The sequence below is a fragment of the Sinohyriopsis cumingii genome, chromosome 6 (assembly GCF_028554795.1).
Source record: "Sinohyriopsis cumingii isolate HCF-2022 chromosome 6, ASM2855479v2, whole genome shotgun sequence".
Classification (NCBI taxonomy): domain Eukaryota; kingdom Metazoa; phylum Mollusca; class Bivalvia; order Unionida; family Unionidae; genus Sinohyriopsis; species Sinohyriopsis cumingii.
Window position 1 is genome coordinate 16,654,562 of NC_142966.1, and position 144,179 is coordinate 16,798,740.

At 34.0% G+C, this 144,179-nt stretch overlaps 1 long non-coding RNA gene across 1 annotated transcript; it reads left to right on the forward strand.

Annotated features, from left to right (window-relative positions):
* The first annotated feature begins 28,039 nt into the window (after window positions 1–28,039).
* On the forward strand, window positions 28,040–96,543 carry LOC149796428 (uncharacterized). The gene is made up of 3 exons (XR_016421432.1): window positions 28,040–28,283; window positions 74,170–74,236; window positions 95,734–96,543. It is a non-coding gene; the product is annotated as an uncharacterized LOC149796428 (long non-coding RNA).
* Window positions 96,544–144,179: the final 47,636 nt, after the last annotated feature.

Here is a 144,179-nt window from a genome sequence, read left to right on the forward strand (position 1 = left end):
TATCGTGCCCGCCTCCGCAAAACCTTACGCTCACTTTCGTAGCATTATCAAGGCGTTTAACATTCCAAATTTATTGCCATCTTTGTCCTGCAGTTGTCATCTCAAGCCACGTTTGAAACAATTATTATTCCAAATAAACCAATTCCTAGTCTTTATAAATCTCGTTATTCAGACAGCTGAACCATTCCTTTGAGGCCAAAGCAACGGATTAGGCGCTGTTCTCGCAATGTCATTTGCAGTCACAGTCGCTATTTCCATTATATATCCTTAATTGTCTTAAAATTGAGGGCAGTCGTCACAGTCATAATGATCCATAGTCTGAGTGCTGTATTCGCTAGGTCTGTGGTACTTTCCAAGTTACATCCTTTCACAACTTCGTTCTTGTTCCTCTCCCTACCCAGTGTTATTGAATATCTTAAGATATTCATTTGTCATATTTATATCAGCTTCATACGGTGTATTTATGCAGTAACGGCTGCTGCTTTTTCATAGCAATCTCCAGGATCATACTTAATGAGTATTCGATTGTTAACATAGGTTGTATCATCCCATGTTGGCTCCACATACGGATATCGGACTCTCTACACAACCCTCTCAACATCTTCTAATCTCTCAAACAGAACGTTTTGCTTCGGCAGGCTCAGATATCGGTTGTTGCATTGTGCTGAGACAAGATTGTTCCCCATTATGTCAAAGATTTTTTTATATATCTACAGTAAACGTTTAATTCTTTTGTTTAAACCTATTATTCCACACAGTTTAGACTACATGTTTTTCTCTAAGATATGTAGAGCATTCCTGAAAGATCAAGCAACAATGGGTAGATAGCCGAAAGGTTGGGTAAAGGTGAACAAATAAATCTATGACAGTATATTTGGATTTATTAAACCTATCAGTTTAATCAAAATACATCTGTCATTTGAAGCATTGTATACAACAAGAAACAGATACTCCAGGAAACACCCTATTAGACAATATGGCATGACATCAAATTATACAACCTGGTACGGCTGATAAATTTATAGCACAATGGTGGACAGCACAAAAGTAATCAGTGCCAATTAAAGAAAACTTGCAGATCGACCTATTGCATACGTTTGATAGATTTTCATTAAGATGTTTTCAGAGTTCGAAGAAATCTTCCCTTTGAGTAGGAGTGTAACAAACATTCAGTACAGCCTGATTGAAACACTGCTGATTGAAGCGTTTAACGTATAAAACACGTTACACATTAAACGAAAACATAATTCGTAACTAAGTGAGTCACAATGAGCATGGATTATTGTGATCGTGCATAAAATGTATTAAGCCTGAGTTAACGCAATCCACGACAACAGTAAAACTGCAAAGTTATGTGGCACATGGGGCTTATTACAAATGAAATTGATATACTAATATCAGTCAATATCTTTGTCCAACATGCATGCATACCATTGGTTTTGCACTGAAACGTGACTTAATGTAAAGTTGTTTTATATAGTGCGAGTATGTATATAATGGATCCTATTCAAGATCTCAAATATCGTTAAGGCATTAAGATTGTATTTATTTCACTTAACATGCGTTCCTGGCTGATGAGAACCCGACAGAAGGTGAATTTGCATTATTTAATATTCTATTTGTTTTAATGCAATATTGGAACACAGTTGTTATTTTATCAGCCTTATCCAGATAATATTACTTATAAAATTAAGTGATAAATTTTCCCTTTAATCTACTCTGTACAGATGGCTAAAAATAATAAATGGACATACACAGTCCTCAATAATAGATCATGCAATTTTCTTTAATATGTATTTCGTTATGTTTGTATTCTAGGACTAGTCTATCTCTTCGTAAAGGTTGCTCCGTTTGAAAAGAACTTCTTATTTTAGATACGATTTCGGATATTTTACTTGCTTAGTCTATATTTCAAACTGTAGTAGGCTCCGAAAGTATATCCCTTGTAAAGAAAAATATTAAAACGAATATTCATTTCTAGGACTAGAATCCAAGTTCTGTTTTTTAATGCATTTTTTTTATTTCTTTGAATATGTAATTGGTCATTTTGCTGATGGACAACGACGGCCTATTTAGTTTGTAATGTAATATTAACGTCAGCAACATTTGTGACATTACGCTTTTACATTAATTACATAAATAATGAAGTATGATAGCTATAATGGACGGGTATACCATGCATACATTCTATACTTGCATAGAGTAATAGGTAATAATTAAATATAAACGTATATTATTTTGTTTTAATTTGGGATTAAATTCTGATTTGCTGCTAAAAAAAAAATTTCAAAAATCAATATTATTATAGTCATGATGCTTTTTCTTAACAGGTCATGTTAACCCGTTAGAAAATAATAGGAACTGAGCTCAAATCGATAACTGGCCAGAACTTGTTCAATGTCTATATAATTAATTGTATAAGCTCAAATAGTGGTCATAGGAAACGTTATCATTGTACTTGCCATCGCATTAGTTGGTAAATATAGCGATCATGTCCACTGATCAGAATGTAACCACATTATTAAGCCGAGATATGATATAAATCTCTCAAAAAGACCAGAAACCAACATGTTTTAGATCTCTTAAACAGTAAGCCAACAAAACGACAGTACCCGCCACATTCAGAGCAAATATGACGGCTATCCAGCTGATGAACCCAATGCCGAATATCAAAGCTATTCCCATCAACACAGAAAAGTGTATGCCTTTCTACATAGGTCAGCTCCAGTTTATTGGCTGCTATCAGTTTATAACATATACACCTCCACAGAAAAACCGATATATCGAACACGCCGCAATGTTTAATTGCCGAGGTGGGTCCCACCCTTCAGCTAGTCGGACTCATACATGTACCGCAACCACGATGTCTGGTCAGGAGCTGCGGCACTGCTCCCATTTAATCCCGTCTGTGATCGACCTGCATGACCGTGTGCGACTTGAGCAGTCTCTACTTTCACATACGCCTCAGAGCTGCGTAATCTTCAGTGCAACCAATGCTGGTCATGAGCTTAGACGTGTAATTTTCCAGGCGCCTTCCAAATTTGTTGTGCGCTGAAAGCAATACATCGAAATGGTGCACATCGTTCGGGTCAAAAACGAAATCGCCGGTGGACAACTTTCCGCGCCACCGGTAACTGGATATGCCACACGCCGTGTTTTCAATGGATTCCACGTAAGCATCTATAAGAAACTTTACCATCTCCGCCATCAGCAGTCTTCGGGTAATTCGTGGTTTACAGCCATTTGCTAACAAACATACTAGTCACGTACATGAACTAAGCCGTAAACAAAATATGCCTGCTGTGGACGCACAGTTCATTTAAGATGAACTGCAATCAATTCAAGCTGTAAAAGAAAGTTTTCAAGGTTTTTAAGGTTAATGTAACGTCGTCCTCTTAGTAAGAGGGGTGGTTAATTGGAGTTGGCTGGCGTTATCCAGAGGATGACCTCCCTCGATATTATAGTCCGGCGTGAGTGAAAGAAGAATGTAATTTTATCAGAGAACTAAACGAGTATACTGGGAAGAAATAAAACAATACGAGGCCCCATTGAAAAGAAAGAAAAAACAAAAATTTAATCAGAAAAAATTAATAACGGCAGTTCCAATTCAAGTTATAATATATCAATAGAATTTAACAGGTGTGTCTAATTTGGATTTATTTCATCATCATAACGAGAGGTGAAAAGAGCGCAATGTCTACGACCGATTTTCATCACCTTCCTGTCTAGACCGTATCAGTGTTTCCTAGTTCATCCTGTCTAAGCTCTATGCCTTGCCCGTTCATGGACTTCCTGGTCCTTTTATTCTGACCTCGTCCTTCCTTCTTAACCAGTACTTCTGTATTCAGACTGCCTCGTCTTTCTCTCAGAAAGCTTTTCCTTAAAGGACAAACTTAACCCATAATTCTGTACACCCCATTCTCTAGAGGTACATACAATTCACTTACGTTATTGAGCGCATGTTGCTATCCACACACCGCGTAAATTCTGACTTAGTACGGTAGGTTGTTGTTGTTGTTGGGTTTTAAAGCCATTTTGCAGCACACGATTAGCTATACATAGCGGCCAGTATTAATGGTGGAGGAAGAACCCTAGAAAAACCCTAGAAAGAACCACCGACCCACGAGAAGCTGCCGGCAAGCTTTCTCACACACCCACACTGGCTGAAATCGAGACTCGCACCGGAGAAGACAGAGGTGAGATGGCAGTGATCCGTAACGGAGAGCGCTTTAGACCACTCGGCCACTCGGTGCCCCCTTAGTACGGTAGGACATTGACCTCTCTTTGAAGCGGCCAGTCTTAAATTACCACGTTAACGTCAACCAAATATTACAGTATTATTTTATATATGCTACTACATGTTCAATTACTATTGTTTGGAATTCACAAATGTAACTCACGACAATCCTTAACTACAAGATTATCCAAGCATTACAGAATCATATATAATTATGTAATTATCGTTAACTCACGATGATCCGTATCGACCTAACAAACAAATGCAGTTATTTCATATAACCATATGAAATCCTACACATGTGAACATTTGGGTCGCATGTAATCAATTCTGTCAATGAACTAATAACTGTATAATTAAAAGGTAAACTGCATAACAATTCTTGCAACAACACTTTCCATGATATGGAATAAAATAAATTGCATAATAACTCTAGCATCAACACATTTCCATGAATTGAATAAACGATACATAATATGAAAACCTAATCATAACAAACACATTTGCATAAAACAAACAATCAAATAATAGAATATTACGCGAAACTAAACTTGCGTACCTTATCGCTGTTTTCTTTCAGGACTTGTGCGTTCTAGCACTAAACATGTCTTTCAATTGACACGACGACCACCTGGTCCATTCTTTGTTTCACGAGAAAGGCATTAATCTTTTTATGCCTCCCCGCAGTCTTCTAGGAAATTTCCAGACAAGGCATTTCGACTAGGGTTGTCACTTTAAAGTCAGATTGTTCTAAAGTGTTCACCATAATTTATTCTGCCCAATCGTAGGCAGCGGTCCCAAAGAAATAATTCCTTTCAACAGGTTGAGACAGTCCCGAATCTGTGAACGACAGTGCGTGACAATTTCGCTTTGAAAAAATGATAAGTGGACATAGGTTCCTACCAAGCGGTTACGGTTGGTAGCTCAAATATTTACTTTCTAAGGACCGTGTTAAGATACCCCGGTCAATTTCACTGGGCCGGAAATATTTTGCTTTCAAGCTTACACTGACATGGGGAGATGAACGAAGAATGATCGAAGTGACCCTCCACAAAGACTTTTCTGGCTGAAATGAGATAACATTTTAATGCTCAATTCCTTGAACTTTTAAATTTTCTGTAATTCAAAATTCAATTCACAGTTAATATTAAGCTCGCACCTGTCATGCTATCATTGAGACTGCCGCAGAAAGAAGCCAAGGTACACGGACTTAGTGCGAGCGATCGAGACTTGTAAAGATAAAACAATGACGGCGCTGAACGTTGTAGGCCTCACCCATGTAATATTTGGAATGACAAACATACTGGAAACGTGTATGGATGACGGACTGCAGCATACTGTGCACAAGGGGGTGCGGTAAATGGGCGCTACGGATGTCCACCCAACTGGTAACTGGAAAGACCACGATCTGAAGATCGCATTTACTTCTGTGCGGCTACAACAGCTGATCGTTTTTTCCTCTGCAAGTGAGTATCTGCAACAAAGATTTGCCACTTTCCGAGGTATTATAGATCGCTAATTGTGGACTTTGCAGGCTCAAGTCTGTGGAGGCGTTTAGGAAGGAGTCCCCGTGGACGCCATCCATGAACTGAGCTACCACGTCGCAATATATCTCGCCATATTGGGTGAGTTTATTACTTTTACGCCACCCTTGCCTTTTTACCTGTCCTGTCAATGCTTCCACGTTCATAACATGCGATTCATCCAGACCTACACAAATAACTATTGGTCGATGAAGGTATCCTATCAGCACATGGCAAATACAATTGGTGTATTTATAATACTCGTCCACCTAATGATATGCAACTTTGACTACCAGTGCCGCCTTCCAACTTTTCCAAGCTCAAAGAGCCTAATTACAAACGTGCACAGTGACAAAGCAAAGATGTATTAAAGGAAGAGTCATATGGCCTTCTTCCATTGAATTTATAAGAAGTAATGCAAACAAGGGCCTAACTTCCCTTTTACATCTACAACTGTAAAATTACAGACGAAAATGAAGTTTTAAGTGTCGAAAAAGATATATATTTCGTTAATATAAAAACGATATATAATTCGCTAATATAAAAATAATCGATGAACGTTTGGCGCAGGCTAGGCTGAAACAAATCAATATAACAAAAGCAATTTGAGGTTGTTTTATAGTCTTATATAAATCACATGGTTAATGTACAAATTGTGTTACAGTTATGACGTAAATACTGTGATAGAACTGGTGGACCATACAAAAGTAGTAAATATTTATGTTGCAACAGACTGCTTCAGAGACGTCTTGAAGAATGGATGCCACCAAGGTCTATGACACAAGTGATTAACCAAAAGACAGTAGTAAGCTTAGTGCGAAAAATTAAACTGTTTTAAGGATGAACTAACATTATATTTCAATGTTATAGTTTCGTGGGTCATTTTTTAGAAACTTTATTAATTTAGGACTGACAAGAATAAAATCATGTATGCAAAGGCATAAAGTTATGGCGTCACAAAAATAAATTTAATCTCTAGATGGACAAGAACTGCTTTTTAATCATATGGCAATTATCAAGGGATTACTTCATCCACTTCATACAATCAAAATGTTAAGCATCAAAATGAATTAAATTACTCAACTGCCTTATACTGATAATGCGAATGGCATAAACACTTCGCCATATGGCAATAACAAATAGATATAACTGTGTACAATAAAATGGATAGTAAAGTACGTACAAAATATACATAATAGGAATTAAACCGTGAAATGGATAGTCTAAAGAAAAATGTACAAAAGATTGTTCGAAATTCTGCAGCAAACAGTATGTCATGAGTACAATACACATTAGAGCTTTTTACAATATAGAAGATTGTATTGTACAACAAAGATGGAAAAGTTAATGCTAACATTGACAGGAACTAACAGAATAATCTGGAAAAAGCAACAGAAAAATAAAGATAGTATCGTAAACAAAGAGCAAAGATTATATATCATTACGAAACGTTAATAGAGGAGGTCATATAATCGAATAAATAAATAATACATATAAGAAAATGACAACTCAACTTTAGAATTATCAATTTGTTTTATGTAAGAATGCGTGATGTACTCAAAATATGTAGAAAATCTATAGACATGGTAGGATTACAATGGATTCGGTTTTTAATCATTATATATAAGTTCTTTGCATACAAAATCAATATATTGATCATTCAATTATTCATTATTTCTGATCATATAGAGCAAAGACATTGTTTTAATTAGATATGTCAAAAATGTCATAGGAAGTTTAACAGCATGGAATCAGAAACAGAAACAGATATGCACATATAATGGCCGGCATATTCAAATACATAGAATAATATCATTATTACCTAATCACACTACAAGTGTTTCATAATATATATTTTGCAACGTGTGTAAATTTGCCAATTAGTTAGACTGAAAGAAGATGGTGTCATTGAAACGATTCATTTTACATTTTCTGAGCAATGTTCTGAATTTTTCGTTTGGAGACTAAAACATTTTGTATCATGCTTTAATTTAACACGATCACCCACCCCTATATTTCACACATATTTTATATAGCCTATTTTTAACACTAGTCTAGATAAGTACCTTGTTTTCTTTTTTTACATCATCTAATTTCACATAGTCGTCATTTAAATAAAAAAAGTCTTTGTTCTTTGACATACATCAGTCAGCAACTCTAACCACTTTTCCGGTTTATCCTGGATATTTCCATCTTTGATTAACTACTTTCTAGTTGTCTTCTTTTATACTCCTGACTTTAAAATCTTTTCTGAATCACTTTCTAGGCTCTATGTGCACTGTATCAAAACTCACTTTAAACTAATCCAGTAGAATCAATCGTGACGTTTGTTAAGAGTTTGAGTTTAATTAGATTGGTGTTAAATGATCGATGGTTTTCTCCATTATCTTGTAGCTGCAGAAGAAAGCAATTTTATTATGGTCAACAGAGTTCGCAGTTGATTCATAGCTAATATATACAAATCTTGTCTAGTTTGTAATCTTCATTTTCATGAGAACCATTCGCATAAAATAAGTTGAACAGGTAGTTGCTTCTTACAAATGCTACGCCGTTAACTCCAATCATGCATGTAGCTATTGGTGATTTATTGTGATCAAAAGGACAGTAAATTGTTTCCATTTGGATGCGTCTTGTATGTATTAGCAGCAAATTATGAAACTGCTCACAATTTTTTTAATTTTTATTATTATCATTATTATTATTATTATTATTATTATTATTATTATTATTATTATAAATCATTATTATTTATTCATAATGAACTAAAACTATTTCAACTAAAAGTCTTTATAATCCTTTCCATTACAATTAAGAAATAAAATGTTATATTCCAAACAATACGTACACGCTTAGTGTTCACTTTAATTATAATTCCTGTTTAATGTATGAATATTAAACAAAACATCTTTTGGTTATGTTTAATCTAATGAAAACTATAAAAACAATTGCAATAAGGCTAAGATCTTAAAAATATATATTGTAACGTCTGCACAATCCTTACTTATTTAATCGACTTAAGAAACAAACGTATATGATGGGTTTAACATTTTATCAACAAAATATTACGAAATGTACTTGAGCTGTTAACTAATGCTTGTGATATGTTTGAGTTAAAATAAAAACCAATTATGTTAGTATATGGCGAAATTCATTTTCTCGTATAACGATCAAAATTTCACCTTTTACATATTTAATTACCGTTATACTATTCGGGTACCCCTAACTCGGAACAATGCGAAATTAGTAAAGCAATATACATCCGGGGAAAATGTTTTCTCCTGAACCTGATTTTTGTATTTATCTTTGTTCTTTTTCTAATGATCTAATTTATCAAACAAAGCAATATTATGTGTTCCATTTACATGTTGAAGTGAGTTTTGATCACCTCGATATTTACTTTTATTTTGGTTCATGCAACATCATTTCTATCAATTAAAGCAGAATATTTCTATCGACTTGAATCTTGAACGCATCCATGTCATGTGTAATATTGTGATCCCTAAATTATAAAATCTTTATTGAGTCCATTGCGTTTCTATTCTCTAGTTCTTCAATAATACATTGGACCAACCAATAGTTTTCTATCAGAATAATAATTTAAGTCTGCATTAAATTGTTAACTCAGCACGTAATAAGTTGCAAAATGTGGTATATGTAACATTTTAGTATTAGTTGTGACCTATATTGAATTCTGTAATATATAAATCGGAAGTTTTTCATAGATCTGATCATTCCTTTGTTTTGTGTCATTCTTTAATTTTGCTATCTCGTTCAAGCGTCTTTTCTCTGTAAGTATGACAGTGTGATGTGTTTTCTGATGTTTTGGTGAATAATATTGGTGCTAAAATCATTTTCTACCTTTAATATTGTTGTTAGTGCTGCTGATTTACATTTATTTAAATCTTTAATTTACTGTTTTAGTTCTGTTTGTAAAATACTAATGTTTTCTAGAGATGTTTTAATTATTGTCATATCAATCTTCAAAGTACATATGTCGGTGTTTATCCTCAGTTCGAATGACTGTTTATATTGTCTCCCGCTAGGAAAATTATTAGCGCCTTAACGTTTGCAAGGCTTGAGTGTAAGTTGGTAGCGTTATTTAACTTATGGTTGAACAATTTCTCTGCATCTAAACATTAATTCCTGTTATCGTCACCCTGTTTTTGCAGCCCCGATATTATATTAGTACTTACATTAACCTTTTGTTCAATAGCTTTTAATTTAATATCAGTTTTGCTCCCTTTACGTCGTATCAGCTTTCAAACTAATATCCTCCAGAGATCGATGCATTTGTGTGTGAACTCGTTTAGTAAATTCTTTAACTAAGTACACGATATTGTCGTATTTGCATATAGTTCGGTAAGTATGTTTGAATATAGTTCACTAGGAGATCGAAAGTGACATTTACCTTTATTATGTACATGATCAGAATCAAAGTTTTGTAGCCTGAAAAACTCCTATTCGCATATGCTAATTTTGGATAAAAATATAAACGCAGACAAATTCCAAAAATATTTTGACACATATGTAGCATTTAGTTTTGTAGAAACGTTAGATTACATCTGTAGTTAACAATGTATATTTGACGAAAGTCACTTTTTCGACTCTGCCCGGGATCTTCGTTTCCAGGCTCTTTTCATAGCCTTCAACTCGTCCACTGATGGACACCAGGTAAGATGGGAGGCTGTTCAACCTGGCAAGACTGCGTTCGAAGAACAAAGTGACGTCGGTGCTCATCAGAGACATGCTCTTTGCGATTGACGCGGGTCTTGTGGCCCACATTGAGGATGCCCTTCAGAGATTGGGAGACTGTTTTGCTGTCTCCTGCAAGCAGTTCGGGCTCACCATCAGTCTAAACAAGACAAAAATCAGCGTGCAAGATGGCATCATTGCCTCTTCCACCACAATCGATGATGTTACCCTGGAAGCAGTCAATAACTTTACATACTTGGGGTCAACCATCAGCAACACTCTCTCATTCGATGTGGAGCTGTACAGAAGGCTTGTAAAGGCAAATACCATCATGGCACGAGTAAAGAAGATGGTGTGGGAAAACAACGCGCTGACAGAGCACACCAAGATCCAAGTCTACCAGTACTCAGCATCCTCCTATATGGAAGTGAGACTTGGAACACGTATATGAGGCAAGAGCGTCGACTCTACTCCTTTCATATATGATGCCTAAAACGCATTCTGAAAATCAGCTGGCAAGACCGCGTCTCACACAGCGAGACCATGCAGTGTGCAACTATCTCCAGCATATACCCTCTGCTCTGCTGAGAAAACACCGCCTTGGATGGCTGAGACACGTCCGACTCATGGAGGATGGGAGGCTGCCGAAAAGCATCCTATATGGACAGCTGGCCACTGGCACCAGAAGAGTCGGCCGCCCCTCACTCCGTTTCAAGGATGTGTGCAAGAGGGACATGAAGGCACAAAACATTTCACCTGAGGACCGAGGCATCTGGAGATTGACGGTAAGCAATGGTATAGCAATCGCTGAAGCGAGGAGAGGTCGGCTGGTGGCAAAGAAACGTGAGAGAAAGATTATCGCGTCAGCAACTACGGCAATTCAGACTTCCCAGTACGTCTGCACCAACAGACAATGCCAAATCCCCAGAGACAGACGACACTCTAAGGGCTGTACTCGCATGGTCTCTCGAGACTGATCCGCCAAGTAACAGAACGACCAACATAATTGTCGTTCCACTATATTATATATATGTTCCATATTTCACATTTGCGAAGATTATTTTTATATGCAACAAAGTATATTGTATTCGAAGCTATTTTTTGTATATAAAGTCTTTCACATATCTGGGAAATCTAGAATAAACCTACTCTGGGTACAATGTCGTTATTTATACATGTATAACATTTTTTTCATATTTAAGAAATATCGGGTAGAATATGTACACTAATCTATATTTATTTGTTGGAGCCAAGGTTTCACATTTATAAGTTTTACATGTTTTATTCTTCTAATTTATTACATTTGATAGAATGTTTACACTTAACGGTCCTCGACGAATAGATTTATTTCGCGATATGATTAATTTTTAGACGGGTCTGTTTGGAAATTGTGTGGATGAATTATAGGAGAATAGCAGAAATAAAAACTAGACAAGTACCACGTTTAAGTGTGAAGTTTGGATTCCACCGCTTTAACTTCCTTGTATATGCAGTTCGAATAAGAATTCGACATATCTTCTGTTGGCGTTAAAGAGTTTACACGGTGAATCTCAGACTGACATTCTTCGATAAAATAAAATGTGAAAAAGACTTGGGTTTTCTGTTTACATTCTAAGTTTTTATTACATATTCTAACTTTCTGAGAAGACATATCGATGGCTTGATTAACATTATATGATTTAATCTTGCACAAAAACTACACACCTCGCTAAAGTTACAGCTTGAAACATGTATTCAGTCGGATCAGCATATATACGGGTGTTAACAGACAAGTCATTATTTCAGCTATACTCTAAATTGAAGGCTTGGCTTTACTTGCTTAGTGGGCTTAACTCCAAAAGAGGTTTTAGTCATAAAAGTTTTTGTCTTGACCTGGATGTGGGGACCTCTTTCTTTAACTTGGCCTGTTGTAAGCATCCAGTTTAACATACACCACATTGCTTTGTTCGTTCTAATACTAATATCAGATAATGTCATGCGGGCAATCTACTGTTTATTTGATTTCATGCAAGATTGTCACATACGTTTGCATTATTTACTAGAAGGTGACATTTACTCTATCATTTAAATGAGAACGAAGTATTAGTATTAAGTAAACCTGTTATGCACGGCCTATAATCTTCTACACTCATACAATTCTTGAAACCATAAGCCGTAAACATTGACCAATGCATGTCCACTCATAGGATATAGTATTTATAAGGCTTAAAAGGTAATCATATTACCAAAATATATGGACTGAAGAAGGGAACAAGATTATACAAGCCTATAATATTTTTACTGGTGATTAAGCACTCAAACTGGTCTCCCATATAGGCAAATTCTCACAAACATAATATGCACTATCTCTGATCTGACTAGATGTCTAATCGCCATTTATAAACATGGTTCAAATTACATCTGAGAAGCGAGCCAAATTTATCTTTGTCTCATAACAAGTTTTAAATAAAATAAATCCAACGGCACAGTGCACGCCTGTGTTTCATCCTTCTTAATATAAAGTACTCTAGGAATAAATGTTTCCTTTCCGATCAAAAATGTTATGATGTTTATTTCTTATTTTAATGTCAATGAGAAAAATTTGATATAAATACAGTTAATTTTTGGAGATTGTAACTTAAAGATAAAGAATATATCACTTTTCTGATTAGATAATGATAGATGCCTATATTAAATACTTTTTAAGGATTAATATCGTTTTTTTAAAGAAGTTTAGCACATCATGTAATAATACATCCTGTCAACTATGGTCTCTTTCGAAGTTAACCAGTTACAGTAAAAATACGTCCCGAGTCCGTCTGAATACACCAATTCTATTCTAATATATGTCAAGGGTTATATTTAGTTGCGACACTGCTCCATCTGATATAAATGTTACGAATGAAATTGCTAATATAATAATATTTCATTAAGAAGAACCAATATGTTGGATGAATGCGGTAATGTATTTTTGCCGTTGATACCAATGTATAATGTTGGATAGACGGCTATCCCCTAGGTCAAAAAGAAACAGATAACACGTGATTGAATTGAGAAGAAAAGTAAGCCGACCTTCATTATTTCCCTACAGATATAAATAACTCCTAGGCTAGCAAATCGTAATTACATTCTACTGGGTTCTCTTTCTTTTCGATAGTATCGACCCATCACACCTCGTGCCACCCCACAAAACTTATAAAAGCCTATTCCGAATTTTCTCGATAAAAACAACTTTTCAAGTCACTGTTATGATGACAAGGTGTTTGTATGCTCTCAATAAATCTCACAAGCATTTATCGAATCGCAGTAATAACAAATCTTTAATCATAGTTTGGGGTTAGATTAATTATTCTTAATTTCAGCTTATTTACTATGACTGTGACTAAGAAGCGAAGACAGAAACCTGCATTTTTCGTTATTATTTTCAGAAGGATGTGGGGGGGGATGTGAAGCGAATACAGTTTAAGTGATGCACGAAAATATATATATTGTCATTAGTTCAGCCAGACCCAAAGCATACATATATAAACAATTACTATCATCAAATAGAAATATAATTTAACGTAAAGTATTATCAGAAATGGTTTATGACAATTATTATTATTTACCAATATATGCAAAATACATCCAGCGTATTTAGCTGAACCTCTCTTGAAAAGAAGACTTTCATACGGTGTAGAATAAACAAGAGGGTAGATATTCATACAAGAAACAGTTTAACTAGATACAGGTGAAGATGTCAATTTTTAGTTCAAAGTCTGTATAAATTATTAGTAAGTCATTGTTTTGAATCATCAAGTAAGGTTGTCTGGTCTCCTTCATCTTGATTTAACAAGACATGCTTAAAGCCCACGCATGCTAATACATCTGGAACAAACAACCCCAGTTAGTTTGATTGGAGATATTTTAATCTCTGTTCAACACATCATTGATAATTTTAGCATATTTCACATCAACGGAATTCAGAGATATACATCAATGCTTAATAAGCTATTTATACGTTTGGGTCAACAAATATATTCTTCCAAATTCACCGTATACCGAAACATATTGCGAACATTGTTTTACACCAGGTAGTTATTTCAAAGGTGCACATATGTTGTTTCAGTAAAATGTAATTTGGAAATAACAGTCTTTTAAATAAATTCAGACAAAATCGTAATATGTTGAAAAGTCCATACATCCATATCGTCTATGTATTACCTTTCACTTCCAAAGGAAGTAATATGTTCTGTCAATCATCAAGGACATTTATGTCCGTCATATGTTCCTACTGATAATAAATAATAAATAACATACACAAAAACACATCTTATTCAAAACTAAATAAACCGAATCAAGTTTCAGCCAAATTATATCGTCTTTATTTTTCAATGCTCGTAATGATTGAACTTACTTTGAATAAAGGCGAAGAAATTTCCAGAATCCTTTTTCATATGGGTTTTTGTTCATTCTTTCTTTCAAAGCCTGTTGAGTATGATAATTTCTTTCAAAGCCTGTGGGTTGTTTTTACCATTCGTCAGTCCATACTAGAAAGGTTTATTTTCGAAACATTGTAATTCTGGAGAATCAATATGCATTCATTCTTCAAATAACCAGATCTAGACCACTCATGAAACATTTTTTAAAGATATCGCCTCCGCTACACATTATATATCTTTCGAACGAAATATGCTCGTAGTGCTGTCACTCGGTCTATATGTAAGCCTATTACTCGGCTTCATATGTAAGTGTATCTGTGTATTAGACTGTAGCTTCGTGGTTTGTGACATTGCTCTTTACTTGGTCTTAATGACTGATCATGTGTGACTTTTTGCGTCTGTACGGCTGGTATATTATTATATCATGACCGGGATAACCGCCAGAAAATTTTACAAGCTATCTCCTCCACTTCAGAGCAAAGTTTTGCTTCATGTTTAATTATTTTGTACTCAGTTTGAATGAGACTGCATTTACCCTCGGATCAAATGTTTCTGAAATTTTATTTCTTCGAAATGACTATGTTGCGCACTTAAAATTATGTTTGTGTGACGGATTTGCTCCATATATCGAATCCGAGATAAACTGCAATAAAACATGATTTCCCATATGAAAATTATCATTCAATAGATTGTTGTAACCGATTTGAATGTTTATTTTACAAACAATTGCAGGCTATAAAGGGTGATACAAATATAGCAACTGTTACATGGAGTACTACATGCAGTGCTAGAAATATTCACAAAGAAACGTAACGTGCACTAAAGCGTCCACTTCGACGAAACCTGCGAGACAGATGATTATCTGATCCTCGTGTCATGTTGCTTCCTTTTGCAAAGCATCGGGATCCTTTCGTTGCATGTGTTTCTGGAGATAATCTTTAGTATTCAAAACATGTGCATAGACTCTGCATTTAACAAGGATAGACGTGTATCATTCCACGTGATGATTAATATAACTACGTATGTGAAAGCTTTCCCACAATATTTACAATTATGTTAGTCTGTGCTGTGACTGCTCAGGTTGCAGCCGAATCGAAAGATCTTATCACAAAATTTGCAAATATGTTATGTTGTCTCCGTCTGCTTAGAAATGTGGTCTAAGACATTCTGTTTTCATTTCCTCTCACATTTAATACCGCATACATCATACTGAAATTGAAAGTCTTGATTGCTTTCTCTTACTGTGATGTTCTGTGTTTCTTTCGCCATCAAATGCCTTCCCACATGTATAACAAAAAATAAGGTCTGAATCCATTGTGTAATCTGGTGTTGTTCCATGTTTCACCAACGGAACGACCCAAGGCCACACTCCGTGATAGTGTATGAGCATTTCCTTTCATGTCAGTACGCTGGTGGACTTCATTTCCTTTGCGCAGAATTTATTTAAAAACATGGTGATATTTGTGTAATTGACTGAGAGTTTAACAAGCAAAACCTTAGCATTTAAATATTTCAAGTTTATCTTAAAAATGTACGTGCTTAGAGCAAGTCATATACTAGACGGATATAATGCAAACCGCTCTTTATTTCAGCCTAACGCTATTAGTAGATTATTGTAATCGCATAACTTGATATGTTTGTGTGCGGGCTATACTATTTTAAGAGCTTTTTGTCGGAATATCATTTTAAACAGTGCAGACATAGGTAGCATTGATAGGAATATATACTTATCTAAGCATTCTTAGCAAGCGACATCAAAATTGTACATCCGCGAGGCGAGTGAGTGTCAGAAATACGATTACATTTGAAATTAAATAATCTTTTATCAATTTCTTAGGATAAATGTTAGGGTTATCTCGGGTAAAATTGGCACTGTGCGTGAATGTTTGCAGAACGCAAACATTCTTTGACAATAAAATGCACAAGTGTATATTCCTTGCAATTTGCATTGTACTTTAGTTACATTCCTATATAAGTTGCGTGGAAAATACGAAACCAAACGTAAAAGATTTGCTCTGAAGTGGACAAGATGGATACTGAAAATACGAAGCGGCTATCCCAGTATTACAAAGTGTGGAATACCAATATTATTGAAAACATGATTGACTCTCTGTCAACTGAGAGTTATTTGATCACAACTTTTCAAACGTCAACATCAAATCATTATTTCCTTTTCCAAAACAATCAAAAAGGAAACAATCTGATTGACTATCTAGTTAGATTTTATTTAATTTGTAATCTTAATTTTAAAAATATTTATTTCATGACAGAAATGTTTTCTTCTCCATTTATTTAAAAAGAAATTCAACGGTCAAATTTGAAGATATCAAACATTTTACCGCCCTATATAAGGAGTCTCAGTCACATGAGAAATGAAAATCATTCAAATTGTGGCCAGAAATGATAATTAAACAAACTTTATACACTCTAGATGATTGCACTTTAGATCCGGTTGTAGCCTATAGCAACAGATCAAAATAAAAAACGCAATGGAAAACGTTCAAATAAAGTTAATGCAGAACTATAATACCCATATAAATAAGAATTATATTTTCGCAACTTAAAGACCTCTGCCATTAAGTGTGCTTACCTGAATAAGTATTCTCTTCTAGAATGTACTCACGAAGGGAATTAACTTACATAATAATTGCCCTCATCAAGCTGGTACGTAGGACGGGAATTAACTTATTTAATAATTACAATTATCAAAGAGATAAGCATGAAGGTAATTAACCTAGTGAATAATTGCCCTAGCAAGTACTTATGTACGAAGGAAATTGCCTCACTAAATAATTAACGTGGTCAAGCAAGGACGTACAGAGGGAATTAAACTATTGAATAATTACCCTCATCAAGCATGCACGCACGAAGGGAATTAACTTATTTAATAATTACCCTCATGAAGTGTGTACGTACGAATGGAATTGGCTTACTACGAAGAGCTGATTACTGCGGTCTCTAATGTTATGTCCCGATTTACATGGAAATGAAGACTGTTTTATCGTTTTTACAAATATCTCGAGTTACAAAACATTTTAAATGGGTTTTCTAAATCTTATTTATGAAAAGTTAAATGTGGTTGACCACTGCATTCTCGGGACTAGGCATCCATGCCTCTTACGAATATTGTTCAGTACAAATTCAACAACCTCATGCCTATTTTTAAATTTAATTGGCACACGTCTTGATTAATATGACGCTGATGCTTATGAATAAGAACGAAAAACCCATGGCTTCTGTACATGTAAATATTTAGCAGTTCCTCTGCTTGAATGAGATTTTATTATTTCTATACACGGAGTTTCCTCTCGATACAGAAAAAAAGGACAAATGTGTTGATGGCATGCCAAGTACTATAAAAGTACTTAAGATTCTACGGAAATAATGCGTAGAGCATCAAACATCAAAGAATCATTTCGTCACCATTTCCTTACCTTGGACTACGTGCTGCTTTCTCATTAACAATGAACCATTTAATTTTTCATAAGAGTTACAGTCTGCGTAGCAAGTAATCCAGTCACGCAAGATTTCGATATAAACGACTATGTTACACTGCCAATGACACCAAATAATGCTGCTGCTATTTTTAACTAACTCTGCCCAATATTGTACAATATTTAGCTACATCTTAAGGATCTATTAGTTAATTTGCTGATGACCTATCATAAATTTGCAATATTCCTATCCTAGTTTTAAACTCTTTAATGTTTCTAATGTTAAACAATGAAGTTTTTTGCTATCAAACAAATAGCTGTGTGAAAAAATGTCATCAGCGATTGTTATACATTTTTCGTTGAACAGCTCATTTTAACTTTCCCTAATGTTAATATTTTCTTAAAATCTAAGAATTATTTTCTTGATATTTTTCTTATTTGTTTTTAAAATCCTTAGTCTGTTAAATGTCCATCTCATTTGCTTTTGGTAATTTGCAAATGTTCTTACAAGTTCTACTTTATCTGAGTCTTATTTGTATGCCATCTGTCCCTTTATCAGACATTTCAACGTCTGAATGGATTGATTCAGTTAACAGAAACTAGTTCCACTGCAAATACATAACCCTTTAATTCATTTTCATCTTGCAGCGTTGATAATCTAGAAGGTGTATCATCGGCAAGTCTTTCGTAGTATTAATTTATTGTAGTTTACGCTTTAATTACGTACCGACTAAATGTTCGTTTCACGTTAATTACTTGCATTTCTTTTTTCCTCAGGAACATTTATGGACAAGCTTATTGTTTGAAACTGTTTTGTTGTTCGTTGCAAAGAAGGCTGTTGAAATACTGTAGGATTATAATAAGGAATATAATACATCTTTCCCTCTTTTCACATACCGCGTGAAAATCACTTCCACATCTTTCCGTGCGAACATTATATCTGGCTTGAAAAAAACACAGGAGAGAAGTTTACAAATGAGCAAGCGATGAAACAAGACTTTACAACTAAGAGAACTGCATTAAGTCCCAAGAGCTAAAATAAATTATATATTATCATTTGTGGTGTAATTGTTATCGTAGGAATATGTTTATATATTCAGAGTTATCTTTATTTAAAAAGAACAGGAACTAATTACACTAGGTAAGGAAGAACGAAAATGAATCCATTTTCAGAAATATTGTAGCAGAAATATTAACAGACCTACACTAAAGATATAAAAAAATCATTTAATTGATAATGTTAGGGGTAAGCGAAAAGAACAAAAATATTAGTAATATTTACCTTTTTAAGTTACATTCAGGTCTTACAATTATAACGTAATTACCTTTTAAAATATACCAGGAAGCTAATACGTTGTTTTTGGTAGACAACTGTACACACTGAGATGATGTACAAATGCAACTAACTTATTAAAGTTAGCATTCAGAGGCAGGCATTATGGAATGGCTTTGTGGGTGATAATGCCAAAATATCATCCTAAACTATTAATTGTCCTCGCGAAAATGTTAAACCATTTCGTTGTCTTTATTCAATATATAGAAAGTCAATGAAATTAAGGTTTGATGAAAAGAATATAGTAACTGTGGTAACGAGGGATGAAATAGTTGCTTTTAAAAATTAATATAAAAAGAAATAAACTTTTAAAAAGATAGAACATCTGTTTGATTGGCCGAAGTGAAAAAAGGAGTGGCCGAATGAGAATATACAGAAAGAAAGCGTGTCCATTAACTTCGTCTATCATTATATAAAGTAAGAGCAACCGTATATATCGTAGTCTCGTCGCATTAAATTCATCTCTTTGAGATTAAATTTTGGCTAATAAACAGTCTTTGTATATAGATACGTTCAGATGCTGTTTAATTTGAAAATCTTTAATAAGCTTGCAAAACTTTGTTCACTTATTTCAGCTCAAATATTACACAAACTACTTCAAAATCCACAAAACGCTTGTATTTGAATAACATTAAATTCATCATTGAAACAACCATTAGGTATTCTCGTTGGCCTGAAAACACGTGCAAAATTATGGTTTTTATAGTGTCTTGTATTATAAAAGTGATAAATTACCTTATAGCATTGTAAAGTCAATTAAAAGTGGTTTTGTGAAACTTAAAGAATTAATACCATCTAGTATAACTCTCGTTGTAAATGAAATATCCATTAGTGTTTAAAATATTTCCTTTCGCCGGTACATATTTTTTCGATTTCTTTCTTACAATTTTCCATCTTTTTTAAATACCGCATTATTGATACATTTTTGTTCAAAGATAATATCTGATCAATTGTATCAAACGTTTATTAGTTTTAAAATATTTGACAGGTTCATTGATCAAATTAAACTGCTCTATGTATCATTTTAGTTTTAATCATTTTATTGCAAGCTATTTCAAATGACTAAAGTGACAAGTAGATCACAATGTGTTGTTAAGCGTGCACAAAAATGTATTCACTTTATATTCTATGTAGGTGTCATTAGGAATAATGTTGTCGTATGCTAAAGGATATGTTCTTTAAAATAGATGCGCAAATGCGCCGATATTCCTAAATCAACTTGTAGAATTCCGCCAAATAAAATATCAATCCGAAACGTTACATTTTCTTTGATTACCTTTATTATTTGATTGTTTGCCCATTTAAAGTTTGAAGTATTATTGTTTTTGAAACTGACCTTACTTGTTACATTGCCAATGCATACAATTTATTCATATTTCTGTAACTGGCTTTGCTTGATACATGGCCAGTGCATACAAATTATTAATATTATTTAGGTAACTTATAAATGATATAGACCTTGATGTATCGTATTCTCCATTAGTTTTCTTTAAATTGATGTTCCTTCTTTTTTGGCAATTATTAGGTTCTGGTAAATACTCATGAGTTTCTTTTAGTATATAGTTGTGATTCCACATCGAAGTTTAATACTTTTTTGTCTTTTGGCATACCATTTATTAATAGAAATTAACTGAATTTGTTATATCTTTAGTGTACGTCTTTGTTAAAAACATCTGAAAATGGGTTCATTTATCTTCGTCGTTTTCTACCTTAATTAGTTCCTCTTCTTTGTAAATAAGAACACTCTGAATATAAACACATATTTCTAATATATTACAATATATGAGCAAATAAAATTCTACTTTAGCCATTCTCAATCTAGCATACTAGCACAGTTGCAATACATGACGATATGTGTCTAGACTGTAATTATTTCGATATACAGAACGGTATTCTTCACCAGAAATATCACAAAGCATCTATTGTTCTTTGTTTTAGCTACTTTGTTTCAGAAACTTTTCTGCACAAATCAATCACCGAATGGAAATAGTTCTGTACATTTGTGAAAATATTCATTTTCAATTTGTTCGTCTTTGTTCAAAGATTTAAAACTAATTTTGATGAATTCTTTATTCTGAAATAATGACAATTGCCTTTATCGAGTTTCAAATATGAATAAAATATCTAAATAAGTGTCTCTTTCTATGAAAAACACTGGTCTTGTCAATTTGTCTACGAGTTCATAAACATTAACAAAACTGTTTTGAATTCAATTTCAGTTTGTGATTGTTTTTATCATGTAAATTTATTGTACGTTTCTTAACCCAATGATTATACTGTTTAAGTGCTATTGTTGTAGTCTATAATCTTTGGGTGGATTTATAATTAATTATATTGCCTTCGGAAACATTGCTTGCTACTGTTTTGTACACTAAACCAGCTTTTAAATCTTTTCGTTAAGATCAAGGCTGGTATATGCATGATTATGAATTGCATATTGTTGGTCTAAATTTGCCGACATCCAGGGTCAAATATTTTAGTTTTGCAAACAAGCATGTTGCACTGATATACACTTTCTGATTACGTCTTTATATATAGTATGTAGATATTGACAAATGTGTGGTACGTTGTTACTAATTACGTTCTTGTAGAATACGGATGTATCTGCATGAAGCCTGGTTGGGATTGGATTTAGCGAAGACACTGTAAACAAGGAAATGAAATCTTTCCTAAATGGAATGAAACAGAACATGTCACTTCATCGATAAATCAAACAAGACTCAACATATGGAACTTGTAAGCAAATACCTTTGATATATGGATCTGATACCATGTATGATCAATGTATATCATTTATATACAGCTATGAACAATGTATGATTGTATCACCATGTGTGATTAAAGTATAGACTTTTGTACAAAAATATGAATAATGTATCTTTCATTCATATGGTGGGTGTATGTATTATTGACTTTCATTCATCTTAATTTTGAATAATAATGATTTAAATCTTGAACACTATGTATTTCCTTTTCAACAGTTCTAGTCGAGTGATCCAAAAAGTCACCACGAAGAATCCTTCGAGAGCATCCTTATTCTCTGTAGTCCAGTTGGTCACGAAGTTTTGGCCCTCATTGTTTGTATACTAGTACCTAGCATCCCCATTCACCCTAACACACATCCCAAAGAGTTACATGACTCCCTATCAAAAACAGCTAAAATTACAATGACTGCGCAGGGTAGTATACGAGTTACCGTTAATAAAGACACAATCATATCATTATCCTTTCGCGCATTTGAATTGGCTTTCGTTACACATTACATAATTTCATCAGAACTATGATAAGAGATTATTATAATAATAACCACGTCCGTACATGACTGTGTCCAACAACAATGATCGCATTGAATTATAAGAACTTGAACTAGTATGCATGCAAGGTATAATTAAACTCAATTTGTATGTTCATTAAAAATCTGGCTAACTTAATGCTCTGCGACAGAGGTTTGCAAACTTTAGAAAAAGCTCCGAACTTCCGATATATAAAAAGATTCCATCACATAAAGTTGTGTGCAAGAAAGAATGCAATTTCATAGTTTACATAAATCTACAGTTGAAGCTTGTTCCAGTAAAGTGGACAGCTTGCAGACAAAACTCTTTGTTTTGTCATAATTACAGTCCATTTTTACTCTGCATGTACTCTGGGTATGGACAAATCAACGGCCAGAGAACTTCAGGTAATTGGGTTTCTCAATGCAAGCACTTTGCTCTTGCAGCATTAGGTAAACCGAACTCATTAATATCGCTAAAGTCGAACATAAACCACATTCAGGTAACCTTGTACGCAGTACCGAGCCTCGAGTACACCTTCGTTGATATAAAATAAACAAACATTTTGCTACACACACTTCCTGGACAATCTAATTAAAGGACAGTGTGACGAAGCTAGGTATTTGTAATTTTGATAGTTATCAGTTGTGATACTATTAAACCAAGATTAAAATAAAACCGGGATTCCATTTGGCAGAGTGGCCTACGGCGCTCGCTTTTACAGATCTCTGACATCTCACCTCTGTCAGTATGGGCTTGAGACTTGGCTCAGCCGATGTGGATACATACAAAGCGTGCCAGTATTTACCCGTGGGTCGTTCTTTCTTCCAGGGTTCTTTCCTCTCGAAATATACAGGCCTAAATGTAAGCCCACACAACCAACCAACCAGAGTAAAGCCATTGGGAGTTGCAATTTATTTACTTCTTGTCTGACTGTTTTAGCTACATTATAGGGCTGCGGGATCAATACAATACAAGATTAATGTCTTCAGAATGTGTTTCTTAAGTCTTGGAGCGAAATTGTCAAGAGATCTCGGCAATCCTCGCTGCCTCAAGGTTTTCTAAGCCTCGACCAAATAAACCTTCTATGTGAAGTCACTATCAATATGTTCTCTATTTACTGTGATAATCTTTCGTATATATTAGCGTGTTCACTCTATCTTGACATTGTCCCTCAAACGATTAAAATAAAAAAGCTGCTTTCGAGTGTCTATAAGCATAATTATTTGACAATTTTAAACCAAATACGTTTTACAAAAGTATGGAGATATTAAATAATTACTTAATATTCAGAATTCTTACTTTCATGTTACCGTATTTATTAACAAAGAAATAAAATGAAAAGGCAACACTTCAATTGCTAGTTAGGGAACCGTACCTGATACTTGTGCGTAGGAATTTCATTACGCTAACCTATAAGCTAAAACGCCTCTAAAACATTAGGAATATCCAATCACGTCCTAAACCGACACTTACGTTTTCTACACTCACATCATTTCAAAACAGCACCGTTTATCATGAAGCTATCAGATTGGGGGGGGGGGGGTAAGATAACAGGTTTCGTGGGGGAAAAAAGTACAGTTTGTAGCAGTGGGAGAAGAAACTTTTAGAATAGAACGTATTTATAAATTAATGACACCAGAGCGGCGTGACTGTGATTACCTACTAAAAACATGACGGGGATATTTTGGAATATGCTAATTTGCTACACGATTTATCTTGATAGTGAGATTTTTATCGAAACTTTCCGAATTCTCTTTGCAGACATGTGTATATTTAAGTATATATTCCCATTCATTTACAATTAGAAATATTTGCAAACAGCTATTTTCTACGCATGGGGATAGTTGAAACCATCACACTGATGCAACTGTGCTGTTTTAAAATCGATATGTTTGCTCCTGTTTAATATACTATTTCATTTAATCTCGATTAATACCTCAATTTGCATACAGCTTTATTCAAATTTCAGGAGCGTTCAGTGCATTGATTTATAGTCTTGAAGTTATAACCAGGTATCATGTCGTTTGCGAAATCGTTTTAAACCTACGAATCAGAGCATAAATCGTTGCTTGATATATCAGGAATAAATTGAAAACAGACACCAATGAATGCAAAATAAATTAGTTGATAAAATGACATTAATATTTATTGTTTACCTTCTCATTTCCTTCGTACGAAAATTTTAGTTTCATTATAATACATCCAATCACACACTAATATAACATTTATACAAATCCACTGACGGTAGATTGAATATGTTTTTATTTGGCTCAAAAAATAAAAGCATTCATTTATGCAACATGTCACCAATACATCAACACATTACTCCTTTCAATATGGAGACCCCGGGTGACCCCTAGTTGCCGAGTGGTTAAAGGCGCTAGCCTTTACAGATTACTGACATAGTACCTCTGTAGCTGGTGTGACGCGGTTTCGAGTCTCGGCTAGGTCAACAAGGGTAAATACAAAACCTAGTCATTTGCTTCCCGTCGGTCGGCGAGTCTTCCCGGGTTTTTCTGGGCTCTTCCTTCACCAAATTTACTGGACTCCATTTGTAGCTTATAAAGTTCTGAAAATGGTATAAATCCGATAACAATAAAAACCAAAACATTTCCAACTGATCGAATCGAAAGTTTAGGTCATGTAACGTGGCACACAAGTTAAATGTTTCGCAGAACAAGCTAACTTCTTTCTAGATCAGACTATCCCCACAAAATTGAATATTCCAAAATAGAATATACCTAGTATATATGAACACTGAACAGCCAGAGCCAATGTTCCTTAAAACAGGAGTCAAAACGTCTTTCTAGAACTGAGATAAAACTAACGTCTATAGTAGCTTGTAAATCGAGTCCAAATGCCAACAACATAGACCCTGACATGCCATGCATAAAGCGCCGACAGAACTTGGTCAATGTTGTTTGTATACTATTTACTCCTAACAAGCTATACAGACCTCGATCTGGGTCTATTTAGCTTGACGTTCTACTGCGCTTATATACCTTGATGCTCAAAGACACCGACCTAATTGGTTAATCGTCTTAACTTTGTCTGGAAATGACAACAACTGCACCAAACGATATATTCTTCTGGGGAAAAATAAAATATAGTTCTCTTCCGTCAGGTGACAATTTTGACATGGGTTCTTTCTCTGTGGGTCGGAGTGTTTGTGTAGAGTGAAGTGGAAATATTGTCAATCCACTAGGGACAACGTGTTTCTATTTAACGAGTGACATGAAATATATCCTTGTAGCTACTTGAAAATAAACAGTTGATTTTCTTTTCATGATATAAATTTAAAGTCCAAAAACTTTGATTTACATTATTTTTCCCCTTCTGGCCCTCTATTAATGTTAAAATAATTGACGGATAAGTAATATTATTACACCAATAAAAAGAATCCCAAATTGTTATAACAATATAGAACGGTAACCGTTAGAATCTTTTGTGTTTTAAATCGTGTTAGTTCAGTTAGCTGTTGTTTTCATACAAGACATGAAGCGTAATTTGTTGATTAGCTGCAACCGTTGGAACTTGTCCAGCTATATAAATACCCAGTATGTTCAAAGAAATGCAGCCCATTGTAAAGCACTCATCTCTCTTTTCATTCCTTAAAACTCTGTATGGATCTTGCACGCCACCAACAAAACGGGCATGGTTTCAATTTTAACGTATAGGAGTAAATGCATTCATCTCTCTAAAGAAGAGAATGCAGACAATTGCTGTCCTCTCAACTGAAAACCATCCGTCCAAATGAAATAATACAAATATTCGGTAAGAAAAACATTCAGTCTGGGAATCCAAAGCGTGATACGAATGCAAAACAGCACCGACGTATTTCTTCCATCCTCATAAACAATTTTTCGCATCCAGAAATAGTCCCTTAAGACAAATATCCAACAGCTGGGATGCTATTTCTTCTGTTGTACCCAATACTGCATCTGTAGTGAATATCCATGGTGGAATCAACGTTCATTTTCGTGGAAACGTAAACATTCCCACTACAATCCACGTATTTAGCGTATCATCCATTCATCTGAATAAGCGAATTATACGACATCACATAAGAATGTCCATTAGAGACCCAGGGTTGGAAAATGTTGTCAGCTGTGTAATAAACAGAATCTTAAATGGCCAATGCTTTAATATTAAAATTAAGAAACTCGGTGAAGAACTTGTAACTTTTCATGCCAAGGTTATCAAAATCTGGAAATCATTCAACACCTTTCCTCCATTTACATTTGTAATTTCCGCCAATATGTCTTGTACAAAATACTTGTTTCAGCTGTGAAGAATAAAATGGGCTGACATTTATTGTTTCGTGATGGATATTTTCTTATATCTAAAATACTAGCAGCACTTCAGCAGTATTAAACATAATAATGCGCTGAAAACATCAGGAGCTCTGCTATAGTACAAATTGCTGTATTAGCTATAGTAGCAAACAATACTATTAGTAACAGTTGTTGTGTTGTTGTTGTTGTTGTGAATTGTTCAGTAATTGATTTAAGATTGTTTTACAACCATGAGAACAAAACAATAAATAAAGTTTCAATGAACAATACACGTCATCATCTATCCTATATCATGTTAGAGTGAGAAACTATCTGCAAGAGATCTCTATTAATACCAGGAATCAAAACAATTATTACAAAACGTAATGGTTCCAGAAATCAAAACAGTAATTACAAAACTTATTTCAAAACTTAATGATCATAGAAATCAAAACAGTTATTACAACACCTAATGATCCCAGAAATCAAAATAGTTATTACAACTCTTAATGATCCCAGAAATCAAAGCAATTATTACAAATCTTAATGATCCCATAAATCAAAGCAATTATTACAACAATTAATGATCCCATAAATCAAAACAATTATTACAAAACTTAATGATACCAGAAATCAAAGCAATTATTACAGAAACTAATGATACAAGGAACGCTTATAGAATAAATACCCAGGTGTACATTACATTCCATTTCAGTATTGTCCAAAATACGTCTCTGATAATTAAATGTGGTTATGATATTGACGTCATGTAATTCAGAGGGACACAAATGTATCTAGCAGAACAATCCCTTGGGCTCTTGTTTCTTTTGTTTTTAGCGTGATTTGCCGAGCGGAGGCGTATAAATAGAACGTCCAATCGACCATCGATCACACAGTATTTATCAGCGAAGAGTTCCAGAGTTGACTATCTTCAGATCACTTGCCTGCGGTTGTTGAAGGTCTAGCTGAGGACAAGAAAACGCTGTGTGAATCTGTTTATGTTTAATTCCGAACCTGCTTGAAATAGTGTTCATATTGGACTAGCATGATGCGCTTTCTGATTTGTGTGTGCACATTTTTTACTGTCCTCGAACTCTCCGCTGCATACTGGATCGGTATGTAACCTTACATTCCTTTCTTCTGGTTGTCTAATATTTGATGTATAATACATATACGAATGGTGGTAGTCACGTAACGTTCAATAAGAATTAATTGTAGATGTGTGTATATATACTTTTTCTGACCTTTTTTAACACCGATAAATGTTGTATTTGCCCCAAATTCATCTGAAGTGTACATTGAGCGGAAATATAAACTTGGCCATATTTTGAGCAAGAGATTATGATTAGCACATTATATATATATATATATATATATATATATATATATATATATATATATATATATATATATATATATATATATATATATATATATATATATATATATATATATATATATATATATATATATTCGATAGATAACGTAGTCATAAACGCTTTAATTTTATTCCGATATCTATATAAAATTAATATTTGAAATTAAATAAACTACGCCTGGGTTTATTTTCTACATGAAAACAAAATCATTTAGAACAACATCATGTTCGCTCCAAGACCAAATAAAGAACACATTGCGCGTCCAATGTACATGGAGGTGTTGGAAAGGCGATTTTGCACCAGTTTCTGATAACACTTCGCAGAAACGCGGACAAGTAGTCACTGATGGGTCTGAGCGAAGTTTCTTGACTGAAATAAATTTCGCTAACTGTTAAGAAATAAATTTAAACCTATAATTGTCCTCTCAATCTCTTATTTGCATTTACCACATGCGTTATTCTTGGCACAAGAAGATGAAAATGTCCCATGGGCTATACGGATGCGAATTAATATCGAGTCCTAATCCATCCATACAGCTAGGAGTTAAAGAGCAGAGAGGCATCTATTAATCAACAAGACATAATCAGAACTAATAAAAAGATACGGTGGAAGAATATCGAACTAACAGTACATGCAACTTGAGAGGAAAAGCACAGACAGGGATGGAAACAATAATTTTGTGATGATTATTTGTCTTTGGGGAGAGAAATAAAACGCATTAATGTCAAGCATATAACCTGATATTTTGCAAATTATTTCCATAAAAATGAGATAAAGAGTTAGTGTAAGCTGTTGGTTACTAGGAAACAGTTTTAAAATGGGATGTCAGTTATCACTCTGACACATGCAATTGATTTTATTGATATTTAAAACCATTACCCTTCCACACCTCATTGATATTGGTGAACCTCTAAATTCATATGATAAAGTTGACATTCACCTCTAGATTAGAGCTGAATTTTTTTATAAAAAAAATCTATATCTAAAGTTAAAAAACAGTGCCATTAAACAATTTTGGTTTTAAAAAAAATGTTTAAAGAGCAAGTAAAAGTAATGTAAAAATTACTTAGTTCTGTGGCGCTGTGAAAGTGTATTGATACTGAACTGTCGTCAGATAGTGATATGGCTGTTTAAGCCCAGTCATATATCCTGAAACACTGACATGAAATTTTAAGTGAATGAATCACATTGTTTTATGTCTTGGCCAAACTCGGCTTCAAAACATTTACTTTCATCGCACCGTATCAACCTTTATTCAATATGCTTCTATTTATAATTTTGTTTCCTAAACCTTGATCCTTGACATATTTTTCACGTTATTTCTGACTTTCACAACTTACGACATCTATGACACTGAGCACGATATCTGATCTCTGCCTAATAGAGCTTTTGACTCGATGATTTGAATAACATGTTATCCAGAGTAACGGATCAGTCAAGATTTTAGTATTGTCTCCCTCATGCTTACACGGTTTTCTGCATGCTTCCCTTGGAGTTATTATTATTATTATTATTATTATTAGCATTTTGAACACGCCTCGGATAGCATCATATGGCATATACCAACTAAGATAAATAATTATCCTAGCAGGTATTTCCATCTTAAGCAAAATATCTTGGTCTCAATGCATACTTTAGTTCGGTCTTACAATAACAAAAAAAAAACCACCTTCCATTAAACGCAGAAGCAATGTAACACTATTGCGTTTTTGAAGCAAGTTTGGTGTGAGAACTTTAAGGTAATGGAATACACGTATATTATTATTGTATTAAAAGAATTGTAATGTTCGGGTTTTGTCATTTTGTCCACTTAGTCTTTGCATATAAGAGAGCGCGTTTAATTTAGCTTAATGACTTCACATATTCTTTCAGTGTTTGCTGTATAATACCTTAATGAAACCGTACATGACCCACTGACTGCGGATGCCAGAACATTTTTAGCTTTTATCTTCAACATTGTCGTTCAAATTATCTAATCGTTACCTGCGTATTTATCATATAGTTGTGGTGAGTACAAATGTGTAGCAATTGTAGAGATGTTTAAGTGACTAACATAAGGTAATTCCTCTAAACAATGACCTGAGATGACAAATCTTCCGTTAGTGAAACTAATATTCCACTTTGAGTTCTGCTTCAACCAAAGTTCTATTTAGGTTCTTCGTATGCTTCATGGACCATGACCAGTTCATTTAGAACATGCAGGTCTTAGTGTGGCTTGATAATAAATTTATGTTTACTTTATGTAACTGCGATGATAAAAGATTAAATTAGTTTGAAGATTTGATAATATTGGTAGTGTTCAAAATGAACACCCACATAAATTAGAAACAACACGTTTTATCAAAGTACCTATTTTATTATATTTTTAAACCAATGATGAAAGTAGATATCAGCGCATGAAATTGAAGTTCCATGTATCATGGTATGAGGCATTCTATGACTAATTGTTATAATGAGAAATGTGGCTGCTTAAACCACTGTGCGGTAAATTCCTAACAACTAAAACAAAACTTGTTAACTAATCAGAGTTTCATAGGCCGCTTTGGCTTTTTACTATAAAATAGATGAACCATATCAATACTGGTTTATATCTTAATAAATTGCTAAGCATATTGTAAGTAGAATCGAAATCAGATAAGTACGTGTAAAAATATTGATCCCAGTGTAATTAGATTTTATCTTCATAATACAGCCAGACAATAAAGATTTCTTTCTGAAATTAGATAACAAAATTACTGCAAACTGATAACCTCCCACCACCACCCTGAAAAAGCCCCCTAGGATACAAGCCTCCTCCTGACAGGGGTAAGACAAAAGCGATTAGGAAGAAGGAAAAAGCCCCTTGGTCTTGTTATTTAAAGTATTATGCATTTTTGTTTTTCATGTTTGTGTAAATATTTAAGTATATGATTCAGATTTTATTAATGCATATATGGTTTCTATATTATTTACTATGATGCACAATGGCTTACATAGCACCATTTAATAACTTCTTAAAGTGTATAATGTAATTTTGCTTCTTGTGTAATGACTACGAAACAATTAAATAAAATATTTTATATATTTTCATTTGATACAATACAGACAAATTTTCATAAGGATTAAAAAAATTAAAAAAATTATTGAGCCCTTCTGTGTATCTCACATTAAGGTAACAAATCGTTACTACAGAGAATAATCCAATATGCAAAACATATTCAAGCACATTCATATTATCATTTCAATACATAATTAAAGAAACGCTCCGGTGGCCTAGTGGTTAGAGCGTGCGCCTTGGATGCGGGAGGTGGTGGGTTCGATCCCCGGTCGAGTCATACCAGAGATTTACAAAAATGGTACTAACAGCTGTCTCACTTGGGGTTCAGCATTACGAGGTTAGTGTAAGGACTGGTCAGCCTAGTGTCAGGATAATGTGACTGAGTGGGACATCATGCTACATGTCTGCAGCATGATGCCCCAGTGCTAGACATCACTATAAACTGCCACATTGCAGACATTGTAGCGAAATGACTGAAATGTGTTTAAAGCTACGTTAAAAATCAAAATCACATCACATCACACATCACATAATTAAAGCCAAAATATTCTACAAATTAACAGTTTTAAAGAGCAAGTCATTAATACAAAACCATATGGTTTGAACAAATATAGTTGTATTTAGAGAAAACAATCAAGTATATTTCATCATTTTAATGTTTTATTTCACATTCAGATGCTGTTCTGATTCATTGCACCTTTTGCTCAAACAAAGATAGTTACCCAATTCAACATGGATAACTAAACAGTAACTGTTTCAGCGTGTCTATATGTAGATTTATAGAATTAAAAATATAAAGCATGGGATAACAACTATATTACGTAGAAAAATAAACACTGTAAATAACAAAGATCAAGGGACTTTTGTCTTTTCCTCTTGTTGGTTTTGTCCTACCCCTTTCATGGGGCTTCTGTCCTTACCCCAGTAAACTAATAGTGATGTCGTGTAAAAAAAAACACCAAAGTACCTAAGTAAAAAGTTCTTTCAATCAAATGTATGCATTCTAACGTTGATTTACTTTCTCAATCTATGTCCATCGTAGTCTGCATTGGCCAAATTATTGAAGAGTTCTTTTATATATATCAGTGAGAGACATTTGCTCAGTGTTACGTGGCAAAACGGGCAATTACAATATAGCCTGCAATAAACAAGGGTTTATTATGTTGGCACTAAATACATTTCTACTGCGGTTGGTGGGATTTTAATGTAACTTTAACAACTTTAGTCATATTGCTAGAATGTCTGCATTGTGGCATCATGTCCCATCCAGTCATATACAAACACTAACCTCGTAATCCTGAGCGCCAAGCGCAAGGCAGCTGCTAGTACCATTTCAATACGTCTTCGGTATGACTCGGCCGGTGTTCGAACCCGTGACCTCCCAATACCACTTAGGCCATCGGAGCGATCGCGGTTACTATGAATTATTGCTTTGACATATTGTGCAAAGTAAGTATATCATGATCATTTCGAATTAACCAGTGAACAAGCATGCTCTGTTTATATTGTTCGTTTATACCAACCCACTCACGTTTATTTACATGTGTATCATTTCAAATATTTTCCGTTCCTGATACTCGGAAAAAATAGTGTTACAGTAAACCAATTAAAGACACTGTTAAAGCGGATTACTATCCTAATCAAATTTAAGGCTAGTGAATAGAATTTCTTAGACAAATCTAAAAAGAAATGGCTTGCAGACATTACAAAAGTACTGATACGGTGCGACCGTCGGGCCAATTTGTATGTTATTGAACATACTATTAAATTACCATCGCGCAAACAGGACATTTGACGCAAATGAATGTCTGGCCAGTAAATATGTCACAATGGAACTTAATAGGCACTGTTCAATAATTGAATATGTTGCCCAGACCACTACATGTTGATTTGAATCTGCAATTTGCCAGCTATAAATATTTAAACTACTTCAACAAACTCAAGCCACACGCGAATGTTTCTCACAGAACAACTAATCTTAGTCTATTTAATTCAATGAGTCACTTTGGCCATGCAATTTATTCTTATCTTCGCTTCGTGTTAGTTTAGTCAAAACAAGCGGCTCTGACTGACTTACAACAAGAAGAATACATCGAACACAATTCGATGATGAAATGTATATTTCATACATACACACACATTTGCAGATTGGCATCCATATATCCATCCACACGCACGCACGCACGCACGCACACACACACACACACACATACATACATACATACATACATACATGCATGCATGCATACTTACTTTCTTACTTACTTACATACGCCGTAGTTGCTTAGTGGAATACGTTGAATTCGTTATCGAAAGGGTGCGGGATTAGATTCCCAACATCGGATCAGCCCTGGTCATCTAACGAGATAGTAATTTAGACTCTTCATATGAAATTTAACGCCTGATATCACAACAAATAACATCAGCAGTGCCGATATACTACTCCGATAGAAAATCAATTAGAAACTCTGCAGAGATAGTAGCATTAGTATTGTAGACATAAAGAAGTGTAAACATCACACATGAAGCATAGACTCATTTCCATACATACTTAAAACAAGCCTTTTGCACAGAGGGTAAAACATGGTTTAACGTCCATATAAAGAAACATGCATCTAAATACATACATGCAATACATTGAATATACCATGGTTTAGCCATTTGCTATGCGTATGTTTTGGGAAAAAGTTTAATGAAATAAACAAGATAAAAACAGTCAAGAAACAGGTAGTAATGTATTTCACATTTTGAATCACTGTTAGAATAATTCACGAGAAAAAGGCAATAGAAATTAAATCACCACAACAATCTTTGCCCCTATTGCGCAGAATATAAAGTAATTCGTGTATCCAATATTATCCTCTAATATTTGTTTTAGAATCAGAACAATGATCAAAGCAAAGTACCGAGATGATCTCGTAAATTGATGAAAACCAAACTGTACTGTTTGATGTGAAACATTATTGCCTGAAAATGATTGGTAATTATACAAGAGAATCAAGGGAAAAAAATTCACACATCAAAGATAACGATTACAGTTTCCATACATTGGATGTTAATGCAAGTAATTTCAAATAGTTTAAGGAAGTAGGATTCAAAACTATTCAGACACAATATTACGAGATAAAGTCATAGTTCCAATAATTGTCGAACAAAAGAATTGGCTTTCATGTTTGGTAGAGCTTGCAGTTCATATCCATTCTGGAAGATCATGGCTGAAATTAGTGTGAGGGTTTATCGCACTTTCATCAAACAATATAGCCGAAATATCTCTTAGAGTTTCTTTACAATGTCTCCGATAGTAATAAAACTTACCCATTGCAGTCTCTTTACTGTCACAACTGAGTTAGCATTAACTTAATTGAATCTATTCTTAAAGAACTACCACATGAATGTTCACTGAGAATGAAAACCACCATTGTAAGGAAACTGTACAAAAGGCAATCAGCTCCAACGCTTGAGACCACATATGTTACGATAACTGAAAAATGAACAAGATTGATTCTAAATCTAACGTGTCTAATAAAATGAATGGAAAATTACCTTCAAATAAACTTATTATTTTAGTCAGTTTTTGTTTTCAAAACATTTATCCAGAATTATGCATTTCTCGCGTAATCATTATCTTTTTCGCATTTTGCGAGTTTTGCCAACTCTGAATTGAATTTTTCCATCCTTCCTGATTACAATAAGACGTTTAAATGTCGGCGTATTAAATATTGTCATAGACAATGTTTGAAGGCTTCAGAATCACGGTACATGAGATATTAATTGGACTATCCTTCTTCCCTGTACACTTTTCTTTGCTTTGACTTATTTGGCCTTTACAATTTCTTTTCGTAATGCCATAGATTAGACGTGTAACTTGATTTATGACAATTGTTGTCTTAAATAGCACTATTCATTGTAATAAGCATTTCTCTCTAGCACATAAGGATACCATCACAATCAACAGTACAGCTTAATTTCACTTTCAAATCTGTTTTTGTTACAAATATTTTATCATGATGTATTCATATAAGTCGTAAAGCATTTTTTCATACAAGCATACTGTGTAATAGATGTTCAGTTTTGGTTCGTTAGACTATTATACATATTACATAAGACGTTACACTATGATTCGATCTACACATTCCTTGGGCTAGTATAGTGGCATATCCAACTACCTTGGTGTGCAGATGAACGCAGTATTTAAATATTTATTTTCAGTGATATCACCATGCGTAACATGTGAATAACCTGTATCTAAACAAAATGTCAGGAAGTTGATATAGCCGTGAACATGATGTATTTCAAGGATAACCGAATTCAGTGTAAGCTTTGCATAATGTCAAGAAATAATCACCTTCGCATTTTAAACAATACAAGCAAAACTGGTAACATGACTGGCTCTTCGATGTAAAAGAAAATTATTTTTTTTAAAACAACTCGTGGGGCTCATTAAAGGTGTATTGTCAAACTCGTGAATTTTGTTTCAGTATGGTTTCATCGATCTGTAGTTATAAAAGCAAGCAACTGAACACCGTCATTTCTTCAGATTCATAAACGGTGTTATTAGACATGGATCATAAAGTCAAAGTTAGCAGGGATTAGGGTTGACTATATATTTGACACAAATTGTACAATATTTAAAACTTGACATTTTTAGTACAATGCCTTTGTGTACTGTTTTGAACACATTACATAATTATATGTTGATTCATTTCGAAAACAATCTGCATATATACACACTGTTTAATGTAAATTTACTCGTCTATCACACATCTATTGTAAATGCTACTTCAGTAGCAGTTAATTTTTTCTAATTGTCCAGTGATTCTGAGCGAAAGTTGATTAGGTGCGTTAAAATTGCATATAGTAAAGATTTTATCCGGGAAAAATTCATAATTAATTCTGTAGTTGTTAACATAATATACGTTCAATGAATACAAATTTAAACAAGCCTGAATATAACTTTTGTTTATAAAAACCTTTGTACCGTATACTTTCTCTATTTTTACGTCTTCCATATTGTGAACGAAATGATCAACTAAAATTACTTCACTGACTTCAAATATTTCTCCAATAAAGTTTGGAATATAGCCCCTTGCAAAATTTAACTTGTTTTCCTATTTCAAATTAGGAGATCCAAATGTATCATTTGTTAGTGAATGGAATAAATTGTTATATGTTTTGATTTCCATTCTTCCTCACTTTCTAATTTTTTTTTATGAGTTGGGGACGGTGGTTGGATGGGTGTGGTTTGCGTCACTCATTTGCCTTTGGTAAAAAGTCACAGTATTTGATATAGTTACGTTTATTGAAAATTTAAACATTGTTGTCCATAATGCTTGAACAAAGCTTTCCACTACACGTGCCTTTTGGTCTTAAGAAGCTGCTAAGTATTAAAAGTTTTCTTTTCCCAGCAAATCCATAACGTTTCGGTCGCAAACTTATTTACCTCAACAAACTGTACCCTTGCTCGTTTTTAGCACAACTGTCTCTGTCATAATTTACTTGTATCCATTTTTATCCTGTCAATATGCACACATATCAGCAAGGACTGCTTGCTCCTAGGCATTCGCGTAACAAAGAAACCTGTTTTGCATGGAATCCTTTTTCTTACTAGCTTCCGCAATGTGTAGTAGACAATACAAATTACCTGTTCCTTCAATTCTGGTTAATCGGCTTTCTATTTGTTGTGGACCCAAGTAAAGATCTTTATTTCCTTCCTTTAAAGGGCCTCAAACTTTTATCAATGTAAGCTTTAGAAAAATATATAGAGAATACTTTGTGCTTGATACAAGAGCTTAAATTTTCTAAAATTCAATACCTTTGCAATATTTAAAATATATTCATGATTTAACATTTATGTAAACTTTGCCATTCCTATGGTCGATTCTAAAAGATCTACTTCATACACTGAGTCAACAGTTGTTGTTTATTCTCTATAAATCATTGATGTCTTTATGTTGACTCATCATGCACTACATACTTAGCTGAAGAAAAAAAAATGTTTTCATAAACAGGTGCGTGATATACTTATTCTTCCTCATCCCTACTGTTTAAATCATATTGCCCAATAGGATCGACGATGTATTCTCATCATTATATGTAATATATACATGTAAATTAATATCTTTCCATTGGCATTTTTGTTTATTTTTTGTTTATATTTCAAATTAGAACATCGACATTTTTGAGAGAGTCATTTTCTAACTATCTTTCACAGTCGTTGTATTTTCTTCAAAGATTGTAAACAAATACACATTATATATTGATACAGACATTATTTATTTCGTGTTAAGCTCATTGAATATTTACGTCCAGTTTTTGAAGAGTGCCGAATTGCAATCAATGCAGATTTGTGTCTTTATTTACGATCTGTAATATAAATAATTCAGTGTTTTGCTTTACACAGTCTGTCCCTTCGCTAAGAGTACTGTCAGCTTGATTAGTCTAAGAATGGTAATTATTTTAAAAATGCCCCGGGTAGTATAGGTTGGTCAAGTAATTATAATAATTTTCAGAAAATATTACGAGTATTGCTAATTGAGTGGTTATCTTAGATTTGTTTTCGTTTATGAATACATCCCTGTATTGGATTTTTAAAAAAAAAAAACAGTTATTCAAGTTTTAGAATCACACGTATATATATATATATATATATATATATATATATATATATATATATATATATATATATATATATATATATATATATATATATATATATATATATATATATATATACTCTCTCTCTCTATCTGTTTCTGTCTCTCTGTGTCTGTCTCTCTCTCTCTCTCTCTCTCTCTCTCTCTCTATCTATCTATCTATATATATATATATATATATATATATATATATATATATATATATATATATATATATATATATATATATATATATATATATATATATATATATATATAAAGAGAGACAGAGAAAGAGATAGTTGATAAAACTTTTATATTTTTATGAAAAAACAACTGTGAATGCAATACACACTTATTTTTATAGTTCTGCCGTATATTTTTATTAATTGCATCTTGCATGACCCGAAGTCGATTAATGTCTCTCAAGTTCGATGGACACTGATACTAGCCTTAAAATTATTTGTGCTTCTGCGTGGAATTTGAATCAAAGATAATTTGAAAATGTTGATTTCTGCAAATTCTGCTAGCATGTATAGCGTTATAAATAAAGTTATGAGATTTATCAAAGACAATACTTCACTAGAAGTTCAGTATTACTTGGATACCTGGCAATGCACAGTTTATTTAGACCACCGAGTGATTGGATAGACAGGTCTTCGTATACATTACCGTCTTATTGTTGTCAATGTGCCCATGACTTGGAAAACCCTTCTCTTGAAGGTTTATATTTGGCTCTGTAAAAGTATATAACGGTGAAATCTCGTCTGCGAAACATGCATGCTTGCAAATAAATGGAATACATAATGCAATCATAGATCTATCAACATTTTCATCGTATTTCGTTGCATTTAAGTAAATACTGTATGCATTTCTTTGCTTCTCTGGTGTCACCCATGTTGCTACAATGACCATCAATCGTTCAGCCGCAATCGTTCAATCGTTCCGCGACAGTGCAATTAACCTAAGTGTTAAGATAAACTGTGCGCACTGTGATTCATACGTTTTCAGAATGTCACTGTCAGAAATGTATTTAAAACATGACCAACAAAACGGCATCACATTTCATTTCTTCTTGGTGCAGAAGAGGGTAGTTCATAAATTTAATGGTATGGTTGGATGGTTGCATACTTATTATGTTTCTGTGATATATATAGTTTCATTAAATCTGAATTGACTTGACAAGAGACAGTCAAACTGACTCATAATGACACTTTTACATTATCACCAAAGACGTCAAAAGTATGTCAACTGCTCTCATCTTAACTTTATCTCGAATTATTGACGTTTTAGTCCCTTCTGGAATGTACGTCAGATTACTTTCCGCAATATGAGCTATTTAGTTTCTCGCACGAGATGTAATTAGAGCCCCACTGCCGTACGCTTTAATGCGACATTATATAGGTACATGATGAGTGGGAATCGAAACCACGCATGCAATCATCATGATTCAGTAGCGCATGAGACGTCTGGTGGGAATAATACCATCATCTTGACGCCCCTCCGGTTGTGTATGTACAGGCTCTTCGGGGTATTTGATTACTAGACTAGCGGAAATCGGCCCGCACACCCATCTTGATGTCCAAGAAAGTCAGACAGAGAGAGGACTTGCAAAGGGCTCCTTACATAAACCTGAACGCTCCTGAACGCCCCGTTGGTATTTATGACACAATTTTCGCCAATTTCGGGCTATTTATAATTGCCGTTTTAGTGTTAGCCACCTTCGTCATTAGAGTCAAGCCGTTTAGATGTTAATTTTCCTATATCCACAAACATTTAGAATCTACAAGTTCCAAAAAGGTTAAATTGCGGGGTCAGGTGACTATGTTATAATTTCAAGATCGTTGGTTAAGATTAAAGAAAACTTTGACATGTGTTCGAATAGATCGTACTGGATAATTCTATTTAGGATTATCGAGACATGTTTTCTTGCCAAATAGAAAACCTAGATCAGGGAATTAGGAGTATTTGATAGCCCTTGAAAGCTGTTTTTATTTCTCCTGAGGACTGTCGTGCAGGATATGTGGAGGCGGCTCGTATTCTCTTCAGAGACGCTGTTTCAAGGGGCCTGGATCCACAATGTTAGCCCATATACATGGCCTAAGAGATTGCGGGCATGAAACGGTAGCTTTTCTTAGTGCATGATATTTGATTAGTTCCATGCCTGTCATAGCTACTTCAGTTACTGGACACCTCAAAACCATTTCACCCTTCTTCTTGTAGTTGGTAGTAAGTTTCTTAACCTGCGCTCTGGTTGTATAGCTCATTTGTTATCCACTAAAACATCGAAGTCTTCTTAAAAGGTAGTACCATCTACTGGGTCCGTTCATAGGTCCTCGAGACCGAAATCTTGAGAAAATCCTCTGGCGAGTTAGTTAATTTCACCTCGTCTGGCCGCTTCCTTTGTTGCCGCCTTTAGTGAAGAGGTCTTTATTGGAGATCGGGTTCCATTTCTCGCTGTGATCTCTTGTAGGTGTTGTTCTTCCAAAGTGGCCATAACCTTCTGCCTTGTCCCTTGTTGGTTTTCGTTTCTTTTCGGATTAGAGGTTGTATATTTGGTTTCGTTTTTTGCGTACAACGATTCCCTAGGGTGATTTATTTATATTGTGCAATATTTCGAAATAGTGAGTTCGGTTCATCCTTTGCTTCACGTCCTAAGTGCTTTCAGTGGGTAAATCGAATGCTTCCAGTGCACAGACAATATATGACGACTTCGTCTGTGTATAAATGCCTCACCGTAAGATTAAATCTTCACATTATGGAACGTCTTGTCAGTGAGGAGTCTACTTCTTGCACATATTCAGTCGTAGAGCTGACCTGAGTGACCCGAATGATCACAGAATGATCAGAGTTATCGGAGTGGTCGGACTGACCCGAGTGACCAGAGTGATCAGCTGTAGAGCTGAAAAGAGCGATCAATTATCGGAGTGATCGGAGTCTACCCAACAAATCGACCATAGCAGCTGTGAAGCTGAACCGTTGTAGCTGTACATCAGAATATACAGTGTTGCTGGTCGAGTAGCAGGTGATCGAGCGTCGCTGACCGAGACTGGTGGGCGCTAGTTGCTTGATTGACCAACCTGGAATACTGACGGCTTGATTGGCCAGTGTGACTGGTAGCCGAGTGTGCTGTTGACGGAGTGTATAACTCCGTACATGTAATCTATAAACAGTGGGTTCATTTCCAGGGTTTGTAAAACCCAGTGTGCTTTTGTGACTGTAAAGATAATTTGTATATCTGTCTCTTTTTGTTTACATAATTTCACTATCTGAGTAAATATATTTTACTCTATGAGTAAAATATTACATTTCTTTAATATTTGAGTAAAACACATCATTATTTCGTTGTGAAATTATTATGAATTATTCACCCCTTGTGCTTGTACTGTGCAAAGTCATTTATTCGCATTTTCATTATTATATTAAGTCCGTGAATTTTATGTTAATTGATCCAATATTTGGATCATACACACGCACATATTAATAAAAAGTTATTGTTCATTCAAGTCGTTCGTTATTAAACATTGTATTTGTATCACCATCAAAAGTGTTTTGTTTTGAATCTGAAATCCTACCCAGTTATCTTGTTACATTAAGATAGTAAACGCTGGTTCAGAAACCAAGAAAGAGAGAGACAGAGTGGGGAAGTAAGTCCTCTTAAACACTATGCGTTCAATGACTATATCTTGAAAAGTAAACAAAGACAATTTAAATGAAAAGGCTTTTGATGTATTTCACTCAGTATATAAAAACGTGGCAATATGTTGGTCAGTGAACTATGGATCCATGGATAGATATCGGGACAATACTGACTATATAGCGCTGATTTGAAGTCCTTATATGTGTAGAGAATAAACCTGTTAAGTAAAACTTAGTTAGCCTAGATACCTACATTTCTTTGAGAAGCCCAATTTATTTCGGATGTGTTTCCATCTTGATAATGAATGTTTGCCGAAGACCACTAAAAGCTTTTTAAAGACAAGCTGAGTAATCATTGATTATCTTCTGTTTAATATGTTTTCTCTCCTCGAGGCATTCACCATGCACTGTAATATCCATTACTTTAACATTGTAATAAACGTCCAAATTGAAATTAACATCGGATTTAGATTCTTTCGCTGCAATTTTAGCCGTATATATATGTGCAATTTCATTTATTCGTATTTTCATATATATATATATATATATATATATATATATATATATATATATATATATATATATATATATATATATATATATATATATATATATATATATATGTGTGTGTGTGTGTGTGTGTGTGTGTGTGTGTGTGTGTGTGTGTGTAATTTTATCTTGTAGATCAACAGATTGTAATTATATCATTACCAGGGAAAATATCATTAGTTTAGCGAAACATCTGGAAGACGAAAATCATTCCCAAAAAAGTATCTAATTGTTATAGTTTAGAAGAGGTAACTGAAATTTAATAACTTTTATGTACTACTTATCTCCTCCGACGATTTACATGTTGAAGACCTATTTAGGCTCTCTGGAAACTCCATAAAGATTCATGTTGCAATTAAATGCGTTGTAAAGGTAACATAGCTTCAACTATTAGTCTGATAAGATATGTGAAACCTTAAAAACCAACAAAGATGACTGCATGACATTAATATTGTAAAGTTGTTTAATATTGTCGGCCTCTAATTGTAGGCTTACGTTCAAGTACGATTTGGGATAAGCATCATCTGAACAGCGTCTGGTTTTACATTAGTGAGACAAGGCAGCTGCCTAGGGCGTCAAAAGCAGGGAACGGCAAATTTTAAAGTATCAGAATCTTGTTTTATTACAAATTTTGTTTTTGTTTAAACACAAGAAATCTATATTACATTTTGCCATTATTTATAATATTAAAGGTCTTTAAAGCTGTTGGAGCGCAAGATGCTGGTGTTGTGTGGAAGCAATTATGACCAGTGACTACGAGCGGCAAAATCATATCTCGTCACTAACTATGAACGATTGTTGTGTGTGTATTATGGTACGTTGATGTCATTTGGTCTGCTGAGATGCATACAAACATGCTCTCCAATATTGACTTGTCTGTCTTAGATGGTCTCTTGACGTGTATATAAAATGGATCTCTGAGGTTCGGATGTTGGCTTTATACGATCACGATGTGTATCCAAACATGCCCTCTTTGTTACGATATTGCTGTTATATGATTTTGTTAGGTGTATACAAGGGTGCCCTCTGTTGTAAGATATTGCTAGTATATGGTTCGTTGAGGTGTGTGTAAAATACGCTGTCTGTGGTTAACATGTTCGTGGTATCTGTTATAGATATTAAGAGAAACCAGAGGAAAGCACCGATCTACAATGGGCGGCCATATACCTTTGGACATGCCACAAACTAGTATGGAACAGTTGTTTCAGTATAGTGTATTTTCCATCATATTTAAAAGACAATCAAAACCTTCGCATGTAATCTCGAAGATACTTTTGTGCCAAAGAAAATCATTATACAAACTTAGATTGCATATGACTTGACTTCTTTCCATCATAGGTCTTTTCCGACACCTGACATCGGCAGAGTTGCTGCAAAGTAAAACATGGGGCTTTGGACTTACAGTACATATAGGGTTTGAAAGCGATCGCAATAAAACGTACAAGCACTTTACATAGCATAAACCAGATTTTTGTCTTATAATATCACTTTGCGAATCAGAGATTAAGAAGAAGACAAAGTGCAAACTCTTTATAAATTATTTCTTTAGCGTTACGAAGAACGACAAGTGTCTCTTATCTCTGTTGTCTAGACTGCAGAGCGAGTAGCCGATATATTTACAATCTAAATCCTGGTTTCATGCTTAACTCCAATTGCTCGGTGTTGTTTAGTGCATATTGAAGTTCTGCTCAAACAATTCAGTTTCGGAGGATCTAAGAATATTATGAGTCTGTATAAATTGTAATCAGACTAAGAACAAAATAACCAAAACAAAAACAATCAGTCTTTCGTTTGTCCCCCCGAAATAAGTAGATATATAAATAAATAAACAAACAAACAAACAAATAAACTAATAGAAACAAGCGTAAATTAACAATTTAAATACGAAAGTAAACTGTTTGAAGCTACACACTTTAAGTTGATATATAGGGAAAATGGATTAACAAGATCTTATTGCCTATTTGGGTCTGGGCTGAGCACACACATTCCAAATTGAATTGGAAGATCCAGCCAGTTATTATCAATAATTACAATCGGACATTATTGAAGTGACAGGATTGATTCTATGCAGTTTATTTAGACACAGTATTTAGGAGAAGAAAGAATAATTTGACGTTTCTTTGTAATTACACTTCCCGAAAAATGTCATGGAAAAGCAATTATATCGATAATGATCGCACTAGGTTATATAGCGCTGAGACCTTATTTAGTACTTTTAGAGAATTAGTTCCTTGATTTATTACTATAGTTTTGGTATTTAAATTTCCTATATGTACTCCTGACAGAGTTGGTTAAGATTTAAATTATATATAAATTAAAGCATGTTAATATGACAAATATCTCATATTTATCAAATTCGCACACACACACACAGATATATAGATATATATATATATATATATATATATATATATATATATATATATATATATATATATATATATATATGTGTGTGTGTGTGTGTGTGTGTGTGTGTGTGTGTGTGTATTTAAACTTGGGAGTAGATTATTAGTCCGAAAAGAATGAGTTCATCATTAAATATTAATTTTGTTTTCCTACCAAAGGCTTAATGATAGATGAATACACTTAAAGAAACAAAATAAATGAATTTATGTTGTACTTAAAAAAAATTAAAGCCGTAGATTCATCAACTCACGGTAACAATATCAATGCGCGCATAGCACAACCTAGCGACATTGGAACTTCGTCGCGCGCTCAATATTAGTTTTAAAATAAATCTCCTTTGGTTATATTAATTTTGATATATTGAGTCATATTTTAAATGAATGCACCAAGAGAAATCTTTCCAAGGTGGTCTAAAATTACTGGAGGTTGTGTTGTTTTTGGTTTGTTTTTTTGTTTTGTTTTTTTTTTTGTTTTTTTTTTTTTTTGGTTGTTTTTGTCTGTTGATCCAACTGAATTCTGTTTTCTACATATAATGAACTGGATTTATTGTGTCAATTCAGTGGAGAATGTGATTTCAGTTAGAGATGTACTCGAAATTACAGTACAGTTTCGATGTGCATTGATGTTCCAGGACATTGTTCATGTCATTAAGATTTGCAGAATAAAGTATACATTTTGAGCAAATTCAATATACATAAGTGTAAGTGTATGTATTACCATTTTTATAACCAGCAAACGAATATATATGTATATGCCCTTTCACTTGCATGCTCGCTATTGCAAGGACCCCAGCTATGACCTTTATACCTTATATCAAAATAAATAAACGGGCAAAATAGCAAAGCAACTATTGTGTAACAGTCCATTTAGCCGGCGCAAGTAATATATTTTCTTTGACTTGGCTTATTGGCTCTGAGATTCTTAGTTTCCTACCAAAACCTTCAGCTGCATTTTGTTTTAATTTACTATTTTGGCTGACTTATACAATTTTACGTTTCTCATAGATATGTGGCAGCCCATAGACTCAGCATGTTTTCTGTGCTGTTTTAAATGACCCTAAATAGCACTGGTCAGAGTCGGAACATTTCTATTTGCGAAATGTTATGAATTTTTCTCCTAAAATGTTGTTTCAATGATCAGAATGGCATTTTCAATTACGGCGTCCCTCATATTTGTTGTTGAACGTTGCGAATATCGCGTTTATTAGTTTGTTTGTTCGAAAGATACAGTTGTCACGAAGTGAACTCGTCCACATAGTTAACGTTATCATCTCAGCAGTCAAACGGAAGAAACAGCTACTTTATTTCATCCAAAAACAAATTTAATAAACCAAAAGCTAAAACCAGTTTTAAATGAGCGTCCATTGTTTGTTTACAAAATATTTCCTAATACACTATACTATTTTCGACAAATTTGTCGTGTATTATAAAGCCGTGGAATATGGAAAAATATTACACGATTCTGGCAATGTAAAGTCAACGGAGAAGAAATATGGGCATATAATGATGTCACATTGTATTGCAAGATATCAAAAGACTAACAGATCCTATGTACTTTTCATATTAGGTTTTCAATTTAAAAAGCTGAACGTATGTTGCATAATATGTTTCTAAAGTTCAAGAATCTGCAAAGACGCAAAATGAAAAATTAATTTTAGGTGAACAAGTTAATGACTCAGATCAAACCTATATGATGAAAATTGAACACTATATTTAAGATGTAGTATTATTTTACTAAACTATGCACGAATAAAAGGTTCACCACGAACAACGGAGTAATCATGCTTATAACGGTATTAACTGTAGTTTTCTTTATACCTTTCTATTTAAAGTTTCTTTAACCCTCGCCTTATATTAGCTTTTCTCTAATTTTGAGAATTGTGAGGATCTTTTTTTTTTATTTTCTATAAAGTTATTATCAGTCTTTGATAAGTGTCTAATTACTTATATTGTCAGAATGTTCTAAACATTCTCATAATTTAGCTTTTTTTTGCCGCATATATTTATCTACTGCTTTCTTGTTAAAATCCGCTATTTATTAGTCTCATAGTTCAACAGCTGATTTCATTATTATTAATTGAAGTCTATAAATACTCAGCATTAACAATCTCTCTCTCTCTCTCTCTCTCTCTCTCTCTCTCTCTCTCCTTGCGGAATAATTATGAAATATGTTGCCCTGTGATTAAAGAATATAAGACCGAGCTAAACATGAAGTACGCATATGGTACATATAGCAATGTGACTGACTGGAACCATTGTAATTGACAATGACTTTAAGCAGAGGGAAGTAAACAGAATGAAAGAAACATAAGAAAAGGTGATCTAAAATATTCAGCCTTTTCCTGATATTGTCAACACAGGATACATTAGGCTGGTGACTGCATATTACCAATTAATGAGTTAGACACATTACTGATACAAGTAAACAATGACTACATGATATCAAATGCAATAAGCCATTTTACAGCTTTTTACATGTACGATATTGTTAAATTCGTTTGAAAGATCGGTTTGCATAATCGTATTCACACATAATAATACTAAGGAAAACAAATTTAAAACAAAATCCAGATAAATAAATGTGCTTCTTATGTTTTTTTTCCCAATTGCTGCAGGGATAAGTGTTACTATCAAAGATGTTTTAAATTGTAATAATTTTTTTTGCATAATTAAAACAGTAAATTACACTTAGTATCGGAAAAAATCAAAGTCTTCAGTTTAATCTTTAAAATGATTTAGGATCTCATCAATGTTATTTTTCGCATTTTCAATTTTATTTTTTTACTGTCGCTCTTTATTCCATTTTTTGATGGAATGTTATCATCTTTTGACCTGTCTTCACTCTCTTTCACGTATAAAAAGTGATTACATTGCATCTGTTATTCTTGATAAATTAAGTCAAAAGATGCATCTTATACCAGGTTTATCTTCACTAACCCCTTCGAGCTAGTAAAGTTAATCCGTATGTTGTAAAACTATATTTATATTTTTCAGGATGTGTCTTACTTCAAATGAATTATTGTGTGGTTTTTGTCATGGTGGTCTCTGTTCTCTCCTACATTCATTGCAGTGTGTTTATTGTCATTTAGCCAATTGGAAAATGTTTATTAGTCTACATTTTCTTATTCTCTCTCCATCTCTTTGTGTACTCCCTTCAATAATGTTGTCAACCATGCTAAACTCAGTTACTTTTTCAATTCTGCATTTTGTACAGTTTTCTATCATTTGCACTACTTCCTTTTCAATGAACATGGTACAACTTAAGTTATGCATCTGTTATCTTGCAACAAAGTTAAGTCACTACTCAAGTTATGTTGCTGTTATCTTGCAACACAGAATCAAGTCACTACTCAAGCTGTACAACTATTATGTTGCAACATAACATAAATTCAAACAATAAAAGGAATACTTAACGGAATGAGTATGGGCACCGTCTAGTTATTCTGGATGCACTCTTACAATCATAATGTTATGTGTACTTTTAAGGAGCAAATTAAATGAAATTAGCCATGAGAAAAGCAAACAAGAAACGAATACTACTTAAGAAATAACTACACAAAATAGGAAAGATCATCTTAGAGATAAACTTGGAAAGTTATTTGGAAACCAATGTTCACACGAACATACACACACACACCCCACTCACCCACCCCAAAAGAAACCAAATAAGAAAGATTTGAGGAAGAGAAATCAACTTTATCGGAATGATATGTTTGAATTCAAACTAAAACAAGTCCAAATTAAACGTTTATCCTTCGGTTAATGGAATAAGTCATTTAGGTGTTGCCTTAATGTAAACTAATTGGGGCTGAATTAAACGGTCTGCTAAAGGAACCAGTTAAATAAGTTATTGTGTCGAAACGTTAAGCCAGAAATGAATTGATTTTCACCATAATTACCACAGTAATAACTGCGTTTCCTAGTAAAATGGATTTGAAAATAAATCCTTAAATATAGTCCAGTTTCATTAAGCTTGTTGGCACCTGACTAGCACAGGGACTATTCGCTGCTAAAATAATACAGTAAGTAAAGGGCAACAAATAATGTCCAAACCATAAAAGTAAATCAATGTATGTTAGTGGAATTTACGATAATTGCATTCAAAATTGAATGCAAACCCCGAATAATTTAAATGTAAAGAGCTTACAAAATGACATATAAAGATCAAAGACAGGCGAATGTAAATAGCTCATTCTAAACCGTAATTTTATCAACCTATGTTGTACATATAAATGGCTGAAACTATATTAATTATTCCATCTGATCCTGATATTACATACAATACTTTAATCTGATGAGTCAAATAGTTTTACTTGGCATAACAGTATGTAAATAACAAGATATAACATCGCAGACAATTAGAAAGAAATATCAAGTATTATGTAGCATTTTACATTGGAAAGAGATTATGATAGCAACTGCTTCCGATGAATAACGATAGTGGCGGCTAATTATGACTTGTAGCAATGACAATAGTTCAGTGGAGTTCGTCTCACAATATTACGAGGTGCAGTTGGAGCTTTAAGAGATAACATGGTTTGGCAAACGGTATTAAAACATAACACAACACCTGTTATTGCTATTGGTAAATTAAACAATAATGATGATATATTGAGAAAAACAAATAACTGGCAGTGATATTAATCACGATGAATTCAAATAGTAGTCGATGAGTATAACATGTACAAGGAAATGTCAAATTCAGTATCGTTACAACAACCGCTAATACAAATAAATAAGACTTTTAGAAGAGAGATAAACGTTAAGAAAAAGATAATTATAGAGACATTTATGGCAAGGTCTATACCAGATCTTTCAAAATAAAGAAATCAGTGGGTCACAATGACGCTGAAAACTCTCTAAGCATTAGGTTATGAGTCTCATATATTTGAATATGCGTTTCTTATATAGCAACACGCGTTACAGAACAAACAAACTATGATTAGGAAATCAACTTGATAATAAATATGGTTATGTGTATTTTTCACTGTAACGAATATATTGTGTTGACAAAAATTCAATATTGCAAATGTCCTGGAACAATATGTTCTAATACATTATAGATAACAAAGACACAAAGCTGTCTTAATTCCTTATGGTGTCTGTAAGATAGACATTGTTATGAAGAGCGAACAGAAAGGAATGACAGGACATAATAACAATGACAAAAACACTTATATCGAGTGTCAAAACATAACTTTAAAATACTTATTAGTCTAGCAATAACAAAATTGGTCGTCTTTAATAGTCACCGATCAAGACATGTACCTTCTCCATCAAACATTATTTTAATGGATTCTGTTTCAGTTTACTTAGGTCTCAACCAAAATTAAGTAGGAACCCATCGATATAGAAATACTATCTCCAGTCTTTAGAAAGTATTCCAAAAAGAAACAGGAACTCCATTAACAACACAACTATACATTCTGCAATGTATCGGATTGTGAACAATTAATAGCTTTAACATTAAGTATCCTTTGTAATTATACTGTTCTTAAGAACTTCATACCATAGTACTTTCAAGTACCACTTACAGTGATCAAACACATTTGTTTTGAACCTATTATAGACTGGGTATAAATATTCTTAATTTAACAAATATTCTACCATTATGTACAACAGTTTGATACAAAATGGTTACTCAGAGATTAAATTATGTAAGTAGAAATTAGATAGGTAGTTACGTGTAATGGTTGTATCTACTAATATACAAAACTTGTTATGATTGGTGAATGTGCTAACATGGACCATGTTATAAAGAAGCAACAACTCTAAGTAGGTTTTAATTGCATTACTGTCTGAATAATAGTACATAATTAAAATTCAATCCTAAAAGACGTTATAGAAATGTCTAGGCTCTTAGTGGTCGTTCGGTGCAAATGAAAGCGTCTTCGTCTTTTGGTCTTTACTTCTATGTTCAAAGATGTTATACATCTCAAGTCTTGAGTTCTTTTTAGCAACATTCTCGTTGATACCTTTATTCATTTTTGATATCTTAACACACTATTTAATCTTTGTCATAAATGAATATTGTGTTGGACCTTATCCTAAAAATATTGAATTGGAATACCACATAATGTTTCCTTTGATATTTCGGGTTCCTTTTAATTAATTCGAGGAACACCAAATATATTATTATCCTCGCTATCTGTATTTTAATATTGATTATTATTTTTCAAATTTTCATATATATTGTCGCAGTCGATTTAAATGCATGCTGAATATGTATGTGTCGTTAATAATTTCATTTTATTACCGAATCAATATTTCAGTTTATTGTTGCTGCACAAATAATGCACTAGCCACATATAGTTCTAACACACATATATTTGTGGATACTATGATCAGTTTTATTCTTCAAGTGACAAAATCCGTATCTTTGCTAGTAATCTTCTTAAAGTCGCTCTTCTATTTCTGAACTTCTTTTCATCATCGCATACTTTTATCTTTCTTCTTTAACGACAATTTTTCATTTGTTCACCATTCATAATGTAATTCGCAATCTACGATGTTTTAACTCTCGTTCTAGCTATTATGTAGTTAATTCAATGTAGGACTTTATCTATGGTTCTTGATTAAACAATGCAACTCTTTGTATTTCCTTTTCTTTCAAACCTAACGGAACGTATCGCTTTAAATAACGGTGTTGTGCTACATCTATATTTTATTTTGTAAAGTACGTAAAAGCTTATGTACTGATAGTGTTACTGTCTTACCATCACCTATTAATGTCTTCTATGAAGTTGATAAGCCTGGTTCTTGTGAAATTAGTGTGTCTGGTACAAACGGGTACATTCTTCTATAATTTTTATTTGCTTTTCGTTAAACCACTTAAAGTTTTACGTAGTATACATTGCTTATTTCCCGGTCATTTACATTATTAGAATTAGATACAAAACGAATGGCTTTGACTTCTTATATCATGATATACATGTCAGTATCTTCATCACAGCATATTCATCACAGTAGTAGTAATGATTTCCTTTAGTATTTATATTTGGTATGATATTGGTACACTCTCTAAGCAAACGACTTTATCATCTGGAATATACCATGGCATGTAAGAAATTCTAATTTTTTTCATTCGTGTTAAACTATATCCAGGTACACGTTAATCCTTTATTGTATATAGCTGGTAGTGTTGTAAACATATTCTCCTGAATTCTTCACGTATGTCACACAAGTGTGCCGTATCTTTCTGTACATAAAGGTCATGTAATTAAATCTCCTAATGTGTTCAGTTTAACATAACGTAAGCCAAGTTTCGCATACTGATTATCGCCAAATCATGTTTTCATAAGACTGTAGCATAAGGTTTTAATTGGTCAAATTATATTGTCTAGCTTTCACTTTGATTCCTGAAAGAGTTTAGTGGAACCTTAAAGTTTCAATATGCTGACTTCAATGATGTCGAATGGAAAATGTGTACATGAAAGGTTAAGTAGAAGATACTTATATACGACTAGTGCCGTTACCTTGGAAATCCACTATGATTTTTGTATCTCAGTCTAGTCATCTCCGACCAGTCGTCTCAGTCAAGGTGTCCACGCGCTCAGAACTACTTTATTTTAATTATAACAAAAAACTTGTCTTCTGCCGTGCCTGACGTAGTTGTTCTAAAATAAAACAACAACAACAACAAATATATAACAAAACCATAGTAACTTAAGGTAAATCCATCTTTGAGAACACACCATACAAAAACATTTCGAGAGAGACACACACGCATACGGTGTCGAACTTTTTGTTATTATGCTAGTTCGTTCCACACAGCATGGTCAATTTTATTCTATATTCAGGCCTAGCTCAAGAAAGTTTCAGGTCAGCGTCATTAAATGTATCTAAAGCTACGTATCTAGTTTTAAATATATCGTGTGAAACAAGTTATATACTGTCAGCTACATTTAATGACGCTGACCTGAAAAATGACTGCTACAGGTAGGATAAAATGCTGCGCGAAATGAACTATGACAGAAAACACTGATCCATACACATAGGATTAGACTTATAGACTTCATAGCCTCCCAACTCTCTTAAGAACTACATAAAACTTAGTTACAGACAGAAATGTGTTATGTCAAACATACTTTATTCTAATTGTGTTAGCATATCCATTGTGCCCCATGTGAATCAAAAATATACCATTAATATTTAATTACAAATAATCAGCCAGAAGGAATCATTTATTCGTCAACACATTAATCCATAAGCAAATTTCACGCCAGCACTTGCCATATTTCCAATACTGAAAAATAAATTTTCAAAGAATCCGTGAACTTGAAAGTTTGGCATATGGTTATCCGTTAAGATCCATATTTGTAGCGTTTTTTATACACGGTGGTGATTTTAAAATCAATAATAAGGACAACAAAAGTATATCACAAAGAGTTCCACCTCCTCCAAAGAAAAGGAGAGTTATATATGATGACACAGATCACTAATTACCCGTGAATAATCCAACCACGGACACTCATGCTTTATGTAACTGTTTGTTTTTATAATAGCCTATAAGCTATGACAGTGGTGTGATCCAGTTTCGTTTCATTTTTTACATAATTATTTTCTAAATTGGAACTGATGAAAATGAAACATTTTCTGGTAATAAATATTAACTATTTATTGTTAATTTCATATAACATCCATATATTAAATATGATAATACTTCAATACTATGCAACGTTTTATGTTGTTATTTTGTTGTTGTTGTTGCTCATGCATAAAAACTGTACTTCGGATCACACGGTCACGCCACAGCCCTCATTATCATATTTGTATTATTGCACCGCATGTAAACATTTGCTCGTGAACTATGTTGCACAAGTGAGAAGTTCTTTTTACTTTAAAGGAAATTATTGGGTGAGAAAAAGATTCTACGTTGGGGTTTGGACCGAGACAAGAAAATCGCAGTCGCGGGTTTACATTATATGCCCCCCACCCCTCGGCAATCCTCGCGGGGAGACAAATAATGTAACCCCTTGACTGAGATTTCCTTCTCTCGGTCCAAACCCCAACATAGATTATATGTATCTCAGCTGAATGCATTTTTATACGTTATTACGAAAACTCGGTTTTTAGTTGCTGAGTTTAGTTTAGTCCATTGTTATCATCTGAAATACCATGTACATGGTTGCTATGAAGAGTCGATTCGGAGACAGCGCCCTTCAGTAGTGTCAAATCCGTTTTAACGCTTATTTACCGATTTTTATGTGCGAAAAAATCCGATGCTGTTGTTTGTTTGCTTTTTTGTTACAGACTGAAATATATCAACTAAGTTAATCTTCCTTTTTATATGTGAATTTCAAATGTAACTTGAACTTAAATGAGACCGGGTCAGTCTACATCTGCAAAAAGAAGCTAATACCCGTTTCTAAACTTTAACAGTACCTATACTTCTTGCTCTTGATAAGGTCTATATTACAGGCGGAAATTTAATCAATGAAAAACAACAGTTTGATAACAGGTGAAGTATAACAATATGCTAATCCTTTCTATGATCGATATTCCTTCATCGGTTATACAATTATATATCAAACAAACATGTACAACTGTGTAATTTTCTTCATCGCAAAATAGTGCCTATGGCCAGTAAAAGAGTCCTTACCCTTTTTCAGAAAATACTGTTAAAGCTGTTCACGAATGACAAAAATGAATTGTATTTGCAAACAGGATTACTTTCCATGTGTGAAAGGTTTATACAAAATCCACTTGTACTTGCCACCAAAGGGATTATTCATGCGTGTCAGTGACATTTTTTCAGTGCATAATATTCCGTATTATTGTCTAAAGTACGAATGTCTGTGGACCAAATGGTATAGATTTTCTTTAAATTTAAGTTATTCTTTCACAAAGTTTTCCATGATACTTAATTGTAGAAGACGGGGCATCATTATTACTAAAAGCTTTAACCATTTCTTCACAGTATGGCTACCATATCTACCTCACATGTACTAAACTACATTGCCAATAGCACTTGAAAGGTCCTCAGCCAGTCTCAGGGGCTCACGTCTGGCTGCATTGACCAATGATCGGCGCTGCCTCCAATGCAGCCATACTTAGCCCAATATGTATGGTATTAGACATATAATAAAGCAAATCCCAAAACACCAATTTAACAACATTATGGTATTGATTGTCCATGATGTAATCCGATCGAGTAATTAAATGTAACCCAAACACATCTGCTCGCCTTGATTGTTTGTTTTGCATGAAAGTTTACAAGAAATATGCAACTCGCCCTTTACTCTTTGTTTATTGAACCGTACATGAACATGGCCTGCTTTATATGATAAGGAAGAGGGTAATTTGTTCATAAAAGCAGTTCGTGTAAACAAGAATCCACCGAAACAAATGTCATAAAAATTATTATATTGTATTTGAGAATAAACACAGATCTGGTATTATTGCACACCACATACGATGACTAATTGCTACCGGTTAGTAGCAGCATGGAGATAGAAAGAGAACACTTTTCGATGGGCTCTTAAGTAAGCATGGGAAGTGTCGTAACAAGCAATAACAATTCTGAAGGTTCTTCACCTAGAAATAGAGTTGCATGAAAGAGTTCTCCTCTTCCTCCTCATTCTCGTCATCAGACGGGGTAGCAACTGGATCAGTTGTAGGGTCTAGCAAATCAATAAATTCATCTAATAAGGACTTTGACTTAGTTTATAAGTTTATTTATCAATGTCCTTGTTTGCATGTCAGAGACTGAACCATCTTTCATCTTCAAATACATAATCATCTTTCTTCTTAAAAACATTAATCCATCCAAAGTCCAGGTATCTTGTATCTTGCCTACTTGTCTTAATTATCTTGTCTTCTTTGCACTTTGTGGATGGGTGTATCCGTGTGAGTTGGTCTGAGTGTGTATGTTTATGTGTGTAAACGTTTCATTCATGCAAAGTTTGCTAGAAAAAATGTAGATATTTCATTTAGACCTGGATTTCATAATTTCCGAATATTTACGATAGTTTGCAAATTTAAACAGACTCGTTATATTAAATTCTTGCACGGAACCAAATTGATAGTTTCTATTTACATAATATTAATATCTACAACCAGATAACTGGCGAGTTTCAACACACATAGGTCCGCACTTTGTGTCTCCTTTCTTCATATTTCTTTTCGTTCTCTTCTTTTCCTAAGACTTTCACTTTTTCATTCCTTTGCTCAGATTTAGATGCATAATATTGCTGTCGTTTAAGGACTCTGTAGATTGTTATATTATTCTTACATGAATAATGCTGCCTTTCATCAGTTGGACTCTTAAGAAATTTAATTTTCCATTTTTTTATATTTTTTTTACTGCAAACCTCTGATCAAACTAATTCCTTGTTATAACCAATGTTAGACCAGAATTAGTTTGGAAAAACTTCAGTAGCAAATGAATTTGTATATTAAATTATCATCGCATCCTGCGTCTGTGCACTCTTAACACCGTCGGGGATGACAGAGAAGATCTATTTATTACTGTTTCAGATTTGCCAAGCTGAATTCACAGGATAGCCGTCTGCAACTTTTATATCGTTTCTCTAATAAAGCAAGCCACATAGGTCTTCACATCACAGCCAAAGCTATTTATAATTCCTCAAAGGTGTTAAACTAAGGAGAAAATAATATGAATACACCATTTGTGTCATGGGGTTCTATTTAGGGAGACAAAACGTTTTCGAATAAAACAAGTTATAATGTACAATCGTTGTTTCGTCTTGTACGATTTGCATGGAGAGCTACGCATTTCAGCAAATGGCCACAACTACTTGTGCTCAGGGTGACACTGATGAGAGCAATGTTATGTTATAGCATTAGATATGCATGATATCCGTATGTGTGGGTGGGTGTGTATCAGATACATCAGTGACAGAATTCCATGTCAAATATGCAAGAGCGATTGAGATCGTCCTAAATGCTAACATAACTCAGGCGAAACGCAAGCTCTTAAAATCCACCTCATCTTAATGCATCACACGAAAATAAATGTAAACACTAGATAAAGGTAGCCCATGAAGGTGTGTTAACGAAAAAGAGACTATTGTACTCACAATAATTTTCGCTCACATCAAAAATATGTTTATATTGACCACCATACAATAAAATTCTAAGACCTATTGTAAACAAAACAATTTATTATTTTAACGTTTGTACTATCCTGGAGAACTCCATAATTTGCGTATATAGATGATTGTTTAAATTTGACGCTCAGTGAGAATGCGAAAAGGAAATGCAATCCTAATGGAGAAAGATTACATTATATTCATAATAGGTAATTGTGATAAGAAAAACAACACAACAAAACAGTAAGTATATAAAGTATTGTTTATGACTGTACAAATTATCCATCCATTCATCATTCCATTCGTTACTCTATCATTAACTCTTCAGGTATGTTATCATATCCTTCCATCTGTTTACAAACATTAATATATATATGTATGTATGCATGTATGCATGTGTGTAGAAAGGTAGGTAGGTACGTAGGTAGGTAGGTAAGTAGGCAGGTAGGTCGATAGGTAGATAGGTAATTCAATGTATGCAATTTGGCATTCACAATAAGGTTGTAATGCATTACCTATCCAAAGAGATTTTCTTCTCTGTGTATTTTGCTGGATTTTCATCATTCGTAGCATCGTGTCCGTTCATACACTCAAACTTAAATTTAAGCTGTGCCTTTAAGACACTTATGGCATCCTGGTTTTTTTTATAGTAAACATTTGTCCAATACATTTACATGTGGTTTTTGTTCATCATTTTCAGATACCTAGCAGTTACATACGAATGTATCCAATTATAATTTTATCCCATATTAATCTCAAATGCATTCTATTTACACAGTTCTCAGAAACCTTCAGCCCTATTTATTCAGCTATTATTATAATCACGTTGATTGGGCACTGCCATTTATATCCTATTGATCAGGCAGTCTGGTCTTACAGCAAGAGAAACAAATTTACCTGGAAATCCTCATGTAGAACACGTGATAAATTCATGGTTTCCTTTAATATCTTGACTTAATGTCATCGCCTATGTAGATCCCACCCAATACAGAATGTATATATTCAGTAATGCAAATTACATCCTAACTAGTATTGGTACTGATAACTTTCACCGAATATAGTTACGGTAGCTCAACCGTGTATGTATGTATGTATGTATATATATATATATATATATATATATATATATATATATATATATATATATATATATATATATATATATATATATATATATATATATATATATTAGTATTTGAGCATTTATTTATTTTTTAAATTCTTTTATTTTTGTTGAAAAAGTTCTGTATTTTCCGTTAAGGAGTGAGTGCCTATGAGTAATATTCCTGTCCGACAGTTCCTTCAGTTGTTGTATATATATATATATATATATATATATATATATATATATATATATATATATATATATATATATATATATATATATATATATATATATATATATATATATATATATATATATATATATATATATATATATATATATATATATAATGTGTGTGTGTGTGTGTGTGTGGAAAGAAACGGCCTACAAATGTAAGTGTTAGTAAGATTGTGTATTGATTAGCAAGCATGGGTATTTATTTTTAATTATTGACTCTGGCCAGAAAGAACATGTGTTTGTCAATAGGTGTGGCACTGGTCAGTAGGACAGTGTTGGTCTGCAGGTGTGAGTATTGGTGAAAAGAGGTGGGTGGTGTTAAATTATTTCCATGTTCGATTTTACTAGACTCCAGACTTTAGTACTTCCCTATTTATATGCAGACAAAATCCCTCTTATGTAGTGGGGGAAAGAGGGAAATGGGCCAAGCTCCCTCAACCGGCCAACTAAACAAACGATTGCGAGTTTCAGTCAGAACGTTTCCTATAGCAATTTACCTTTACCTTCTCACTGACCCTGCGTCGACATTGTGCATGGCGTGTAGCTAAATTAGTCATTTTAGAAAGAACCTAATGGTCATGTAATATCCCCATATAAAGACTTGTATGATATGGTACATGCAGTTTTCAATTTATTACACATAGCTGGTAATGATCAATATGGATTACTATTCGCTTGCTTCACCAGCTTTCACGCGCATATGGCTTGGAATGCCTGACATAAATCAAGCACTGCTGATGAATCACTACCCTGGAAAATATCAATATCTGACAGATTTTGCTTTAGATTTATTTCATTAATTAACATCTGATATCAAGACGTATTGATGTCTAAACAGACTAATAATCGTGCCCACCTATTTCATTTGTACGGATTTAATTATACCTTACATCGCCCAGTGGATCATTTTCACTAATAGGAATAATTAGCATTTATGCCGTTCTTTCCCAGCGGTAACGTATCATTTTACTGATATAAGACAGACAACCTAATTTTGGGCCTGACCCCATGCATTAAACCCAATCGGAATACTGTATCTTCAACATTCAAAGTCTGAAATATGTTTCTTTTGCTGTTTTTTGTTGTTTTTAATGGTACTTTAACACGTTTATTAGCAATATCATGCCAAGGAAATGGGAGTTAAGTGCCTTACCAACAAACACACCGTTCTGGCAGTAGAGAATATCAAATCCAATATCCTTGGATTGCGAGTCCTATGCTCACCCATCTGAACATCAGAGGTTCCTCTGAAATCAAAAATCAATTTCATACATGCGAATAAGTCTCAGTGTTCTGAACTATTTATTCCTAAAACTTGTTTTAAAGAAAGTACTTGCAAAGATGAAATTAATGTACCTGACTATTCGTCACCTTTCCTCATCGAGATTATAACCTTTGTAGATTGGGCCGCTGTCTACGTCAAAAAAGAAAAAAAAACACTACATTCCTGCTATTTTAAGTTTGATCTAATTTACTAGTGTTTGTGTGTGGTAATAAGCTTTAGAAGGGCAATCTGGACCACCATATAGTGAATCAGATGCTTGGGATCATATTAAATTAAGCATCTAGAGAGTTCTGAATACTAGTAACGTCCATTTGTATTGTACAATATATTAAAAGCATTACAACTCTATCAGTCTTCTTATCTGCACTATGTACTCATTACCATTCATGGTAAGATACTAAAATTAGAAATGTCATCAGACAAAGAAAGCGTATTTACAGTCAACCAAAGCGTACATACGACCACAACAATCCTTATTATATTAACAAAGCGTATTGACGGTAGAGCTACATATAAACAAGACCTCGAGGTTGGTTATTATATTGTCACAGTATATTTATAATAGAGCTACACGTACTCAAGGCCTCGAGGTTGGTTATTATATTGTCACAGTGTATTTACTACAGAGCTACACGTACACAAGGCCTCGATGTTGGTTATTATATTGTCAAAGTTTCTGTACGATAGAGCTACACGTACACAAGGCCGAGATGTTGGTTATTATATTGTCAAAGTGTCTGTACGATAGAGCTACACGTACACAAGGCCTCGAGGTTGGTTATTATATTGTCACAGTGTATTTGCGATAGAGCTACGCGTACACAAATCCTCGAGGTTGGTTATTATATTGTCACAGGGTATTTGCGATAAATATTTCCATGTTCAACCTTTGAGAGAAAATAATTAACAATCCTCTGAAAATCCTAAGGATTGGTGGAAACCTTATTAAAGACTTACAGGAAAGTCTACAGAGAAATCTTGTGAATTACTGATCATGATCGGCGCTATGGTAACTGATAATATAAAGAAATCTCAGATATTTTAGGATTATTCTCTGATTAGTCTAGCATTCAATGCCCTGGGAAAAAACAAATATGATATTGATTGGATATTTGGTCGGTGGAAAAGAATGAGTATGTTGTATATATTTCTATTCTTTAATATCACTGACCATTTCGGAAAACTAATGTGCATGAATAATAATTATGCATCATTTTAAAAGAAAACAGAATTTGGAAGTCTGAATGTATTGACGTTATAAGTATAACTTTATTCTTATTTCAGGGCATTTACAAGAATGAATTTGACCCTTTAATGTTGACAATGAGTCTTGCACCCTCGATGATTAAATACAATTTGATCCTCTTTGGGCAGAACAACCTGGTTTACGAACGTCATATCTTCCTTCTACAATTCAGTTATGTGGTACCTTGCCAGAATAAAGAAAAAGTAATGATCAGTTCAATTTCAAAGTGCACATGACTCGGGATGAACATGGAACTTAGTCATGTAGCTATGCTGGTTGTTCAAATATAGAATGAGATCACTATTACCATAAAATTAAGATGCTATTTTTCCACACCTTCATTTATTCTGATAAAATTAATACGGTATACTTGAATTGTGTATATTTGTATATGTTAATGGTCTACCCACTTTAAGGTAGCATGCAAATCTTGATTTTATTAGTAGCTATTTGTAATAGTGGATATAACGTTTTAAAAGATTTCGGATTTCTACCGAATTCTTACATATTGCATTGTTTTGTTATTACTTCAAGTGATGTTTTATTGAAGGAAATTTTCTTTAAACTAACAATTGGTGAAAAAAGAATGCATTAGTGATAATGGTTCTAGAGGGGTTCCGTCTCTGGGTCAACACTGATATTTCTATAGTTAGTCCTACTTAGGTTCAGATAATTTAACTGAGTCTTTTTCATGTGCTAGAGTACATTGTGAGCTAGAACGGTACTCAGAATAATATATAAGCATGTCTGTTATCAACGGAAATATTCATTTCATTTCCCTTTTTATCTCCCTATCCTATTCTTTTAGCTATGTAATTAGAAAAAGAAACAAAATGTTCTTCGTTTTGGATAAAAATGCCGGTACTCACATCCTACATCTGTCATAGCTGAAGAGTATAACATAAGCAAGGCCTACATTTATGATAGCTCACAAGTACGAGATAATCACATCCTACATCCATCAGAGCTCAAGACAACAACATACAAGCATACACATACATTCATTTCTGTAGCATGTAAAACGGCCTCTGTAAATTTTACATCATTTACGAGTTCAGTGATGTGCTAAATCATTCATGTTATAATGAATCAAAGCATAGTGAGACATTTATCGATACTCTCAGGGATTAGCTTTAACTTCCTAATGTACAAAACCACACTACATTTATTTCAAGCTGTAGGCATCGGGCTTATCCTTCAACAATCACAAGACATGATTTGACGACCACATGCTCCTCCATCTTACGTCAATACCTTCCTTCCAGCAAAGCAGAATATCAGTTGAACAAGTTCCGGAAAAGACTCAGACTGAGATGCAATTAAATACCGCTGTTCAATATATTTGGATCCTGAAGGATATAAGCTAGACACCTAAGCGTATTAATTAGTTCATGCCGTAACCCTACAAAGTATTATTTTGTGAAATGCTTAAGTTCTTTTTAAGTTTGCGAACTTTGGAATCATCAATCCTCACGTATCTAAACAAAAATATAATTGCAGTTTAATATTAGCATTATCATTGTAAAACATCGTTATGAGCTTTAAAAGACAGTTCAAGCTAGTTGCACTGAACTGTTCAGAACGGAATATTTAGCACCTATAAGACGAATACTCTATTATCGATTTTTAACACTAGTGCCGTACTAAGAGTAAATGACACCCTGGGCGAGTATGAAAGCCCAAAGAGGTTTTGGCGCACCAGGACATATGACTCCGTTATTTTTTGTCGCCCCTAGACCTCTGGCACTTGGGGCGACCACCCCGTCCGCGCCCTCTCGCCTGTTAGCACACTACTTTTTAACACCTTGAACCATATTATATTATGGTTGTATGTTGGAAAACCATGCTTACAGTCTCTGATAATAAACTCATATATAAGGTAATTTTAACTAGCTAGTATACCAGCAAAAAAACTTGATAAATTATTTTTCTTTCAAAAATTAAATCCTATGCAAAGTACATAACTGTACAGCGCCACCTTCTAGCAATGTGAAAAGTTTTGCAATTGCTTCTCTCTTTTTCATATCATCACGTATCATTTTCGCAAGAAGCTGGTACAATAATATTCATGCTATCATGAACATAAGCTAATTATACATATTTTGCTCTTGCTTATACGGTATGCATTGCGGTAGTATTGTGTGTAGAATGAACTTAATAATTTGGAAATGAGAAGTCTTAGAACACGGAAATAAAGCCAACTGTAGAGCGCCACCTAAAGTGTATGCCAACGTAGCCGTGTGGGCGTATATACCTCACCGTTACTGAGTATAGTTGTAATTACCAATACAGTATTGCCTGCCATATTTTTTAGCAAAATAACAACCTAGCGCAACATTGCTGGATCATAATAAGCCGAATATTATTTTATAAACAGTTACGTTTAGGTAACGCCACACCCTATTGTCCATTTTTACTGATAAGTCACGATTTTGCGATACTAAAACATGCACAACATTGAAAACTTCAATGCAAGCTATATCTTTGCCAGGCACAAAATTGATTTTGTATTCATGCCTCTAAAATTACAGCTGTACTGAGATTGATGTGTGAGCCTGAACTCTTCATGCTTCATTTTAAATTACGATGTGTGGAAATGCCACTAGGAACCTTTCCTTCCTTACAAAATCAGCATTTTCTGTTCTTGTCATAAAATCTTCAGACTCACTTGTGTGTTTAGGAATTTGCAAATAATTTTAGAACAATACTTTACGTTTCCACATCAAGCCTTAGGCATTTCGCATCTAAAACGGAACTAAAGCAAAACAGAATGTTTCACATTAAATTCAGTTATAGCATATTATTTTTGCAATTCAAAGGGAAATTTTTGTCGCTTGCACGTCTTGCAATAATTAGTAGCGATCATCAAGCGTACGTCTGATTTAATCTCTTTCAAAGGGTAAACACTTGAATGGTTTGTGGGTAAAACACAATTGCCTTATATTTCACTCAAATATGGTATGATATCGTGAAAAACTCGGTCATATCTTTTTGGCGATATACCTAGTGAGTGCCCCTCTGTTGAACCTTGAAGAGTCGAATATTACTTTATAAACATCTCATAGTTATCATACATTTTCAAAAAAATAACTACTTTTCATGTCTATTCAACACTCGTCAAAGGTATCATTAGCTGTTCGATGCAGTCATCGACACATGTTTCACTGACATCCCTTCACATTTTCAGAAATGATGAGAAAGCAGGGATGTATGAACGTTTGCGTGTGATTGTTTTAAGGGGACCGGGTGCGCTCGCTAATAGTAGCCCACGAGAGAATATGGATTTTTCAATCTAATTCCAACTGACAAGATAATTGCCAGTAATTGCTGCCATATTTTCAGCACGAATCAACATATCATTATCGGCATTAGAGATACCTTTTGATTGCATGCTGACGACATTTTATGTGGAAATTGTTTGGTACCAAATGAATAGGAAGGAAATTATTGTCAATAACTAGATAACAGTGATGAATAAAATGCTGACGATTCACAAGAACACAAGAAATCTATAGATTATGGTGGCATGTTTTTTAATTGTGCAGGATTGCATCAACAAAATAATGAATGAGCTTTCCTGTTCTGATTTTTAATTAGATATGCCTTTTCAATACACCGTTTAAGTCCTGTTGGAATCAAAATGTGCATTCTCTACCACAGCATAAATAAGAACCTTAAGGAATTAGAATTGTTTAATATGAAAAGAAATTATATAAATAACTGAGTGGTATTAAGATATATCTTTCTTTCAGAATCCATAAATACAGGAATATTTAGCCCATTATCATTGCTGTCTTTTTATTATCGTTATTATAGACAAATCTGTATCAATTGTATGTAAGCAGAAAGAGGGTAATATATGTACGGTGAGTATAAACAACCGTTCTATGCTATTCTGGGGAGGGGTTTTTGTCTCTTGAATTTTTTGTTGGGGTTGTTTCGACAAGGTGGATACATTTTCAGTTTGGTGAGTTTTGTAGTCTTATTTAGAATAAAGAAGTAGTCCCAGTTGGTAGTCTTATTTTAAACAGGGAAGGAGTCTCATCGCAGGTGTTGAACGTGGCTATTTAAATTGGCGGATTTGAGCAACCACACGGTTCAAGAAAAACTATTCAGCATATTTTGGAGCGACTGCGTAGTAGCTCTTTCTTGATTTGGTGTACAGTTTGCATCTCTGTAATTCCTCTGTGGGAAACAAAGAAGAAAAACGTTATTCATAACATTTTAAGGAGAACAAAATTGAAGGCAGTTGAGTATAACTTAGCCCGACTCAACAATAATACATCTGCCCAACGGTTACCGATGCAACCAGTCTGCGAGACAATGCCTTTTACTTGGCATTAATTATGCAAAGAAAAGGAAATACCTTCGAATACAGATCATTACTGTTTTACGATATCACTAATCGTGTCTAAATTAATTTTTGTTGACTTTATGTTGCTCGATTTGATTCGACAGTTATAAACAACTTTTGAATGTATTTATCCACATATGCATTTTGTTGGAGGATAGTGTGAATCGAAAGAGACCTAGTGTTGTGCCTAAACAAAATAACATTCATTCATATGTGACACTAAATTTCTCTCTATTATACTTCTTGCTCAAAGTTAAGCTAATGACCTAACATTATTTCTTTTTCGCCTTAATTATCAAATGATAAAAATGAGAAGCCCCGATGCTAGTCTACACATCTGCGAATTGCTTTCGTAATTGTATATCGAGCCAGATAACTTGAAGCTCCTGAGTGTTCTGTCTTGCCAAAATCTCAAAAGGAACCATCTGCTTGCACAAGCTTTAGCCATAATGATGACACTTATTTCATACACATCTATGTTGGCAGAAAAGTTTCCAAGACTACACCATCTGCTCCCTTTGTCTTCCAAACAAAACTAATGGTATCGATATCAGGAATGAACTCCTTGGAATCGCAAATGTCGGTATTTTACAAATTACTAGCGAGATTTGTTTTAGTAAACTATACCAGCCATTTTGTACAGTGTATTGTTCGCTGTGTTATCAAGCTTCATCCATTTTGCCTTGATACTTAGTTGTTAAAGTGATATGACAATTTGTGTTGAAGCTCTGTGACTATTAATCTTTCAACACGTCATACAAATGTATCAGGAAGCCAATGCCAGTCTTGTTCTATTGTGAGTAACCAGAAAAGAGATCTATAATTAGCGGTATTATTTTATGCTATTTTTTTATAACTTTGACATTGATTGTGGTGACAGTGATTTAAAGCTGACAAAATCAAAGGCCTTAAATTCGTATGACACTTTTACTTTTACTCAAAGAAAAATACGTAAGCATTCAATGAACACACGGTATTGTTATATTACTGTCTATTCGGATAGCCTTTCTAATTTTGAAATTTGTAGATGATGACATTTTGCATACAACAAGATAAGCACGTTTATGCAAAACGTAATGCATGCCAGAAGTGTATCACCTGTGCATAAAGTCACGGATTCTAAATTCTACCTTTACATAACATCTATCCCTACTTAATGAGAATCAGTTGACATCATTATTAGAGTTAATTTAATAAAGAAATTTAAAGTGCATACATGGACAAATTATACATATTTTCTGCTTTTTGACAATTTGAAAACATGTTTAATAGATGCTTCGTCACATTCAGTATTTATTAATTGAATTAAAGTATCCTTCCTAATTTCCAGATATCATTTGATCTTGACACTTGCCAGGTATTTGCATTCCCCAGAAATATCTGCGAACAAATATTGAATATTAGTTTTGACTTTACGCGCTAAGAAAGTTGCAAATTGAATCTGTGTGCAAAACATCTTCGTCATTGTCACTTTATAATACTATTCATGGATTTACCTCAACAACAAAAAACTTTAAAAGTAGTTTTACTTTCATACAAAACCTTTTCAAACTCTAAGGTGTGATCACCAACGCTACGTACTATATATATTACATCAATATTGTATTCCTATATGTAACCAATTAGGATCATAACACTACGATAACAACATGAAAACTAAGGAACATTTCAACGCAAGATTATATTTCATCATTTTATTTTTTTGCTACTTTGCATTTTACTTTTGATCCATTTATTTATTACTATGGAGTAAGATCTTGTTGAGCACTCTTGAGCACTAAAACATTATATTTAATACAGTTTTCATCTTTCTGGTGGCAATTATTTAGTTTCGTCGTATGACAGTTTCGTGAAATTGTATTGAATCATTTATGTCGCAATGAAAATTATATATAGTTTTAATTTTGAATTTCAAGTTTGGATTATGTTCGTGATTCAGAGATACGATGCAAGTAGTTCACTTATATTGTGTGAAGTACGCACGTCCGCACTTACTTCACGATTGAGCAAGAAGGACTAAAGACGTACTCTAGCAATCAAGTGATATTTAGGTAATATCATTAACTGACTTCTTTACCTGCATTCTATTTATATTATTCTGGATCACACTGTTGGTGAACTACCTCTGTTAACCGCTTATATGCATTCCATTACGGGACAAAACACTACAGCGTCCTTTAGTAGCTTATCATGCGACTCGTCTAGTTCGTCGATTTCTTCTTTCTTTTATTTTTCACACCATTTTTCTATTACGCATTGCAATATTCAACGTATTTAGTCCATATTAGGTATACTGTATGAATAATTTTCGGAATTTTATATACTGTCCTTCACTCAAACTTAGGTCAATCCATTAATTCATTTTTTTATGATGACCATTACCGCCGAATTTACCATAGCCAAGTTAAGTAATATCGTGCAGACGATACCCATATATGTGAAAGAATCGCTTTGTTTCCAAGGGCGAAAGAATCTTGAACTAAATGGTTTCTAATGCTTGTAGACTTAACTTTCACTTAGACAAAAACAAATAATTGTAGGTTTATTACGCAGAAATCCAAACGCAAACAATGTGTATATTTCAGTAATACACCATGATGTTCATGCGGGAATTAGATATAACTGAAATAAGCATCTATAACTTCAATATGCTAAATCCACCCTCAGGTCAATAAAGGAAATTACTACGTGATGCATTAATCAGTTCACACATTTTGCGGAAAGTTCTTCAGCGTTTACAGCTCTATTTTTGCAACGTACAAAGAAAGTGAACTCTCAGCAGGGTTAGTGTTCGTTTCTTACAACAAGATATTGAATACAGCTACCGTATATATGATGTAGTCAACTACAGAAAACAAATTAGTAAATCGTTTCCAACGTGTAACAGAATGAACTGTGCCTCGGTCGAGTAAGGAGAAGACACACAACGAGTCAATGTGAACAAGATATGTTTTGTATATGGTAAGTTAGTAAATACGTAAGTCAGGTACCATCGCACGCACTCCTATTTCAATCACATACGAATCAATAGGACTTAACCTACGCATGCACACATGTACTACGTTTCTAATGACGCGCTGAAACCCACGAGGCATAATAAAAAGCCCTATCGACTTGCCTTTGACTGAAATGCAATAGTTATGTTAACTAATGAATGATTATCAATTATCCTACTGGAACAGTAGAGATACAGCTGTTCAAATTACGAAATTATAAATATTTTTGTTTGACAAACTCAACCATTTAAACAAAAACATCAATAGATGTGAACAAATGCTGGCATAAATCATGAGGAAATATATATTAATTAGTTTAACAACATATATGACAAAATGTATCGTCAACAACGGATATGACAAAATGTATCGTCATCAACATATATGACAAAGTGAATCGTCATCAACAGATATGACAAAGTGTAACGTCATCAACAGAAATGACAAAGTGTAAAATTCATCAACAAATATGACAATCTGTATAGACACAGACATATATGACAAAATGCATAGTTCTTCAACACATATGGCACAATTTTTAATTCGTCAACATATATGTCAAAATGTATATGATACCATCGATAGATATGACAAAATGTGTATATTATCGTCGACAGATATAACAAAATGTATATATTATCACCGACCGACATGACAAAATGTATACTGGATCAACATATATAGCCAAAATATTGAAATAAACAAAAATAGAAAACAACTAATACAAAATGAAAATTAAATATACATAACACAGTTCATAGATATACTTGCTAAAAGGATTAAAATAGGAAACTGTTGTCAAGGTTGCTTTGTATCTATCTAATTGCCCTTTAATGAGTGAATATAATATTAAAGCAATCAATTAGACCTTTTGTGTTTATGTAGGAAGTTTTTTCTTACATGTACTAAACATCATTTTCAACTAATCAGCGAAAAATGATTAAGTACCGCTAAAGTTTGAACAGACGTAAACCAAAATTAAAATATGCTATTTTAATTAGCTTGGTAAACAAGTAGCCAACGGTAGTCTTAAAGTCATCAGATGCTATTTTAATTAGCTTGGTAAAGAAGTAGTCAACGGTAGTCTTAAAGTCATCAGATGCTAATGTAGTCTGTCGAAAAATAAAAAAAGACAATATTTGTTTTCATTTACATATGTATTATTGCAGTTGTGCAGCTGTTTATCGCGCGCCAGCTTAAGAATAGATTCTTCTGGCGAACAATAAAATCCGAAAAGTAACCAAATATTTGGACCAGGTTTTTTTGTGTGGCCCTACTTATTTGAAAGATAACTGGCCTCTAGCCTTCATTCCGTGATACAAGGCATTCTTTGATATACATACATGACGACTATCATCTTCTGAGCGATAATGCATCCACTACCGACTGGAATTGTTTGAAATGTTACAATATTGACAAATATGCACAAATTATCAATGACTTCATATTACTGTTATATGACTAACGTATGCCGAGCACCACTGTCAATGTTAAACCATCACAACCTCCATAAGGCATAATGGCAATCATCAAGTCAATACGCAAGCGTGGAGAGCCTATAGAAAAACAAGGCAATCCAGTTTACTCACCACATTATGTTCCCTGGGGAAAAAAACAATCCATATGATTCATGAGGCTTTTTGTTGTTTTTGTTGTTGGGTTTAATGCCATTTTTCAGCACACGATAGGCTATGCATGGCGGCCAGTATTAATGGTGGAGGAAGAACCCGGGAAAACCCCCGGAAGAACCACCGACCCACGAAAAGCTACTGGTAAGCTTTCTCACATACTCACATTGGCCGAATCTTAGAATCGAACCCACGGAGACAGAGGTGAGATGGCAGTGATCAGTAACGGAGAGCGCTTTAGACCACTCGGCCACTTGGGGCCCCGATTCGAGAGGCCACACAGCTACATATTCACAAATTTGCAAAATCTCAGATAAAGGACAACATATGATACAAACTGGTGTTTAGCCCTTCCGGTTTTCATCAGCCCCCAGGGTTTTCATTAATCTTTCAGGTTTTCATTAGTACTTTTTTTCATTATTCCTCGGGGTTATTATCAGTTCTTTAGGTTTTCGTCAGCACTTATTGTTTCCTCAGTCATCAGGAGTTTCATTAGCCCTAAAGGTTTTCATCAGCTATTTAGGTTATCATCAGTAATTGTTGTTTTCATTAGCTCTTAGGGTTTTCGTCAGCCCGCACAGTAAAACATTGATTCCTCTAAGTGAAATTACTTTTATGTCAAAATGATTATAATTCGTATCGTCTATAGTCTGTAGAATTCTTCTGAAAATCTTACATCTTGCCTGAATGAGATTTGTAACTAGCGTCATGTGTTACTTTCTGTGCAAACATTCTACATCTGTGCTATTTGCTGTAAATATTGATACGGGTTGACCTTTTGTAGCCGAAGAAATTAATAAGGGACAAACATATACCGATATCCGAACTGAAAATTGAATTACTGTCAAGCAATTACGACCAGCTCATTAGATCCGAGGAAAGAAATGCCATTTTTTGATCTATTAGTCTTCTGTTTGAAGGCATTTATTTTCTCAGTTATGAATACCTAACTGTTGCAATGTTCAGCTTGTGGCATTGTTGAGTATTTTTGTACCATTAGTCTTCCCATGGTATATATAAATAACTGTACTTATAAAAAGAACATTTGAGAAATGAGGACAGCTCTGGTTGCATAATGGTGAGAACGTCCGCCTTGGATGCGGGAGGTCTCCTGCCGTGTCATACCAAAGACATAAAAATGGTACTAACAGCTGCCTCGCTAGGTGCTCAGCATTAAGTGGTTAGTGTTAGGACTAGTCGGCGTGGTGGGAGGATAACGTGACTGGGTGGAACATCGTGCTATATATCTGCGGCACGATACCTAAGTGCTAGACATCAGTATAAACTGGCACATTGTAGACATTCTAGCGATAAACCAAATCACAAGCACACAAGAATGAAGAAAACACAGAAAATAAAAAAGTTTATATAGAATTTTAAGCACTTTGTACATCGGCCGTTTACAGTAAAAACTATCCAATGCACACAGACTTTACGAGAAAAAGCATTAATTTGATAACAATAATAATAACAATAATTATAATAATAATAATATCAGTGGTGGTCGCAATCAATTGGCAAAGTGGCAAATACATAAGGCTAGAAAAATGTCTTTTTGGTCGGCCGACGTCCCTGTTTTTCGTTGCCGATCGTGCCACTTTCCCCCACCCCACCCGTAAAAAAATTAAAAATACAACTTTTCAACAAAAATATCCCGAAATTGATTTGTACATCTAACTGAGCTGATTTAGCCCAGTGCTCGAGGCGCTTAGTACATTATATATATATATATATATATATATATATATATATATATATATATATATATATATATATATATATATATATATATATATATATATATATATATATATATATATATATATATATATATATATATATATATATATATATATATATATACATTCATACATACATACATACATACATACGGACAGACAGACAGACAGATAGACAGACATACGAGACCTTACTTGATCATAGCAATTAAAATAAACAATGATAATTGCAATCAATGCATTTTCTGTTCATACCCCATCCTATTTAATGGATGAAACATATTCCCTTTATCATGAATTACTGAACTCAGTTTGAGGCAAATATATATTCAGTTAGACTCAATGACATCGGCATCTTTTCAACATTTTTTTTTATATTTATACACACCTAGACACGGTTGCTTCCAATAAGTGGCATGTGATGTCTCAACAAACCATACTTTTTCTTTGAGTCACGCTCCTGATTTCCGATAGAAGTGTCAAAATACAGCATGTAGTTTCCTTAGCCAAATATAAAATGGCTATAATTCAACAGGAACTATCAAAATAAATACAATCGCCTATTACATCCCCTGAACACCAGCGCAGATCAAACCCTGAATAAAACCAGTACACGACGGAGACAAATCAGACATTGCCATGTATAGCTTTCCCAAACATAAATACTAGAATGTCAAAATCTTAATACATCTGATGTTTGATATGTACTCTTCATGATACAAATTTCATCCGATAAATGGTATATGGCCTCTGAAAAATCATTGTTCAGTTTTCGAATTGTCAAGAGAGATCATATCTGAAGAAATAATAGCATCTAGCATTTGATTTAGAAACGTCAAATCCAATTATAATGTTTTTCAACACATTGAACATGATTCGGCTTTTTACGATGAATTTAGTGAAGCATTAGCTTTTTTGCTCTCAAGGGCTGCATCGTCCACAAATCAAACGTTGGCAATAAAAATCAATAGATATAGGTATCGTTAATATTCAAAGATACATACATACATACATACGAGACTACTTCCTGTCGATTAAATTATATATATATATATATATATATATATATATATATATATATATATATATATATATATATATATATATATATATATATATATATATATATATATATATATATATATACATACATACATACATATATATATATACATACATATATATATACATACATATATATATATACATATATATATATATATATATATATATATATATATATATATATATATATATATATATATATATATATATATATATATATATATATATATGTATATATATATATATATACATACATACATACATACATACATACATATATATATATATATATATATATATATATATATATATATATATATATATATATATATATATATACATACGAGACTTTACTTCCTGTCGATTAAATTATATATATATATATATATATATATATATATATATATATATATATATATATATATATATATATATATATATATATATATATATATATATATATATATATATACATAAGTTTGAAATATAAAGCTTATTTATTGAAACGACAGCAATAGGAGCGAGCTCCTTGCGAGCTGCAACAAATAAGTGGTATCTGCCGTACATTGGGGGTGGGGATGAGCGTGTTGTCACGAGGAGTAAGTTTAATTTTGTAAATTTCGATTCTGGGCCAAGTTTTGTATATAATAATAAGGACAATTTTCTTTTCCATTTCCAACGTTAATACTGGATATATTTCATGCTCTGGAACCAAAAACAGCATATTTAAACTCGTGGCCACTCGTTCAAATAGCACGCAATGGTATCACACGATGAAATATATGCGGTATTAAATATGCGGTATTAGCATAGTGAACGATATATATATATATATATATATATATATATATATATATATATATATATATATATATATATATATATATATATATATATATATATATATATATATATATATATATATATATATATATATATATATATATATATATATATATATATATATATATATATATATATATATATATATATATATATATATGTGTGTGTGTGTGTGTGTGTGTATATATATCTATATGTATAATTTGTCATTTCTCACATTCGCATAACTCTATGTATATCTTCTCACAATCACATAATTGTATGCATAATTTGTCATTTCTCACATTCGCATAACTCTATGTATATTTTCACACATTCACATAATTTTATGTATAATTTCTCATTTTTCACATGCGCATAACTGTATGTTTAATTACTGACATTATCATAGCTTTATGAAATGTTTTCATTTATCAAATTTACATTTGTTGCTGTGTGTATAATTTCTCTCATTCACATAACTTTATATATAATTTCTCATTTCTCACAATTACATAGCTTTATGTATACTTTCTCATTTCTCACATTCGCATATTTTTAGGTATAATTCCTCATTTCCCACATTCGCGTAATTTTGTGTATAATTTCTCATTTCTCACATTCGCATAGCTTTATGTATAAGTTTTAATTCCTCAAATTTACATCGGATTTCTCACATGTACATAGCTTTGTGTATAATTTCTCACATTTGGATCGCTTCATGCAGAATTCCTGAAATGCATTAGTGGTGATTGAAGTAGTAGTAACGACAACAGTTGCTGCTATCATCATTATCATCGTCTTTATCGTCATTTGTTTTAATATTTCAGACACGGATGCCTATGAAGATTATCCTTCTGAAGAAAGTGCATTAAATGTTTTCAGTGAAGTTAAACGGTATGTATATTAAAAAGACTTTAAAAAAAGATATCTAAATATGCATCAACTATATTTGAAAAATAGTAAAACCAGATCAAAATTAATTATTACTCGCATTAATTAAAATATATAGAATGCATGGTGGTAGGCTATAACTAATTGCCGGTTGTCAGCGCCATTCTTTAAAACGTGACCAGTCCTCAAATCCGCCTACCATCATGAAACATATAAACGCGCTTTTATCCTACTATAGTCAAGATGTTAGTGTACTTTATATTAACTCTTTTTACACAGTCATGCATACAGTAAATTTATATTGCTCAATGCACAACAATTGTACTAGTTAATATTTTATTTTCGAAGCTTTATGTTCAGTTACGTGTTCATTTTGTGTATTTCTTCATTTATTTGAGAAGAGAATGAAGTGAAATGAATTTTATTTCAGATGAAGTTCTCCTGTAATTCAATACTATGGAAGTTCTATAGCATTGAAATGAAATATTGAAAAAAACAACTTCTCTAATTTATGAAGGTTTTATTATCATTACAGTGATATTAACGCAGCGCTAACATTATATTATTAGCTCCATGCATACACTGCAGGATATTAAAGACTGCGGAAATGACCTTAGTTACACTAAAAAAAAATCATTTAATCTGCATAGTTTGCTTTCACTGAGAAAAGTTTATATTCGCCAATCCTCTGTGTTTCGAAAATGTTTGATAATCAAAAGGTTTCGATCTCGCCAACAGTTATAATTTCACTGACCAATTACATGGCTTTTTATGTGACAGGTTTTGCCTGAGCTGTGGGTGTTCCCGCTGGTAATGCAATCAAACAAGCTTGACTAGTCATTTCAACATTATTACTAAGTGTTACGTTCTTTCACTCCTTGAAATATTTACTTGTTTTCACTTTGCAAACCCCGAAGAATTCTCACATTCATTAGCGTATGATTTTGGATACAACTTTTCATTGCGAATTCAATGAAATGCCTGAGATAAGTGTGACAAAGGCTCCGAAGAAGCAGAAAATGTCCATCCAAGTTTGGAAAGGTTTCATATCTGCATTATTGAAATTAACAGTATAGACAATAATAATGGTTAATTCAGTCGATTTGAATATTGATTTACTTTTATTTAAGGGTGTTAAATTTAACAAATATATTTCAAGATATATTTGCCTTGGGCGTTCCATTTTGGCCAATCCAGTTTTGTTCAATCGGCCATGTAGAGTAACAACTCTCTGGAACACGATAATAAGTAATGAAAGCGATTGTTTTCTTCTCTAAATATTTATGATGTTGATTAGGCCTCCACCTATTATCCGACACTTTGTTCAATCGACCTGATGACATGACTGCATATCTGTATAATATTAAGTAATATTGATGTATTGCTTCTTTTTATGTTTTTTTGAATGATCATTTGTGTTGTGTCATATCAAGAAATTTTCAGCCTATAAGTTCTATCTGAGTTTATTTGTTAAAATATTAACCATATCTTGCTGAAAGATTGTTTGACCTAGTAAATACTCTTCTGATTCGGGTCGAAACCAAGGCGGAATTCCGCAAGGGCCTATATTAGGCCCGCCTCTGTTATTACTATTTATCAATGACTTATCTTTGTATGCAGTAAACTCTTCGCTGACCATTTCCCAGCACACACAATTTTTGATTCTCGAACCTTCATTGAACGCAAAATTCAAATCGAAGTGAACAAAAAGAAAAAAATAAGAATGTATATCTAAACCTCTACATTAAAATGTATGACTATATGAGCAACACAAGGCCCATCAACGTAAATGAAATTCTCACTCTTGGTGGAGTATACTATTCTACTTTTGAAAGGAAAACATTTTTGGTGTTTACATTGATTAACAGCTCAGCTGTAATTCACATATTAGTCAAGTAAGTGCAATGATCATGAAAAGAATTACTAGTAAAAATCTGTATTTTTTTATCACAATGCTTAGTTAGGTCGGAGATAACACCACTCATTTGCAATAAAGGTGACGCTTTATACTGTATACATTATAGACGTGGAGACAAAGCAGCAGAAGGGAAAAAAACAACACAAACGACCTAACTAAGCAAAATTTATCAAATCATTGTCCCATTTCTAGATGTTCCTACGATAAGGAAAACCAGATTCTGATTTTAAAAACTATTAAATACGTTGTAACTGTATCAGCACCTACCTTTCCCATGTCGAAATATAATTCAAATTCCATTGTATAATTAAAGGTTCATTAAAAATAATTGGTGTTGTATCCTCACGTCCCCACGTCTATAATGTATACAATATAAAAGCGTCGCCTTTATTGCAAATGAGTGGTGTTATATCCGACCTAACTAAGCTAAATTTATCAAATCATGACCCCATTTCTAGATGTTCCTACGATAACGAACACCAGATTATGATTTTAAAAACTATTACATACGTTGTAACTGGATCAGCACCTACCTTTCCCATGTCGAAATATAAGTCAAATTCTATTGTTTAATTAAAGGTTAATTAAAAATAGTTTCAATATTATATCAAGATACAATTATGAAGTTTGTTATCGTTTGTATTTATGATACGATTCCTATTAGAGACAATTTTTCATCAATGTAAACATTAGCGTGTGACTGGAACTTTTTCAACTGTAATTATATATAAATAATAGTTTCTACCGATCCCTATTATTATGGCATGGCTAAACATTACGTTAAATATCCAGTGGTTAATGACCCTTCACAACGATTCATTTTTTTTCCTTTAAAACGTTTTACTTTTTCAGTAGATTACTAATAACAAAGAAATTTTATATAAACGCTACATGGACAGTTTAACCCATATTTTACATAGTTATTACTTTTGGCGATATTTGTCAATTTTACAATATTAAATAAAGATTACTGCCTGTGTATTACAAGCGGTTCTTGCTTGACAACATTATACCTTACGTTACATTACAATCACAGCATTACCTTGAACTGTTCAAGATAACCCAAAACTGTGTATATTTCCTGAAATCTTTTATCACAGTGTTTTTCTTCTGTACGATAGTCCACGCAAATGTTTAAAAATGTCTCCTACTATCAGTGACTTGGTTAAATCAATTGCTTTCTTCTTATTTATAATGATTGCCACTATCAACAATTAGAAACAAAGTATATTTAGTTCGGAAATATCATTTGAAAGTAAACAGGTATACATTTTGTGATCCACAATATTTTTTCTCTGTTGATTTTCCAATGGATACCTTGCTGTAAATTGATTAATTCAAGTCTCCTACCATATAATTTAGTATTCTGAGTATTATTCAAATCAAACTAAATGTAGAGAATATCGTTGCAATTATTGGTCACCTTTGAGTTGCTTCGTAAATGATACAATATTGCGTTTGATCTTGTTAACTCCCTGGGGTATTTTGGTTTATTATTTATTCACATACATTTTGCTAACAACCCTTACAACATTTTGCAAATAACTTTCAAGCCGACACCCATCACAACTGTGATGTAAAGGTATTCGTATTTTAATTGTTCAACTAAGGATTAGTAAAAACAATAATGATTACTTTTAGGTTACCCTTGTTTGCCAACCTTTCTAACTACTTAACCCATGTAAGCCAATGTTACTCTGTATTGAAGCAATCCCATGGCTGTTCAAGAACTTATTGACCCGATATTGTTTTCTAATTTCTTACATTCAGGTTGCCAAACACATGTGCCTGATTTTCATAAAAATAATAATCAGTTTTTTATCTGGTACTGCTCTGTGTCTTTTCAGTCTTACTGATTCCTTTTCAGTGCCATTTGGATCTCGTAGCGTAAGGAGACGGTTTCTTCTTATAAATGCTAACCGTTAAGTATTGCTGCTCAAATCATTTCTATTTATCTTGATGTATTTAAGAATAGTAAGTATTGATACTGTTGCTAGCATTTTTGACCATCGCCATGTGTAAATTGATTCCAATTAAGTATATTGTTCTTTTCATTCAGATAGCATGCATATGCAATTTTTGGAGGAGTTTTTTTGTTAACTACAAAATCTATATACATCAAACTTCTAAGCTTAACATATAACTAACACTCACGTTAATTGCCTCCAGCACAAAGAATATAAAAATGCGTTTACTGGAAAATTAGGAAGAACATCACAATTTACGTTGACAAATATATGCCGCAGTCTAGCTTTTTATTTTAATAGCATCATGCTTTGCAACAAAAATGTATATATGCATATTTAGCAAATCGTGAAAGATCTGAGTTGATGAAATCAATGTAAACTAGGAATGCGATGTAGTTCAGGCTTAATCACGTTGAACATTCAGGTCACAGCATCTCTGTAGTTTCATGAGTTCATGCTAATTATATGTCCGTCTTCAAAGTAAACGCCAGACGCCAGAACGATCTGAACGGAAAGAGCTATGTCAGACATGGATCGCTTCTTCCTCAAGCTTATTTAGCTTTTAATTTATTTATTTATTTATTTATTTATTTATTTATTTATTTATTTATTTATTTATTTATTTTCAACGAAGGAGCTGTTCACTACATAAATACTAATAGAGAACGCGAGAGTCGTTTCATATCATTCGTTTTAAATGCATCTGCATTTGTGTTGTCTCTATATCAACTAAATATGTCTCAGCCCATTCATTTCTTTGGCTATGTTTTCAACGTTATATTTTTCCAAATAGAGTTACAGGCCATATTTGTTTTAAAACTCAATAAATGTAAATGATGCTATTATTTTGATTCAATCTTATGATTCAAACCTGTAATTTATGCATCGTAGATTGTCATTCATTGTGCTTTCATATCACATTCATTCTTTTGCTTACGTTATGCTTTTGTTTTCCCAGTTAATATCGTACATCAACTCTAAGAACGTATTAGTGTTAGGCTTGGTATTCAGGAGAGGAATTTGTGTGTATCATTTTGTCTTTATTCAAGGCGCTTTATAACTTCTCCAGCTGAGGCTCTCCAGAAAGTTTTAAATAATCCATATCCTTTTTCAAGATATCTCACTTTCTATCATCTGGTCGATTGGTTGTAGAAATTGCCTTACATTTCGTAGATCTTCTTCCCTTTGCCTTGCTGATTGTAGTGTTTCAATAGCAGGAGATGATGTATTGAATATGTATTTAAACAAGTCTCGGGCTACGAAATTCATGTTTCTCTTCAAATCGATTTGTTTTGATAATTCTAACAATTTGCTAAAAGTTCATTTCCTCTCCTTTCAATGGCAGCCAATTTATTTTCTCAGCTGGTTGCCCATACGTCATGATGTCTTTCGAACTGTTTACAGCGGAAAACGTAGGTTCTTCAGAAAATATTTTGTCCGAGAAATCATCATCATCATCATCATTATTTTCTTTCTGATGATCCATCAATGAGGTATGCAATGCCAGTAGACACAAATGAACCATCTGACCACATCACAAATCAATCATTTGACTACATAGAGACAAATGAACCATTTGACAATATAGACACAAATGAACCTATTGACCAGCAAATAATAGAAAAAGACTATACTCATGATTACTACGAAACTGTTGAAAGTGGTCAACATCCACGTGCAAAGAAAATTTTGTTCACTTCAAAATAGGGAGACAAGAATGAGGTGATATGTTAAGTTGTGAAATCAAAACTTGAGTTTCTGAAACTTGATTTTGAGATGTATGAAAATAGATTTAGGAGCTAAAAATGAGCATGAGTTATATCCCATGAATAGTTGAAACTGTTTAAAGTAAATGAGTCCAAATATCACTAATAATAATGGCGTTGAAGTTAATATTTTCAAACAAACAATTTTTCAAACTCAACGAAACGTGAAGGATACATAGCAGTCAGGTGAACGGTTGAAACAACGGTTCAATGAATTTGGTGTTACAATTATTGTTGTTGCTACATTGATTGAATTGCTTAAGCTACAGTGTACATAGCAAATGTGATAAGCAGTACAGTTTGTCCTAGTACTCTATCACAACCTATTCGAGGTCAATCGGTGTATAAAATGATCAACAACAAAACACAAAATGATGGAAATATTTAGCCGTTTGTCCGAGCTTTAGTTATCACTTATTTACCTGGAATTATTCATAGTCGGTTAGGACGATGCTACAGAATGTTGAACAAATTGTATCGATCCAGTCTGATCACGGTATGTTATTTATCTTGTGATTGGTTGATTTATTTCATACTCGAAGTTGTGTTCAAAGTTGCAAACAAAGTGTCGAAGAAGAGTCAAAAGTTGGTAACCTTTTTAAAGCAGTGAAACGAACAACCAATATCAAAATAAATGAGTTTGTTTATGACATAGTCTATGTTGTAGTTATATATATATATATATATATATATATATATATATATATATATATATATATATATATATATATATATATATATATATATAGTCTTGTTGACGTCGGATAACCTGATATAATTAAAAGATATATTATGCACATCATCAGCACCATAATCTTTATTTCATAAAATAATATGTATCTGCTTTGTTTTCATTTTCGACATCTACAGATGTTTTCAGTATTATTATTGGAATGGCTTCAATGCCATATCAAGCAAGTCATCAGATTTAAATGAATTTACCAACTCGTCTATATTTTTCCATAATTCCATAAACCTCGTTTAATTTTAATGAAACTTTTTTAAAACAAGCGAAATATGATTGAACCAGAGTACATTTTATGCATATATTTTATTTATATTACATATAAAAACACATATTTGCCCTTTGCACGGAGTTAAGGTTAACCATAGGCAACTCTGTATTGACCGAGTGAAGGAACTAGATACATCCATGCCGAGTGTGTCCGCTACAAAATGTAGTTATGTGCCTTTTGTGGCTACTCTCAATCACCTTTGCATCTTGATAAGTTCATTTTCTTTTTTGAGTTTCTATTTTTATTCACATCGATAAACTCAATATAAGACACACTTATAATTTAAATATGAAAGATGGTTTAATGAAGAACGTAGACCACTACAAACATTGATATCTCAGCGATTCACGTACTGGCACATGGAAATATATGTGACGTACAAACTAAGCGAAAAGAGGTAATTCAAATTTTTGTTCTCTCTCTCTCTCTCTCTCTCTCTCTCTCTCTCTCTCTCTGGAAGATCGTCAAATTATGCTAGTTATTTGTAGATCGTATTAATGAAATTAGGACAACATAAACTGTGTGATTTCTATTGAACTCTAACTACTGGAAAGAAGAGCTTATAGGAATTTCGCTTGGATTTTTGCTTGAGTGATACGACGATGTATCTGGGCCTATGAATGATGGTAAAAGTGAAACCGCCCAGAGAGCGAGAGGGGGGGACAGAAAGGGTGGAAGAGAGAGAGGTATCCATTGGAGAAGTTCATACTTAATTATTTTTAGAACATTATGATATGTTTAAGAGGCAACACCAACAACAATAAAGCATTAAATACATTACAGTATGTGTGCCTTATAAACGAGAATTTTACCGTATATTGTCCAAAGACTATTGCAACTATGTATCACTTTTTATATAAACAATATAGATAAATCCCATGGAAAGTGTAAACATACCGTTACGACGAAATACATTCTTGTAGGTTACTTAGTGTAAGTTCAGTTTTAATGTTTTCATCCAGCCCTAAATTATTTGTCTCTTTCACACCAGATTTCTGCGTATTTTGTCCCTTATGCACAAGGGGGGACGGAAAGCACAAAGGATTGTGATGAAATTCTGTACCATATTAAATTCATTTTGGAAACGGTGATTTTCAATACTTTGTATCGTTAGTTTCATATTCCATTAACGATTTATGAGTGGAAATTCAACATTGATCTAGAGTCAACAACACAAAGATGCAAGAATATGTCTATATACGTATTATTGCACCATCGTCGGATCACAATTTGATTTACCAATACTACTGACTTAATAAATTGCTTTATACCAACACTTCAAAAGCCATGTTATTTTTTATGTATGCGGTATATATATATATATACAATGGCAAATGAACTTTCTATGATATTATCAAGTTTACCTTTTCAGAGGTCTTGGTTTATGGTAAAACTCTCTACCCAACATGATCTCCCGTCTGGGTGGATCTCTTCATTGGTTTTTGAACGTTCAGTCTTGCTGTGCCTAAACAGAGTAAAATTGTCAAACATATTGAGTGATATTTGCTTCTTCGAATGCTCTTCTATGTCTTTGAACCATTATACAAATCTTGATTATTACTACCGAAAAATCTTTCTCTTCAAATAACCTCTAAATCGTTTCGTGATATGTTTAAAGTTTGCTTATTCACACGTCTGGTTCATTTAGAGTCTGTGGTCGTAATCAAGTCTCCTTCAATTTTATTTTTCACTTCTTTCGGGATTGGTAAGTGGAGTATCAACGTTTCATGACTGATTTATTTAAATAGCAATTGTTGGTTATGTTTTCATGTGTTAAAATGTTTCGATATTTAATTGTTTTCTCACAAATATGTGCAAAGACCCATCTGCGCGCTCTGATCTGTAGAGCTCCTAGACAGCCATTTTTTTAAAGATTATTTGCAGCTAGTTTTCCCAGGGACAGAATTCAACGTCTTTTCTTACGGCTACTTTCCTTATCAAATTGCCGGAACGTCACTGAATCGCTTCATTTACACGGTTGAACTTAACCATCGTTAAAGCTCCTATGTACAAACGAAAGACTACAGACAAATCATAAGCATAGCAAATATACACACAACTAGTGTTCCTGCATCGACCGGCGCCACTAATAAATGTTTTTGATAGACAGAATCAAATTTGTTGTAAGTAATCAAAGCGCAATCTTCATGGTGAAAATTGTCTGGGAATATATATGACTACAAAATCACTCTCTGCATGCAGTGTAAAGATTATAAAATACCATGATACTTCCTATGGCTTGATTACAGATTATGTCAAAAGTAGGTGGTCTTCATTACTACGTTTTCATTTCAAATGTGAGATTGTTTCTACCTGACCAAGTCACTGGAAGGTATGAAGGTATATAGAGCTGATAATACAGCCACTGAACAAGGGCCAATGGACAGTAACATAAAGAGAATTGTTCTGAACAAGTTCCAACGTACCGTAACATAGAGAGAATTGTTTTGAACAAGTTCCAATGGACATTAACATTGGGAGAATTGTTCTGAACAAGTTCTAATGGACAGCAACATAGAGAGAATAGTCTGGACAAGCAAACGAGAATATTACACCTTCATACTTTCAGTATCATAAACATTCATGGACCAGAAATATTACATTACCAGGCATTATTCATGGTATTGTTTCGTGTTTTTAAGTTTAGCTTGGTATTTTACAGTATTATTCATGGTATGGTTTGATGTTTTAAAGTTTGGTTTGGTGTTTTCCAGATTATTCACGATTTGGTTTGCGATATTACTGTTTAGTCTGGTATTTTACAGTAGTATTCATAGTATTGTTTGTGTTTTAAAGTTTTGTTTGGTATTTTCCAGAATTATTCACGATTTAGGCTGGTGAATTACTATTTATTTTGGTGTTTTATAGCATTATTCGTGGTTTGGTTTGGTGTCTTACAATCTGAGTTGGGTTTTTCAGCATTATTCATTGTTTCGTTTGGTGGTTTAAAGTTTGGTTTGTTATTTTCCAGAATTATGCAAACTCTTGGTTGATGTTTTAAAGTTTGGTTTTGCTATCTTACGGCATTATTCTTGGTTTCGCTTGGTGTTTTAATGTTTGGTTTTGCATTTCACAGTATTATTCCTTGCTTCTTTTGCAGTTTGGTTTGGTATTTAACAGTACTATTCGTGGTTTAGTTTGGTATCTTATAGTATTTTCCGTGGTTTACTTTGGTATCTTATAGTATTTTCCGTGGTTTAGTTTGGTATTTTACCGTATTATTCGTGGTTTGGTTTGGTATTTTACAGTATTATTCATGGCTTAGTTTGGTATTTAACAGTACTATTCGTGGTTTAGTTTGATATTTTACAGTACTATTCGTGGTTTAGTTTGGTGTTTTACAGTATTATTCGTGGCTTGGTTTGGTATTTTACAGTATTATTCGTGATTTAGTTTGGTATTTTACAGTATTATTCGTGGCTTGGTTTGGTATTTTACAGTATTGTTCGTGACTTAGTTTGGTATTTTACAGTATTATTCGTGGTTTCGTTTGGTGTTTTACAGTATTATTCGTGGCTTGGTTTGGTATTTTACAGTATTATTCGTGATTTAGTTTGGTATTTTACAGTATTATTCGTGGCTTGGTTTGGTATTTTACAGTATTATTCGCGATTTAGTTTGGTATTTTACAGTATTATTCGTGGCTTGGTTTGGTATTTTACAGTATTATTCGTGATTTAGTTTGATATTTTACAGTATTATTCGTGGTTTCGTTTGGTGTTTTACAGTATTATTCATGGTTTCGTTTGGTGTTTTAAAGTTTGGTTTGGCATTTTACAGTATTGTTCGTGGTTTAGTGTGGTATTTTACAGTATTTTTCGTGGCCTAATTTAGTATGTTTGAGTATTTTTGTGGTTTAGTTTGGTATTTTACAGTATTATTCGTGGTTTAGTTTGGTATTTTACAGTATTATTCGTGGTTTGGTTTGGTATTTTACAGTATTATTCGTGGTTTCGTTTGGTGTTTTACAGTATTATTCATGGTTTCGTTCGGTGTTTTAAAGTTTGGTTTGGCATTTTACAGTATTGTTCGTGGTTTAGTGTGGTATTTTAAGGTATTTTTCGTGGTCTAATTTAGTATTTTTGAGTATTTTTGTGGTTTAGTTTGGGATTTTCCAGTATTATTCGTGGCTTAATTTGGTATTTTGCAGTATTATTCGTGAATCAGTTACGTATTTTACAGTATTATTCATGGATTCATTTGGTGTTTTAAAGTTTGGTTTGGCATTTTACAGTATTGTTCGTGGTTTAGTGTGGTATTTTACAGTATCTTTTCGTGGTCTAGTTTATTATTTTAGAGTATTTGTGTGGTTTAGTTTGGTATTTTACAGAATTATTCATTGCTTAGTTTGGTGTTTTACAGTATTATTCGTTGATCAGTTTCGTGTTTTACAGGATTATTCTTTTTTTTTTTGGTTTGGCATTTTACATTATTATTCGTAAATTAGTTTGGTATTTTACAATATTATTTGTTGTTTAGTCTGTTGATTGCAGTATTATTCGTGGTTTAGTTTTTAATTTTACAGTATTTTTTCGTGGTCTATTTTACTGTTTTAGAGTATTTGTGTGGTCCAGTTTGGTATTTTCCAGAAATATTTGTGGTTTAGTTTGGTGTTTTCCAGTATTATTCCTGATTTTGTTTGGTATTTTACAATATTATTTGTTGTTTAGTTTGTTGATTACAGTATTATTCGTGATTTATTTTGGTATTTTACAATATTATCTGTTGTTTAGTTTGGTATTTTACAGTATTATTCGTGGTTTAGTTTGGTGTTTTACAGTAATATTCGTGGTTTAGTTTGGTATTTTACAGTATTATTCGTGGTTTAGTTTGGTATTTTACAGTATTATTCGTGGTTTAGTTTGGTGTTTTACAGTATTATTCGTGGTTTAGTTTGGTATTTTACAGTATTATTCGTGGTTTAGTTTGGTATTTTACAGCAAAGCAATCAGATTAGTTAATGCTGAGGTAGTTCAGATCAACTGCCTTACCCCATTACACACCGCCGTAGACGATCGTATGATATGATTCGAATCTAAGCCATTTCGGTCGCCTATCATGCACATTAACCACTCAGCCACCAGGGTATTAGAAATGAGTTAAATTAAAACATGGTTTATTCATGACTTGACATTAAAATTGCATGTTGCAAGTATCACCGCTGTTAAATAATGTCACACGGTTAGTATCGAATTATGTTAGACGCAGTGAGTTTCATACCGAGTGAAACAAACACCAAAGTACTTAATTGAAATTTATTTCTTCATGTGTTCACAAACTGTTGCCAATTAGCAAATGAATGACATAAAAGTAAAAAGGTTGTGCATATTTTATGCGTCTGATGATCATTTGAGTTAACTGTGCACAGTTTTTATTCTTTCTTCAAAGAATTGTCACACCCTACATATATGCTGTAAATATATTAATTCTATACATAAATATATATATATATATATATATATATATATATATATATATATATATATATATATATATATATATATATATATATATATATATAGAGAGAGAGAGAGAGAGAGAGAGAGAGAGAGAGAGAGAGAGAGAGAGAGAGAGAGAGAGAGAGAGAGAGAGAGAGTTGATGAGTTACCCTCCTTCATTATGAAGGTCAACAACAACAATCTAATAGTTTGTTCTCTTGTCTCATATATTTGGGAATTGGTGTATTGAGCTCAAAATGTATGTATTTTGTGATATTTTATGTAATAAAATTATTTTGTAACAGGACTTCCTTTATGAACATTCTGTAGAAAAAATACTTCATTGTGTCCATATCATTATTGCCCAACCTCTGCCAAAACTATCCATTTTAGAGTCCGTATGTTCCGAGTCTCCTTACAGTATATTTTCGTTTCAAACATATATCCAGTTTACCCGACATAATGTTTATGACATTGCACTTATACGTTTTAAGTTGGTTTACAGTCAATGACAAATATACTTCTTGAGGGTATCAATAAATATATTCGTTTCATCAACAATGTCTAACAAGGACAATGCCCCCTATGTACTCGCAATTCTAGCCATGGTCAGTATAATCGTACAAAGCATGCAAAATCATGTTATTAAATCATAGAAAGCAAAGCAAAAATTACATTTTATGCAAAATGTGAGGTAATGTTCCACAACATTAACTCAGTATTTATAATATTAATTATCTTTCAAACTCATTTTGTCAATTTTTAATTATATTGATTCAAGTCAGCTTTGAGATTACCACATTTACTTGAGTTAAAATGTACACTCACCAATATACTTCCATGCTGGAGCCAGGAAAAGAGAAGAGTTAAGTGTAGTTCAATAATATTATGCAACGAAATGACAAACGTCACAAAGAGAACGAATTTAGTACGTCAGACAACCATCAATACTATGTCAACTGGGGTGATATACTAGAAACAGGAATGTGTTTAAGGGTTCTTTTACGTGTCTGAATCTTTTAAACTGATCCAATTACTTCTTAAAGATCAACTCCGACGACTATGTAAAACCAAGTAAATTTGATTGCAAACGGGTGAAATAGGTCTTCAACGTCAATTATGTCAACAAGCCATTTTCACAAACAAGCTGAAATATTTCATGGCGAATAAAACCAATGCATACGTCAGCAATTTTATGTAAACCAACTCTAGTTATTCCTGGTAGTAAACCGCTTTTAGCCATGATTTGGACTATTCACAATCCAGAAATTATCCGAAAGAAATAATGTGCAGTAGAAACGTTTCAAGACTGGACTTTATATACTTTCTGATTAACAATCATGACAGTCTTATAGTAAGAGCCACTCAGAGTGTTAAGTATTGTTAATGAATGTGCTTGAGAACCTTTCACGTTATTAACTGACCTTACTACGCAATCGGATGTACTAAACTGACTGGCGGAAACTGGTTATCAGTCGCGATGTTTAGAATCAGCCATTGGGCAGTCAACAGTACCACGTGACCAAGAAACTATAGGTTTAGGCTTAGCCAAAAATTGTGAACATGCGTAGTCATTGTTGAGATTGTTTTGGAACACATAGATCATCTACGGATAGTTGAATATGTCATCTTCCTTAATCTGCATTTTAGTACGCCTGTGAGACGGATGGGCAGATATATAATATTAATAGGGGCTACTGTAGGGGCAGGGTGAGGGAGTCGGCACGAAAAATTAGGAATGTATTTCTTTAAATTGATATGCTTATAATTATGTCCTAGAAACGTTTCAAATGCAGAAGCTTCCGTTGAATAAATGAATTTCCATATCCAACAGTTTGGCAATGTTGAAGTCCCAGTTCTTTGTTCATCGCATAACGAACGTCTACTTTCCACACATTAGGAAGATATGTTTCCAGAAGCCAATCTTCAATATTACTGCTTTATTTCTTGTTACGTGTATTGAGTGAGAAATAAAAGAAGTATATGGAAGCCAAACCTTAATACTTTCGACTTTTTTTGGAACCATGCCATTTTAAGGGAGAATGTGCCAGTTAAACTAAAGGTTTATGTTTCGAATGTGCCCTTTGAAAAATAAAACGCAAGACATAAAATCAACATTGTTTAAACACCTTCTATTGAATTGATTCTTTTAAATAATTACATCGGCAAACTATGATAATCGTAATGCTTAAGAATGCTTTATTGCCATTTTTATGGTTTTTTTAAACAAAACAAAAATCTTCTAAATGAACTAAATATATGATTTATTATGACAAAATTATCCTGACTAGAGTCAGTGGTATCAAACCATATCAAATGATAGCTTTACAATGTGGTGTTGTATCAAACCATATCAAAGGATGGCTAGAAAATATGGTATTGTATAAAACTATATCAACTAATGGCTTTAAGATATGGCATTGTATAAAACCATATCAAAGTGATCTAGAAAATGTGGCATTATATCAAACTATACCAAATGATGGCTTAAAAATGATGTATCGTATCAGTTTATATCAAAGGATGGCTTTACAATATGGTTTCTTTATCAAATCATATCAAATTATAGCTTCAACATTTGGTACTGTATGAAATTATATTAAATGATGGCTTCAAAATATGTTATTGTATCAATTCAAATTAAATGATGGCTTGAAAATGTTGTGCTGTATCAAACCATATCAAATGAAGGCTTTAAAATATGGCATTGTATCAAATCATATCATATAATGGCTTGAAAATGTTGTACTGTATCAAACCATATCAAATGATGGCTTGCAAATATGGTATTATATCAAATCATATAAAATGATATCTTGAATATGTGGAACTGTGTCAAATAAGAGGTAAAAGTTGGTAACTAAATGTTTTTCCACCAGCAATAATTTAATTAATGCTCAAAAATAGATTTATTTAGTTTCACACAACTTTCTAGTAAAACAAACATGATAACGGATGAATAAATACATCTTCATACTGTGAATTATATGCAACGTTTTCCTCGACAATTAAACGTGTTTGAGATGATCTTTATTCAACGAATGGCACGAAACACAGACATATTTTAAAATATTACCCAAAAGAGAATGCAAATATCATACTATCATTATGTGATAATATTGGTGAGGGCGATGGCGGTGTGTGTGAGTAGGGTAACAAATACAAACTGATTGATAGTTTTGGAATTTACATATGGTGCTTTTATTTAGAACAAAACTATTTGCAAGAGTAATCCTAAAAATATTTGACTTGGAGTAATGCTTCTAATTATAGTCCATATGAAATGGCAATTTGTTTTTGTAAATGATGGACCAAGTTTATATAAATAAACTTAACATGTACTGATTTTAAAACGTATATTTTTTTTTATTTTCTGACGAACTTGTGACTTGCTTACTCTTAAATTGTAGTTATCGTCAGCTGATATCAATACACACCATATGAAGAGAGTCTTACGTTGTTTTGGCCCATAAATCATTGTAATTTAGATATCACGTCTTACTAAATTTAGTTAAAATGCCCTCCTGTCAATAGTAATTGTACAATTATCATCTGACTTGAGAGACATTTCAGTTTCTCGTGAATCATCTCAAATCAGGTTGATAATTATGCTATATTTATTGACGGAGGCATTGTTCTTGTCAAAGTGAGCACGATACGTCAATTGAAGTTCATTAAACATAATCATTATATTTGCAAATCAAAAAATTTCCAACATTCATCAACGCGGTGAACAATATGACGTCATTACACGGTGGGACTGTGCCTATTGCAAATTGTGCTGAAATAGCACTGTTTGATTGATTATGTTCACATGGAATAAACATGATATCATGTAACAGTATGTATTGTTACGAGTCTATGCTCTTAAAATAAGTAACAAAGAAGACTGAAAGACAAGAAGCTTTGTAATATTTAACAAATAATTTATTTCCGTAGGATACAAGGTGAAAATGAGAAACAAGAACTTACCGTTTTGCGAATTAAATCCCAAAATAATCCAAGAAATAGACGAGACCCAAGTCATAATAAGTTAAAGTCCAGAATAAGACTCAGTACAAGCCCAAAATAAATTTTAAAACTGAAGGCTATGATGTGTCTGTTATACCTTCTAGTTTGTTGATGTACCATCAGTCTTTTGTTGAATGACATAAATATAATTCCACGTTAGAAAATACCATAAATTCCAGTGAATGTCTTTATCCATGAATTGTATCAGAGCACCTTTGTATTTCCTGAGCAAAATAATCACTTGAATTCAATAATTTGAAGAAAATACAATTCAGGTCAAATTGGTTACAACATAATATAACTTGAATGTGCTAGATGTTAAAGCCAGAATGGCCAAGTCCTCACAGTTATACAATTATATAGTTCTCTACTTGATATCAGGTCACAATTATGTACTTCGAAAAATAATCATTACCTAGTGAAAAATAACTTTCTAGAATGATCGTAATGTTTACAAAACAATAATCTGGATTATGCATAATTCACTTAGGAAATTCCAAAAGCTTGACCAAAAAAAAACATATCTACTTCTTCCATTTATAATAATACTGATTTTAAACCTATAGACATAGAGAATAATTTAGCTATGTATTACTTTTTTACAATGAATGAAATTAAACAAATAAATTTGGGTCAAGCAGAAAAAAATTAACTCTTTTTGACAAGGTCGTGTCCTACTATAAAAAAAACTAACAAACAATTAAATTAAATATAAATAACAGTAGAATAACCAGAAGGGAGGCATAGAGTGAATGGTTGTGAAGCTGGTGAAAGATTATTGATACCGTGCACCTTGAAGAGGAAGAGATACATATCTCACCTAGTTGTCAAAAGATAATCTCAACAAGAGGGCGCGTAATGATTCCTCATTGCAGAATGAAGTGACTCCCACTATTAGCAGTTCTTTTGACGGATTCGAATCTGTCTTTACTTATGACAAATTAGATCGCACATTCACTTAGTTACCAAATATGACTATCACAAATATATGTACATCAATCATGCATCACTAGCACGACATAGTCAACATCGTCCAGGAGTGAAATCACAAACATTGCCAAATCAAAATACAACAAAACAGAAGAAGTTTAAATCACATGAGTTTGTGTATGTACCTATTTGTGAGTGAAAATGGTATATATTCGTACATCATCGCGACTTCAAAATAAAGGAGTGAAACATAAAAGTTAGACAAATACTAAATATAACGCGAGAAAAGAAAACAAAAAGTGTGAAAAGAAGAAAACATCATGGCTAATCTTGTAATCTGGCCGAAATATTAAGATAATCCAGCATTTGTACAAGCAAAAGTTTAAGTTTCTGGCACAACATTCGTATCGCAATTTCATCTGAAACCCTGTTTCAGTTGGTGCGTATTAAAATAAGAAGAATGAATAGAAATGAGCTAAGTTAAGCCAATCTATTCGTTGTTTCAATTAATATCAGTAGCAAGTAATCGTGGTACGACTATCTGTATTCACGTTCGACCCCGGTTTTTCTGGAATTCATTAGGTAGAATAATGCTCTTAATTTAAACAAATATCAAAGAATCTCATTGATTGGAAGCCCTCCCGCCTGGAGCATACCACAAAATAGCTCCTAATAAGCTGACGCTCTACTGCTTTGAGCTATAAAATGATTTGTGCGACCAACTAGAAACGTTATCATGATAAACACCGAAAATGCATTAAACCTTCAGAGCTACCACGCAACCATTGTGAAGGATTCCTGCAGCTCGCTGAAACGTTTGTTAGGTCTGCACCCGTCTGAATGATGACTTTAATTCATGTTAGCTGCACTTCGTAAACACACCCAGATCTAGTCCTACGGATGCAAATTATTACAGCTCCTTGAAGAAACCTATAAACACAGTTACGTAACAAGAATATTTGTCGGTCCTGCTCCTAGTTATGAATATATTTCCTTTCTTTTATTTTGCACATTCTGTTATGAGTTGGTTGTATACATGGTTTATACCTTCATTGCATAAGTTGCAAAGATTTGCATTTTTGATCGAATCTATTACCAGTTACTTATTTATAACTTATATGTATATAAGTATATATATATATATATATATATATATATATATATATATATATATATATATATATACAAAATAAAGGAAAAAACTTGTTTTGTTTTGTTATTTATCCTTTGTGTCGGCATTATATGTATATTTTAGACCATGAATATTAATATATGTATTTGTTTGATCCTGTGGAGTCTGTAATGTCATGAAAAGTGACTAAAGTTATTTCCCTTTTTCATCGATTCAGATGAAAGTCTACCTATCTTGCTCGGCGACAAGGTAGCGTGGCCTCCCACCATCTACACCCGCACCCTGCCACATAATTATAACATTTTGATAGTCTTATGTTACTGTTTATGATTTCGTCTAGTTTTTTGTCACACTATTGGTCTTTCAATGCACTTTGTATTTTCTTTTGTGTAGATGTTTTTTATATCCATCTTTGAATACAAATTTCTATGAATATTTCATTGTAAAGCAAAAGAATTTATTAAGATGGCCGAGAAAAACGTGGTTAGGAGTATTGTTTCTTGCTTGCCGTATATTGTGAAAGAGAGCTAAAATTAATTTTCAATATACCTTTCACATTTGTTATATATTTGGAATGTTCATTGTATGTTTGTACGGGTTTGTATTTTTTATTTCATTATCCTCTATTCAGAATGTGACATTCTATGTTGGACTTGACCTTGTCCAAAATAAAGTTCATTTTCTAACTGACCTGAATGATAGTTTTTATTTTGTAGTAAACATGTTTATTTCATTCTGAATCTAGAACTTTGGAAATTCCCTTTGAATTGCCGTGTCTACATATTGTTTACTACACATTTTCTATTATAATTGTAGAAATATAATTATAATTATAACTAAGATTTTATCTTATTAACATTTATAGCCTTCCAGGAGAAAACTTTCCATTAGGTTATAGTTTTTTTTAGAAAATGCTAATTGTGATCTGAGGTCATATAGAGGACTATATTATATTGTTTGTTCTAGAGGTTATTCATTCGTGCTATAAGACCTTGAGGCAGAATCAGCTGTATTATTGTAGCGTTCAGAAGTTCATTTTGGCTGCAAATTATGTATTCACTGTAAATACAAAGTGCTCTTCAAATAACATTCTTGGAAATAGGGACTTGAATTTATAGTGAGATTTCAGATACCGATTTTTTTCAAGGAATGTACTATACAAAATGTCTTTTATATGAACATTGTGTACATATTTTGTCATGGTATGCAGCATAATTATTTTATCTATCAGCAAACAAGCAATCAAAGTAATGATGGAAACATTTATTAATACAATTAAGTACTGAAATTGTAAATGTCTTGAAATAATTGGCGTGCTTAATGTTTTATTCATACTTGCATGAAATATGTTCTGACCTCAAAATAAATGTAAAAGGTAATGTCATGTAACTAGGTTCTTGCTATCATGCAACACAGTTATTGCTTGATTTAAACTGGAGTACAAAATAGTACAAGTTCGAAATTTCCTTTGTCACTGAGTATATAACATAGGACATTCACTATCACCAATACTTTTATTGTAATCAGCATTTAATTTATTTGTTGGATCCGAGGGTATGTCTGTATGTAAGAACGCGACAACTCGTTCGATCTCGCTGACGGTGCCCAAGGGACTGGCTTGGTTTCTCCCTATGTGAGTTTTGGTCCCTTGTAAAGAAAATAATTTCACACATCATGACAAGTCATGCAAAATAGCAGTATTGCCTCCATTACTTTCCGCAGGAATAGTACAATTTACAAAGCTACAATTTACAATTGACAAAGCTACAGATGGGATGATGGTAACATTACGCTTATCATATTTTACAAATTGAATCACAAGCTGTTTGATAATTCGATGTTTAGGAGTCGTCAGAATGATTCGTTTGCTGACAAATGCGTCACACTTCGGTACTCGTAAGACTGCAAAGATGTAGTATCCTTCATCTTAACGAAAGTTCTGAATCTTTGTACCCGTTTCCCGTGACAAACTGTCCAACCCTGACTAACCTGCAAACAAATCAGAGACTTTATCAGATTTCTGGTAAATATCGTTTTTAGCGTAACTAGTAACGATTGTAACGATTGCCTGTAGAGACCCTCACCAGATCCGCATACAGAGCCACTCGAGAAGTCTGGTTGAAAGTAACTGTAGAATGCTATTCCATACTTCATGAAATACAGCCATCTACTGTAAGACTATCTGCGTAGTATTTATTCTCTGAGGTATTTGTCGCACGGTGCATCATACGATGGAAAATGGCTGAAGGACAAGAGCTACAGATATATTGGATTGATCTTGCAACAAAAAGACACTGAAGGGTGTGTGGCCTGGTCATAGACAGCCGCAGGCAAATTAGACACCTACACATTTCTGAAATGTTCTTAATGATCGCATTGTCTTTAAAACTGGTTTCAGAAAAGTGCATGATGCCTGCTACTTCTAAAACGGTAAAATCAAATGATAGTTTCCTGAATGTTATAGTGAACAAGTACAGCTCCGGGTCATAAGCAAATCATACGAGTGACAAGTAGAATAAAGTAAATGTCGCAGGTCTAGAAGAGCACTGAGTATGAACAGCGTGGCCTGCAATGATGCCGTATTTATTAATATCCTTCTTACATGGGTTTAAAAAGTTGTTACCATATTTATTTGACTTCTTGTGATGAAATGAATATACTTATTTTACTAATCTAGTGTTCAAAATTTATTCTTTTTTATAGATACTTTTTTTTTCCTAGTTCCAATATTAACCGAGGAAATTTCGCTGAAAACAGACCCAATATCGGTATCCGATTCACCTGATACATTTGGCTACTTCGCTTACATCATCAACGGATAGTAGATTATATTTTGTATATGTAAATCCTAGATCTGTTCATCGACATGAAGTAGATTTCATTGCTGCATATTTTGATATATTGTATAATATTTACTTACAAACATTCGTCTAAATATTAACATTACGGACGATGACCTTGGGTAAGATGGTTATCATAAACTAATTGCATGTGATGGACCAAATCATGGGGAGGCGTAATGGTACATATTTCATGAAATTTGGTTTTCAAACCATGTACAAGTAAGTTAACAGTACTTGATAAATTGAAAGTGACCGGCAACTCATATTTTCGTATCCATGTATCCTGATGTTCAAAATTGCTCCTCTGGATGTTGCTTTTTGTTTCTATTTTGTATTGTTACATGTAATGCGTCCCAAAACCTGTGAATGTTGATTATTTATGTCTATAATTGTTTTTGTGTATTAGTGTTACATTTCCTTTTTCACTTATATATTTTTTTAGGAAATTCTGTATCACTTATATATTAATCTTTTCGCAGAGACACCTGTGCACAGTGGGGGAGAATATGTGTGCCATCATCCAAATACAAGTTTGTGCAGTGCTGCGGTGGACTGGTGTGCTCCTGTAACATCTGGAAAACAACGTGTAAATGTCGAGCCAAACTGGGATAAAAGCGTCACAGTCTGTCTGAAGACGTACGTTATCAGTCAGTTGATCCTGCAATGAATACTTTATGTTCAATGTTAACGTTGTTGAAAAGCTTACATTCCAAGAGATTTTGCCGCAGACGTAAAGTTATATTGAAATATCACCTAAATTTTAAATAAAAAATTCTGGCTAATCATTTTGCATTCGTTCAAAATGCTTTGTCTAGAAAAATTCATATTAATTCACTCGATAAAGTCAAGAGAAAATTATACCATAGAAGCTTATGAGAGTGTAGCACACAACTCGTCTGTTCAGTGTCATTATCATTACTTGTGATCGTGTTAAATCAATGACTACACTTCTCTTCATCAAAGCATGAACAGAATGCTTATCTAATTATTTGTCTTGAAAAGAGTATCTCAGCTAGAATTTACAATCTTGGCACAACATGAGAGTATCTTATATTTTTTCTTGAATGAATCATTATAAACAGATTAATTGAATTTATTCCTTGTCAACTAAAACAGAAATATTGAGATTATTTGAGCTAAAGCATATTGAGTGCTTTTAACGCCTATCTTGAAAACGAAAGTATAAGCAAAATATGACATCAAAACAAGTGTGCATATTTTCCAGGCACACTTATTAGGAAACATATTGACTGTATCACCGACATCCGCATTAAAAAAAAATTGAAGTATTACTGCTTTTGTCTTTACGTCGTCTCTTTCTCTCTCTCCCTCTCTATCTCTTGGCTGATGTATGTATGTATGTATTTATGTGTGTATGCATATATATATATATATATATATATATATATATATATATATATATATATATATATATATATATATATATATATATATATATATATGTGTGTGTGTGTGTGTGTGTGTGTGTGAAGTACAAGGAAATAGAGGAATAATGATAGGTGAGGCACTCTAAGAGAATGTATCACATACATACATACATACATACATACATACGTACGTACGTACGTACATACATATGAATATTTATTAGGAAGATGATGCTCCTGGGAGGGAAGATCAAGAAAATATTTTTCTCAGAATAATAATAATTGTGTTCAAGACCAGAAACCACGACAAGGATGTTAAGGAAAACACATTTGGTTTTATCTTTCTTGAGCTCTATTGTTAGTCTATAGGCTCAAAAATGGTTAGCGTATCTGTCTGAGATTAAGCTAAAACTGGTTTAAAACTCACTATTAATTATGCGAGAATGAGTATCATCGCCAAACAAAATCATGTCTAAGGCAGCAAACTTAAGTTTGGCGTGGTTACTCATCACGAAGATTCGAAGATTTTTGTATAGTTAACATTCAGAGAAACAGTGATATGCTCTTTCGTTTGATTCCGAGCAATTGCACAATGATTGACACCAATATCATTCTGATATGCCACTCCCTGAAGCTTTGGAATAGTTATTTCTCAGTAAAGCATGTGTAATGGATGTTTATCTTCTTCAATGGATTTGTAGACTGCCACTTCCATGTGTTTATTTAATTGTGTTTGGAATGAGATGCAATCTTCATATTTTAGGTATTTTAGCAACAGTTTATGTCTTGCCTATAAATGACAAAATGTTACTTCAGTAATTAAACTGTCTATTCTCTGTGAACGAAAAAATGGTACTTAACAATTAAAGTTACGTCTTCCTTATAAACGACAAAAAGGGTACTTCGATAAATCAAGTGTCTTTAAAGGAATACATCTGGCATTCATTAGGAGCAGTGTTTGATAGAATAATTGCATTTGAAAGTCTGGTGATACATGTTCAGCCATTGTATAAAATGAAAAGTTTGTAGATACTGATTTTCGATCCTTCTTTTTAAGGTAGCTGACCATATTCTCTGATTAAAAACTCATACTTTACACTTTTGTTAAGTCCTGTTAAAATTAGTATGGCTGTATTTTGTATATTTTCCAAAGCGGCTTGAATATGTAATGCTTTTGGAAAAATGTCTTGAATGTGAGTTCAACATCCTCAAACGCCCATCAGAGATAATCGATAGAATTTATGTTGACACAAGACAAATCTTCTTCAATATCATTAATATCAATAAGAAAAAGTAGTGGACAAAATATTGATCTTTAGGAGACGCCTGCTCTAATGTATTTAATGCATGGTGCATTAAAATTTCGAAGAACCCTTTGCCTTCTTAATGATAAATAATCATAAAACCAGTCCAGCATGTTTCTGCTTACACCATACTCTAAGTCTGAGCAAACATTCTTTGTGCCAAACACGATCAAATGCTTTAGATATGCATTAAACAACCCTAAACATATCGTTGTGCGTTTCTAGCGCATTTGCAATTTGATACTCATGCCGCTGGGGATTATGGGGGAGTACCGTAAATAGCGCTGAGCAGTTTATGGTCATTTCACAGTATCTGCTGTAGAAAAATATTGTATTGTTTCTGAGAACAATATTGTGGACAGAATTTGTGACAGTGAATTCTCAGATTAAGCTGATGTGCAAAGTGACACCAAACATGACAGAGAGGGAGAGAGACCAAGTATTTTGCCCCCGGAATCTTGTATTGAAAGCTTTAAAATAAATTCAGAACAGCTAGAAATACTTAGGGAATCATGTCAACAATCAAGACATGTTTAGAAATGCCCCACGCTCGGAGCAAAATTTACCCCTGTTTAATTAGATGGTTAAGTTGGTACCTACCTGGTTACATTAATGACACCGGATGGTTCTTACCATGAATCAAACACACTTAATAGTTTGAGCACAGAGTTAGAACCGCTCTAGTGGCCTAGTGGTTAGAGCGTCCGCCTCGGATGCGGGAGGTCCAGGGTTCGAACCCCGGCCGAGTCATACCAAAGACTCACTAACTAGGCGCTTAGCATGAAGAGGTTAGTATTAGGTCCTTGTGTCAGGTTAATGTGACTGGGTGGGACAATATGCTACATGTCTGCTGCATGATACCCCATTGTAAGACATCACTATAAACGGCCAAGCTGCGGACATCGTAGCGATATGACTGAAAACATTGTTAAATATACGTTAAAAATCCAAAATCACAAACACATACAACACATATGTAGACAGATATATAAGGCTACATATATATAACTAAGGATACAGCATTTGATTTTCAAATGAGTTTGCTAATTGGCACAATGTGCTGAATTTTTGGCACAACTACCTTAAACAGAAATTTCTATGAAATTGGAGAATGTGATATTTTGAACCGTGCACCCGTTGATCTCATTCCTAGATGCAGCACTGGTGATGCAGAAAATAGACATTCCACAACGTAAACCATCTAAAAAAAATGAAAATCACCCAAAAACAATTTCAGCTTCAGAATTCCAAGCCTATGGCCCGCGGACTTTAAAGTCTTTGTATTTATATTTGTTGGTTTATAATGAACTAGTTGAAGTGGAGGAACTTTCAATATGTGCATTAATATTTCTGAAAACAGAATTCCTTTAATAAATCTGAGAATAAAACTGACAATCATTTTCAATTTTAACTTAGACATATCACCTACAGCAGCACCTGTTTTGACAATGGAGAAAATTGAGAATTACGTCGTGGTACAATGTTGCGGAGACTTTTTCATCACTGTGGCCCATGCAGGGGATTGAGTGTTTCCTTCCATTTTAATCTCTTGCGACTGTTCAAGTAAAGACAAAAAAAGAAAACAGAACATTGATGTTTGGAGTTGTCTTGCTAAAAATATCAAAACGATTGTTAAAATCCTATTCCGCGATTCAGAAAGAGACAGAATGATAGTGTAGTTACAACTATATGCTTAAATTGTCACCTTTACGTTCAATGCCCAAGTAATTTCTTGTAATGAAAAGACATAATAGAGAGTTTGAAAGGACTATAAATTAATGAACTTTCTGTACAAAACTGAATGTACTTAGCTACTGTTATCCAGTGAAATTTGCAATGAAATTTGCTTAGAAGTACAGGTCTGTGTTCAGTAAATAGGGTGTATAAAAAAGGGTCACTTAATTACTGGTCCACAACCTATGTTCTATTACAGAATTAAGTACAAACCACATGCCTATGACTGTCGTTTAAATCAATTCATATGTTTTATTCAAATTTCAAGTGAGAGATAAAGAGTAAATCACCAGATAAGCAACGCAGAAAGAACGATGACACATCTGCACAATAGATATCCAGGCGTAGCCCCGATTAAGTATGCCACATGGGGATTTTTCAAAGGGTTACACAATATCTTTCCCAAAAGGCCTATTTCATTTTTTTAAAGTATACATTACAAAAATTGAAAAGAATGTGTAACTAACAGGGAAATAAGTAACAAGTACCAAACCACATAAGTGCTTTGTTCCGAGACCGGGGAAATAACACGTTTGATACGGTGTAGGACGGCTCGACATATTCGTATACCGTATCAAACTCATTCTTCCGTTCACTTGGAACAAAACACATGTAGATTTGTCTATTTGCAGACTTGCCATAGCTTCTGTCAAGGAAATGGTCAACGATGTCAAGTAAAAGCCGGCGATATCGTCTAAAATCAAACCGAGTATTGTTTATACAATTCAAATGTTTATAGGTAAATAAGCAATTACACATTGTTGTTACATTATAATAAGGTATGCCGACTATGAATCAACTTAGACAGTCCGCGCAACTCGCTAAATAAAGATACCGACAGGTACAAGAAAATCAGGCATGCTTACACTCTTGGAACTTCCTCCAGATGAGCCACATTTACCTGTAAAGAAACTTTCTCCAGGTGAATCATGGCTGCTTGCTATGGAAGCACGAACTGTGAATCAACTCAAGCAGTCCGCGCGAGAACGTGGAACAAGGCTACCAAGGGGTAAGCGCTGTGATGACTTCTTCCAGAGAAGCCTCGTTCGATTGTAATACAGCTTCATACAAAAGCAGCGGAGTTACATATTAAGATTCTTGCACGAAAATAGGGCTGAAAATTCAGGTTTGCTTGCCGAATCGGAAATGACTTGATTCTTCTAAGAACCTACCAAACCCCACCAGTCAATGAGAAATTACTCCAAAGTTGTCAGCAGTTTATTATTATTATTGTTATTAGTAGTAGTAGTAGTATGATCATCATCATTGTTGTTGTTGTTGGTAGTAGTAGTAGTAGTAGTACTGACCGTAAATACCTACGTAAATACATATTATAAATTCTAAGCAATCTACACTCTTAATATCTTAAAACATAATTATATACCCATGTGTAAACGTTAGCTGTCTAATAACTTGATAATATATAATTATTGCAATGTAGTCATGAACAAATATTACACATAATATAGATACAGTCATATACCATGAGTTAAAAAATACATAACACGTTTCAAACGGTGTTGTTGAAATGGAAAAAACCGATGACTCTCTGTACAGATACGGAACTGTGGCTCTGGCGATCCTAAACAGGTAACTGATATACAGGCAGTAAAACAGTTGCTAACGTTACGTTTATAAGTTGGTAGACGGCTTTACTGTATACAAGCGGGTTACAAATGTGAATGTGTGCAAGCAATCCTGAATGAGAAAATTTTATGGCGAACGAGTAGGCCTAAACGTTACAGGACTGGGTGCCTAAACCTAAAATCAATTTATTAGAACCGTTTGTTTTGCAACAAGCAGTGGTGAGAACGAGTTGAAATTGATTTCTCGAATAAAAAATGTAACAATTTGCCAATATTTTTTCTTGAAGAAACAAATTTTAAGCTTCATGTCAGATAATGGGCTAAAGGAAGTGAGACGAGTGGGTATGTTTACATACTGACCTCAGTAACCTCACAAACACGAATCTCAACGGCAGAACAAGAACCCGAAGATGCTTTCCCAACGTATACGACTATGAAAGAAGACGGTTTAGCCCTCCAAGTCATGTCGGTTACCTCGGAAGAGAGAAGGGCTAAGGGAATAAAGTCTGACACGATAATCCGGAGTGGAGTCCATACGACAATCTGAAGTCAGTTTAGACATTTTGCCAGCAACTCCTGCAGCTGAACTGCTACCAAACTGTACTGGTTCCCCCTTTCCTTCAGACTGTACGAGCGACGCTGAAAGGGTGTGTGTGTAATGATTGGCCTCTGAATGATGTTCTGGACCGGTTTCTTGATTAGCCAGATGATTTGTTGACAATTCAAAATGAACGATGATTCATTGAAGACTTGGTATAAGCTGTCTGACAATTACGCATTATCTTTCTATATAAAAAAAATAGATGCGGATATCGCCATTCTTAAAGTATTACTGGTCTTGTGGAGTTGCTGAGGAGAAAATGTATTCATTAATTCAGTTACACGCGTTCTTTGGAATTAACGTGTTTAGAACATTCATTTTAAAGGATATTCGAATACCTATATTAAAGACATTCTGGATTATTGTGAGTTTATTCAAAGAACATTTGGATATTTGTATAAGATAAGAGACTATCCGGATTATATTGGATTAACCGTGAATTCACTTAAAGATGTTTGGATTTAAAAGAGTAACATTCTGCAATGTTTACATATATGTGCATCACATTCATCTTTATGATTACCTTTGGAACGTAACCAGAATACATCGGATCTAAATAGAATTGATAGAACTAATTTCGAAATAGGAATTCATTCAACATACTGTCAGTCACTTTGAAGTATCTCACTTTGCATTTTAGGATAATAAATTAATAATTTGAATTTTGTGAAACTTCGTTTTGCTTCTTATCTGTTGCGTAGTTAAACCCCTATAATCGTAATACTTGATATTGTGGGAATAGACTCTCTAATTGATATTTCTTCTTGAGATTGTGTATCACACCTGCAGATAACATAATAATTAATGCTTTTTGTCAATGCCCGCCCTGTTAATTAATTTATTGAGAATACCTTACCCAGTAGGACTGCCATACAAAGCCAAACTGTTATTTTTCACTGTTTAATGACTTCGTCGTCCACAATCAGTCACGTCCGTTTCTTTTCCTATTTCATTAATACCAGCATATTAACATCAAAAGTAGTATATTCTTGCCCTTGAGGTATCTCCGGGTATGATATCTTGAAATGTAAAATCAAATGTTAAAGATAAATTTAAATTGTTTCAGATCAATGCAGTTTTTGGTAGGATTTAATTTAACCTCCTCTGGTAAAAGTACTACTCATTAGTTTTCGCATTTTAAAACCCATAATTTATATCAATATGTATGTATTTAACTTTCACTTAAAGTTTTTCATTCCAAATCCCAAAAGCAAGCTTGTTGTCATCCACTAAGTATCTGCTTTCGGACTTTTATATAAAGTTTGGATCTGTTTCATTTTTGCCCAGATTATTCCATCTTTGATTTGTAATCTAAACAAGTCCATGCATCGTTTTACCCCTGTTGGTGTTGTTTGTTGCTATTTTTTATATCCCAGTTACATTCTGGAAACTCGGTGTCGCAATAAAACATCCAAATTGTCATACTGGCATTCTGCGTTATACACGTCATTTATTTTATTATAATAATGTTTTGAGTAGGTACCCGAAAGTTAAACGAACTATTATATTTTCCATTCCGCCTGTTTACAATTTTCACAATTCACACGAAATATCATTCAAGATAATAAACAATATACAGTAGATAAATATCTTGACTTTTATCATAAAATTAAGCCTGTATGTTTTAAAACGTTGTCACGTGTAGCTTTTTGTAAAGGAAAATAGACCAAAGAACAAAGAAGTGGAACAAGTTCAACCAAACACTTTAAATGGCCGACAACGGTACTAAGAAAAATTTTGTTTAACCATCAGACATTGTAAGACTAATTTTATAATTTTTAACGACAAAGCTAGCACGGTTGTCACTAAGGTATCTACGGTACTTCTCTTTAAACGTGAAATAAGAGAAAATTTTAAAAGAAAGTTCAGACTGAAATGTTCCTTTAGCAAGATGGACTGATAATTAGGCGATGAGTTCTATCGAAGGACTGAATTGTCAGGATGTATCTTATAGTGAATTTGACAGCAAAATTGTTATCGATTGTGTTCATGAATAGAATTCAGTTGCACGAAGTATATTTATATTCGATGCCGACATGATTTGTTTATTCAGTGTATTCATTGCTCTTGTCTTACTCAGACGTTCTTTAGGCCGGTTATTAGAGAGATTATAATTGTTACGTGTTGGAGAGACTCAACCATCAAAACATTCCAAACTGAAACTAACACAATTTACTGGAAAGAGAATGTTAAATGAGAAATTTAAATGGATTTGAAATGCTTATGTTCCTTTCGATTTTATGGTGTACCTCGTAAAGGGGCAGAAGAAAAAAAGTAGTCTTGAAAGAAAAATAACTGCCTCCCAACACTGAGCAGACTGGATGCCTTCAAATCAACGCACTAATTCACTTACAGTTGGCACTTTAGTTTTGCAGAGGAAGATTAAACTGAACGAGTGCTAAGGATCGAGGTTTACGAGATCTCTTATGCTTTGTCTGGAACGCACAAGCTAATTGATTTTATTTGATCAGCCTTCATCGTCAAAGTAGAATGTATTAAACGAAAATTGATTGTTCTAGAAATAGTTATATTATCTTTCGAACATCTTTCATGGAAGAATCGATCTTGACGGAAGAATTAATCTCATTTGGCTGTATTGTATGTATGGGGTTTGTTTCTGATGGCTCAATTGCGTTCAAGCGATAAATTTGATAAGTGTCAAATCAGTCTCTGAAACTATTACAGCGGCATCACTTAGGCACCAATGACGCAGATTATATAACTCAATCATTGTTGAAAGTAAAAGATCTTCATTCATGCTCTAAAATGGCTCATGTGGGTTTGAATGCGCAAAGTTATTCAATTTTGTACTTACTTTTGTCATTGCTGAGATCAACACTAATTAAAGATCGTTCTTGGATGGTTATCGTTTTCACCATGTGCTCCGGTTTTTTTCTCCAGCTAGATTTGTGCACGATAGAACATTGACAACGTGCAATGTTGCATATATGGGCATACGTTTCCTTAATTTAAGCGTTGTATTTTCTTTGCCGTTGCAACATTAAATAGTAGTTTGAAAAACGTAACAGCTTGTGTTTTGTCTTTCTAATTACAAAATCATAGTATGCATCATCTGGTTCACTTAACACGAGTCTGACTGCAAGATATGCTGTCTAAAGAAGCAGTATAACCAGCAACTTATTATCATAGTAAAAACAAGTTGTGCTAGGCAAACACGCAGCCATAATGTTTTGTCAATGAATTACTTGGACAAAATGAATCATATATCAGCTTAAAAGACCTATTAAATTATAATTAATTAGGTTTTTGGCCTCTTTGTCACAATTGCGTTTCAAAGGTTAAAGTTGAGAGATGACGCATCGTGGATTTTCAATTACAAAGCATCTGGTAATAGATTGACTGCTTCCAGATAATTTCTGGACGGAATAATCTATAAGCGAGACATATGAGCGTGTTTTCCTTCAGGCTATCCTTATCAATATCTAATTTAGAACGCAAAGTCATATTAAAACATTTAAAATTGGAACAGATAATAAAAGGAGATTGAAAATCAGTCAGAATTTATTTCTGCGAACTTTAATGCTTAAGTTGATTATTATTTGCATATTGATCTAATTTATATATGAAATTCATAAAGAATGTATTGGACTTTGAAGTTTGTAGGCAATGTGGATTATTTGATAATTTCTATTAAATAACCACCTCCATTCGGAAACAAATTTACAAGCCGACGTTTTTATATTTATATTTTCTATTCCTTTGATAGAAATATCGTATGCAAATTTATTTTAGTGATATTTTGAAAAATCCTCTTGAAAAAAAAGCAAATTGATCAATTCACAACGCTGACCGTTGCCCTGGGTTAAAACCAGCTATTGATAATGTTCGCGTGTGTGTGTGTGTGTGTGTGTGTGTGTGTGTGCGTGCGTGCGTGCGTGCGTGCGTGTGTGTGTGTGTGTAAACGCTTTCCTTGAGGTGGACCTCCTAATGTATTTAGATTTACAAGGTCCTCCTAATGTAAGTATTGCTTGTGTGTGTGTGTGTGTGTGTGTGTGTGTGTGTGTGTGTGTGTGTTTTAAATTGGGTATATGGTGCGTACTCTAAATCTGGTGGTCCAGTTTTTAGAACTCGCCGTCACAAATATGTGTTTGGCAAGACACTTCCCATTAGCCACATAAACCGATATGTAAAGAAATCAGTTTATTAGTATGACTAAAGCACATCCCCGTATTCCTTTGTGCATCGACAGTATGTAGTTATACACACAAGTTGAAGAGTCAAGGCAAATGTATAGAGCACGTATTCACGTTGAGCGAGTTATCTAGAGAATTACAGATTTTAGGATAATATCAGGACTATTCCGATAACATCTGTAAAAGGAAAGAATGTATGCACACAAAAACAACTGCTGATAGTGATTGGTGGAATTGTTAGCATGTACCAGCCTTTGTTGTGATTGGTGGAATTGTTAGCGAGTACCAGCCTTTGTTGTGATTGGTGGAATTGTTAGCATGTACCAGCCTTTGTTGTAGAAGTAAAATTAAGCACAAGTGTAACCATATATTGATTTATTTTACATCACGAACATCATATAAATGATGAAGTGATCGCTTACTAGTACATGTCTGACAGTATAATGATTGAAACATGTAAATAATGAAAAAACATGTATAAAAAATGTTTATTCATGTCAACGCCTGTCTAAAAGACAATGTCACAGCATATCAACTAAATACAATTATTTCGCTAACTTATGATGATAAATAGTATTGCTTCATAGAGTATATCTGTCTGATAAAAATGTATGTCCCTCACATCGAATTTCTCGTTTTCTTTTTCTTTTCATTTGTCAGATACCGTGGTGCTCGGAACTGTTAAATTCCTGACTAAACAAAGTTTTCACCAAAGTGCTCGTTTTAATAGATATTTTAATTCACCTTCTGGTGATTTTTTTTTCTCCCGTACACGAATTCCGCATGCGCGGAATTTCATTTCCGTTTCTAAGACGTTAAATGTTAGTGAATTGATCCATACGCAGAAATTACTTTTAAAAACTTATAATGTCTTTGGTCTCAACAAAAATTCACTTGGGCCTGGTAATTGCCAGTAATTAAAAAGCATTTTTTTCTTAAACTACCAAATTGTCATGTCTTTTTCAAATATGGTTTATGTACAAACCAAGTATAATAATTATATTCAGTATCAAAGACATGAATTCGACACATTTGTACTTCTAATTGTTTTTAATAAGTAGAATTGTGCAATGTATCTTTCACGGATTTTTGCATGTCAGGCAAGTGCAGCTTTCTCAAGGGAGGGGGGTAGGCTAATTTGCATGGCCACCCTATCGCGACTATATGTCTTTAAACACAGTGATATTAAAGAGCGAAAGCAAACTAAGTTTTGTAAAATTCAACAAATCCTTTATATCTAAAGAAGACAAAGTCAAAATTTAAAATGAAAAGTATTGCGAATATAAATATTATTCGTGGAATATTATGCGTGTGTAAGTTTTCTTTACCGCATCTTGTACATACTGAATATCTAAATAAAATTAATGCACACCAAAATAAACACCCATAGATACTTTTATAAATAGCATCTGATCCAAATCTAAAATATCGGCACTCACATTCTGCTTTGAAGTTTCAACTTATGCTAAATCCGAAACTATGGAATGAAACCAAATACTTCTACTAGGAACCTTACTGAAAAGACATATATTTTCTATCTAGCTTCACTGTCACGTGTCCCCTACGGAATTATTACTAACCCCAGAGAAGGACGGACAATTTAAAGGTTAAATAGCTCCGAGTCCCCAGTAAGTAAAGCCGACGGTCTATGTGTGAAAATATCAAATTAATAAGGTGAAAAGTATAACAATTTAATAAACTATATCACGGTATTCCACAATTACAGGACAATTTTTCAATGATATTGCTTCCACTCAATCCACGACCTATTGCCAATTATTTCATCCCGCAAAATTAAAGCTGAGAGTGTTTCCTTCACGTGTCCCTTATATTTTACTCATCTGTAACTTCCGCTTTGTATTCCTTTCCCGGTTCTTCTTGTCGGTACTTCGGGTACCATCGTTCCATTCCCTCGACCTCTTTGTCGGTACTTACGGTACCCTCGTTTCCGTTCTCTTGCTCATCCTTGTCGGTACTTCCGGTACCCTCTTTCCGTCTCCGACCCTCTTTCCGCGCACAACAGCCTATTTTGTACGTGCTCTCCACGTCTTCTCTCTAATATTCGAGTGGTGTCCGTTCCCACCCGGAAAGCTTCATGTGGATTGGAAGGGATGTACAAATATATCTCCTTGTTCGAGCACAGGAGAATTCACACTCTCACAGACTTTTCATCAGCATAATGACAATTAAATCATTAGGTCAACTCATACACTCGCATGTAAATATTCCATACACGCTTATTATATAATAAAGGATATAACAAAAACAATAATATCACGACTTCCGATACATAGATATATATCCATAATTCTCTATAAAGTAACTATCAATATCAACAATATTCCTAAGTATTTCCTACCTTACAAATTATAAAACACTTATACAAACATAAAAGCCTAATTATACTTGCACAAGACCAAGAAACCCTAACTCGGCACAGTCATCTTATGTTACGTGTTTAGGCTCGAATAATCAGTAACACAAGAAAGAGTGAAAACAACTAGCTTTGAAAAATATAACAAATAATTTATTTCACTGGAAAAATACTGTAAAAATGAAAAAATAGGAGAACTTACGGTTTCCAGAATCAAATCAAAAATGATACAAGACTAATCCACGAATAAAAATTTTGAAGTCCTAATATTGAAATGTTCTAATGATTCCATGTTCGAGTCCCGACGAAGAATCCTAGATGGAAGGCGATATGCTGTAGCCTGTACTGTGTTGACGTCTACAGTTCTTTGTAGAAACATAATAATTATACTCCGGTTTTGTATATCCAAATACAATTTTCAAGAAAAGTTCTTGTTCAAGAGTTCTGTATGAATACAATAATATTTCTAGAGAAACGAATTAATCTTCTAGAGTAAAAGTAATCAGAAGAATTAACATATAATTAAAAATCTCAAAAATTAAATTATTCAGTTCTGGTCTCAACAGAAGAAAACAACTTGACATCAAGTGTGTAAAAGCCCGGACACTCAGATCTCTCTCTCTCTCTCTCTCTCTCTCTCTCTCTCAGCATAACTATTAATACTAAGTATTTCGTAATTTCTGAAATGAATAATTGCGAAACAGAGGATGGCGTGATCATGTTTACATGTAAAAGTTATATAGCTCCTGTATGTCATTGATAAGAACCAATCATTTTACTTTCTGAAAAAAGTTGTTTACTTGACCCTCAATCAAGGCCAGGAACTAAGTCAAAAATAGAAACAAGTGTTTCTATTATTAGGTATCTAAGGAAAACTGAGGTCAAACTGAATGTTCTTGAAAATATCAAATTCCTAGCAAACAAAATTACGTTAAATTGAAATGTAAAGAAAATAAAAAGATTCCAATACCCACAAAAATTAAATCAAATCAAACACAAATTAAATCAAATATATGTAACAATTCACAATTATATATTCAAATACAAACAATTACCAGTCTAACACTACTCACTATTTATTTCAGGTCTGCGCCACGATGCAACATCGTAGTAGATGACACCATCCGCTTTGACTTTATCCTAATAACATCATACATTAATCTTGAACATTGCAAATTCGCTATACACTACATTATGACATGTTGATAATTCAGCTAATCATTGAAGATTAAATTTGTACTAAATTAAATGTACATAATAACGTACAAATCTTGCAACACATAGTTCGGAAGTGAAATAGATTCGGGCGAAGATATTTTACCTCAGAAGCCTTTTTCCGATTTCCTCCGAAATTCCTAGAAACTAACATTCCGCCCTTTTAACAAGCGCACAAATTCGGCACTCGGAGCACAGCCTAGTGTCTCCAGCTACTTAAGTCCTGGTCTCGACAACGTCCACCGACTCTTTCACAACGGAATAAAGAGAATACCATCCGGCTGCGTGAGAAACCCGCCAAAAATTCGACTAACTTGGTCCTCATTGGATACCGGTGGTCTCTTTGAAAACGGTCTGGGGTGGTATCACTGAGGTGTTACAGTGTCGGGTTTTCCGCCTCCAAGCCAAAAACCGACGGGTGAAATCACGGCTAATTGCAAAACAAACAGAGATTCTTGCCCCGCGTCAAGTTTCTTCAGAGGCAGTAACCGCGAATTTGAAGTGAACGCAATGGCTAATTCACGGACAGGTATTTTCTTTGTTTGTTAATCGTCTAAAGTCTTAATATTATATAACACGTATTGACATTACCCAAAGTACTTTGAACTGCGAATTCTATCAGAAGACATGTATGAACATGAGCAGAAATTGTTATTTAAAAACAAATCTCATACAACGTGATATTCACATTATTATCATTAAAATGATTGCAAAGATCATATAGGCGTCATGTGCCAATTACGATTTTCTCATCATTATCCGATTATCCTTGAAAAGGATGGCCCATGATCTTTATTTTACTCCAAAAATTATCAATCATTATCAAGGTAATTGCAATTCAAAATAACATAAGTTTCCTAGAAAGACATACGATGCACAAGATTGTTTCTCAAGTAATAAATTTAATTTTCAATAGAGCAGACAATGTTTGATAAGACTTGAATAAAAGTATGGCTTTTGTATAATATGGACTAAACATTAAAAAAATAGTAGTGATATGGTAACATTGCGTTTAGTAAATTTGTTACTTACCCCAGCAGTCTGACTATGTGTATGATTTTCGTGTATATGTGAAACTTTTATTGCTTTTGAAACGTGTATTTCTTATATAGATAAAATTAGCTTAGCCTGTGTCAACATTCTAATAGTGTATATTTCATGTTTTTACTATTTTGCTACTCTCTCTCTCTCTCTCTCTCTCTCTCTCTCTCTCTCTCTCTCTCTCTCTTATTGCTTATCTATGAAAAACAGTTTCGATGTTGCTCAAGACATGTTAGATAATGAAAATGAGGACAACATCAATTCAAGGCCGGATTTAAACTTATCAGAGATGGGTGATATGGGAAAACCGAAGGGAAATGTGAGAAACATTGAAAGTGTCACTGATGAAAATGAGGACAACATCAATTCAAGGCCGGATTTAAACTTATCAGAGATGGATGATATGGGGAAATCGAAGGGAAATGTGAGAAACATTAAAAGTGTCACTGATGCTGATACCAAAGATGATACCAATGATGATGCTCTATTTGTTTCACAGACATCGCAAGCAGAACAAGATTCAGATGTAGACGAAATTAATGGAGGCATATACATGCAAATCAAAACCAAATATGGAACTCTTAATAGAAGTGCCTTCAAAAAAAGATTGAAATCAACACTTGATGTCAAAGGTCTCAGAGATTCCAGGCTCTCTTTGATCTAGCAAAAAGGAAGAGATATGATTGTCCTGATGGTCGATTTAGTAGAACGTTTACCTCGAACAAATAGTGCTCCTGTGGAGGATAAGTTATCGAAAGATATTTATATTATATTCCATTTCATTGAAGGAGAGAATAATTACAGTGACATGAAAGCATGTATATCTAAATGGGCACTGAAACATAATTATGAAACAAGATCATCCCAGCGTTTAAACTCCATTCGCAGTGATTGTATATCACAAAGTCCGAAAGCTCCGGTCAATGATTACGCCTTACAAAGAACTGACGAAGATGTTGATAGAATGAGCACAATATTTGCGCAGATAGCGATAATGAATGATAAGTTTGAAGAAAAATTCTCCAGACTGGAAAACCAGTTAGGTGATATTGTCACACAGAGAGAAAATGAGATCCGAAAATTAAAGTCAGACTTAGTGGAAACTACGAAGAAACTCGAAGAGGCGAACTCTCAGATAGAACAACTGAAATTAAAGGAAGAAAAACTGATCAATGATAATAGAGAAATGTATTTCCAGATGTCAACAATGGCAACCCGGGAAAACGAGATAAAAGAATTCTCTTCTCATGTGCATCAACATCTAGATGTGATCATGAAAAAGATCAACTATATTGAGGGAAAGTTAGACACAATTTGTACAAGACACAAACTTTTATACAATCAGTCTAACAAAGGAAGTGGTAGAAACGTAGACTTCCAAATGAAGGAAAATCATGGAAATCATGAACTATCAGCATACAAGGAGAGTAGACATGACATCTCTCTATCTATTGACCAAGAAAATGTAGTTCATGGACAGAAAGAAATACACAAAGAGCCTGCTAGAGCTCTTCCAGCAAATTTGCCTGGAAATGGTCCCGCTATGTTTACATTGAAAGATTTCCCGCCTCTTTCACGGAATGATCGGACTAACATAACGGAAAATGTGAGTCATAATCAGCTCACAGAGATAACATCTAACAATGCAAGAGATAGTAAATCAACTCAAAATCAGCAAAAGAAATTAAAATATGAAGAAAGAGCTAACATAAATATAAATTAAAACATAATAAATAAATCTCAAATAGGGCACAACAAATCACCAAATGATCAAAGAATGCTACCAAATGACGAGGAGAGACACAAAAAGAAAGATGCATCGTATAGACATATTGAGATAATTATTACCAGACCCAATCAAAGTAATATAGAATCAGATGTGTTTGAACCAGTCGTAAGAAACAAAATAAGACGCATTCTGCTGTCAAATGTCAAATCGAGAAAAAATATAGATGTAGTAAAGACAGCTATCGCAACTCAGTGCAAGGAGGAAGGTGTGACAGTAACATTCGTCCGCCTCATAAATGAACGACCCCATTGGGATGGATCAAATATATATATACATTTCGACTAAATGTACTGGATAAAGATTTTGAACTGATGATGAATAATGAATCATTTTGGAGTTCTGGAATAAAATGTAGGGAATGGATAACAAACAGAAAATGGAGAGAAGGCTACCCACTTAACGAAACGCATGAGAAATACAAAATATATTCCTAATGAGCATAGCCATATGACTAGTAATTGCTTCTTAATTATAATTTTGCTCATTATTTCAACATGGAATGTACGTGGTATAATGTCTAGCACGCAGAAACTAATTGAATTGTTATCAGACACAGATATATTTGTTATCACTGAACATTGGCTTTGTACAAAGAATCTAACGTATTTAGATAAATTACATGATGATTTCAAAGTAGTTGCGCTACCTACTGAAGAGATACAACAATGCTATAGAGGTAGTGGCGGGGTTGCTGTATTTTATAGATCATCACTATGCAAAGTAAGCACCTTACAAAATGAGTTCCCAAATATTATGGCGGTGAAAGTCTTAGTGAGAGAGTTGGAACCTATAATTTTGATTGCAACCTACTTTCCCTCGACAACTAGAACTGATGATACATATGACATATTTTGTGAAAATGTTTTTGATGTGTATGATGGGTATTCTGCTGAAAATATATGCATAATTATAGGCGACATGAATGCAGATCTTGTGTGTAAAAATCCATCAAGAAGAAATTTTGCTCTCAAAAAAAGAATAGAACAGAGAAACATAGTTGCTACGTTGGTGATAAAACCACATGAACATTACATCACGTATAGATCAAAAGACGTGTCACGAACGTCCACACTTGTTTATATATTAATACCTGAAATAATCAGATGTGCTGTAAAAAGACACATAGTAAATAACAAAATTGATTTCTCAATATCGAATCACCTACCTATTACAGCGGCACTTGCAAAAAATATATTGAAAGAAAATAAAAAGACATGTGTATCTCCAAGAATGAAATGGAACTTGGCAAATCCATTAGAAATGAGCATGTATAAATCTGATGTTAGTGCATTCTTGAATTTCACCTATGAGTGTAAAAAGGTAGAAGATATAGAGAAGTATAATGAATTGATAACTAAGAGTGTAATAACTGCATCAGACAGATATATTCCAAAGTCCGAATTCAAATCGCATTTGAAACCATATTGGAAGAAAAGTGGGCTTGAAAAATTACATCAGAATATGAGAAAAGCGCGCGGAGAATGGATCAAAGCAGGAAAAAATAGAAGCACAGAGTGTAACATCAAAAGAAAATACAAGGACGCGAAAAGAAAGTTTAGAAAGAAACATAGGCTAGAGAAAAAGGTATATAAAGAGTGCATATTTGAAGAGATAGAAAAGAGTGCAGAAATCGGAATAGACGAATTATATGCAGTCATACGGGAAAATAGGAAAGATAAATCGGACATTGGTAATATTGCATTTCGAGGAGTAGAATCTAATAATTTTGATGAATGTGTCAATCTATGGAAACTATATTTTTCTGAATTAAGTGGTACAACAAATGAGGAACATAATGATTGTGTCAAAATGAAGAATATGTACGAAGAAAGAAAACTAGAAACTGATAACATAAAATGTAATAATATTACAGAGGAAGAAGTGTTGCAGCATATCAAGTCTCTAAAAACAAAAAAATCACCAGGCATTGATTGCGTATCTAATGAGCACTTAAAGTATGGTGGAAAATATTTAATCAGACATTTAACTGCCCTTTTTAATTACATGATCCAGTATGAGTATTTACCTAATGTATATAGATGTGGGATGATTATACCGATATACAAACAAAATAGTAAAGATAAAAAGGATCCGGTGAATTACTGTGGTATAACATTGACATATTGTCTGGGAAAATTGTTTGAAAAAAACATTGATGACCAGAATTCAAAAGTATTTAGACAAAATAAGCTTTCCACATCCTTATCAATTTGGATTTCGTAAGGAGGCTGGAGCTATCTCCGCTGCATTTACTCTTCAAGAATGTCTGATGTACTTTAATAATCATAACTCTAATGTATATGCTGTTTTTCTGGAAAATGAAAAGGCATTCGATAGACTGTGGCATTGTGGACTACTAAAAACTAAAAATATTAGGAATTAATGCAAAAATATGGAGAATAATCGCCCATTCCTACACACAGTCAAGTGCCTGTGTAGCGTGTAGAGGATGTACATTGAACACATTTCCATTACGGAGAGGCGTTGGTCAAGGGCGTGTAATGTCGGCTTTTTTATTTCTCGCGTACATAAATGACCTATTGAATGAACTAGTAATGACTAATTGCTTGATAACAGTGAATGAGATGAACATACCTGGCATGCTTGTGGCAGACGACACTACTCTACTAAGCTCTACGCTGAATGGATTGCAAATACTTGTGAATACAGCTTATCAGTATGCACAGAAGTGGAAATTGAAATATAACTCTAACAAGAGTAATTGGATGATATTTAGTTAGAAAAAATGAAGTGTACTCATCAAATGGAATTACTCTGGGATCACAGAATATTCCTAGAGCAAAAAAAGTGAAATACGCAGGAGTTACCTTTTCACAATCAATGAAAACTAATGATCGCATAGTCTATTCCTACGATAAAGCTAAACGTGTAACAAACTCTCTATACTCAATTGGATTAAATGCAAATGGGATGAATCCTATAGTTTCTGTGAAAGTCTGGGAAAGAGTTATATTGCCGTCTGCTTTGTATGGCTCAGAACTCTGGTTTAATATGTCATATCAGGGCATTGAAACAATACAACGATATTTCGTCCGGAGAGTACAAGGTTTCCCTCAAAGATGGTCTATTGGATCTACGACATCATGCTTGGGGATGATATCAATGGAAGCTCGCATAGATAAGCAAATACTCGTATTCCTTGGTCACATGTGTAGAACATCAGCAAACTTAACTGCTAGAAAGGTTTTCCTCTGGACTATTGGAAATTTGATTTTTGACCCCCAACATAGCTACAACTCTTTTACATACGATATAAATACTGTCCTCAAAAAGTATGATTTAGAAGACTATCTCAAGGACTTTATTTTCACTGGAAAATTCCCAGACAAAATGACATGGAAAAACTTAATTGTGACAAGAATACAGATATTTGAGGAGAGAAAACATGAAATGAGTATCAGAAATCCATCAGAGGGATTCTGTAGATTTTTAAAAATTAATGCAGGACTAAAAATGCATCATCTATGGAAAATAGCTTACAATGACTCAAGCAGAAAAATGGAATATGGAACATTAATTCGTATTGGAGGAATGCAAGCAAGACCTGGACTGTGTCCCCTATGTGGCAAAATGAGTCATGACCGTATTTTGCACATTTCGATGAATTGTGCCTTAACCTTAGACGACAGAAACCACTTGATGGAAAGTCTATTTTCGAATATGCCTCCAGTGATTTACAGTGATTTCTGTGATCAGATTGATGATGTTATACTGATTATACTACTTGGTGGTTTAAATGATTTATCAGAACGCTTAGAATTTGAGGCATGGATAAATAAGATCAGACTATCTACCAAGTATTTCAATAAGATAAAGGATATCATATATTCGATTCAATAGAGAACTCAAACATAATATAAGGAAATAAATACTTGTACTGGATTAAAAATGATTAGGAAACTATTTTTCTTGAGGTTACATTTTCAATGTTCTATCGTATATATATCTCTATCTAGTTTAGTAATGATTTTAATTTATTTATTCGTTTGCTATTGGAAATAATTCAATAAGTAACGAATCCACTATTTTTTTATTCTATGTATTTAATTGCATTTTATTTTTGTCTTAAAATCTTTAGAAAATGGAGGAATAAAAGAATATCATCATCTCTCTCTCTCTCTCCCTCTCTCTCTCTCTCTCTCTCCAGTGACCTAGTGGTTAGAGTGTTCGCCTCGGATGTGGATGCTCGCGGGTTCGAACCCCGACCGAGTTATACCAAAGACATAAAAATTGTGCTAGCAAGATGTTAGTGTTAGGCCTGGTCGGCCCGGTGTCAGGATAATGTAACTGGGTGGGACAACATGCTACATGTCTGCGACATGATGCCCCACTACTAGACATAACTATAAACTGTCACAATTCAGACATCGTAGCGATATGACAGAAATGTTTTTAAAGCTACGTTAAAAATTCAAACCACACACATGCACACACACACACATATTTGGCATTAAACTGGCCGGATGTTATAAGCAAACCAAGACACGGACACACATGTTGGGCTGTATTATCCAGTAGGCACAATAGGCACTATGCCTAGGGCCAACGAAAACATGTTACTGACAAGTGTATACACAAAGAGGCCGAGTCATGTACATGTCACTCGTTTTATTAAAGAATTGCTTAGGGCCTACAAGGATCTTAATCTGGCCCTGTCCACATGTAAGCTCAAAGCCGTCAAGTAAGTGAATACACTTGCTGATTCAAGCTCTTTGGGTTTTAAGCCAGCTGTCGAGTGGTCATTTGGTATTGAAAGATAACAGTCAATACGCTTCGTTTTGAAACAAAATGGCTATACCAGAATTAGCATACAAGTTTTCCCAGAGATTTAGATGTCCGACTACTGAGAATGAACGGATAATATTTTTGTAAGCAGAAATGTGCTAGTTAGTATGCATACTATGACAAATGCTATTTTGCATTTTCGTGACCAGGAATTTATCAAGAAGAGTGAGACGCTGCATCTTAAACTTACTGGTGAGAGGTGTTAAATTGTCACAATGTATAATCGAAAATTTGAATGGGTCTAAAATGCAGTCAAAGCTTGTCGCTCTCGAGGATATACTCTGCATCAAAACTGATTTGCGATGGATATTTCCTGTTTACTTCATACCGGGTTCTCTCAGACAGGATTGTAATTAAAGGCTTACCTCTCATTTTGGATCGTGTATCTGCAGCTCTTCTGCGAATAGGATTTTTGCCAATGCGTTATGGATGAAATAATCCAATTTGATTCATCAATGCTTTTCTGGGGAAATCATTGGCTTTCGTATGCTAAATATTTGTATATGGCGGTTTAAAATTAGTTCTTAAAGCCTACTCTTTTCAGAAGGTGTGAGTGCATGGTACTCAAGGTATTGCATTGTGCAATGTGTGTGTGAGTGCGCGTGTGCGCGTGCGTGCATGTGTGTGTGTTATATCAGTGTGTAAAACGGTTTTGTACAATCAGATGTTCTTAACTGGCTTATGGAAGGAGAAATTAAAAGTTTGTACTATAAGCAGTATTGACGATATGCCTTCTAACTCATCCACAAAACGATTTATTTCCGTTTTCGAAAATTAAGACTCTACCTCCTACTCGCACCCCATCCCCAAGAGACAACATTAATTTTCTAAAAACAAATACAGGCCCAGACCTAGGGCAGGGTGAACGAGGCAACCACCTTAGGCTCCGCGCTAACTAGTATGCAATTTGTTTCCCTGGGAACCCGAACTCATCGCTTGCTGCCTTGGGCCAGGCATGCTGGCTTGAGCCCCGCACATCCTAGGGACCGGCCTAAACAAACACCCTACCTGATGACAACAAGAAGAACAAACTTTTAAGTCAGTATAGTACCTCGACCATAAACAAAATAAAACTATTATTTTCATTATCTAAAAATAAACAACCATCGAGACAAAAACAAGTTAATAATAACTATGAGTCACTACCAAGTCTTTAACTTTACACTCAAGAAATAACATGACCTACATATTTCTTTCATTCACACCTTCCCACTTTGTAGAATATAGCCATCTTCTAAAGAATTCAATTGATGGAACACCAAGAATTTTTCATGCTTTATGTGATTTAATATTATGGTTCGAAGCCTTTAATATTGTACCTCCCACTAGCATTGATATCCTGGGATTCCTTTTTCGTTGCTACAGTTATCTCTTTTCAAGCATCCTTTATAGAGGCCTCTCTTATCTATATTATATTCAATAGTTGTTTGTTTTTGTTTTTTAAACTCACTACTTGCGTTGCGTTGTAAGCAAACATTGGTCTAGATATTTATTTGGTTCTTTTTGTCAACGAATTATTAAATTAATGAAATTATACTTTTGTCACCTACCCTGACTAATTTAAGATGCGCTTACGTCTGTAAGAAGTACAGTTAAATAGTTACAATTAATTAGTTGACGCTTACATTAAATTACGTTATCTCTTGATTTCGGTGCCAACTATATTGAAGTTATTGTGAATACAAAGGAAGACATTTCCATGGTAATAGATAAGAAATCAGGAATTGTAACACCACATATGAAGAAAGATCCCGGTAATGTGGAACTTGAAAACAACTTGATAAATGTTCAAAAAAATTCAAAAAAAATAAAATAAAGATAAAGTACGTTAACTCTGTATGAAGCAAGTAGCTGAAAAATAGTATATTACTTTATAGGTGATGTAGGTGTTATCTTAAATTTATAAGTTATGTATTCAAAATCATATCGAACGAGATATATTTCATAATTTTATTTTCCTAATAAACAACCTCAAATGGAAATTGAACAAAAAAATTCAATTCTCGAAATAGTCTAAAAGTAACAGTAATAAACTTCAACAGAGAAAATACCATATTAAAATTATTTGACGTGTAGCTTTATATTGGCCTCTTACATCCGGCTATAGCATGTTTGTAAAAAAGATGTTTATTATGTGCATAAACCTTTAATCAAACACGTTATAAAGTTATAAAATTAATTATTCCGATTGTAACAAACGTATTATGGAAAGTGGTGTGGTTATCGACGTTCAGAGGATGATCGACCTCGATGCCATCGCCCGGATCGAGTGAATAATAACAAAATCAAATTAATGAATATAATAAATGAAAATTTGAGCAGAGATACAGAATAGAACAACACGAGTCCCTTATATGAAATATAAAATTTAATCGATCAGATAATCAAAATAACATTGCACAAGACACTTTCCTTTCTGGATACTCTTCTCCTTGAAAATAATTACCATAGGTTATTTTAAAAAATGAACATATATGACAAATTGCTTCATAAAATCGAGCGAGCGCATGGAACTCAATTGTCCAGCATGCCTGCACACCCTGATGACTGGTTGCGGGTCACACCAGATTTAGCACCGATAGTAGGTTGGGGTCTACTTACTCGTTCTGACTGAACATGTGATGATGCCTACAATGATCTCTCTCGCATCCGGCATATTGCGGGTCATTTACTGCAGGATGGGGTGTCTGCATTCTACGTCTCCTGGTTGGAGCTAAATATATACACGAAGCAGGTGACACAGTGCAAATGCATAGTAAATTACCGCATATTTATTACATTGATGATTGCTTACGAAGATCAAAAGAGAAATCTCCGTCCTCTGATAATATATATTATATTGCTTTCGCGGGGATAGATTTAAACCGCGCTGGTCTGAAGGTTGATTGTGTGGATTAAAACAAATGTCGCATGACGCAATGAATTGGGTGTTTTTTACTCGAAGCCAGGGAAGTGGATGGATGGATGGATGAATGTGGGTTTTAAGGTCAATCGACTGTATTTCGGTCATTACTAGTGGTCGATTATGAGCATGAGCGATGCTCGTGATGCATACACGGTGAAATCCGTTGACGATTTGGGAAATTGGATCCACGCCTATTCGACCTAAAGGTGAGCATGTAACAACTAGACACTCCAATGAATTACAATGCTGTATTAGCGTACAGCAGGGTGTCCAGCCTTTTTAGGCGTCGAGGCAAAACAGATAAGATGCTCAAGTTCGCGAACCGCATCAACAATAACACCACAATTTAATAATTAAATACAAAAATCAAACACTATTATCATATGACACTAATAAAATTCTTATTACATGGTTGTAATAATATTGTTAAATAATTTGTCGCATATCGTGGTAGATACATAAAACATCATCAGCTCTCAATACAGAAAAATGTGCGCAATATCGTTTTGAAACTTTTTAGTTATGCCATATGGTTTTCCTTTGAGATGTGATGGTGCTGCACGTCGTACTTTCTCGCCATCCTTGTAGAGAGAGAATTTTGCAACAATTGGTTAAAACATGGGGCCATTCTTTCCCTGGGTATCTTCAGGTGTCTCCTGTTCCAGTGTATAAACCTACGTACTCGTTCGAATCTTTGTATGGTCATTTTGCAGCTATTGTCGTATGAAATCTTTCAACACTTCCTTACTATTGCGATTCTTGTTTCCTGGCTCAGCTATTCCAGTAAATACTAAATTGTCTCTGACATACTCCTGATTTCATATCACTTTTTTATGTTCGATTTCCAGTTGTAAAGCAGATACTGTTTTGTTTATATAATTTAGTTGTTTTTTCATGTTTGTTCATCTTGCCTTTATTTTCACACGCACGCGTACCCAACTTGTCCGATTGGGCGACCACGATATCATAGTTCCCCGGACGAAGATCGAATCTTAATTGCATCTGTTGGAAGCGATTGTTCTACCACTACGCTAATCGGACATCTAAAGTGTCGCAGTTATAGCTTGGTTTCGAGGTAAGTAGCTAAACCAATTTTTTTTTAAATATTGATATAAATGTATTGTTGTGACTCAACCATCTATAGTCGGCAATTACGGGACATACAAATTATTGATTAAGCCATGAACGGCGGCTTACTATATTTTTTAATGGAAAATAATTAAACAGATCACGGAGAATGGTGCCAGTCTACCGTATGCTAAAACTGGATATTTCCAATCGATTTAGTTCTTTAAATCCAATACAGCGCAAACATGATTGTAATCAATTGAATTTCCTAGCATTCTTTATAATCGCCAGATGTGTTCTACATTTGTTCTCTTATTTGCAACGTACTTGTAAATGTTTACTGCAAAAATAAGGATAAATTCAATCGTGATAAATAAAATAATTATTTTAAAAAAACGGGATAGCAGTAAATCATTTCCCTTGTACAGAATTCAAAGCCATTTAAAGCTTTTGATTTCAGGCATACTGAATCGGTTTGAGTAGTTAGTTGCTCAAACCAAACACAAATTTTTTTCTTTTCAGTATAGACTTAACTGTCGTCTGAAAGGGACATGCTCGCGTTCGGGTGAAAATTAACAGACGATATGTGTATAATTATTTATTAAATCATGATAAGTAAACGATTTAAAGCTAAATTAGTTAAATAGACAAGTTTGTTGAGCAATAATAGCTGATTATGAAATATGCATGTTCTATAATATCCTAAATGCGTAGCCTACGATAGGATTATAGGTGTCAGTGAACTGTGTATATTTAGTGTTTAGGGCTATTCAGGTAGGTGAAGTATTCTACAAACTCAAGCGCCTCTCAAGCAATGGTAGTTGGAGAAGTACTTGAAGCGCTGGTGCATATCATTTGGGGGTTTTTTTGTGTGTGTGTATTGATACGCAAGCCAGTCTGTTTAGCGTACTTGCTGAGTCTGTCAGACTTCTCTTGAAGAGGAGAGAGCCTCGACGAAATTACAGTAAGATCATCATCAAAGTCCAGATTTTCAAAGTGTTAGAATAGTGTCCACTGGATCCTTCTGGCATGGTCATATGTTGTTTGACGAATTATCCTATTGATGGTGATACGGAAGGAACAAAATTGGAGAGAGAATGCAACCTTGCCGAACACCAGACTTCACTTTGAACGACTCGGTAGGAGAGCTAATGATAACGCTGCACTCGAAGTGCTCGTAAAACTTAATAATGAGTTTAACTGTCTTGGGTAGTATTCCATAGGCTCTAAGAATCTTCCATAGACTCTCGCGGTTAATAATTTTAAATGCCTTCTTGAAGTCAATTAAGTTGATATTAAAGGGGGCATTCCATTCTAGACACTGTTCAATGATGTTGCGTAGAGCAAATATCTGATCTATGTATACTCTTCTCTTGCGGAACCCTGCTTGATCCTGTCTGAGTTTGGCATCTTTGGCTGTGTAAATCCTTTAGAGAAGAATTCTGCAGAAGACTTTGATCGGGATAGAAAGGTGTGTTATCACTCGCCAGTTGTCACAACTGCTGAGGAGGTCAGCTTTTTGGGTAGCTTAACATCGATATCTTTACACCAGTCCTTTTGGGATGACATAATTTTCCCGTATATTTCTAAAGAGGTCAGTCAGCACATTTACAGATGTGGTTATGTCAGCGTTCAGCAACTCAGCTTGTAGGGAATCAATCCAAGGTTCCCTGCCCTCTTCTTGGATTTGATGGCTGCTTTGACCTCTGCAGCGATAGGTGGGCTGATATCGATGCCATTAATGTCATCTGATGGTAGCGAGTCTGCTGGTCCATCAGGTTCTGGCTGGTTTAGTACTTCTTTGAAGTGATGGACCCATCTCGCTGCCTGCAACTTTTGCGTTGTTTATATTTATCTGACATAGAGTGGATGGATTCATGTTCACAGAGCTGTCATGTGATTTTGTCTACCCTGCTCAGTTCACCCTTTGCTGCTGTATGTTCTGCATCACCTGCCAACTCCTCAACACAGGTTATTTTATCCTTGCGGGCGCTCCTTTATATTTCTTTATCCTTCAGCTTATTCTTTTTATGTTCTCCTTGTGATTTAGCACTCAGCAGTTTGTCTTTGACCTTTTTCATTTCATCTATTATCTTCCAAGTCTCTGAAGTTAGCCATTGGGACTTTAAGATGTATATTATGCTACATGGACACTATAAAGCATGATTTCATTTAGTAGATACGTTATTTAAAAAACAAAAACATTACTCATTTTGGGGTCACATTTCAACGGGAGATCAATATTAAACCTATGTGGAAGGGGTCTGTTATACAATGAGTTTCTCAAAAAAGGAGACATGTTTCAACCGTTGCAAATGTGTCCCTAGAACGTTTAATCGCGTTCCGAGAACCATTTTCGTTACAGAGACAAGATGGAGAGAAACTACACAAACCAGTCAGGAAAACAGACATGTGCAACATTATTATTTGGTTTTGGTGTGGAGAAACAATTAATGCGTCTGACAGGTACTGCAGCTTATAAGCAGCAAGAAAATCCAAATGTACCTGCAGCACCCAGTTAAGTGATATTTTAAATGTTACAGGGTTGAAAATTTTGAAAAGTTTAAATACTCTGTTGCACTTAAAATGCCACGAATGTCAGTCATGTACTTCTAAAGCACTATCATCTACCAGTGCTGGCAACCTAATAACGAATGACAATATTTTGGCATAATTCGACATTGCTCATTCACTACAATTTGCGGTTCCCAAAGTAGAGTCTTTAGTAATATTTATGATAAATAGATTTGTGATAAGATCAAGTTTACAATCTTAATTTAATGTCTAATTACGCTTGTTATTTTGAGATCGTATTAAAGAAACTAGGACAACACAAAGTGTGTCATTGCTATCAAATATTTATTGCACACTCTCTCTCTCTCTCTCTCTCTCTCTCTCTCTCTCTCTCTCTCTCCTTTTGGGGCTCTCAACTGGTGACTGTTCTGCAAGCCTGGCGTCTAAAAGATAGAACAGTCGATTATGACTGTAGAATTAACACAAAACTGTACAATTATCAAGAAATAATTATAGTGAAACTCTAAATAAATATGAACAGACATTTTAAAATAAGAAGAATTTCTAACCCATTTCCTGTATTAAAAGGCACACCGCAAGGTAAAATATTATCCCCTTTGCTTTACATTGTCTTTATCAATATAGACTGCTTGATATTTTAACAACTTGCAACTTAGGTTTTGTATTCTTCGACAATCCGTGTCCTTTTCCGACTTGTAGCAGATAATGTGCTTCTGAGTCTTTCAAAACTAGGCTTGGACCACTTAGTTAATAGAAGGTTTCAGTACTTTATAAAGTGGCGAATCAGATACAATTCCAATCAAAATAATATTATTGTTTTTAGTGGAAGATTAACTGACTACAAAAGAACACACATGCGTTAGTTTCTAGGATCTGATGGTGTCCAAGATTCAAGTACACGTTAACATTTACTTAGTTCAATTGTCTGAAATTGACATTGTCAGTACTCTTCTGGGAATGAGACTTCCCGAGACTTACTAACTAAACTCATATAATGAATTTCCATCTTCTGTGTATCACAGATCTTGCTTCTCCGTGAAAAAAGTACACAAGATATATTTGACACGGCCAAAATCATGATATGCAGTGTGTTCTTTCCCACCATTACTCATTTAAGATGTCTATTTAATGCTGTGATGTCAGCTTCTGTACTCACATCATCTAGCTCATTTTACATCCTAAGGGTGCAGAATAAGGAATCATTTGTTCATATTTTCCTAAAGGCCAGAAATGGTCTCGCTTCTGTACAATTATATTCTCTGTTTAATACTTCATAGCTTCTTTTTTAAAATAGCCGCTAATATTTTCATTGTTCATTCTTGTATTTGTATGACCGATTGTAGTCTTTGTAGTGCGGAGTAAATCAATCAATCAATCAATCAATTATCAAGCAATCAATCACTCAATGAAATAAATAAATCTCCCTCTCTCTCTTTCCCTCTCTGAGCGTTAGGAGCTCTCAACTGTTGACTTCGATGTTAGCCTAACATTTAAAAATAGAACAGTACAGTTATAACTGTACCATTATCACAAATCAGGACTACCACCGAGACATAATTGTGATGAAACTCTAAAGGATGACATGGACAGCTGTGGATTTAAATATTTTCCTTTGGACATTATATTTCACATTTTTTAATAATGGCAAAGACCAACCCTAACTAGGCTGAATATCAGCATTGAAGAAGAGAGTGTAATATGCTCATTACATGTTGTCTTTGTGTACCACAAGCAAATTAATTTACTGATTCGTGTTAAGTAACTAGAATTAAGACTCTGACCAAATAAACATCTTTAATATGCCATAGTGATTTTCGCTTTAAATATCTGGATAAACATGAGGATAGATGATGTACTAGATTAATCAATAAATAATTCCATAAGCCTATGTCATCAATGTATTCCAAATGTAGGAAATTCGATTTAAAAAAAAAAGGATTGGACAGGCTAGTAATACATTTTGTACAAAGATAAATTGACGCATAAATAGATACAATTTTAGAGGATAATAGTTTTTAAAAAGTATGAAACATGGAGAAAACAAACCGATAATACATTAAAGAATTATTTAACAAATAACTGACAACAGGAAGACTTCATTGCAGTACTCTGAAATCTCAATTTCAACCTTTAGAAAATGATTTTAGTGATGAGAGAAAGTAAGGAAGAAGAAATAAATAAATCTGTCGACAACTTTAACCCTGGTGCGATACATTCCGAAGATAAACTGACCGCTAACTCTTATTATTTTTTTTTCGTATGTTAAGATCTCAAAGAGCAACCGATGAAAAGCATTTCACGGACTTTATGTGACAAGATCTGAGCTAAAATCTCACAACTTACGCAAACAAAGAATGATAGTACTCCTTCAGTCGAAAATAAAGGACACAGATGATACTAGATTTCACCGAAAGAGAATGTAATATATTTCTCATTTTTGTTTACATTATCTGTCCAATATTTATATACAATATGACCTCTGACAGAAAATGGATATTTATTGACGACAATCTAATAGTAATAGATTCAAGTGTTATCATAGGTAAATTGTTAGAAGTAATTTTTAGTGTATAATAGGGAACTTTTGGTTAAACGTCGAGACGATTGCGCAAACTTACAAAATGCGAAAAAGACGACAGTTATAAAATAAAATTAGAATTCATTGGGTGACATATATGTGTGAGTGATGGTGCAAAAATATAACTGTCACCAAAATGGATATTCGGGAAAATGTTTGATTTAGTGATGTCTCTTACTCAAAAGATAAAAATGTTATTGAGGAAAGAAATGTAATTCCCGTGGCAAAATTTTTATATAAGAAAAACCTTACCTGAGTCTTGAATTTCCGTTTAATTGCAAGGCAGACAGAAGGAAAACTCCCTAGCCTTTTCGGCTTTTCCTTCCGTACCATTCAATTCATTTTGTATTAAGGACAGCTTAATTAAAACAGGTAAATAACTCTTTATCATATTTGCGCTTTGTTCCTTTACGAGTTAGCTTTCTTGCTTCTAAAAAAGAGGTGGGTTTACATGTTCAATGGTAAGGAGTCTTTCAACAGTTTCAACCAACATTATCAGGGTGCTTTCACTATTAGTGGATAACGAAGTACATCTATTTAAATATCAAATTGTTCGTGCTAGTTACCCATGTCTATATGTTGTCTACAAGCCATGATCCCTAAATCATGTATTGACTACATACAAAGTTAAATTTTGCTAATATTTGCAGTGCTCTCATTTAACCTGGTTGCAAAGAAGAATTTCTCTGTAGCCAAATGCTGTAAATGTTTTCACGAATTATCCAAATTACCTAAATTCAACTTCCTTGTCATGATAAATTAGGCTTGATTTATAGTATCGCAATGAGAGCAACAGATGTGGCTAAGATATAAAATCTATGTACTATGGGTGTCTCTCACGGTCATTTAACCTACTTTTATTAGTAAGGTAGTAAATGTAGCTAACATAATGTACTATGGGTGTAATATGGGTGTCTCTAACGGTCATTTAACCTACTTTAGGTAGTAAGGTAGTAGATGTAGTAAGATATAAAACAAATGTAATATGGGTGTCTCTCACGGTCATTTAACCTAATTTTGGTAGTAAGGTAGTAAATGTAGCTAACATAATGTAGCTAACATAATGTACTATGGGTGTCTCTTACGGTCATATAACCTACTTTTGGAAGTAAGGTAGTAGATGTAGTAAGATAAACCAATGTAATATGGGTGTCTCTCACGGTCATTTCACCTACTTTTGGTAATAAGGTAATTTTGTTACAAAATCCAGAAAGCTGGTTATGGTGCTATAGTTTTATAAATCTAAACGGAAATGTGATATGAAATAACTATCAGCGATAGCCATAAGAAGCCAAGTTCGAGTTTTATGCACGTGTACTCCATCAAGTTGTTCCCCCGTAATTCTAGCGGAGGTGGAATTGTTGTCATCACAAAGAACTCCATGATCAAACGTCTTAACCACACCACAACATTCAATTTCGACCACACATCGTTTGAACTAGTCCAAACCACACTCACACTGGAGCAAAGGTCAGTCCATTTTTTCTGCCTATACCGCCCTCCTCCTAGTAGAAAAACCAAGCTGGCTGACTCTCTTTTTAGAGCAGTTTCCTAATTTCCTGGACTATCGAAAATCGATAGGTGGCAACCTGATTATTCTTGGAGATTTCAGCTTTCACTTTGACTGTCCCGGAAACCCAAATACATCAAAACGCATAGATTCCATTAATGTTTTCAACCTCAAACAGTCCGTTAACCAACCCTCCCATAAACATGGTCACATTTAGACTGGATTCTTCATAGACCTGATGATACGATTTTACGGTCCTACCTGGTATCCCATGACCTTGCATCAGATCATCTCTGCATTATATGCCATCTTGATGTATCAGCCCCTAACCCTCCACCTTTATCTGCTACTAAGAGAAACCTCCGTATGATAAATAGAACCAAACTAATGCACGACATCCAAGCTAACCTAACAACTTGCTTACCTCCTTTAGCAAAACAACTCGATAGCTGCCTGCGTTCATCGCTTCACAAACATGCCCCAGTTACCAAGTGCAGAGTATCAATTCAAAAGTGTTCTCCATGGTATAGCAGTGTTAGAGACCAGCTTCGCACTGCTAAAGAAGACCGCCGTAAAGCTGAGAGGCATTGCTTTCCACCAGAGTCACTATTCATTTGCAAATATATGAAGCCGCTAAGAAGAATGTCACAAATATAGTCCATGCAGCGAGAGGTCTGCAGACGAGCAATTGCACAGCCTTGGTTTACTCCACTGATGACTGAGAATAGTTCAGATGACTCGCCGTCGTCCACGACACTAGCGAGCAATACGATGAAATTCTCTGGGCAGCGAAATTTCAGTACGGTCTTCCAAAGACTGTCGGTTCCTTTTGTCAGGATGATGATTGTTACGTACAGGTTGGAATTATGTTCCAAGCATTTCATCTGGAGTGTACGCGCTCTAAACGCCATATGTGTGGTCCCTCGTCCGTTCCTAAAGCCATTCTGACTCTTAAGCACGGGCCCTTTATTGATATGATGCACAAGGCGTTTCTGCAGAATGCCCCGTTTGTTGTCGCAGGCTTGTATGTTGACTTTCCACTTGCAAAAGTGGACGATGGATACAGCCTTGTACTAGTGAGGTATGGATTTCAGCGTCCACATTAACTGGAAGATCTCAGTCACGTTATATACTAGTTATATACTATGTTCCATGTGCAAGCTTCTGGCTTCGTAGATTTCTACTGGTTTGCATCAGCTCCAGGTGTTTTGCCCTTTGACAGCAGGTCATTTGCCTCCACAGTTTCAGTTAGCGTTGGAGGATCAGCAAGTGATAAGTGGATTGCAACTTGTGGCGGTAGATCAATTTCCTCCTCAGTGATAGATGATTATTGATTCATAATATTGTTGAAATGTTCTCCCCATCTTTGAAATATCCTTTCTTTGTCAATAAATGATGTGATGTTGTCAGCACTCATTATTAGAGCTGTTTCTGATGCCTGTTGCCCGCAGATTATCTTTAAAGCATCATAGAAGCTTTTCATGTCATTCATGTATGTTTCGGTCCGAATCGCATCTTTCTTATTGCTCAACCGTGTGTCATGCAACTCTCTGAGTTTGTATTGGACAGTCCTCTTGATGTTTTAAAGGCTGCCTGATGAAGTACTATCTTCTAAAAGGCCTTCAATAGACGATGTTTCTCCTTCAGAAGTTTCTGTATAAACGCGTCGATCTCATCAAACCAATCTTAATGTTTGCGTTTGGTGGGGCCGAGGGTTTTGGACGTAGCTGTCTACACAGAGTCCCTGAAGGATGCCCAGTTTTCATCGACATTCTCGGAGTTCATATAATATAACGTCATGACCATGACATGCGCGTCAGCTGTGTTTAAATGAAGGAAAGTTGCTATGAATCACCGTCACTCACTCGTTGAGGACTGTCTGAATCCGGTGGCAGGACAATTTCGAGAGGTCTGCAGACGAATTGTGATGTAGTGGATTGACATTAGTTCCTAATGTACCTGAGCTGATGCCCTGCTCTGCCCACATAGCTCTTGTGATCTACCTTCACAGCCGGGATTAAGTATATCTGCTCAGCGGCCTGATCCAACAGAAATAACTTTTCAAAGGGAGCCAGTGGTAACTGTTCACTCGGAGTCAACATCCACATGTAGTACCGTCCACTGTACGGTAGCTGGCATAGCCTGACCTGACCTGAATTCAGAACAAAGAAAATATAGAACATAAAAGTCAGTTAGAGTGACATCCCTTTACCGGAAGTGTTTTCTTTTGCCGATACCTTGCTATTGGACATAGTACACAATTAATTTTACTATATGTTCTCTACATTTGTTTCTCAGTACTGACCTTTCCACTGTGTGACAATCAATGCAAATCATATGTTAATCTAAAATACCTTCAAAGATGACTTCACGGTGAAGTTCTTGTCAAAGGTTGACCTGCTCTTTTTTTAGATTATTGACTGTCAACATAACAGCATGTAACCAGAACACGAATTTCACTTCCGGATCATCACCAAGGCCTTATTACTCACTGTGCACTGTCGCCAAAATACATACAGACAACAACACCCTGAGCTCATATTATCAAGAATAAACAGTTACCTTTAAATTCCTACCAAAAATGCATAAATAAAACTCTTCTATCACCACCAAAATGAGAGAGGAAAAAATGTTCTAAAAATAGACTAGAACTACATTCGTGGGTACTGAACTGGAAGTATTAATTGTGATGTAATTCCTATTGTCAGTTAGTATATCGTCTGCTATTTGATTCAGTTCCCTATGCTAGCTTGCTTCTTGTCATTGTTGTAGGTAAAACACGTTTCATAATCTGAATACTTGTTACTGGTTTCAGTGAAGTAACTTTACTTTCATTTTTGTTTAATGACAAGTTTATCAATAAGAGATTGATTCATATTGGTCTACTCATCATTTAAGTCCTTGAAAATTGTTTGGAATACGATATATATTCTAAACTGAATCCATAATTATACTTTTGATTTTTTTTATACTACATCTTTTACAAACCTTTCTGCGTTTGGAAATGGAGCAGTTACTATTAGTAACGTATCCTTCTATAAATGTGACCGAGTTTATTTTTTTCATTTTAAATTAGTTTATGTTATAATCAATTCGTGAACATCTGTTTTTTAATTATGCATAAATAAGGCTCTTAAAATAATTTTTGGCTTGGAATCACATTCATTGGGTATGATTTATAAGTTAAAATGTTCATATACCAGAGCTGAATCGATCTTACATCATAGACAACAAAACAAGGTCTGAGAAAATAATTTAACAGTCGATTGTTATCTTTATTTCAGATTGGGAAAGTCAACACCTAAAATACAAGGAGAATTCTGAGCGATGAATAAGAAAAAGTTTTAGTTTTGTTGGTATTATTGTCACTGCAGTGACCACTCATTCACCCAGTTCTTCTCTGTAAGATCTACACAAGCAACCCTTGTGGGTGTCGTGTGCAGAACGTGTGCCTAAAACACAAATCGTCTTTTTCTGCCAAATTTTTGTAGTGTGTTGTGTCATCGGATCGGCCATTCAAAATTTGAGTTTGCAACAAGGAGACAATCAACTGTGGACAAATTTATTGAGCAGTTGCATCGGTTACCTCCTTCCCTGAAATACTCCTCGAACGGGAACAACGGGAGTCTTGCGTCCAGCGTCAGTCACCACCCCAACAACAACCACCACAATAATCCTCTGTTAGACACTCCTCTGACTTCGAGTGACCCCTCGGACAACAACAGAATTCTGAACCACAACAACCAATTTTACTTAACATTACCCAGTGACAGTTCGATGCAGCTGTTTCCCCGCAACACTTTACGATTTTACACGGCCAAATTACCTCAGGTCATCCAATTGGATCACGAAGCCCATTGGGAAGAGGCTTTGGTGGAAATAATTCACCCGACAAAAATCAAAAATATCGTTGAAAATAAATGAAACAATTACGGTCGAAGTTCATGACGAGCAAGTGCAAAAGTACTTGAATAACAATGTAACATATGATGATAAAGAATATGACTGACAAACTCAAAAGTGGACCTAGAACATCCATATTCGCTCAGGCTACTATTTTAGTGTCAACATTTGGAGAGCAAAATTGCTACCAGGTTTAATGTCGTGTTTCTTAAATCTTTGGACAGTGTCACTATTGAGTACCATAAAGTATTTCGTCGCCTACTGATGAAATTTCCTTAATCGAACAAAGTGTTGTCCATTTTATTTTGTCCTGAATTGTTTTGACATTTTGGGTGGGGACATGGAGATGAGGATGGCAATGATGAAGAAAAACTAATTACCAGTCATCTCAGACAACGATTCTTTTACCAAGTTTTTTTGTTCCCCAGTAGAACTGAACCAAGGACTGAATTTGATCTTTGTGTACTCCTATGTAGTCGAGTACAAGGCGGTGGAACACACCTCCGTTCCGTTACTGCGTGTAATTCCTTTCAAAGTGGATTCTGTCACGAACGTTGACGAGGAAGGTGGAAACACCTATCACGTTCACCGCGAATTTGTACATCCTCACTATTGCCAACGGGAAAGTCACGGTGAAACTCCATTTTCGTAAACGATTCTCTAACGATTCGTAAGTCATTTTTCCAGTGTACCGAGGCATCGCTCGACAGAAAGGACATGGTTTATGAGATATGTTGAAATCGGCTTTTCGTTGGGTGGCTCCTGTTTTGAAAGCGATGGTGACACGAGGCTTGCGTGCCTTGAAAGATCCCTAGCTGACGCAAGGCAACGAATTTCTCCAAAATGTCATCATCGACAAACAAAACCCCAAAAGAAGCATTCTTGAGAGCAGGCAAAAATGTCTTGCTGCAAACGGGCAAAGACATTTTGGGCCGACGAGAAACACCTATAAATGCTCTGGACGCTTCCGAGTCAGGCATTCCTGCTTCCCTGACGCGACAACAAGGACAAGGCAGAAAGAGACGACGAAGAAAACACTCTTCAGAAACCTTCATACTCAAAGTTAAAAGGACTAAGAAACGAAGACTTCTACGTTTTTGATTATTAAATCATAGAGACAAAAAAATGATGCACCGAGAGTCTTGCGCCTGTTCCAAGTCGGAACTGGATCTGTTTGCCATGCCACCCACTATGATGACGATGCAAGAATTCCAATGGGTCGAGGACTCCGGATCAACTACCATCGAGTTTGAAATCAAAGGACAGCCCGAAGATTATATCGATATGAAAAGCAGTTACTTGTACTTTAAAGTCAAAGTTCAGGATCCGACTGTAGCTCCCGTCACCAATTGTATTTATTCCTTGTTCAGCTGATTTGTACTTGAATAACAAGCTGGTCAGTAGCAGCATGGATACTTACCCTTATCATGATTACCTGGAAAATCTCTTGACGTACGGAAAATACGCCAAGAACATTCATCTGCATGATTGCGTCGTATGGAAACCTGACACACCAGGTCAATTTAACAACACTGAAGTGGATGTAAAGAAAGACCACAATAAGGGATTTATAGAACGACGAAAACATATCATAGACAACAAGAGTTTAGAACCGATGGATCGTTTGCATTTGGACATGTGGTTACAAGAAAAGTATTTCCTGAATGGTGTGGATGTCAGTCTGAGATTGAATCTCAGCAGTAACGCTTTCCATTTAATGGATGCAACTGATGATGCTTACAAAACCAAAATCGAGGAAGCCAAACTCTACGTACGACGTGTGGAAGTGTTACCTAAAGTGATAAATTACATCAGTCACACTTTGAGCAGAATCATTGCCAACTATCCGATACCACGCGTGGAAGTGAAAACTTTCACCATTCCCACTGGACAGCACTTTATGATCGAAGATCATCTGTTTCAAGTGCAGTTACCCAAACGTTTAATCCTTGTACGTATCGTGAGCAACACTTTATTCAACGGAGTCATGAATGAAAATCCTTTCAACTTTTATCACTACGATGTATCCAAAATCGAAGTCAGCCGCCATGGCAAGACCCTGGGTACCAGACCCTTCCAACCTAAGTTTGGTGACAAGAAGAACTACTTAAGATTGTACTTGTCCCTGTACGAAGCCACTGGACAGTTAGGAACCAGCACCAGTCACGGCAGTACGTACGAGGATTATGCAGGAGGCTACACTTTGTGGGCTTTTGATTTCACTCCAGACCAAGGCTGCGACGAGGGAAATTTCCACCCTATAAAATCCGGTCAGATTCGTGTGGAACTTCAGTTTTCTAAACCTCTACCCCACACAGTGAACGTCCTCTTGTACGCCAAATACCATAGAATCAACAGTTTTAGAGAAGTCATTCTAGACTATTAGAAGCAATGGAAGAATGTTATTCCTCTTTGAATAGTGGAGAATCTTTGGATTTGGAGGAGACCGTGTTTGGAAAAGAAGGATTTATGTGGAGAGACAAGGCTGTTTGAAGAGGGTCCTTATCTACGGACAAGAAGTCAGAAGAAGTTTGAGAACGAGAACAAGACATATATATTGCCCTCTATATTAACGGAATGATGTTATCAAAAACCAAAGGTCCTATTCAGGGCCACTCATATGTCTCGAAAAGATTTGCTTTCTTGCCTAATTTTTTTTAGTGTGTTGTCTAGTTGTTTGTATAATGTCTATTATCTGTGTTATCTCTGTCTCTGTTCCGCCAGTCCCGTTTCTGCCAAACGTTCTATGTATTTTGTTTACCTACTGTTTGCTCCGATTGTGGTCAGACCCTTGCTACACTGTTTTTCATCGTCAGTACCGTGACGTCACCTTCCCTGTTCCGTTCCTCTTGCATAATGTCTATTATCTGTGTTATCTCTGTCTCTGTTCCGCCAGTCCCGTTTCTGCCAAACGTTCTATGTATTTTGTTTACCTACTGTTTGCTCCGATTGTGGTCAGACCCTTGCTACATTGTTTTTCATCTTCAGTACCGTGACGTCACCTTCCCTGTTCCGTTCCTCTTGTCCCTGTATTAATGATAATTCCCATTGTCCTTTTTGACTGGATTTTCCATTGTCCCTATAAATCTCGTCCCTATACAGGCCCAGGGTGTTTTTCCTTCTTTGTTCTCATTTGCCCTATATCGCCCCCTATTACTATTAATATTGCATACGGACACATTAGACAATGAGATTGAACTATGTATGACGTCATGACATGGCATTACGAGGAATGTAAAATGTATATTCAGTATTGTATATGTGAAATATATTCATGACAAGTAACACCAATGAAGTCGTGTGACATTATTTTTCTACTTTTTGTATGTTTCGCTGCAACGCTTCCGTATAATAAAACGGAAAAAGTATAAAACTTTGCGTACATGTAACCCGAACAGAAACTTATCAATCACAAATACGTTTAAATTATGTACAGACTTCACAAAATGAAAGATACATAGATTTGTTTCATTAATTTACGAACAAACTGGTGTGATAAAATAAAGTAGGACATAACACAGACAAGAAACTCAATCTTGGGGCAACTAATATATGTTTGCGCGAAAATGAAAAACCTCCATTTGGTATTCATTGTTTTGGAGTCAAGCCCGAATTAGGTTCAGTCATGATTCCCTCACTTTGAAAAAACGGGAATTTGTTAGGCAAATGTTGAAAAAAGAACTAGTAGTTTTAGGCACGTCAACCAATTTTATCAAATCACAGCATCTACTTCGTCAAATCAAATCAAGCCCGAGAACAATGTTAATTATGCATGCCATGGTGGTAATTCAATATTCCATTTTATGGCAAATTTGTCGACAAGGTTTCTTTTCATTTTCACCAAACAAAGATGAAATCGAGTTGAGCTAATTCGATCAAGAACAGCCAGATCTATCTAATATTTATCACGTAGCTGAGCCCGATAAAGCCTGCCATATTTACCTGGAAACAGAAACTTTCCTCTCAGATAATAACAACATGTTTAAAAGCTGTATGCTTTCATAATTAATGTTTCTCAGTACATTCAAAATATCATCAAGACGGGAGGATTTTACATGTATAGTATATTGTACCTTAAGAGATAGACTTCGGAAGTTTTAGAAACGGGCCTATACGGTAATTTACCTCTCAAGCCTTCACATCGACCACCACGCTTGAATACGGGTCTCGAAATAATCTCCCCACTAGGTATGAATGAAAGGAACAGCTCATGTTTTTGTGTATTACGGCTATATTAACAAATTTATGAACATCATATCAGATAAAGCTTTTCGAAGTATTCCCATATGGTGTACCCTATATGTGAAGGATAATCAAGCCATTCCGAGCTGAAGAAGTTGTGAATGTACATGGAAGTAACTTACAGGTAAGGGACGATTGCAATTTTAAGATATTTTTTAAACAAAATTAAGCTGTACAATAGTTGCATAGATCTTATTACTCTTGTTATAAATGTTTTCTTAGTTCAAGCTGTCACTAGATGCATTTCTGTCGGCTTTTGTGTTCATTACAATGGACTCTACGCATAAATATCCCTGAAAGGTGCTTTCATCAAACGTTTTTCATAAAACGTCAGTCTTTGGCAAACATACAACTTAACAATAATGATTTTATTTTTATATGTATTCAATGCTCATATGTAATTACTCAGTCCTTTTCATTTTGTCAAGCTTCGCGGTTTCTTTATTTCGTAACATTTTTGCAATGAACTAATTTGCGCGAATGTAAATATTTAAATCAATTTCAACCATATTTCAATCCCTGAAGAGCAATATATATATATATATATATATATATATATATATATATATATATATATATATATATATATATATATATATATATATATATATATATATAATCACAGAGGCAGAGAGAGTACATCCACAATAAAACCTCTACAACTCAATCCAAGAGGAATAACATTCATTATTTTGTCATTTAACATTGGTAGACTGTTGGGAACCAAATTACTGGAACCCATCACCAGAGTTTCTTGAAGTTCGTCTATATTCTAATATTACTTACATTTGCCACCCCGATTCTCGATATTGTAAAAACTATTTTTGATCAATACTATTAAAACATTAACGAAATTAATGTACAAATAGATTCTTTCTACAAGTAGTTTATCTATCGCACCAGGGAACTGAGAGAGAGAGAGAGAGAAGGGGGTGAGGGAAAGCATTTTGAATACTTATCTATTCTGTACGAACTTATTGGTGTGCTGGTTGACATACGCGTAGGAATATATATCACGGTGTTGGTTTCTTGGTGGTGGTGAGGTTGTTATGTTTTGTTTTCTTGTTTGTATATTTGTTAGATACGTTTAAAGCGGATAACTTGACAATAAAAAATCGAATTAATGTATCCTTTTACGACAATTTGCAGACTCTGACTAAATTACATTCCAACATAATGCCTCGAATCTCTAATCATCTAAGCTACCTCTCTGTCTCTGATAAGCATTTTTCTCTATGTTTGGTATATGAGTATAAACTTATAATTTCATGTATATACTTTGTATTCCTATATAGAAATTTAGTGTCTTTGTGCATTTAGCTGCGTGCTTTATTTAGTTTCCTTTGTAAGTGAGTTCGAGTTTTTTCACTCTTCCATCAATCTTAGGGGATAAACACATAAGTTCCGTCAACCATTAAAATTACCAGATCTTTCAGATTTGGTTGGGGATTTTAGCTTGAAGAGCCAATGCAAATAAAAAAAAATAAAAAATTGTATTCGTAATCCAGAGGCACACATGAAATTCAAAATGTAATTCAAAATGAAAATATTGTCACACATGCATGCTCTCTACTTGTGCATTAGTGGCACGTGCGCTGAAACGGTTTAGGACAAAGATTCGATTTTCGCTCTTTTAAAATGAACAAGTGACAGAAGATTTTTTCAAATCTTTGACACACATAAACTTTATCTAGGAACTAGGTGTTGTCATAATATGAAAACATGTTTATCAAACAGTCGATTGGTTTGTTATTTTGATAATTCTCTTTTGTTCTAAGAATTTCATGATTAAATTGATTATTTTCATTGCTTTTTTACCAAATTTGAATCAAGTTTGGCATACTAAGTTGTGATCATTTTGCAAGTATATTATTTCATATCATTCACTCCATCACTCCGGATTTGTTTTCAACGTTTTTCTTTCCGTGAACAAATAATTTGTTACAAACTGATGACACGTTTCGAAATTCTCTAAAAAGTGCTCGACAGTCAGTGTGTTACCTATAAAACAATGAAGTTGTCTTAAGTGTCCATTTTGAATACATGCAGTTGAAATGACATTACAAGATGTGCATTTCTAATTACATGCTGTGTAGTTTTAGTTATATTTTGTACATTCAGTAATATTTTTTGCATTTTTTTAATTTAAGATGTTGCCATAGAAACATTACATGCTGTGCAACCTCAGGTTACCTAAACTCCACAGTTCTCTTGCTGTTTTAATTTGAGACCTTTCAGATGACATCCACACCTATATTGGAAGAGAAATTATAGATTTTAGTAAGGATTATATAGGACATTTGACAATTCAAAAAGATTCTTTTCATCTAATTAAAATAATATAAAACATGCACGGAACGAACTGTGGCGGGTATTTATGCATTTGTTTTAGCAATTTGTGTACTGATTTGGTATCAGTTACACGTGTTGAAAATGTCAAATTTTGGTTGATTTATACTAGATGTTTGCGCGTACATGTCTGACCAAAGTGGCTTCGATTCGTCTTTAAATTGTCTGACCCTCAATATGTTACTACACAACCCAATCAACCAGTTAATCTAAATTTACCAAACTTGGTACCTTATCGGTTCCTGGTTGCTGTCTGGAGGTGTTCTGGATAAGCAAGGGTGGGGGAGAGTAGGTTTCGGTTTTTGATGTTGTACCACACAGCAATAGTAGTAGGTTATTTATTGCCGCCGCATATGTACCTTTTACGTGAACACACTACGGTAGCATGACCAGGCAGATCTGAGGGTAGGATTCGAACCCCGACTATTTGGTACAGATTCGAGCACACTAGCTATTGGGCCACTTCGGCTCGTAACGAGGGTATGAAGTATGCAGTGAAAAGCAAGGGAATGTGCAATGTCAGCAGCCAGACTTCATCTAGTTTATGTCGAGTCCATGTCAGTGGATGAGAGACATAGCAGTCACTTTTCCGTCGTCTGAAACGATAGCGTCAATATCTGTCTTTATTTGGTTATATTTCCTTACGTACCTGATGGATGGTCTAATCACACTTTGAGATGATTTATTATAAAAAGAAGATGTCTTCCGTGCAAAACCTGCTGCATCCTTTGACTTTGGGATCATGGTCACGAATTTGGAGGATTCCTGTTTGATTTTGGTTAACGTTTTTCATTTGCTTATATTTATTTGGCCCCTTGATGGATTCTTGTACTGAGTAATTATAAAACAAAGACAATACTACAACATAACAGCTCGTTCCTGTAACCTTGCGGTCAAGGTCTTAGTATCAGACTCTACGTTATGTACTTCGGTTAGACATTCTTCTTGTTAAATGGATTTTTTTAATATCATTTGTCGACCATGTACACATGTATGTCCATTTTATGTGTTTTCTGATATGTCTTATAAATTTAGTTGGAATTTTTATACTCCTAACTGGCTATTTGATGTATTTCGTATATGCTTTTGTTTCTATGCTTTCTTTACAGTTTTTCTATCTAAAGTGTTTAAAAACTTGGGGTCGGGAGGGAGGAGATTGTTGATAAATTTCACGACCATTGGTAAATAAAAAAAATAATTCTGACCTCAAGGAATCATACAATTATTTGTATATCAGATAGACATACCATGAGTTTCAAATGCTTTAGAATGAACAAAAAACTCAGTAAATTAATGATCTACATGTGTGACACAGTTATGGTACGAAAGATATATTTTTGAATCATTATTATATCTACATGTGTGACACAGCTATGGTACTAAATATATATTTGAATCATTAATATATCTACATGTGTAACAGTTATTGTACGAAAGATACATTTGAATCATTGATATCATAGTCTTGGTACGAAAGATACGAAAGATACATTTGAATCATTAGTATATGGCCTATTCCAACAGATATTACATAATCAATGCTCCGGCAAGTTCCAAACAGGTCAAAGTTTGATTGTATCTGACAATTAAAAAATCGGCAATGATGGTGACATAGTTTTATATAAATATAAAATACCATATTTTTTTTTTTCGTTTCTTCCCTCGAGCGTTATGGCGACCTGCCTTGATTTCGTAAAAGTGTTGTTTTTTTTTTATAAATATAAAATTCTTCCTTTTTCCTTTCTTTCTTCCCACAATCCCTGAATTTAAAAAACTTTTAGAACCGAGACTGATAATTTAGCGTAATCTTACAGATAAAATTGGTCCAAAGGTTTTTATTATATATGCATGTTATTTTCAGTTGTGATTAGGTTCTTTTCTTCTAGTTCTGATGGCTGTCACTTGATTGAAGCTATCATTTATTTTAACCTCGGAGTATGGAGTTCAATTCAGTGGCCGAGTGGTATAAAGCGCTCACCGTTACGGATCTCTGCCATATATATATATATATATATATATATATATATATATATATATATATATATATATATATATATATATATATATATATATATATATATATATATATATATATTCAGCTCCGTATTAATGGTAAATATATTTACTTGAATCTGAGTTAAAGATTCAGTCTCGATTCTGACCATAGAAGTTTCCAGTAAGGACATTTCCTATTATGCAACAGGATAATTTCATCAAATGGCAATTGCGACCATGGTCAGTTAGAGGGTATATAATTTTGTTTAACTAAGAATTTATCATTCTTGCCTTAACTTTTAAAGTAGAATCGGTCTTTTTGTTGTCCTCAGTTTTTAATTTGGGTTGATTTTTATTTCGTCAAATTATTATTAACTGGAATTACAAGGTGCTCATTAATGCTCTTGGATTAAAACCTTAATTTGGAAATATAGTGAACTCAGACAAGGACATTTTGGATTATAGTATTTGTGACACATCAAAAGACTGTAAGCACATCTCCAAACTCCAGGCAATTGGCACACAAGCACGTTCGAGACTACAAATACATCAGCACATTCAATATCGAAATTTAATTGGAATATCATTGGAATTTTATTGGAACTTTATACATCTGGATTTGTGATTTAATTAACAATACTGCATTCTTTGTAATTTTTCATTTTATATTCTATGGAACTAAACTATTTTGCTGGATTTTATTAAACCTGTTGGTTTTCGTTTCCTTATGTCACTTAGTGTAAGACCGTATAGTCTTAACAATGTATCCAGAAGTAAATTCTGTTGCAAAATGGTTCAATCTGTCACAAATTGTGAAATCAGCATCTGATTTAAGACTCAAACTCATCAGCAAAGTGGCATATATTGGCATGTCCTTATTTATTTCGTCACTTCATCATAATCACATTTATATGGGTTGACTTTTAAGCATGATTGTGCTGATGCGACGATAAATTCTATACATAAATACAGTTCATGATGAAACTGCCACCCACCTACCCCTACCCCGTGTCGCCATCCCCACCCCCACTTTTCCCGATAAACTACATCACCTCTCATTGAAGGAAACTAACCCTGTAGCATTCTATCCAGGGAGTGACAGAAAAATTCTTAAACCGTTATGAATATATGTTTACAACCTCCATTTGATTAGAGTATTCATAGGTTACATTATTCATATTAGTTGCGCGATCAGAGAACCGGTAAAGTCTTGCCGCTGCTACATTTAATGATGGCGGAAGTGCTGCTGATATTATTGTTGCCGTTCTTTATAGCAGCAATTGAGGTAGTACATTTGTGATATAAAAGATAAATAAAATCTGGTTTTTATTTGATTTATTTCGAGCTATTTGTGTGCATATAATGTTAGTAATAATGGAGGTGATACGGTTGAAAGAAGTATACGTTTTCTTTATATTCTCTGTACAATAAATTTATCACGGCAACTTTTGTCGCAATTATAGTTAATGTGTCGGCATTCTTTGCGCCAGTTTATGAAATATGCACGTACACGGCACTGTAAAAAAAAAATGGATTCTTGTGTTTCTTGTTTGAAATTCCACATTATTGCGTGACAACTATAACAGCGTAATGGTACATTGAATAAAGCATGGTACTATTTGTTTCACCTTTCAAATGATTGTGAAATGTTATGCCACATGGTGTCAGTAAAGGAACACCATTGCAAATATGCGTTTTTGTGTGTACACTTATGTGTATGTGTGTTTGTTTTTTATTTAAAAATTAAATCTGTACTTTAGTTTTCAAGCACAATGGGTGGTATTTCGTGATAAGTTCGCTGCTGGTAATCATACTCAAAATGGCTGCCTCTGCAGCAGATCACAGGTTGCTTCTCGGAAAGACACAGGATTCTCTCAATGAAACAATGTGTATTCCACAACCCTTACTAATATCAAGGTCAGATGGATTTTTTCTGGATTTAGTCTGGATGTCATATTTTGATAATAATAACAACAGAATCACATGTTTTGATAACAACATCAACAAAATTATTAATAATAATAATAATAATAATAATAATAATAATGCCGATATCAACGAATGTATTACACAAAACAGCGAGGGGTGCCGTTGTTGTTTTTTTTTTATTATTATTGATTTATGCCTTGTTTACATTACACTCACTTGTGGAAACAAAGTTTCGTTATAAACTCTACTTACATGCTATTATTTCAAAACAGTATAATAAATGTAGGGTCACGTAAGGAAGAAATAATGCCTCAAATATAATGAGTAATTTACTGCACCAAGTGAACCGTCTTGTGTCCAATTACTTTCAATGCGTGATTGTTTGAGAGCATATCGTTTTTGAGTGCAATATTATTTTCAGTTTAACATATGCGGCAGGCGGACTCGGATAACTGTGCTTTTGAAGACTCGACAAACGTTCCATTTTACATCTCGGAGAATATAGATTTGTCAGCGATTACAGTCTTCAAAATTTTTAACAAAGTTGAGGCAAGTTATAATTCTCAGTTTGTCATTAAGTAATACAATACAATTCTGTCTTTCTGGCACCATTTTAACTGGTATTGACAGGGAGGGAAACGGAAAGACTGGCTGAAGTGAAACAAGGGAAAAACTTTGCTTAATAGCCCATTGTGCTGAGTGTTTTACAAACATCTTTATTTTCCCCAAAGGCTTGTTTTGGGCACGGCGGTATTTCCTATCCTCTTTGCTTTGTGAGTTAGTTATGCATCAATTAACAAACAAACAGTTACTTTAAAAGAAAGTAGTTAGTCTTTTCATCATTCAACTACATTAGCATCGGCGTCAATCTTGATTTGCAACCTATTTGACCTGGATTTACATGCTAGATTGTTTCAAGCAGTTTAAAGATTTTGTAGTATTTTTGGTTTGGTTGGGATTCTTTTTTTCTGTTTTGATGTACCTGTCTGATGTACCGCAACAATCTGATTTCAGGGAACTAAGCCCATTTTAATTTTTTTTGCCTTAAAGTCACGCCTTGAACTCTAAGAATAAGCCCACATCAGTCTACAAGGTCTGCCTGAGCTCTAACGTCGCTAACCTAGTATGATCTCTTAAGTTTGAGTTATAATATTTCATTAAAGTCAAACCGTATTAGAAAATTACAAAACCTAACGATGTGGATTACGTCATGTTTTAGTGTTATTTATATGTTAAAATATTAGTATTTTTAAGCAAAGGTAAAGCAAAAAATTTAAATTGTGAATATCGTTGATCAACAAATTATATGTTGAGATCTGTCTAGCAAAGTAATACTGTGCGTCTCTTTTAGTAAGAGAAAACAATTATATTTTATCTGAATATGGAATGAAATCGAACTAAAAATTTGATAATTTTTTTTTAAATCGTCAAGTACACAGTGGTAAAACAAATTAATGTTAATGTGCCTCATTCCAATGCATATTTATTGGATTTAAGCTCTTTAAAAGGTAAGTGTATTTGCGTATGAGTGTGTGCGTGCGTACGATTCATCATTCTATTATATATATATATATATATATATATATATATATATATATATATATATATATATATATATATATATATATATATATATATATATATATATATATATATATATATCGGTCTCCCACAATACACATATCTCTAGGATACTGCTTTGTATGAAAAAATATTAACGAGTTTTTCTAAGCTATACTGCACAGGTGCATTATTGGTCAGAAAAAAACGAGTTTATATTTTCCATTACAAATATAGTAACTTTTTTATTATATATTCATTTTGCTTTTCTACATAAGGTTAAATAATAAAAAGAACACACTACCAGAAATAAAGTAGTTGAATTTTTGCCAGATTCCAATGATAATACACAAGCGGAG